Source organism: Dendrobates tinctorius, unplaced genomic scaffold, assembly GCF_039654945.1.
Source record: "Dendrobates tinctorius isolate UK_male_01 unplaced genomic scaffold, ASM3965494v1 ptg000002l, whole genome shotgun sequence".
Taxonomy (NCBI): Eukaryota; Metazoa; Chordata; class Amphibia; order Anura; family Dendrobatidae; genus Dendrobates; species Dendrobates tinctorius.
In genome coordinates, this window is record NW_027361670.1 from 811932 (window position 1) to 953156 (window position 141225).

At 56.6% G+C, this 141225-nt stretch overlaps 2 protein-coding genes across 3 annotated transcripts; both read left to right on the forward strand.

Annotated features, from left to right (window-relative positions):
* The first annotated feature begins 20353 nt into the window (after positions 1-20353).
* LOC141087738 (RNA-binding protein FXR2-like) lies at positions 20354-31188 on the forward strand. Its single transcript, XM_073573548.1, has 15 exons — positions 20354-20626; positions 22376-22428; positions 23748-23841; positions 23915-23986; positions 25053-25192; positions 25261-25354; positions 25472-25588; positions 26515-26685; positions 26758-26836; positions 28176-28285; positions 28453-28539; positions 28619-28760; positions 28835-28918; positions 29032-29105; positions 31056-31188. Exons 1-15 carry the CDS (start codon positions 20369-20371, stop codon positions 31068-31070), a joined length of 1590 nt encoding a protein of 529 aa, XP_073429649.1. The 5' UTR covers positions 20354-20368; the 3' UTR covers positions 31071-31188.
* A 17037-nt stretch (positions 31189-48225) lies between these two features.
* On the forward strand, positions 48226-80512 carry SOX15 (SRY-box transcription factor 15). Of its 2 annotated transcripts, none has more exons than XM_073573658.1 (2): positions 48226-48747; positions 80035-80512. In XM_073573658.1, the coding sequence occupies exons 1-2, from the start codon at positions 48380-48382 to the stop codon at positions 80207-80209; spliced, it is 543 nt and encodes a 180-aa protein (XP_073429759.1). In that variant the 5' UTR covers positions 48226-48379; the 3' UTR covers positions 80210-80512. The 2 variants fall into 2 exon arrangements, with proteins under 2 accessions (XP_073429759.1, XP_073429795.1); XM_073573694.1 differs by lacking the exon at positions 80035-80512 and adding an exon at positions 69676-69798.
* The last annotated feature ends 60713 nt before the right edge of the window (positions 80513-141225 follow it).

Below are 141225 nucleotides of genomic sequence, written 5' to 3' on the forward strand. Positions count from 1 at the left end.
GGTGTCAGGCCTCGGTGGGGTGGGTGTCAGTCCTCGGTGGGGTGAGTGTGCGGTTGTCAGGCTTCGTTGGGGTGAGTGTGCGGCTGTCAGGCCTCGGTGGGGTGAGTGTGCGGTTGTCAGGCCTCGGTGGGGTGGGTGTGCGGTTGTCAGGCCTCGGTGGGGTGAGTGTGCAGTTGTCAGGCCTCGGTGGGGTGGGTGTGCGGTTGTCAGGCCTCGGTGGGGTGGGTGTGCGGTTGTCAGGCCTCGGTGGGGTGGGTGTGCGGTTGTCAGGCCTCGGTGGGGTGAGTGTGCGGTTGTCAGGCCTCGGTGGGGTGGGTGTGCGGTTGTCAGGCCTCGGTGGGGTGAGTGTGCGGTTGTCAGGCCTCGGTGGGGTGGGTGTGCGGTTGTCAGGCCTCGGTGGGGTGGGTGTGCGGTTGTCAGGCCTCGGTGGGGTGGGTGTGCGGTTGTCAGGCCTCGGTGGGGTGAGTGTGCGGTTGTCAGGCCTCGGTGGGGTGGGTGTGCGGTTGACAGGCCTCGGTGGGGTGAGTGTGCAGTTGTCAGGCCTCGGTGGGGTGGGTGTGCGGTTGTCAGGCCTCGGTGGGGTGAGTGTGCGGTTGTCAGGCCTCGGTGGGGTGGGTGTGCGGTTGTCTGGCCTCGGTGGGGTGAGTGTGCAGTTGTCAGGCCTCGGTGGGGTGAGTGTGCGGTTGTCAGGCCTCGGTGGGGTGGTTGTTAGACCTTGGTGGGGTGGTTGTTAGTCCTCGGAGGGGTGGGTGTAAGGCCTCGGTGGGGTGAGTGTGCGGTTGTCAGGCCTCGGTGGGGTGGGTGTGCGGTTGTCAGGCCTCGGTGGGGTGGGTGTGCGGTTGTCAGGCCTCGGTGGGGTGAGTTTGCGGTTGTCAGGCCTCGGTGGGGTGAGTGTGCGGTTGTCAGGCCTCGGTGGGGTGGGTGTGCAGTTGTCAGGCCTCGGTGGGGTGGGTGTGCGGTTGTCAGGCCTCGGTGGGGTAGGTGTGCGGTTGTCAGGCCTCGGTGGGGTGGGTGTAAGGCCTCGGTGGGGTGAGTGTGCGGTTGTAGGCCTCGATGGGGTGGGTGTAAGGCCTCGGTGGGGTGAGTGTGCGGTTGTCAGGTCTCGGTGGGGTGGGTGTGCAGTTGTCAGGCCTCGGTGGGGTGGGTGTGCGGTTGTCAGGCCTCGGTGGGGTAGGTGTGCGGTTGTCAGGCCTCGGTGGGGTGAGTGTGCAGTTGTCAGGCCTCGGTGGGGTGGGTGTGCGGTTGTCAGGCCTCGGTGGGGTGGGTGTGCGGTTGTCAGGCCTCGGTGGGGTGAGTGTGCAGTTGTCAGGCCTCGGTGGGGTGGTTGTCAGTCCTCGGTGGGGTGGGTGTCAGGCCTCGGTGGGGTGGGTGTCAGTCCTCGGTGGGGTGAGTGTGCGGTTGTCAGGCTTCGGTGGGGTGAGTGTGCGGCTGTCAGGCCTCGGTGGGGTGAGTGTGCGGTTGTCAGGCCTCGGTGGGGTGGGTGTGCGGTTGTCAGGCCTCGGTGGGGTGAGTGTGCAGTTGTCAGGCCTCGGTGGGGTGGGTGTGCGGTTGTCAGGCCTCGGTGGGGTGGGTGTGCGGTTGTCAGGCCTCGGTGGGGTGGGTGTGCGGTTGTCAGGCCTCGGTGGGGTGAGTGTGCAGTTGTCAGGCCTCGGTGGGGTGGGTGTGCGGTTGTCAGGCCTCGGTGGGGTGAGTGTGCGGTTGTCAGGCCTCGGTGGGGTGGGTGTGCGGTTGTCAGGCCTCGGTGGGGTGGGTGTGCGGTTGTCAGGCCTCGGTGGGGTGGGTGTGCGGTTGTCAGGCCTCGGTGGGGTGAGTGTGCGGTTGTCAGGCCTCGGTGGGGTGGGTGTGCGGTTGACAGGCCTCGGTGGGGTGAGTGTGCAGTTGTCAGGCCTCGGTGGGGTGGGTGTGCGGTTGTCAGGCCTCGGTGGGGTGAGTGTGCGGTTGTCAGGCCTCGGTGGGGTGGGTGTGCGGTTGTCTGGCCTCGGTGGGGTGAGTGTGCAGTTGTCAGGCCTCGGTGGGGTGAGTGTGCGGTTGTCAGGCCTCGGTGGGGTGGTTGTTAGACCTTGGTGGGGTGGTTGTTAGTCCTCGGAGGGGTGGGTGTAAGGCCTCGGTGGGGTGAGTGTGCGGTTGTCAGGCCTCGGTGGGGTGGGTGTGCGGTTGTCAGGCCTCGGTGGGGTGGGTGTGCGGTTGTCAGGCCTCGGTGGGGTGAGTTTGCGGTTGTCAGGCCTCGGTGGGGTGAGTGTGCGGTTGTCAGGCCTCGGTGGGGTGGTTGTTAGACCTTGGTGGGGTGGTTGTTAGTCCTCGGTGGGGTGGGTGTAAGGCCTCGGTGGGGTGAGTGTGCGGTTGTCAGGCCTGGGTGGGGGGTGTGCGGTTGTCAGGCCTCGGTGGGGTGAGTGTGCGGTTGTCAGGCCTCGGTGGGGTGAGTGTGCGGTTGTCAGGCCTCGGTGGGGTGGTTGTGCGGTTGTTAGTCCTCGGTGGGGTGGGTGTAAGGCCTCGGTGGGGTGAGTGTGCAGCTGTCAGGCCTCGGTGGGGTGGGTGTGCGGTTGTCAGGCCTCGGTGGGGTGGGTGTGCGGTTGTCAGGCCTCGTGGGGAGGGTGTGCGGTTGTCAGGCCTCGGTGGGGTGAGTGTGCAGTTGTCAGGCCTCGGTGGGGTGGGTGTGCGGTTGTCAGGCCTCGGTGGGGTGGATGTGCGGTTGTCAGGCCTCGGTGGGGTGAGTGTGCAGTTGTCAGGCCTCGGTGGGGTGGGTGTGCGGTTGTCAGGCCTCGGTGGGGTGAGTGTGCAGTTGTCAGGCCTCGGTGGGGTGGGTGTGCGGTTGTCAGGCCTCGGTGGGGTGAGTGTGCAGTTGTCAGGCCTCGGTGGGGTGAGTGTGCGGTTGTCAGGCCTCGGTGGGGTGGTTGTTAGACCTTGGTGGGGTGGTTGTTAGTCCTCAGTGGGGTGGGTGTAAGGCCTCGGTGGGGTGAGTGTGCGGTTGTCAGGCCTCGGTGGGGTGGGTGTGCGGTTGTCAGGTCTCGGTGGGTGGTTGTCAGGCCTCGGTGGGGTGAGTATGCGGCTGTCAGTCATTGGTGGGGTGGGTGTCAGGTCTCGGTGGGGTGAGTGTGCGGTTGTCAGGCCTCGGTGGGGTGAGCGTGCGGTTGTCAGGCCTCGGTGGGGTGGGTGTGCGGTTGTCAGGTCTCGGTGGGTGGTTGTCAGGCCTCGGTGGGGTGAGTGTGCGGCTGTCAGTCATTGGTGGGGTGGGTGTCAGGTCTCGGTGGGGTGAGTGTGCGGTTGTCAGGCCTCGGTGGGGTGAGTGTGCGGTTGTCAGTCCTCGGTGGGGTGGTTGTGCGGTTGTCAGGCCTCGGTGGGGTGGATGTGCGGTTGTCAGGCCTCGGTGGGGTGAGTGTGCAGTTGTCAGGCCTCGGTGGGGTGGGTGTGCGGTTGTCAGGCCTCGGTGGGGTGAGTGTGCAGTTGTCAGGCCTCGGTGGGGTGGGTGTGCGGTTGTCAGGCCTCGGTGGGGTGAGTGTGCAGTTGTCAGGCCTCGGTGGGGTGAGTGTGCGGTTGTCAGGCCTCGGTGGGGTGGTTGTTAGACCTTGGTGGGGTGGTTGTTAGTCCTCGGTGGGGTGGGTGTAAGGCCTCGGTGGGGTGAGTGTGCGATTGTCAGGCCTCGGTGGGGTGGGTGTGCGGTTGTCAGGTCTCGGTGGGTGGTTGTCAGGCCTCGGTGGGGTGAGTGTGCGGCTGTCAGTCATTGGTGGGGTGGGTGTCAGGTCTCGGTGGGGTGAGTGTGCGGTTGTCAGGCCTCGGTGGGGTGAGTGTGCGGTTGTCAGTCCTCGGTGGGGTGGTTGTGCGGTTGTCAGTCCTCGGTGGGGTGGGTGTCAGTCCTCGGTGGGGTGAGTGTGCGGTTGTCAGGCCTCGGTGGGGGTGTTGTCAGGCCTCGGTGGGGTGAGTGTGAGGTTGTCAGGCCTCGGTGGGGTGGTTGTTAGTCCTTGGTGGGGTGGGTGTCAGGCCTCGGTGGGGTATGTGTTAGTTTGTCAGGCCTCAGTAGGGTGAGTGTGCCGTTGTCAGGCCTCGGTGGGGTGAGTCTGCGGTTGTCAGGCCTCGGTGGGGTGGGTGTCAGGCCTCGGTGGGGTGAGTGTGCGGTTGTCAGTCCTCGGTGGGGTGGGTGTCAGGCCTCGGTGGGGTGAGTGTGCGGTTGTCAGGCCTCGATGGGGTGAGTGTGCGGTTGTCAAGCCTCGGTGGGGTGGGTGTCAGTCCCCGGTGGGGTGGGTGTCAGTCCTCGATGGGGTGTGTGTCAGTCCTCGGTGGGGTGGGTGTCAGTCCTCGGTGGGGTGAGTGTGCGGTTGTCAGGCCTCGGTGGGGTGAGTGTGCGGTTGTCAGGCCTCGGTGGGGTGAGTGTGTGGTTGTCAGGCCTCGGTGGGGGGGTGTCAGGCCTCGGTGGGGTGAGTGTGCGGTTGTCAGGCCTCGGTGGGGTGGGTGTGCGGTTGTCAGGCCTTGGTGGGGTGGGTGTGCGGTTGTCAGGCCTCGGTGGGGTGGGTGTGCGGTTGTCAGGCCTTGGTGGGGTGAGTGTGCGGTTGTCAGGCCTCGGTGGGGTGGGTGTGCGGTTGTCAGGCCTCGGTGGGGTGGGTGTGCGGTTGTCAGGCCTCGGTGGGGTGAGTGTGCAGTTGTCAGGCCTCGGTGGGGTGGGTGTGCGGTTGTCAGGCCTCGGTGGGGTGGGTGTGCGGTTGTCAGGCCTCGGTGGGGTGAGTGTGCAGTTGTCAGGCCTCGGTGGGGTGGGTGTGCGGTTGTCAGGCCTCGGTGGGGTGAGTGTGCAGTTGTCAGGCCTCGGTGGGGTGAGTGTGCGGTTGTCAGGCCTCGGTGGGGTGGTTGTTAGACCTTGGTGGGGTGGTTGTTAGTCCTCGGAGGGGTGGGTGTAAGGCCTCGGTGGGGTGAGTGTGCGGTTGTCAGGCCTCGGTGGGGTGGGTGTGCGGTTGTCAGGCCTCGGTGGGGTGGGTGTGCGGTTGTCAGTCCTCGGTGGGGTGGTTGTGCGGTTGTCAGGCCTCGGTGGGGTGAGTGTGCGGTTGTCAGGCCTCGGTGGGGTGGTTGTGCGGTTGTTAGTCCTCGGTGGGGTGGGTGTAAGGCCTCGGTGGGGTGAGTGTGCGTTTGTCAGGCCTCGGTGGGGTGGGTGTCAGTCCTCGGTGGAGTGGGTGTCAGTCCTCAGTGGGGTGAGTGTGCGGTTGTCAGGCCTCGGTGGGGTGGGTGTCAGTCCTCGGTGGGGTGGTTGTTAGTCCTCGGAGGGGTGGGTGTAAGGCCTCGGTGGGGTGAGTGTGCGGTTGTCAGGCCTCGGTGGGGTGGGTGTGCGGTTGTCAGGCCTCGGTGGGGTGGGTGTGCGGTTGTCAGGCCTCGGTGGGGTGAGTGTGCGGTTGTCAGGCCTCGGTGGGGTGAGTGTGCGGTTGTCAGGCCTCGGTGGGGTGGTTGTTAGACCTTGGTGGGGTGGTTGTTAGTCCTCGGTGGGGTGGGTGTAAGGCCTCGGTGGGGTGAGTGTGCGGTTGTCAGGCCTCCGTGGGGTGGGTGTGCGGTTGTCAGGCCTCGGTGGGGTGAGTGTGCGGTTGTCAGGCCTCGGTGGGGTGAGTGTGCGGTTGTCAGGCCTCGGTGGGGTGGTTGTGCGGTTGTTAGTCCTCGGTGGGGTGGGTGTAAGGCCTCGGTGGGTTGAGTGTGCGTTTGTCAGGCCTCGGTGGGGTGGGTGTCAGTCCTCGGTGGAGTGGGTGTCAGTCCTCAGTGGGGTGAGTGTGCGGTTGTCAGGCCTCGGTGGGGTGGGTGTCAGTCCTCGGTGGGGTGGGTGTCAGTCCTCGGTGGGGTGGTTGTTAGTCCTCGGAGGGGTGGGTGTAAGGCCTCGGTGGGGTGAGTGTGCGGTTGTCAGGCCTCGGTGGGGTGGGTGTGCGGTTGTCAGGCCTCGGTGGGGTGGGTGTGCGGTTGTCAGGCCTCGGTGGGGTGAGTGTGCGGTTGTCAGGCCTCGGTGGGGTGAGTGTGCGGTTGTCAGGCCTCGGTGGGGTGGTTGTTAGACCTTGGTGGGGTGGTTGTTAGTCCTCGGTGGGGTGGGTGTAAGGCCTCGGTGGGGTGAGTGTGCGGTTGTCAGGCCTCCGTGGGGTGGGTGTGCGGTTGTCAGGCCTCGGTGGGGTGAGTGTGCGGTTGTCAGGCCTCGGTGGGGTGAGTGTGCGGTTGTCAGGCCTCGGTGGGGTGGTTGTGCGGTTGTTAGTCCTCGGTGGGGTGGGTGTAAGGCCTCGGTGGGGTGAGTGTGCGTTTGTCAGGCCTCGGTGGGGTGGGTGTCAGTCCTCGGTGGAGTGGGTGTCAGTCCTCAGTGGGGTGAGTGTGCGGTTGTCAGGCCTCGGTGGGGTGGGTGTCAGTCCTCGGTGGGGTGGGTGTCAGTCCTCAGTGGGGTGAGTGTGCGGTTGTCAGGCCTCGGTGGGGTGGTTGTCAGGCCTCGGTGGGGTGGGTGTCAGTCCTCGGTGGGGTGGGTGTCAGTCCTCGGTGGGGTGGGTGTCAGTCCTCAGTGGGGTGAGTGTGCGGTTGTCAGGCCTCGGTGGGGTGGTTGTCAGGCCTCGGTGGGGTGAGTGTGCGGTTGTCAGGCCTCGGTGGGGTGGGTGTCAGGCCTCGGTGGGGTGAGTGTGCGGTTGTCAGGCCTCGGTGGGGTGGTGTCAGGCCTCGGTGGGGTGAGTGTGCGGTTTTCAGGCCTCGGTGGGGGGGTGTCAGTCCTCAGTGGGGTGAGTGTGCGGTTGTCAGGCCTCGGTGGAGTGGTTGTTAGTCCTCGGTGGGGTGGGTGTAAGGCCTCGGTGGGGTGGGTGTGCGGTTGTCAGGCCTCGGTGGGGTGGGTGTGCGGTTGTCAGGCCTCGGTGGGGTGAGTGTGCGGTTGTCAGGCCTCGGTGGGGTGAGTGTGCGGTTGTCAGGCCTCGGTGGGGGGGTGTCAGTCCTCAGTGGGGTGGGTGTCAGTCCTCGGTGGGGTGGGTGTCAGTCCTCAGTGGGGTGAGTGTGCGGTTGTCAGGCCTCGGTGGGGTGGTTGTTAGTCCTCGGTGGGGTGGGTGTAAGGCCTCGGTGGGGTGGTTGTTAGACCTTGGTGGGGTGGTTGTTAGTCCTCGGTGGGGTGGGTGTCAGTCCTCGGTGGGGTGAGTGTGCGATTGTCAGGCCTCGGTGGGGTGAGTGTGCGGTTGTCAGGCCTCGGTGGGGTGAGTGTGCGGTTGTCAGGCCTCGGTGGGGTGAGTGTGCGTTTGTCAGGCCTCGGTGGGGTGGGTGTCAGTCCTCGGTGGGGTGGGTGTCAGTCCTCGGTGGGGTGGGTGTCAGTCCTCAGTGGGGTGAGTGTGCGGTTGTCAGGCCTCGGTGGGGTGAGTGTGCAGTTGTCAGGCCTCGGTGGGGTGAGTGTGCGGTTGTCAGGCCTCGGTGGGGTGGGTGTCAGTCCTCGGTGGGGTGGGTGTCAGTCCTCGGTGGGGTGGGTGTCAGTCCTCAGTGGGGTGAGTGTGCGGTTGTCAGGCCTCGGTGGGGTGAGTGTGCGGTTGTCAGGCCTCGGTGGGGTGGTTGTTAGACCTTGGTGGGGTGGTTGTTAGTCCTCGGTGGGGTGGGTGTCAGTCCTCAGTGGGGTGAGTGTGCGGTTGTCAGGTCTCGGTGGGTGGTTGTCAGGCCTCGGTGGGGTGGGTGTGCGGTTGTCAGTCCTCGGTGGGGTGGGTGTCAGTCCTCGGTGGGGTGAGTGTGCGGTTGTCAGGCCTCGGTGGGGTGAGTGTGCGGTTGTCAGTCCTCGGTGGGGTGAGTGTGCGGTTGTCAGGTCTCGGTGGGGTGGGTGTGCAGTTGTCAGGCCTCGGTGGGGTGAGTGTGCGGTTGTCAGGCCTTGGTGGGGTGGGTGTCAGGCCTCGGTGGGGTGAGTGTGCGGTTGTCAGGCCTCGGTGGGGTGGGTGTCAGGCCTCGGTGGGGTGAGTGTGCGGTTGTCAGTCCTCGGTGGGGTGAGTGTGCGGTTGTCAGGCCTCGGTGGGGTGAGTGTGCGGTTGTAGGCCTCGGTGGGGTGGGTGTAAGGCCTCGGTGGGGTGAGTGTGCGGTTGTCAGGCCTCGGTGGGGTGGGTGTAAGGCCTCGGTGGGGTGAGTGTGCGGTTGTCAGGTCTCGGTGGGGTGGGTGTGCAGTTGTCAGGCCTCGGTGGGGTGAGTGTGCGGTTGTAGGCCTCGGTGGGGTGGGTGTAAGGCCTCGGTGGGGTGAGTGTGCGGTTGTAGGCCTCGATGGGGTGGGTGTAAGGCCTCGGTGGGGTGAGTGTGCGGTTGTCAGGTCTCGGTGGGGTGGGTGTGCAGTTGTCAGGCCTCGGTGGGGTGGGTGTGCGGTTGTCAGGCCTCGGTGGGGTAGGTGTGCGGTTGTCAGGCCTCGGTGGGGTGAGTGTGCAGTTGTCAGGCCTCGGTGGGGTGGGTGTGCGGTTGTCAGGCCTCGGTGGGGTGGGTGTGCGGTTGTCAGGCCTCGGTGGGGTGAGTGTGCAGTTGTCAGGCCTCGGTGGGGTGGTTGTCAGTCCTCGGTGGGGTGGGTGTCAGGCCTCGGTGGGGTGGGTGTCAGTCCTCGGTGGGGTGAGTGTGCGGTTGTCAGGCTTCGTTGGGGTGAGTGTGCGGCTGTCAGGCCTCGGTGGGGTGAGTGTGCGGTTGTCAGGCCTCGGTGGGGTGGGTGTGCGGTTGTCAGGCCTCGGTGGGGTGAGTGTGCAGTTGTCAGGCCTCGGTGGGGTGGGTGTGCGGTTGTCAGGCCTCGGTGGGGTGGGTGTGCGGTTGTCAGGCCTCGGTGGGGTGGGTGTGCGGTTGTCAGGCCTCGGTGGGGTGAGTGTGCGGTTGTCAGGCCTCGGTGGGGTGGGTGTGCGGTTGTCAGGCCTCGGTGGGGTGAGTGTGCGGTTGTCAGGCCTCGGTGGGGTGGGTGTGCGGTTGTCAGGCCTCGGTGGGGTGGGTGTGCGGTTGTCAGGCCTCGGTGGGGTGGGTGTGCGGTTGTCAGGCCTCGGTGGGGGTGAGTGTGCGGTTGTCAGGCCTCGGTGGGGTGGGTGTGCGGTTGACAGGCCTCGGTGGGGTGAGTGTGCAGTTGTCAGGCCTCGGTGGGGTGGGTGTGCGGTTGTCAGGCCTCGGTGGGGTGAGTGTGCGGTTGTCAGGCCTCGGTGGGGTGGGTGTGCGGTTGTCTGGCCTCGGTGGGGTGAGTGTGCAGTTGTCAGGCCTCGGTGGGGTGAGTGTGCGGTTGTCAGGCCTCGGTGGGGTGGTTGTTAGACCTTGGTGGGGTGGTTGTTAGTCCTCGGAGGGGTGGGTGTAAGGCCTCGGTGGGGTGAGTGTGCGGTTGTCAGGCCTCGGTGGGGTGGGTGTGCGGTTGTCAGGCCTCGGTGGGGTGGGTGTGCGGTTGTCAGGCCTCGGTGGGGTGAGTTTGCGGTTGTCAGGCCTCGGTGGGGTGAGTGTGCGGTTGTCAGGCCTCGGTGGGGTGGGTGTGCAGTTGTCAGGCCTCGGTGGGGTGGGTGTGCGGTTGTCAGGCCTCGGTGGGGTAGGTGTGCGGTTGTCAGGCCTCGGTGGGGTGGGTGTAAGGCCTCGGTGGGGTGAGTGTGCGGTTGTAGGCCTCGATGGGGTGGGTGTAAGGCCTCGGTGGGGTGAGTGTGCGGTTGTCAGGTCTCGGTGGGGTGGGTGTGCAGTTGTCAGGCCTCGGTGGGGTGGGTGTGCGGTTGTCAGGCCTCGGTGGGGTAGGTGTGCGGTTGTCAGGCCTCGGTGGGGTGAGTGTGCAGTTGTCAGGCCTCGGTGGGGTGGGTGTGCGGTTGTCAGGCCTCGGTGGGGTGGGTGTGCGGTTGTCAGGCCTCGGTGGGGTGAGTGTGCAGTTGTCAGGCCTCGGTGGGGTGGTTGTCAGTCCTCGGTGGGGTGGGTGTCAGGCCTCGGTGGGGTGGGTGTCAGTCCTCGGTGGGGTGAGTGTGCGGTTGTCAGGCTTCGGTGGGGTGAGTGTGCGGCTGTCAGGCCTCGGTGGGGTGAGTGTGCGGTTGTCAGGCCTCGGTGGGGTGGGTGTGCGGTTGTCAGGCCTCGGTGGGGTGAGTGTGCAGTTGTCAGGCCTCGGTGGGGTGGGTGTGCGGTTGTCAGGCCTCGGTGGGGTGGGTGTGCGGTTGTCAGGCCTCGGTGGGGTGGGTGTGCGGTTGTCAGGCCTCGGTGGGGTGAGTGTGCAGTTGTCAGGCCTCGGTGGGGTGGGTGTGCGGTTGTCAGGCCTCGGTGGGGTGAGTGTGCGGTTGTCAGGCCTCGGTGGGGTGGGTGTGCGGTTGTCAGGCCTCGGTGGGGTGGGTGTGCGGTTGTCAGGCCTCGGTGGGGTGGGTGTGCGGTTGTCAGGCCTCGGTGGGGTGAGTGTGCGGTTGTCAGGCCTCGGTGGGGTGGGTGTGCGGTTGACAGGCCTCGGTGGGGTGAGTGTGCAGTTGTCAGGCCTCGGTGGGGTGGGTGTGCGGTTGTCAGGCCTCGGTGGGGTGAGTGTGCGGTTGTCAGGCCTCGGTGGGGTGGGTGTGCGGTTGTCTGGCCTCGGTGGGGTGAGTGTGCAGTTGTCAGGCCTCGGTGGGGTGAGTGTGCGGTTGTCAGGCCTCGGTGGGGTGGTTGTTAGACCTTGGTGGGGTGGTTGTTAGTCCTCGGAGGGGTGGGTGTAAGGCCTCGGTGGGGTGAGTGTGCGGTTGTCAGGCCTCGGTGTGGTGGGTGTGCGGTTGTCAGGCCTCGGTGGGGTGGGTGTGCGGTTGTCAGGCCTCGGTGGGGTGAGTTTGCGGTTGTCAGGCCTCGGTGGGGTGAGTGTGCGGTTGTCAGGCCTCGGTGGGGTGGTTGTTAGACCTTGGTGGGGTGGTTGTTAGTCCTCGGTGGGGTGGGTGTAAGGCCTCGGTGGGGTGAGTGTGCGGTTGTCAGGCCTGGGTGGGGGGGTGTGCGGTTGTCAGGCCTCGGTGGGGTGAGTGTGCGGTTGTCAGGCCTCGGTGGGGTGAGTGTGCGGTTGTCAGGCCTCGGTGGGGTGGTTGTGCGGTTGTTAGTCCTCGGTGGGGTGGGTGTAAGGCCTCGGTGGGGTGAGTGTGCGTTTGTCAGGCCTCGGTGGGGTGGGTGTCAGTCCTCGGTGGGGTGGGTGTCAGTCCTCAGTGGGGTGAGTGTGCGGTTGTCAGGCCTCGGTGGGGTGGGTGTCAGTCCTCGGTGGGGTGGGTGTCAGTCCTCAGTGGGGTGAGTGTGCGGTTGTCAGGCCTCGGTGGGGTGGTTGTCAGGCCTCGGTGGGGTGGGTGTCAGTCCTCGGTGGGGTGGGTGTCAGTCCTCGGTGGGGTGGGTGTCAGTCCTCAGTGGGGTGAGTGTGCGGTTGTCAGGCCTCGGTGGGGTGGTTGTCAGGCCTCGGTGGGGTGATTGTGCGGTTGTCAGGCCTCGGTGGGGTGGGTGTCAGGCCTCGGTGGGGTGAGTGTGCGGTTGTCAGGCCTCGGTGGGGTGGGTGTCAGGCCTCGGTGGGGTGAGTGTGCGGTTGTCAGTCCTCGGTGGGGTGAGTGTGCGGTTGTCAGGCCTCGGTGGGGTGAGTGTGCGGTTGTAGTCCTCGGTGGGGTGGGTGTAAGGCCTCGGTGGGGTGAGTGTGCGGTTGTCAGGCCTCGGTGGGGTGGGTGTAAGGCCTCGGTGGGGTGAGTGTGCGGTTGTCAGGTCTCGGTGGGGTGGGTGTGCAGTTGTCAGCCCTCGGTGGGGTGAGTGTGCGGTTGTAGGCCTCGGTGGGGTGGGTGTAAGGCCTCGGTGGGGTGAGTGTGCGGTTGTAGGCCTCGATGGGGTGGGTGTAAGGCCTCGGTGGGGTGAGTGTGCGGTTGTCAGGTCTCGGTGGGGTGGGTGTGCAGTTGTCAGGCCTCGGTGGGGTGGGTGTGCGGTTGTCAGGCCTCGGTGGGGTAGGTGTGCGGTTGTCAGGCCTCGGTGGGGTGAGTGTGCAGTTGTCAGGCCTCGGTGGGGTGGGTGTGCGGTTGTCAGGCCTCGGTGGGGTGGGTGTGCGGTTGTCAGGCCTCGGTGGGGTGAGTGTGCAGTTGTCAGGCCTCGGTGGGGTGGTTGTCAGTCCTCGGTGGGGTGGGTGTCAGGCCTCGGTGGGGTGGGTGTCAGTCCTCGGTGGGGTGAGTGTGCGGTTGTCAGGCTTCGGTGGGGTGAGTGTGCGGCTGTCAGGCCTCGGTGGGGTGAGTGTGCGGTTGTCAGGCCTCGGTGGGGTGGGTGTGCGGTTGTCAGGCCTCGGTGGGGTGAGTGTGCAGTTGTCAGGCCTCGGTGGGGTGGGTGTGCGGTTGTCAGGCCTCGGTGGGGTGGGTGTGCGGTTGTCAGGCCTCGGTGGGGTGGGTGTGCGGTTGTCAGGCCTCGGTGGGGTGAGTGTGCAGTTGTCAGGCCTCGGTGGGGTGGGTGTGCGGTTGTCAGGCCTCGATGGGGTGAGTGTGCAGTTGTCAGGCCTCGGTGGGGTGGGTGTGCGGTTGTCAGGCCTCGGTGGGGTGAGTGTGCGGTTGTCAGGCCTCGGTGGGGTGGGTGTGCGGTTGTCAGGCCTCGGTGGGGTGGGTGTGCGGTTGTCAGGCCTCGGTGGGGTGGGTGTGCGGTTGTCAGGCCTCGGTGGGGTGAGTGTGCGGTTTTCAGGCCTCGGTGGGGTGGGTGTGCGGTTGACAGGCCTCGGTGGGGTGAGTGTGCAGTTGTCAGGCCTCGGTGGGGTGGGTGTGCGGTTGTCAGGCCTCGGTGGGGTGAGTGTGCGGTTGTCAGGCCTCGGTGGGGTGGGTGTGTGGTTGTCTGGCCTCGGTGGGGTGAGTGTGCAGTTGTCAGGCCTCGGTGGGGTGAGTGTGCGGTTGTCAGGCCTCGGTGGGGTGGTTGTTAGACCTTGGTGGGGTGGTTGTTAGTCCTCGGAGGGGTGGGTGTAAGGCCTCGGTGGGGTGAGTGTGCGGTTGTCAGGCCTCGGTGGGGTGGGTGTGCGGTTGTCAGGCCTCGGTGGGGTGGGTGTGCGGTTGTCAGGCCTCGGTGGGGTGAGTGTGCGGTTGTCAGGCCTCGGTGGGGTGAGTGTGCGGTTGTCAGGCCTCGGTGGGGTGGTTGTTAGACCTTGGTGGGGTGGTTGTTAGTCCTCGGTGGGGTGGGTGTAAGGCCTCGGTGGGGTGAGTGTGCGGTTGTCAGGCCTCGGTGGGGTGGGTGTGCGGTTGTCAGGCCTCGGTGGGGTGAGTGTGCGGTTGTCAGGCCTCGGTGGGGTGAGTGTGCGGTTGTCAGGCCTCGGTGGGGTGGTTGTGCGGTTGTTAGTCCTCGGTGGGGTGGGTGTAAGGCCTCGGTGGGGTGAGTGTGCGTTTGTCAGGCCTCGGTGGGGTGGGTGTCAGTCCTCGGTGGGGTGGGTGTCAGTCCTCAGTGGGGTGAGTGTGCGGTTGTCAGGCCTCGGTGGGGTGGGTGTCAGTCCTCGGTGGGGTGGGTGTCAGTCCTCAGTGGGGTGAGTGTGCGGTTGTCAGGCCTCGGTGGGGTGGTTGTCAGGCCTCGGTGGGGTGGGTGTCAGTCCTCGGTGGGGTGGGTGTCAGTCCTCGGTGGGGTGGGTTTCAGTCCTCAGTGGGGTGAGTGTGCGGTTGTCAGGCCTCGGTGGGGTGGTTGTCAGGCCTCGGTGGGGTGAGTGTGCGGTTGTCAGTCCTCGGTGGGGTGGGTGTCAGTCCTCGGTGGGGTGAGTGTGCGGTTGTCAGGCCTCGGTGGGGTGGGTGTGCGGTTGTCAGGCCTCGGTGGGGTGGGTGTCAGTCCTCGGTGGGGTGAGTGTGCGGTTGTCAGGCCTCGGTGGGGTGAGTGTGCGGTTGTCAGGCCTCGGTGGGGTGGTTGTCAGGGTGTCGGCTATTTCTAGCCGGTGGGTTCGGAGCCTCATTATTGGCGCTGATGGAGTCAGAGGATCAGTGTAATCTCTGCTAATCCCCCCATACATCACCGGGGAGACAGCGGAGGAGGATTGGGGTGGTAACACATAGGATGGCGGTGGTGGTAGTACATAGGGGTGAGTGGGGGTCCGCTCCAGGTCATTATTGCGGCCCCGCGTCACCTGTGACGTTCGCTCTGGAATGTGCCGGGAATAAAATGCAGCCGCACAAAGAGCCCCCCATAAATCTGTGCGTCCGGGGGACAATGGCCGCGGGGCCTGGAGACCACCATTGTCCGGGGGCTAAATATAATCAGGTGATGGATGAGCCAACACAAAGCCGAGACCCCCGACCCCGACGTCATCCACACCGCAGCCATTCAGAGACGCAACACGGCACTGTAAGGGTTAATGTCATCTATGGGGGAAACTGAGAGACAGAGAGGCCCCCAACACTGCAGAGGAGGGATAGTCTGCAGGGAACACCGAGGAGGGATAGTCTGCAGGAGACACCGAGGAGAGATAGTCTGCAGGGAACACTGAGGAGGGATAGTCTGCAGGGGACACTGAGGAGGGATAGTCTGCAGGGGTCACCGAGGAGAGATAGTCTGCAGGAGACACCGAGGAGGGATAGTCTGCAGGGGACACTGAGGAGGGATAGTCTGCAGGGGACACCAAGGAGGGATAGTCTGCAGGAGACACTGAGGAGGGATAGTGTGCAGGGAACACTGAGGAGGGATAGTCTGCAGGAGACAACGAGGAGGAATAGTCTGCAGGGGACACTGAGGAGGAATAGTCTGCAGGGGACACTGAGGAGGGATAGTCTGCAGGAGACACCAAGGAGGGATAGTCTGCAGGAGACACTGAGGAGGGATAGTGTGCAGGGAACACTGAGGAAGGATAATCTGCAGGAGACACTGAGGAGGGATAGTCTGCAGAGGACACTGAGGAGGGATAGTCTGCAGGAGACACCGAGGAGGGATAGTCTGCAGGGGACACTGAGGAGGGATAGTCTGCAGGGGACACCGAGGAGAGCTAGTCTGCAGGAAGACACTGAGGAGAGACAGTCTGCAGGGAACACCGAGGAAGGATAGTCTGCAGGAGACACCGAGGAGGGATAGTCTGCAGGAGACACCGAGGAGGGATAGTCTGCAGGGGACACTGAAAGGGATAGTCTGCAGGAGACACCGAGGAGGGATAGTCTGCAGGGGTCACCGAGGAGGGATAGTCTGCAGGGGACACTGAGGAAGGATAGTCTGCAGGAGACACCGAGGAGGAATAGTCTGCAGGGGACACTGAGGAGGAATAGTCTGCAGGGGACACTGAGGAGGGATAGTCTACAGAAGACAATGAGGAGGGATAGTCTGCAGGGGTCACTGAGGAGGGATAGTATACAGAAGACACTGAAGAGGGATAGTCTGCAGGGGACACTGAGGAGGGATAGTCTGCAGGAGACACCGAAGAGGGATAGTCTGCAGGGGTCACCGAGGAGGGATAGTCTGCAGGGAACACTGAGGAAGGATAATCTGCAGGAGACACCGAGGAGGGACAGTCTGCAGGGGACACAGAGGAGGGATAGTCTGCAGGAGACACCGAGGAGGGATAGTCTGCAGGGGACACTGAGGAGGAATAGTCTGCAGAGACACCGAGGAGGGATAGTCTGCAGGGGACACTGAGGAGGGATAGTCTGCAGGAGACACCGAGGAGGGATAGTCTGCAGGAGACACCGAGGAGGGATAGTCTGCAGGGGACACTGAGGAGGGATAGTCTGTAGGGGACACCGAGGAGAGATAGTCTGCAGGAAGACACTGAGGAGAGACAGTCTGCAGGGAACACTGAGGAAGGATAGTCTGCAGGAGACACCGAGGAGGGATAGTCTGCAGGAGACACCGAGGAGGGATAGTCTGCAGGAGACACTGAGGAGGGATAGTCTGCAGGGAACACCGAGGAGGGATAGTCTGCAGGAGACACCGAGGAGGGATAGTCTGCAGGAAACACTGAGGAGGGATAGTCTGCAGGAGACACCGAGGAGGGATAGTCTGCAGGGGACATTGAGGAGGGATAGTCTGCAGGAGTCACCGAGGAGGGATAGTCTGCAGGGGACACTGAGGAGGGATAGTGTGCAGGGAACACTGAGGAAGGATAATCTGCAGGAGACACCGAGGAGGGATAGTCTGCAGGGGACACTGAGGAGGAATAGTCAGCAGGAGACACCGAGGAGGGATAGTCTGCAGGGGACACTGAGGAGGGATAGTCTGCAGGGAACACTGAGGAAGGATAATCTGCAGGAGACACCGAGGAGGGATAGTCTGCAGGGGACACTGAGGAGGGATAGTCTGCAGGAGAAACCGAGGAGGGATAGTCTGCAGGGGACACTGAGGAGTGATAGTCTGCAGGGAACACTGAGGAAGGATAATCTGCAGGAGACACCGAGGAGGGATAGTCTGCAGGAGACACTGAGGAGGGATAGTCTGCAGGAGACACCGAGTAGGGATAGTCTGCAGGAGACACCGAGGAGGGATAGTCTGCAAGGGACATTGAGGAGGGATAGTCTGCAGTGGTCACCGAGGAGGGATAGTCTGCAGGGGACACTGAGGAAGGATAGTCTGCAGGGAACACTGAGGAAGGATAATCTGCAGGAGACACCGAGGAGGGATAGTCTGCAGGGGACACTGAGGAGGGATAGTCTGCAGAAGACACCGAGGAGGGATAGTCTGCAGGGGACACTGAGGAGGGATAGTCTGCAGGGAACACTGAGGAAGGATAATCTGCAGGAGACACCGAGGAGGGATAGTCTGTAGGGGACACTGAGGAGGGATAGTCTGCAGGAGAAACCGAGGAGGGATAGTCTGCAGGGGACACTGAGGAGTGATAGTCTGCAGGAGACACCGAGGAGGGATAGTCTGCAGGGGACACTGAGGAGGGATAGTCTGCAGGAGACACCGAGAAGGGATAGTCTGCAGGGGTCACCGAGGAGGGATAGTCTGCAGGGGACACTGAGGAAGGATAGTCTGCAGGAGACACCGAGGAGGAATAGTCTGCAGGGGACACTGAGGAGGAATAGTCTGCAGGGGACACTGAGGAGGGATAGTCTACAGAAGACAATGAGGAGGAATAGTCTGCAGGGGACACTGAGGAGGGATAGTATACAGAAGACACTGAAGAGGGATAGTCTGCAGGAGACACTGAGGAGGGATAGTCTGCAGGGGTCACCGAGGAGGGATAGTCTGCAGGAGACACCGAGGAGGGATAGTCTGCAGGAGACACCGAGGAGGGATAGTCTGCAGGGGACACCGAGGAGGGATAGTCTGCAGGGGACACCGAGGAGGGATAGTCTGCAGGAGGCACCGAGGAGTCTGCAGCAGACACCGAGGAGGGATAGTCTGCAGGAGGCACCGAGGAGGGATAGTCTGCACGAGGCACCGAGGAGTCTGCAGGAGGCACTGAGGAGGGATAGTCTGCAGGAGACACTGAGGAGCGATGCTCTGCAGGGGGAGGAGCGATGCTCTGCAGGGGGAGAGGCGATGCTCTGCAGTGGGAGGAGCGATGCTGTGCAGGGGGGAGGAGAGATGCTCTGCAGTGGGGGAGGAGCGATGCTCTGCAGTGGGGGAGAAGCGATGCTCTGCAGGGCGAGGGGCGATGCGCTGTAGAGGGAGCGGCGATGCTCTGCAGCATGAGGAGCGATGCTCTGCAGGGGGAGGAGCGATGCTCTGCAATGGTGGAGGAGCGATACTCTGCAGCGGGAGGCGCAATGCTCTACAGGGGGAGGGGCGATGCTCTGCAATGGGGGAGGAGCGATACTCTGCAGCGGGAGTTAGCGATGCTCTGCAGGGGGAGGGGCGATGCTCTGCAATGGGGGAGGAGCGATACTCTGCAGCGGGAGGAGCGATGCTGTGCAGGGGGAGGGGTGATGCTCTGCAGCGGGAGGGGCGATGTTCTGCAGTGGGAGGAGCGATGCTCTGCAGTGTGGGAGGAGCGATACTCTGCAGCGGGAGGAGCAATGCTCTACAGGGGGAGGGGCGATGCTCTGCAGGGGGAGGGGCGATGCTCTGCAGGGGAGGGGTGATGCTCTGCAGTGGGGGAGGAGCGATGCTCTGCAGGGGGAGGAGCGATGCTCTGCAGTGGGGGAGGAGCGATGCTCTGCAGGGGGAGGAGCGATGCTCTGCAGTGGGGGAGCGATACTCTGCAGCGGGAGGAGCGATGCTCTGCAGGGGGAGGGGCGATGCTCTGCAATGGGGGAGGAGCGATGCTTTGCAGGGGGAGGGGTGATGCTCTGCAGTGGTGGAGGAGCGATGCTCTGCAGGGGGAGGAGCGATGCTCTGCAGGGGGAGGGGCGATGCTCTGCCGGGGGAGGGGCGATGCTCTGCAGTGGGGGAGGAGCGATGTTCTGCAGGGGGAGGAGCGATGCTCTGCAGTGTGGGAGGAGCGATACTCTGCAGTGGGGGAGGAGCGATGTTCTGCAGGGGGAGGGGCGCTGCTCTGCAGTGGGGGAGGGGCGATGCTCTGCAGGGGGAGGGGCGATGCTCTGCAGTGGGGGAGGGGCGATGCTCTGCAGTGTGGGAGGAGCGATACTCTGCAGTGGGGGAGGAGCGATGTTCTGCAGGGGGAGGGGTGATGCTCTGCCGGGGGAGGGGCGATGCTCTGCAGTGGGGGAGGGGCGATGCTCTGCAGTGAGAGGAGCGATGCTCTGCAGGAGGAGGAGCGATGCTCTGCAGGAGAGGAGCGATGCTCTGCAGGGGGAGGGGCGATGCTCTGCAGGGGGAGGGGCGCTGCTATGCAGTGAGAGGAGCAATGCTCTGCAGGGGGAGGGGCGCTGCTCTGCAGTGAGAGGAGCGATGCTCTGCAGGGGGAGGGGCGATGCTGTGCAGTGAGAGGAGCGATGCTCTGCAGGGGGAGGGGCGATGTTCTGCAGGGGGAGGAGCGATGCTCTGCCGGGGGAGGGGCGATGCTCTGCAGGGGGAGGAGCGATGTTCTGCAGGGGGAGGAGCGATGCTCTGCAGGGGGAGGTGCGATGCTCTGCAGGGGGAGGGGCGATGCTCTGAAGGGGGAGGGGCGATGCTCTGCAGTGTGGGAGGAGCGATGCTCTGCAGTGTGGGAGGAGCGATGCTCTGTGGGGGGAGGAGGAGCGATGCTCTGCAGTGTGGGAGGAGCGATGCTCTGCAGGGGGAGGAGCGATGCTCTGCAGGGGGAGGGGCGATGCTCTGCAGGGGGAGGAGCGATGCTCTGCAGGGGGAGGGGCGATGCTCTGCAGGGGGAGGAGCGATGCTCTGCAGGGGGAGGTGCGATGCTCTGCCGGGGGAGGTGCGATGCTCTGCCGGGGGAGGGGCGATGCTCTGCAGTGTGGGAGGAGCGATGCGCTGCAGTGTGGGAGGAGCGATGCTCTGTGGGGGGAGGAGGAGCGATGCTCTGCAGTGTGGGAGGAGCGATGCTCTGCAGGGGGAGGAGCGATGCTCTGCAGGGGGAGGGTCGATTCTCTTCAGGGGGAGGAGCGATGCTCTGCAGGGGGAGGGGCGATACTCTGTGGGGGAGGAGGAGCGATGCTCTGCCTGGGGAGGAGCGATGCTCTGCAGGGGGAGGAGCGATGCTCTGCAGTGTGGGAGGAGCGATGCTCTGTGGGGGGAGGAGGAGCGATGCTCTGCAGGGGGAGGAGCGATGCTCTGCAGGGGGAGGAGCGATGCTCTGCCTGGGGAGGAGCGATGCTCTGCAGGGGGAGGAGCGATGCTCTGCAGTGTGGGAGGAGCGATGCTCTGTGGGGGGAGGAGGAGCGATGCTCTGCAGTGTGGGAGGAGCGATGCTCTGTGGGGGAGGAGGAGCGATGCTCTGCAGAGGGAGGAGCGATGCTCTGCAGGGGGAGGGGCGATGCTCTGTGGGTGGGAGGAGGAGCGATGCTCTGCAGGGGGAGGAGCGATGCTCTGCAGGGGGAGGAGGAGCGATGCTCTGCAGAGGGAGGAGCGATGCTCTGCAGGGGGAGGGGCGATGCTCTGTGGGGGAGGAGGAGCGATGCTCTGCAGAGGGAGGAGCGATGCTCTGCAGGGGGAGGGGCGATGCTCTGTGGGGGGGAGGAGGAGCGATGCTCTGCAGGGGGAGGGGCGATGCTCTGTGGGGGAGGAGGAGCGATGCTCTGCAGAGGGAGGAGCGATGCTCTGCAGGGGGAGGGGCGATGCTCTGTGGGGGGGAGGAGGAGCGATGCTCTGCAGGGGGAGGAGCGATGCTCTGCAGGGGGAGGAGCGATGCTCTGCAGGGGGAGGAGCGATGCTCTTTGCTCTCTCCGGAGATATTTGGGGTCGTTCTCTGTAATAGTTTGCGATGTGGGCGGGTTCATTGTTAACCCCGCCTTCAGCAGCAGAGCTTGTCCAGTCACAGAGCTCGGTGGGTGGGGTCTTTGAGGTCTCCGCCTCTTGTACAGATTCAGCCAATCAGCGCGCAGACATGCTTCTATTTTCGTATCTTTTCCTTATATGTTTCGGTTTCCATAACAACAGTTCTTATCCAATCAGCTGATCTGCTTTCTTACTCTCCGCCCATTTACACCGGGACACCGCCTCTTTCATACATATACGCATGCGTTGAATGGACCAATAAGGTAAGCCTAGAAACTTCATGCAGCGAATCAGCAGCCGGTGCGCTTCGTGTCACACCCTTATTAGGATTGCCAATATTGATTGGGCAATAAAACAATCCATTGACCAATCAGCACTAAAGACTCCCAACTTCCAGCCAATCACTGGAGCCTCGGGCCCTCTGTGCGCTCCAATCCTGCGCAGGAAGAATCTGCGTCCTCACATGAAGCCTGGAGCTGTGGGAAGCATGGACGGCATCGAAGTGGAAGTGCGGGGCCCCGGGGGAGCCTACTACAGCGTGAGTGGGGGCCCTGCGCCCAGCAATGGCGGCCGGGAGTCTGTGTCCCCGGAGTGCGCCCCCGGTATCAGTGTCTCCCCCAGTATCAGTGCCTGCTCCCCTCTCCTCAGTGTCTCCCCCGGTATCAGTGCCTGCGCCCCTCTCCTCAGTGTCTCCCCCAGTATCAGTGCCTGCGCCCCTCTCCTCAGTGTCTCCCCCGGTATCAGTGCCTGCTCCCCTCTCCTCAGTGTCTCCCCCAGTATCAGTGCCTGCTCCCCTCTCCTCAGTGTCTCCCCCAGTATCAGTGCCTGCGCCCCCTCTCCTCAGTGTCTCCCCCAGTATCAGTGCCTGCGCCCCTCTCCTCAGTGTCTCCCCCAGTATCAGTGCCTGCGCCCCCTCTCCTCAGTGTCTCCCCCAGTATCAGTGCCTGCGCCCCCTCTCCTCAGTGTCCCCCCCAGTATCAGTGCCTGCGCCCCCTCTCCTCAGTGTCTCCCCCAGTATCAGTGCCTGCGCCCCCTCTCCTCAGTGTCTCCCCCAGTATCAGTGCCTGCGCCCCCTCTCCTCAGTGTCTCCCCCAGTATCAGTGCCTGCGCCCCCTCTCCTCAGTGTCTCCCCCAGTATCAGTGCCTGCGCCCCCTCTCCTCAGTGTCTCCCCCGGTATCAGTGCCTGCTCCCCCTCTCCTCAGTGTCTCCCCCGGTATTAGTGCCTGCTCCCCCTCTCCTCAGTGTCTCCCCCAGTATCAGTGCCTGCGCCCCCTCTCCTCAGTGTCTCTATCCTAGTACACAGGGAATTGTGTCCCCCGGTATAAGTGCCTGCGCCCCTCTCCTCAGTGTCTCCCCCAGTATCAGTGCCTGCGCCCCTCTCCTCAGTGTCTCCCCCAGTATCAGTGCCTGCGCCCCTCTCCTCAGTGTCTCCCCAGTATCAGTGCCTGCTCCCCCTCTCCTCAGTGTCTCCCCCGGTATCAGTGCCTGCTCCCCCTCTCCTCAGTGTCTCCCCCGGTATCAGTGCCTGTCCCCCTCTCCTCAGTGTCTCCCCGGTATCAGTGCCTGCTCCCCCTCTCCTCAGTGTCTCCCCCGGTATCAGTGCCTGCTCCCCCTCTCCTCAGTGTCTCCCCCGGTATTAGTGCCTGCTCCCCCTCTCCTCAGTGTCTCCCCCAGTATCAGTGCCTGCGCCCCCTCTCCTCAGTGTCTCTATCCTAGTACACAGGGAATTGTGTCCCCCAGTATCAGTGCCTGCTCCCCCTCTCCTCAGTGTCTCCTCTATCCTAGTACACAGGGAATTGTGTCCCCCAGTATCAGTGCCTGCTCCCCCTCTCCTCAGTGTCTCCCCCAGTATCCGTGCCTGCTCCCCCTCTCCTCAGTGTCTCCCCCGGTATCCGTGCCTGCTCCCCCTCTCCTCAGTGTCTCCCCCGGTATCAGTGCCTTATCCCCCTCCCAGTGTCTCCCCCGGTATCAGTGCCTGCTCCCCTTCTCTTCAGTGTCTCCCCCGGTATCAGTGCCTTATCCCCCTCTGTGTCTCACCCAGTATCAGTGCCTGCTCCCCTTCTCTTCAGTGTCTCCCCCGGTATCAGTGCCATATCCCCCTTTCAGTGTCTCCCCCGGTATCAGTGCCTGCTCCCCTTCTCCTCAGTGTCTCCCCCGGTATCAGTTCCTCACCCCTTCCCTTCGGGATCTCTGAAGCAGGGGTAGGCTCTGCTCCAGGCACAGTGTCCTGTGTGTGGGGTCCGGGGGGTGACGGGGTCGCTGCTCACTGCTGCCTTCCTCCTGCAGGGATATGTCCAGGACGTCCAGGAGGAGACGGTCACCGCTGTGTTCCCCAACAAGTGAGTAGTGGACAGCCTGCGACACGGAGAAGAGCGCCCCCTGCAGGCGAGCGTGCGTGCTGAGAACTGCCGGGTGCCATGTGCAGAGCCGCCCCACCCTGCGTGCAGGGTCACTGTCATGGGGCCGGACCCTATTGGGGGCAATTACTGCTGCCTAGGGCTGCGTCCCCACAGTCAGTACCCGGCGACTCCTCTGTGATCACTGAACCGTTTGGGATCACCGCGTCCGATACATTGTATGGGGGAGACATCTGATGCGGTACGGGGCCGTCGCCGCGAGATGGGGCGACGTGCTGTGGTACGGGGCCGTCTCCGCGAGATGGAGTGACGTTCTGCGGTGCGGGACCGTCTCCGCGAGGTGGAGCGACGTGCTGCGGTATGGGGCAGTCTCCGCGAGGTGGAGCGGCGTGCTGCGGTATGGGGCAGTCTCCGCGCGACGGAGCGGCGTGCTGCGGTACAGGGCAGTCTCCGCTCGGCGTGCTGCGGTACGGGGCCGTCTCCGCGAGACGGAGCGACGTGCTGCGGTACGGGGCCGTCTCCGCGAGGCGGAGCGACGTGCTGCGGTACGGGGCCGTCTCCGCGAGACGGAGCGGCGTGCTGCGGTACGGGGCCGTCTCCGCGAGATGGAGCGGCGTGGTGCGGTACGGGCCCGTCTCCGCGAGATGGAGCGGCGTGGTGCGGTACGGGGCCGTCTCCGCGAGATGGAGCGGCGTGGTGCGGTACGGGGCCGTCTCCGCGAGATGGAGCGGCGTGGTGCGGTACGGGGCCGTCTCCGCGAGACGGAGCGGCGTGGTGCGGTACGGGGCCGTCTCCGCGAGACGGAGCGGCGTGGTGCGGTACGGGGCCGTCTCCGCGAGATGGAGCGGCGTGGTGCGGTACGGGGCCGTCTCCGCGAGACGGAGCGGCGTGCTCCGTCTCCGCGAGACGGAGCGGCGTGCTGCGGTACGGGGCCGTCTCCGCGAGGCGGAGCGGCGTGCTGCGGTACGGGGCCGTCTCCGCGAGGCGGAGCGGCGTGCTGCGGTACGGGGCCGTCTCCGCGAGGCGGAGCGGCGTGCTGCGGTACGGGGCCGTCTCCGCGAGGCGGAGCGGCGTGCTGCGGTACGGGGCCGTCTCCGCGGGGAAGGCGTGGGATTTCTACAACTATGCTTTAACATCTGGGCGCTGTAGAGGTACGCAGCGTCCAACCACCTGCAGCTTTCACTGACCGTGGCAGTGTCCCCTACGGGGGTGCTCACGGTCAGTAATCCAGCCCCCCCCCCCCTTTCAGCACCACATCTGGTCTACCCTAATCTTAACCTCTTGACCTTCTTTCCTGGCAGTGCCATGCCGGAGAGGCGAGTGCCCTTCTGTGACGTCAGGCTGCCGGCCCCGGACTCCTCCATGGCTGATATTAATGAGGGTGACCAGGTGGAGGTGCGTCACTGCTCGCGGGGTGATGGTGGGCGATGGGTGTACAGTACATTCCACTGATGGCCCCTTATTACAGGTGCAGTCCCGTGCCAGTGACCAGGAGAGCTCCGGCTGGTGGCCGGCCCATGTGCGGATGGTGAAGGGAGATGTGAGTGTGAGAAATCAAGTCTGTGCCCCCCTCGCCACATGCTCTCACCCTGTGTCCCCTTTCTGTGCCTACTCTTTCCTTTTGTTCCCTGCGCCGGCTTGCCCCGCGGTCCCCCTCGCTCCCTGCGCCGGCTTGCCCCGCGGTCCCCCTCGCTCCCTGCGCCGGCTTGCCCCGCGGTCCCCCTCGCTCCCTGCGCCGGCTTGCCCCGCGGTCCCCCTCGCTCCCTGCGCCGGCTTGCCCCGCGGTCCCCCTCGCTCCCTGCGCCGGCTTGCCCCGCGGTCCCCCTCGCTCCCTGCGCCGGCTTGCCCCGCGGTCCCCCTCGCTCCCTGCGCCGGCTTGCCCCGCGGTCCCCCTCGCTCCCTGCGCCGGCTTGCCCCGCGGTCCCCCTCGCTCCCTGCGCCGGCTTGCCCCGCGGTCCCCCTCGCTCCCTGCGCCGGCTTGCCCCGCGGTCCCCCTCGCTCCCTGCGCCGGCTTGCCCCGCGGTCCCCCTCGCTCCCTGCGCCGGCTTGCCCCGCGGTCCCCCTCGCTCCCTGCGCCGGCTTGCCCCGCGGTCCCCCTCGCTCCCTGCGCCGGCTTGCCCCGCGGTCCCCCTCGCTCCCTGCGCCGGCTTGCCCCGCGGTCCCCCTCGCTCCCTGCGCCGGCTTGCCCCGCGGTCCCCCTCGCTCCCTGCGCCGGCTTGCCCCGCGGTCCCCCTCGCTCCCTGCGCCGGCTTGCCCCGCGGTCCCCCTCGCTCCCTGCGCCCGCTTGCCCCGCGGTCCCCCTCGCTCTCTGCGCCCGCTTGCCCCGCGGTCCCCCTCGCTCCCTGCGCCCGCTTGCTCCGCGGTCCCCCTCGCTCTCTGCGCCCGCTTGCCCCGCGGTCCCCCTCGCTCCCTGCGCCCGCTTGCCCCGCGGTCCCCCTCGCTCCCTGCGCCCGCTTGCCCCGCGGTCCCCCTCGCTCCCTGCGCCGGCTTGCCCCGCGGTCCCCCTCGCTCCCTGCGCCGGCTTGCCCCGCGGTCCCCCTCGCTCCCTGCGCCCGCTTGCCCCGCGGTCCCCCTCGCTCCCTGCGCCCGCTCTTACACTCCCTCAGTTTTATGTGGTAGAATATTACGTCTACGACTCTCCGTATAACGAGATTGTCAGCCGTGAACGCCTGCGAGTGCCCAACCAGAACCCGGCCGCCTGCTTTTACCGGTACAGCCTGGCCCTCCCCGAGGACGTGCGCACCATGTGAGTACTCGCCCGCGCACCGCCCCAGCCTCCGCTCTGTGCGCTCTGACCATTGCTCCTCTCTGTAGAGCCGCCAGCCCAGACGCCCACAAGGAGTTTAAGAAGGTGGTCGGCGCCAACCGTGTGTCACTGGACAGCAGCGGCAGCGAGCTCATAGTCCTGGTGAGGCGGGGGCACACCACGGGGTGCAGGTCTGCGGGGGGGAGTGTCGTGGGTGGGTGCGGGTCTGTGAGACGGTGAGTCTGCGGGGGTGCGGTAACCCAATATTATCTGTACCAGTCCACAGACGAGGGCATCATCAAACGCTCCACTCTGCTGAGTGACATGCACGTCCGGGCCCTCCGCAACAAGCTGCGGCTGATCGCCCAGAACGAAGAGGCCACAAAGCAGCTGGAGGTGAGGAGGGCGATGTCCGTGGGAGGGAGCTGTGACCCCGCCCCCTGCAGGGCGATGTCCGTGGGAGGGAGCTGTGACCCCGCCCCCTGCAGGGCGATGTCCGTGGGAGGGAGCTGTGACCCCGCCCCCTGCAGGGCGATGTCCGTGGGAGGGAGCTGTGACCCCGCCCCCTGCAGGGCGATGTCCGTGGGAGGGAGCTGTGACCCCGCCCCCTGCAGGGCGATGCACGTGTGGGGGGAGCTGTGACCCCGCCCCCTGCAGGGCGATGCACGTGTGGGGGGAGCTGTGACCCCGCCCCCTGCAGGGCGATGCACGTGGGGGGGAGAGCTGTGACCCCGCCCCCTGCAGGGCGATGCACGTGGGGGGGAGAGCTGTGACCCCGCCCCCTGCAGGGCGATGCACGTGGGGGGGAGCTGTGACCCCGCCCCCTGCAGGGCGATGCACGTGGGGGGGGGAGCTGTGACCCCCGCCCCCTGCAGGGCGATGCACGTGGGGGGGGAGAGCTGTGACCCCGCCCCCTGCAGGGCGATGCACGTGGGGGGGAGAGCTGTGACCCCGCCCCCTGCAGGGCGATGCACGTGGGGGGGAGAGCTGTGACCCCGCCCCCTGCAGGGCGATGCACGTGGGGGGGAGCTGTGACAGCCATGATGACTGCCTCTCGCTCCTCACCTTGCTGTGCTGCAGAGCATCGCGTCCACTTCTGCACATCGTGGGGCTGTGTGGGTAGATTCTCTCGCAGGTCGGCCATGACGGTGTCTGCGGTGCCTCTCGCTGTCCGGTCCGACATCACATCCGGTCGGATAATCCGAGCAGTCGCAGGTGGCGTTGGGTGAGAGGCGAGGACGTGCCGTCATGGCCGATGGGTGATACCTTGTATACAGGTAGATGTGACATCGCCTCCTTGCTGACGCTTTCCTCTTCTCCAGGTCAGTAAGCAGCTGGCAGTGGCGTACCGGGAGGAGTTCCAGGTGAGGGAGGATCTCATCGGATTGGCTATTGGTGCTCACGGCATCAACATTCAGCAGGCGCGGAAGGTCCCGGGGGTGACGGCGGTGGAGCTGGACGAGGAGACCTTCACTTTCCGGGTGTTTGGAGAGGTAATGGGTGAGCGGCTCCCGCTTCCCGGGCTGCCGCTGTCCCGTCCCTGATTACCGTCCTCTCCTCCACAGACGCAGGAAGCCGTGCGCAGGGCCCGGGGCTACCTGGAGTTCACAGAAGGCTCCATGGAGGTTCCTCGCGCTCTAGTGGGTGAGTTCTCTGGCAATGACTCAGAGGACCGGGTCCATGTCCCCCCCCCCCCCCCCCCTTTTCACACCTTCTCCAGCCGTCCCGCCACCCCAGTTCTCTAGCAGAGGCTCGGGGCACCGGGTCCGTGTCCACCCCCGTTCTCTAGCAGTGGCCCGGGGGACGGGGTCCGTGTCCACCCCCGGTCTCTAGCAGCGGCTCGGGGCACCGTGTCCGTGTCCACCCCCGGTCTCTAGCAGAGGCTCGGGGCACCGGGTCCGTGTCCACCCCCGTTCTCTAGCAGAGGCTCGGGGCACCGGGTCCGTGTCCACCCCAGTTCTCTAGCAGAGGCTCGGGGCACCGTGTCCGTGTCCACCCCCGGTCTCTAGCAGCGGCTCGGGGCACCGTGTCCGTGTCCACCCCCTGTCTCTAGCAGCGGCTCGGGGCACCGTGTCCGTGTCCACCCCCGTTCTCTAGCAGAGGCTCGGGGCACCGGGTCCGTGTCCACCCCCGTTCTCTAGCAGTGGCCCGGGGGACGGGGTCCGTGTCCACCCCCGGTCTCTAGCAGAGGCTCGGGGCACCGGGTCCGTGTCCACCCCCGGTCTCTAGCAGAGGCTCGGGGCACCGGGTCCGTGTCCACCCCCGGTCTCTAGCAGAGGCTCGGGGCACCGGGTCCGTGTCCACCCCCGGTCTCTAGCAGTGGCCCGGGGGACGGGGTCCGTGTCCACCCCCGGTCTCTAGCAGCGGCTCGGGGCACCGGGTCCGTGTCCACCCCCGGTCTCTAGCAGCGGCTCGGAGGACCGGGTCCGTGTCCACCCCCGGTCTCTAGCAGCGGCTCGGAGGACCGGGTCCGTGTCCACCCCCGGTCTCTAGCAGTGGCCCGGGGGACGGGGTCCGTGTCCACCCCCGGTCTCTAGCAGCGGCTCGGGGCACCGGGTCCGTGTCCACCCCCGGTCTCTAGCAGCGGCTCGGGGCACCGGGTCCGTGTCCACCCCCGGTCTCTAGCAGCGGCTCGGGGCACCGGGTCCGTGTCCACCCCCGGTCTCTAGCAGCGGCTCGGAGGACCGGGTCCGTGTCCACCCCCGTTCTCTAGCAGTGGCCCGGGGGACGGGGTCCGTGTCCACCCCCGGTCTCTAGCAGCGGCTCGGGGCACCGGGTCCGTGTCCACCCCCGGTCTCTAGCAGCGGCTCGGGGCACCGGGTCCGTGTCCACCCCCGGTCTCTAGCAGCGGCTCGGAGGACCGGGTCCGTGTCCACCCTTTTCTCCCTTTCTCCAGCCGTGCCCCCCCATGTCCCTCTCTGTTGTGGCAGCGGCTGGGATGGCCGCTTCCCCTCCTTCGGCGCTGACGCTCCTTTCCCCGCAGGTAAAGTGATTGGGAAGAACGGCTGCGTCATCCAGGAGATCGTGGATAAATCCGGGATTGTTCGGGTGCGAGTGGAGGCGGAAGGAGACAAGAACGAGCAGAAGAAGGAGGTAACGGGGGTCTCCTGCGCTCCTCTGCTGGTGTCTGAAGCAGTGGTGCCCACTGGTGGTGAGGCAGAGTCATTGCTCCATGAACACCAGCTGTGGGTCCGGGGCTGATGTGTAGTGGGGTCCGGGACCCCCGAGATGCTGCTTCACCGCCTCTCCTTCTCTTTCAGGGGTCGGTGCCGTTCGTATTTGTGGGGACACAGGACAGTATCAGTAACGCGCTGGCTCTGCTCGAGTATCAGATCTCGTACCTGCAGGTCTGTCTCCTTCCGTCCTAGACTGAGACCCCCATAGTGTGCCCCCCATTCTGTCTCACCTCATGTCCCCTCCTTCCAGGACCTGGAGCAGCTGCGGATGGAGCGGCTTCATATTGAGGACCAGCTGAAGAGTGTAGGGGGGATGAGGACAATGCCCCCCAGAAGTGAGAAGGACAGAGGGGCCGCGCAGACAAACGGCACCTCTCACACTGCCCCCAATGGTGAGACCAGGGTACAACGCCCATCATCTGCCCCACAGCATGTGCTGCACTAACCGCTGCTGCTGTCTCCACAGATAACAAGTACAAGACGCCACACAGAAGCCACCGGCCCCCCGACACCACGGAGCCGTCCACCCAGCCACAGCCCCAAGACACAGGTGAGAGGGCCCACACCCCAGCCGGATGACGGCGCCCCATGTGTGTAGGGGGGGGGGGGGGTCAGCATCAGAGGCCGAGAACGGGATTTATAGAAGGATCTTTTCTGCTGCAGATCAGGTGCCCAAAACAGAAACCCCCCAAACAAAGCGGGAGCCGAGAAGACGCACGAGAGGAAGCAACATGAAGGTGAGCGCGGGGAGCACTGACCCCGTAACTGACAGGACCCCCGTGTGTGACCCCCTATAACTGACAGGACCCCCGTGTGTGACCCCCTATAACTGACAGGACCCCCGTGTGTGACCCCCTATAACTGACAGGACCCCCGTGTGTGACCCCCCTATAACTGACAGGACCCCCGTGTGTGACCCCCTATAACTGACAGGACCCCCGTGTGTGACCCCCTATAACTGACAGGACCCCCGTGTGTGACCCCCTATAACTGACAGGACCCCCGTGTGTGACCCCCCCCCCCATAACTGACAGGACCCCCGTGTGTGACACTGTTATAACCGACCCCATAACTTATACAGTCATGGCCGAAAGTGTTGGCACCCTTGAAATTATTCCAGAAAATAGTATTTCTCCCAGGACATTATCACACCTCCCCAGGTTTTCTTATTCTCAGGTTTATTTCCTTTGTGTCCATTGTAACATCACAGAAAACAGAGGAAAAAAAGGCAAATTGATCATAATTTCACACAAAACCCCCAAAATGGGCCGGACAAAATTGTTGGCACCTTTCCGTAATTGTGGGTTAACATCTTCATTTCTTGCATGTGATGCTCGTTCACACTCACCTGTGGCAAGTGACAGGTGTGGGCAATATGGAAATCACACCTGATACCAGATAGAGGGGAGAAGGTGACTCAATCTTTGCACTGTGTCCACACTAAGCATGGAGAACAGAAAGAGGAGAAGAGAACTGTCTGAGGACTTGAGAACTAACATTATTGAACAATATCAACAACCTCAAGGATAAAACTCCATCTCCTGAGATCTTGATGTTCCTTTGTCCATGATGCCCAACATAATCCAGAAGTTTACAACCCATGGCACTGTAGATAATCTCCCTGGACGGCAGAGAAATATTGATGGAAGGTTGTAACGCAGGATAGTCCAGATATGGTGGCTAAGCCCCAATCAAGGTCCAAAGAAATGCAATCAGTCCTGCAGGCTCCGGGGGCATCCGTGTCAGCTCTGTCCACATGTGACTGAAATGAAACTCTATGGCAGGAGACCCCGGAGGACCCCACTGCTGACACAGACATGAAAAGCTAGACTGCAGTTGCCAAAATGTACGCGAGTCATCCAAAATCCTTCTGGGAATGCGTCTATTAGAGAGATTGAGATCAAGATAGAGCTTTTTGGTAAAGCACATCATTTTACTGTTTACTGACAATGGAATGAGGCCTACAGAGAAAAGAAAACGGTACCTACAGGCAGGTATGGTGGAGGATCACAGATATTTTGGGGTTATTTTGCTGCCTCTGGCACTGGGGGCCCTGACTGTATACAAGGCATCTTGAAATCTGAAGATTACCAAAGCCTTTGGGTGGCAATGTAGTGCCCAGTGTCAGACAGCTGGGTTTGTGTCCTAGGTCATGGGCCTTCCAGCAGAACAATGACCCCAAACATACTTCATGGAGCCCCCAGAAATGGATGGAAACAAAGTGCAGGAGAGTTCTAAGGTGGCAGCAATGAGTCCGGATCTAGATCCCAGTGATCACCTGTGGAGAGATCTTACAATCGCACATGAGAGATCGGGAGCAGATTGTAAGAAGAGTCCCAGACCCCGGCTGAGAGGAGGGAGAAGCTTGTGGATGGTGATAGGAAGCGACTGATCGCGCTTCTGTATTCCAAAGGGCGTGACCAAATATTAAGGAGGGCGCCAACAGTTCTGTCCGGCCCATTCTTGGGGTTTCGTGTGAAATTGTCCTTTTTTCTGTGTTGCTCCAATGCACACAAAGGAGATAAACCTGAGCATAAGAAACCTGGGGCGTTGTGACAATGTTCAGGGAGAAATGCTTCATTTTCTGGGGTGCCAATACGTTTGGCCATGACTGTAGGACCCCCGTGTGTGATGCAATGATCTCTGACCCCATAACTTATAGGCTCGTGTTGCTCTTCTTCCTACAGGAGACGGTCGGGTGACGGGTGGAGCCGTGTGATGGGGTCGCCGCTCGCTCTGGGACCGCCGCTCGCTCTGGGGCCGCTGTGTATTATATTGTGTCCATCTGGCCATGTCTATAAACTTACTGAATTATTCCTGCTGCTGCGTCTCTGCTCAGTCTGTCGTCTGCTTGTCATAAGTATGGATCCTGGGGTCGTCCTTATGGGGCCGCGGGGCTCATGATCTGCTCTCTGATCAGGTGATGAGAGGTGTCCTATAAAGAAGTATATACAGGGCTGTGCAGAAGAGCTGGGCGGAGGAAGAAGCTCCCAGTAACAGTCAACAAGAGCCAAGAAAGAAGTATGGTGTGACCGCCCGGCGCCTCGGTCGTCAGCGTCTGCTGACCGCCCGGCGCCTCGGTCGTCAGCGTCTGCTGACCGCCCCGCGCCTCGGTCGTCAGTATCCAGCGATCGCCCGACACCTCCATCACTTCTTCTCGTCACTTGTGCACTAGTTACAGAGGATCTCGGCAGGAGTTTGGGCCAAACATCTTGGAGAACTTCCCCCCAGATCTCCTGTGTATGAGGATTGTGCAGATCCTTCTGTCTCTTCATGTCCCACACAGACGGGATGATGGGAGATCAACTGTCTCCACTGTCCGGCGCTATTCTGCCCCGCTCCTCAGTGACTTCGCCACTCTGCGGACTCCGGGGGACGCTTGGCTTGCTGTGTGAGCCGGAAGTCTCTTTTACAATGTAACTCTGGAGCGTCAGAACAAGGCCTTATAGGCGTACGTTATGAGAGATTTCGGGCTCACGCAGAGAGTCTGCAGAGCCATGAGAGCGGTGACTGCAGAGCAGGCCTCTGGATGTGGGAGCTCAATATATCATACACGTACACTAGCTGCTCGCTTGTAAACAGTTTAATGAAGAAGCCTCCCAGTAAGATTGCACGGCGGGCATGTTCCCAAGACGGACCAGATTCTGAGGATAATTTAAGAAGAGCTAAAAGGGAACGGTTTAGTGAGACGATCGGCCGGACTAAAGGATGGTGTTTTTGGGTGCGCAGACAGCGGTGGATACTGGGAAGTCACTGCATTGCCTGGAGTAGTGCAATCCAGAGAAATGGTGCAGCACCAGAAAAGTCCTGCAGACGACAGTGAGAGGTTCAGTTTATAGAGTACGCAGGATCTAAATCCATAGAGGAATGGACAGAGCGGGGCAGGTGATGGACATGAGGCAGAGAGACCAGGCATTGACGCTCGTGGGAGATAATTTGCATATTCCTGGAGCATTCTGGAAACAGTGAAGAGTCTCCGCAAGTCTCGGGAGCTTTGGGTGCAGCCGGATCAAGCTGCTTGGAGGAAGTCGTCAAATCTTTACGGCGATTCCACAGAAATTTGTTGTGTCCAACATGGAGAAAGAGATTCCCCACATGGTAGGATACAATGTGCGCTGAATGTACAAACCTGTCGGAGGAAAAGGCAAGCTGGTGACTGTCAGAAGAAAAGACAAGCTGGCGACTGTCGGAGGAAAAGGCAAGCTGGCGACTGTCGGAGGAAAAGGCAAGCTGGCGTCTGTCGGAGGAAAAGGCAAGCTGGCGACTGTCGGAGGAAAAGACAAGCTGGCGACTGTCGGAGGAAAAGGCAAGCTGGCGACTGTCGGAGGAAAAGGCAAGCTGGCGTCTGTCGGAGGAAAAGGCAAGCTGGCGTCTGTCGGAGGAAAAGGCAAGCTGGCGTCTGTCGGAGGAAAAGGCAAGCTGGCGTCTGTCGGAGGAAAAGGCAAGCTGGCGTCTGTCGGAGGAAAAGGCAAGCTGGCGTCTGTCGGAGGAAAAGGCAAGCTGGCGTCTGTCGGAGGAAAAAGCAAGCTGGCGTCTGTCGGAGGAAAAGGCAAGCTGGAGACTGTCGGAGGAAAAGGCAAGCTGGTGACTGTCGGAGGAATAGCTGCGCTGAGGCTCATCACAGAAGATGATTCCTGACCAGGAAGAAGAATAATCTCCACAGAATGCTCCAAGAGAAGAACTTCTCATCGCTCCTGCAGAAGATAATGACAGTAGAAATAACTATTCAGGATGTTCAGAGAAGCAGCTTTCAATGTTACCTCAGAAGAGAAATGGAAGCATGTGACCCAAAGAAGCAAGAGCATGAAGAGGCCGTCAGCACCTATACCGCTGGAGAACCGCTACCAGGCTCTCGCGTAGGACAACGGAGAAGATGTACATTTAAAAAAGTGCTTTACCCACAAGGAACAACTCCAGTAAGAAAAAAGAAGCGCTATGGTGAAGAAAAGGAGGGTGGTGGTCGTGGGGTTTTCTCTACTGAGGGGAACAGAAGCCGCTATCTGCTGAATGGACATTACTTCACGAGAAGTGTGCTGACTTCCAGGTGCCCAAATCAAAGATGTGTCTGATAGGGTATTGAGACTCTTGAGTGCTACAGCCGACTACCCACGGCTACCAATACACATAGGAACAAATGATGCAGTAAGAAAAGACCTGGGGACCATAGGCAGAGACTAAAAAGACCTAGGCCTGAAAGCGAAGGAACTGTGAGCCCAGGTCATCTTAGAGGAGCAAGAAACGCCGACTACAAACTAAAACATGTCTATACAAATGCACAGAGCATGGGAAACAAGGAGAATTGGGGCTGCTAACACAGGAAGAGAGAGATGTCATAGGCATCACTGAAACTTGGTGGGATGATACATATGATTGAAATACAAACCTTGAAGGCTGCAACTTATTAGAAACAGTATTAAAAAGAAGGGAGGCGGTATTGCATTGTATGTTAGGAAAACAAGAGATCCAAGCTTCAGAGAATGGTAGCTCTGCAGAATCTTTGGGTAAGAATACAAGGAGAGAAGAACACAAAGGACACTATTGTAGGTGTTTACTATAGGCTACCTGGACAGATTGAAGATATGGATGAACTCTTACATCAGATGTCTCTGTTCTCAAAAAAAAAAAGATGACATAGTAATCATGGGAGAGTTTTAACCATCCAGAACTTTGTTGGGAATCTCAGGCAAAAGTACTGGGTCTAGAAAATAATTCTCTTGCTGACAACTTTTCTCTTTCAAAAAGTAGGGGAGAAAACGAGGGGATCTGCAATCTTGGACATAATTCTTACCAACATGGAGGAAATGGTTGAGGAAGTAAACCTTGTTTTCTTTCATTATACACCTATGACTAAGGGCACTGACTTACCAGAAATGCGTCAGGTTGTTTTTACCCTTCACCTTTTATGTTTTTGAGAACTAAATAAAAAGCCCTTTATACTATCTGGATGGCTGTGCTTACCAACTCCTCCCTCCTTCCTTGCTTACAGAACTTATCACTTGTTAAAGAGGAAAAAAATAAATGTATATCTAAAGAAGAATATAATGCTGTCTGCAGGGAATGGAGGGCAAGAGTTAGAGAAGCTAAAGCCAGGAATGAAGTGAGGCTTGCAAGGGAGACCAAAAGAAGTAATAAAGGATTTTGGGGGTAAAAAAAACCAAAAGTCAGATACTATAGGATTTTTACAGGATGAAAAGGGTGACGTGGTCAGAAATGATGTTGAGAAGCCGAACATTTAAATTCCTATTTTACATCTGTGTTCTCTAAGAAAGGAAATGTAACATCAACTGATCTTCATGGTGACATTGAAGGAATAAAAGAATCCACTCAATCCATAAACAGAGAGATGGTGAGGGAACACTGAGCTAATTTACATCTCCTGCTCCAGATGAATTACATCCTAGGTACTTAAAGGAAATTGCACAACCACTAGCCAGAATCTTTGAAAAATCCTGGAGAGCAGGAGAAGTCCCAGAAGACTGGAGAAGGACAACATTTGCCCTTCTCCAATCTTCAAAAAAAGAAAACATGGAGCCAGGAAATTACAGCGTAATGAGCCTTACTTCTATACCAGGAAAGATCTGTGAATAAATTATTACACAGCATGTATGTAAGTACTTGGATAAGAGCACAGTAATTAACCAGAGCCAGCATGGGTTTGTACCAAACAAGTCATGCCAGACTAATCTAATTTCCTTCTATGATGGAATCCCTGACTGGGTAGATCAGGGAAATGCGGTATAGTATATTTCGACTTCAGCAAAGCATTTGATAAAGTATCTCATGCTATCCTTATTGAAAAAATGACCAAGTATGGGATTGACGAGGCTATGGTTAGATGGATTCATAACTGGCTCAGTGATCGTATTCAAAGAGTGGGTGATAAATGGTTGCACATCCAATTGGAAAAGTGTTTCAAGTGGGGTACTACAAGGCTCTGTCCTGGCTCCAGCATTGTTCAACATTTTTATAAATGATCTAGATAAGGTAACTGAAGGTAAACTAATCAAATTTGCAGATGATGTAAAGCTAGGAGGGATAGCTAACACTAGAAAAGACCGAGAGAATTCAGAAGGATCTAGATAAGCTTGAACAATGGGCAGTGACTAATAGAATGGCATTAACAGAGAAATGCAAGATTCTGGGCAAGAAAAATGAAAATTACATCTATAGAATGGGAGGAATAGGGCTAAGCAACAGCACATGTGAAAAGACTTGGGTATACTAATAGATCATAGACTACACATGAGTCAACAGTGTGTTGCAGCAGCAAAAAAGGCAAAAACAGTTCTAGGACGTATTAAGAGAAGCATACAGTCTAGATCACGTGAAGTCATTATTTCCCTCTACTCCTCTTTGGTCAGACCTCATCTGGAATATTGTGTCCAGTTTTGGGCACCACATTTTAAAAAAGACATCAACAAACTGGAGCAAGTTCAGAAAAGAGTGACCAGAATGGTGACCGGTCTGCAAACCCTGTCTTATGAGGAAAGGTTGCAGGATTTGGGAATGTTTAGCTTCAGAAGAGAAGACTGAGAGGAGACTTAATAGCTGTCTACAAATATCTAAAGGGCTGTCACATTGTAGAAGGATTATCTTTATTCTCATTTGCACAAGGAAAGACTAGAAGCAATGGGATGAAACTGAATGGGAGGAGACACAGATTCGATATTAGAAAAAACTTTGACAGAGTGATCAATGAGTGGAACAGGCTGCCCCGAGAAGTGGTGAGTTCTTCAAGAATTTATTTCTATAGCGCCAACATATTCCGCAGCACTTTACATTTCAGAGGGGATTTGTACAGACGATAGACATTACAGCATAACAATAATCACATAGATCATAACAGATACCAAGAGGAGTGAGGGCCCTGCTCACAAGCTTACAGTCTGAGGGAAAAAGGGGAGACACGAAAGGTGGGTGGTAACAGTTGCTTTTATTAGGACCGGCCCTAGTGTAATAATCGGGTGTTCCTGTTGCTGCATGAACCAGTTAACAGTCTAAATATGTAACAGTGCAGACACAGAGGGCTATTAAATGCATAAAGCATGTGGGAACATCATGCGGGGAGCCTGGTTATGGCAAAAATTTTTTGAATGAGCCACACAGGGATAGTTAGGCCTACCTCCTCAACGCATTAACCTATCTGAAGAAATGCATTTTTAGGGCACGCTTAAAACTGTGGGGATTAATTGTATTAACCTGGGTAGTGAATTCCAAAGAACTGGCGCAGCACGTGAAAAGTCTTGGAGACAGGAGTGGCACGGGTAGGGTGGTAGACTGAGACGAGGGAGGAGATGTAGGGTGGTGCTGAGCCATGGAGGGCTTTGTGGGTGAGGGTAATAAGTTTATACTGAATTCTGGAGTGGATGGGTAGCCAGTGTAATGACTGGCACAAGGTAGAGGCATTGGTGTAACGACTGGTGAGGAATATGATCCTGGCTGCAGCATTCAAGACAGATTGGAGAGGGGAGAGTTTGGTAAGAGGGAGACCGATTAGAAGAGAGTTACAATAGTCGAGACGAGAATGAATAAGAGAAACAGTAAGAGTTTTTGCAGAGTCAAAAGTAAGAAAAGGTCGAATTCTAGAAATGTTTTTGAGGTGCAGATAAGAGCGAGCCAGTTACATCCAGGGCACTTTGCAGGGCTTCATTGTAATGCTTCAGTGCAGAATCCGGACACGAGAGGGAGGAGATAGAGGCCAATGAAGTCTGCAAGTTCTTCATAAGTGTCTGGGTGTTAATGGCCTGTATGTTTCTATAAGTCTGGACAGTGGGGGTGAGCTGAGCAGCCGGGCAGTTCTTCTAGAGAATGATTGAAGGTTGTGGTCAGAGAGCGGGAGAGGGGAGTTTATGAAATCATCCACTGAGCAAAGCCGACAGAAGACCAAGTCGAGGGAGTTAGGCCTGTTTCACACTTCAGTTTTTCACAATCAGTCAAGATCCGCCGATTTGCCAAAAAAAGGATCCGCTATTTTCATTTGCGGATCCGTTTTTTTCCCCATTGACTTTCATTATCGGCGGATTTTGACTGATGATCGTCCGTTGCGTCCGTATTTGTACGGATCCGCCAAAATTGTGGCGTCCGCTGAGATCACCAAACGGACCATGCAACTTTTTTTTTGCTGTCCGGATCCGCATTTTCCCCTTTTAACCCTGAATGAAGTGTCGCTGCTGGATGAAAATTCTCTCTCTCTCTCCTTACCGCTCCCGCCCACAACATTACAGCTGCTCCCGCGAGATCTCGCCCACGACATGACAGCTGCTCCTGCGACATGACAGCTGCTCCCGCGAGATCCCGCCCACGACATTACAGCTGCTCCCGCGAGATCCCGCCCGCGACAATGACAGCTGCTCCCGCGAGATCCCGCCCGCGACAATGACAGCTGCTCCCTCGAGATCCCGCCCGCGACATGACAGCTGCTCCTGCGAGATCCCGCCTGCGACATCACTCCTCCTGCGAGTTCCCGCTGTGCCCGCAACATCCCGATGACAGCTCCCACATCAGCATGCCCGCTCCCGAAGAACACTACATCGCCGGTATTTTTTTTTCTTTTTTCCCAGGCGCGGTTCCTTTAAATTTTCACCTTCGCCGGATCCGTCCAGCCGCCGATCCGATGACACACATTCCTGTCAGTCCGCCTGCGGATACGTTTTCCGCTATTTTGGCAGATTTAGACTGACCAGGAAAACGGATGTGTGAAACAGGCCTTAGTATGCTATGAGAGGCCGAAAGAGGAGGTTAGAGATTAAGGCTATGTACACACGTGCAGAAATTTCCACAACTCCCGCTGCGGGTAAAACGCATGCAAATGCGCATGCGTTTTTCCCTCGAAAAACAAGATTTTTGCAAGGGTTTTCATCTTGCGAAATGCTGGCGCATTCCAAGCAATTTCAAGCATCACTTGGAAATGTGATAAGATGTTAAAAATAATAATTAAAAAAAATTTAAAAATATTGTTATTCTCACCTTCCGACGGCCCCCGATCTGCTCTGCGGCGCTCCTGGCATCTTCCGGTCCCAGTAATGCTTTGCGCGAAGGATCTGATGTCATTGCGGCCACTCGCACAAAGCATTACTGGGACCGGAAGATGCCGGGAGAGTGGTGAGAGGCGGGAAGGACTCCGGAGGCCGCCGGAGGGTGAGTATATCACTATTTTTTATTTACAGGATTATGGTACCTAGGACCCGGAGGACAGTCTCCTCTCCTCCAGACCGTGGGAACCATCCGCACATGATCCGCTTACTTTGCGCATGGTGGGCATAGCCACATGTGGAAAGTAAGTGGATCAATGCATTCCTATGGGAGCGGAATCGGCGCGATTCTGCAAAAAGAATGAGCATGCTGCGGATTTTACCGCTATGCGAGTCTTCCACGGAAAAATCCGCAGCATTAGCACAGCAGTGCGGAATCCCATAGGATTGCATGGGATGTTTTTTCTTTGCATTTTCGCGGCGATTCCGGAGCGGAAAAAAGCTGCGAAAACACAAAAAAAAAAGCAACGTGTGCACACAGCCAAAAGGTGAGAAGCAGCTGGTGAGAGGGGAAGAGCAATGGCGATGTTGAAGTCGTCCATGATGAGGGTGGGGATGTCACAGGAGAGAAAATGTGGAAGCCAAGTGGTGAAGTGATCCAGGAACTGATGGGAGGGGCCGGGAGGACGATACACCACCGCCACTCGCATGGAGAAGGGGGTGTAGAGTCTGACGGCATGGACCTCAAAAGAAGGGAAGACTAGTGAGGGTAGTTGAGGGATAACCTGAAAGGTACATTTTGGTGATAGGAGCAGACCAACGCCTCCACCAGCTCTATTGTCTGATCTTGGGGTATGAGAGAAGTGTAGCCCCCCCGTATGAAAGAGCAGCAGCAGCGGTCGTGTCTGACTGCTGGGTCCAGGTTTCAGTAAGCCAGAAGATTGAGAATCAGAAAGGAAGAAGTCATGGATGAAGGCGAGTTTATTACACACTGAGCGAGAATTCCAAAGGGCACAATTAAGAGAGACAGATGGCATGCAGGGAATATTGAGATTAGAGGGGTTTCTGAGTGTAGCAGTCGGGGGGTTTGACTTGCTATGACATGGGGTTGGCAGAGATGTCTCCTGTGACTAGAAGGAGGATAGAAAGAGTGAGCAGATGGTTAGGTGATTTGTGAGAGCGTCTCGTGTGTTGTATGGTGCAGAATTGCACAGATCCATCCATTCGCAATGTGAAAAGAGCGTGAGTGCTATACATAAGAGAGGAAAGGACAGCGAGGCTGATATGGATGGAGTGTGAAGAGTTAATGCAAGGGCGGTGGATGTGAGTGAATGCAGCGGCCAGGATATAAATTATACAAATGCATATGGTATATATTTGTGGTAATCCAAATGTACAGGGAATAGATGTATATAAATGTCTAACTGCCATGTTATAACTGACCGTACTTTGATCAAATGCACTTCGATTAAATGTACATAAATGCTTCCCCAGACTAGGTCTGAATACATAAGAGGCCAGTTCTAAGATCTTACTTTTTTTTTTCTCTCGTTAGCAATCACTCAAACTAGGTTGAGACAGCAGGACAGAATACATGTAGTGAGCAGATAAACAAGTGTCCAGGCCTACGTAGATCATAAACCACTTTGAAAAAGTTACTTGACTTCATAGCATAAGGTGACAAGCAGAGTAAGTTGAAATAGTTAAATACCATTAAATATGCTGCTAAGATGAATAACATAGGAAGGACACATTCAATGGAAGTCTTCAATCAGAGGCTAGACAGACAATTGACTGAGATGGTGTAGTGAATCCTGCATTGAGCAGGGGGTTGGACACGAGGACCCTGGAGGTCCCTTCCAACTCTGACATTCTATGAGTTTATGTTGGGCGGTGCAGCACTGTGGAGTGGGGGGATGATGGATATAAGGATATGCAGGGCAGTGCAGCACTGGAGAGCTTTGTGGGTGAGATAAGAGGGAGACCGATTAGTAGAGAGTTGCAGTAGTCCAGACAGGAATGAATTGGAGCGACCGTAAGAAAAGGTTGGATTCTCAATATTTTTTTGATGCTGGTGACATGAGCCAGTGATCGGATGTCGGAGGTGAATGAAAGATATAAACCAAATATGACCCCAAGACAGCGAGCGGTCTCCTGGTGGTTGTGGCAGAACCACACATGGAGATGGCAATATCTGGTGGAGGGAGGTTAGAAGAGGCAGGCAGAGGAAGCAAGATCAGTTTTTACCACATACAGTGTCAGAGGGGGGGGTTATGATGTTAGAGACAGTGGACAGTAACTGGTGCCTAGTAATGCGGGTGTGAAGTCAGGAGAAGAGATGTATAAGTGGTGTCATCAGCATAGAGACGGGACTGGAAACCAAATGTGCAGATGGTTTGTCCAATAGGGGTGGTGTACAGAGACAAAAGAAGGGGGCCTAGAATGGAACCCCAACAATAAGAGGGGGCCTAAGGCTGTGTTCTTAGGAACCCCAACAATAAGAGGAGAGGGCCTAGGACTGAAACCCGACAGGAAGAGAGCCTAGGACTGATCCCTGAGGAGCCCCGCCAGTAAAAGGAGGTGACCTAGACTGAACCCTGAGGAATCCCGACAATAAGAGGTGGATACCTGGGACTGAACACTGACAGAAAGAGGAGGGGGCCTAGGACTGGTATCTGAGGAACTCCGCTAGTAAGAGAAGACCTAGGCCTGAACCCTGAAGAACCACAACAGTAAGAGCAGGACACCTAGAACTGAACCCTGAAGAACCACAACAGTAAGAGGAGGACACCTGGGACTGAACCCTGAAGAACCACAACAGTAAGAGGACACCTAGGACTGAATCCTGAAGAACCACAACAGTAAGAGGGGGACACCTAGGACTGAGCCCTGAAGAACCACAACAGTAAGAGGAGGACATCTGGGACTGAACCCTGAAGTACCACAACAGTAAGAGGAGGACACCTGGGACTGAGCCCTGAAGAACCACAACAGTAAGAGGACACCTAGGACTGAATCCTGAAGAACCACAACAGTAAGAGGAGGACACCTGGGTCTGAGCCCTAAGGAACCACAACAGTAAGAGGAGGACAACTAGAAATGAACCCAGAAGAACCACAACAGTAAGAGGAGGACACCTGGGTCTGAATCCTGAAGAACCACAACAGTAAGAGGAGGACACCTGGGTCTGAACCCTGAAGAACCACAACAGTAAGAGGAGGACACATGGGACTGAACCCTGAAGAACCACAACAGTAAGAGGGGGACACCTGGGACTGAGCCCTGTAGAACCACAACAGTATGAGGAGGACACCTGGGACTGAACCCTGAAGAACCACAACAGTAAGAGGACACCTGGGACTGAACCCTGAAGAACCACAACAGTAAGAGGGGGACACCTGGGACTGAGCCCTGAAGAACCACAACAGTAAGAGGAGGACACCTGGGACTGAACCCTGAAGAACCTTGACAGAGAAGGGGGTCTAGGACTGAGCCCTGAGGAATCCCGACAATAAGAGGCGGACGCCTGGGACTGAACTGACAGAGGAACCCTGATGGCCTCCCTCCTCTATCAGGGTTCTCCCCCTTCTCTTCTCTCTGTACACCGCCCCTATTGGACAAACCATCTGCAGATTCGGTTTCCAGTCCCGTCGCTATGCTGACACCAATTAGGCCTCATGCGCACATTCAGTATTTGTAGCCAAAACCAGAAGTGGGTGAGAAATGCAGCAGGGGGCAAATGTTCCTATGATGCTTTTCCTCTGACCGTTCTCTTCTGGTTTTGGCTACAAATACTGGGGCAAAAAAACCTCACCAAATACTCAGTGTGTGCACACGGCCTTATACACGTCTTCATTACTAGACAAGAGGTCCCCTCCTCTCACTGGATACCGACGATGGAGGCGACGGTCGGTCACCAGATACTGACGATGGAGGAGACGGTCGGTCACCAGATACTGACGATGGAGGAGACGGTCGGTCAGCAGATACCGACGATGGAGGAGACAGGCGGTCACCGGGTACTGAAGATGGAGGTGACGGGCGGTCAGCAGATACAATGGAGGGGACGGGCGGTCAGCAGATACTGACGATGGAGGTGACGGGCGGTCATCAGATACTGACGATGGAGGTGACGGGCGGTCAGCAGATACTGACGATGGAGGTGACGGGCGGTCAGCAGATACTGACGATGGAGGTGACGGGCGGTCAGCAGTTATGGGATTTCTTGCATCTCCTGCACACATTGGTTTTCCTGTGTTTTCCAGGCTGCCGCGACGCCCGGACCCGGCTTTGTGGCGTTTTTGGTGACGCTGACTTGGAATCTTTTCATTATGAGCGCAAGAGACGGATGTACCCTGAGAAACACCGGAAAAACGCAGCAAATGCTCAGTAAAACTTACTGCAAAGTGTGAACAGAGCCTGACCCTGGTGCGGATCCCCCTGTGCAGGGCTCTGTACACACTGCAGCATTGAGGCGGCTTCTCACCTGTAGGAGGAGGGGACAGAGGGCCAGAAACGGCAGATACAGCCCCAGGAGCCCCCAACCCCCACATCAGCAGGACAAAGCGGCCTGGCCGGGGGAGGGGGCAACACAGGGGTCTGCATCCAAGAGCAGATGAGCTGAGAGAACCCAACCTCCAGTGTCCAGCCACAGTATCTAATCCTCCCCCATACTGACTGCTGAGCCGTGTATCTAATCCTATCCTGTGTGATACTGTCTGCTGAGCCGTGTATCTAATCCTCTCCTGTGTGATACTGACTGCTGAGCCGTGTATCTAATCCTCTCCTGTGTGATACTGACTGCAGAGCCGTGTATCTAATCCTCTCCTGTGTGATACTGACTGCTGAGCCGTGTATCTAATCATCCCCGTGTGATAATGTCTGCTGAGCCATGTATCTAATCCTATCCTGTGTGATACTGTCTGCTGAGCCGTGTATCTAATCCTCTCCTGTGTGATACTGACTGCTGAGCCGTGTATCTAATCCTATCCTGTGTGATACTGACTGCTGAGCCGTGTATCTAATCCTCCCTCTTGTGATACTGACTGCTGAGCCGTGTATCTAATCCTCCCCCGTGTGATACTGTCTGCTGAGCCGTGTATCTAATCCTCCCCGTGTGATACTGACTGCTGAGCCGTGTATCTAATCCTATCCTGTGTGATACTGACTGCTGAGCCGTGTATCTAATCCTCCCCCGTGTGATACTGACTGCTGAGCCGTGTATCTAATCCTTTCCCGTGTGATTCTGACTGCTGAGCCGTGTATCTAATCCTCTCCTGTGTGATACTGTCTGCTGAGCCGTGTATCTAATCCTATCCCGTGTGATACTGACTGCTGAGCCGTGTATCTAATCCTCTCCTGTGTGATACTGTCTGCTGAGCCGTGTATCTAAATCCTATCTTGTGTGATACTGACTGCTGAGCCGTGTATCTAATCCTATCCCGTGTGATACTGACTGCTGAGCCGTGTATCTAATCCTCTCCTGTGTGATACTGTCTGCTGAGCCGTGTATCTAAATCCTATCTTGTGTGATAGGATCAGTGGTTCTTCCTGCCCTCGTCTGTTCTCGGTCGCCTCTTCGGATGTGGTTCTTCCCGTCCTCGTCTGTTTGCGGTCGCCTCTTCGGATGCGGTTCTTCCCGTCCTCGTCTGTTCGCGGTAGCCTCTTCGGATGCGGTTCTTCCCGTCCTCGTCTGTTCGCGGTCGCCTCTTCGGATGCGGTTCTTCCCGTCCTCGTCTGTTGGCGGTCGCCTCTTCGGATGCGGTTCTTCCCGTCGTCTGTTGGCGGTCGCCTCTTCGGATGCGGTTCTTCCTGCCCTCGTCTGTTCGCGGTCGCCTCTTCGGATGCGGTTCTTCCCGTCCTCGTCTGTTGGCGGTCGCCTCTTCGGATGCGGTTCTTCCCGTCGTCTGTTGGCGGTCGCCTCTTCGGATGCGGTTCTTCCCGCCCTCGTCTGTTGGCGGTCGCCTCTTCGGACGCGGTTTTTCCCGTCCTCGTCTGTTGGCGGTCGCCTCTTCGGATGCGGTTCTTCCCGTCGTCTGTTGGCGGTCGCCTCTTCGGATGCGGTTCTTCCCGCCCTCGTCTGTTCGCGGTCGCCTCTTCGGATGCGGTTCTTCCCGCCCTCGTCTGTTCGCGGTCGCCTCTTCGGACGCGGTTCTTCCCATCCTCGTCTGTTGGCGGTCGCCTCTTCGGATGCGGTTCTTCCCGTCGTCTGTTGGCGGTCGCCTCTTCGGATGCGGTTCTTCCCGCCCTCGTCTGTTCGCTGTCGCCTCTTCGGATGCGGTTCTTTCCGTACTCGTCTGTTCGCGGTCGCCTCTTCGGATGCGGTTCTTCCCGTACTCGTCTGTTCGCGGTCGCCTCTTCGGATGTGGTTCTTCCCGTACTCGTCTGTTCGCGGTCGCCTCTTCGGATGCGGTTCTTCTTGCCCTCGTCTGTTTGCGGTCGCCTCTTCGGATGCGGTTCTTCCCGCCCTCGTCTGTTCGCGGTCGCCTCTTCGGAAGCGGTTCTTCCCGCCCTCGTCTGTTCGCGGTCGCCTCTTCGGACGCGGTTCTTCCCATCCTCGTCTGTTGGCGGTCGCCTCTTCGGATGCGGTTCTTCCCGTCATCTGTTGGCGGTCGCCTCTTCGGATGCGGTTCTTCCCGCCCTTGTCTGTTCGCTGTCGCCTCTTCGGATGCGGTTCTTTCCGTACTCGTCTGTTCGCGCTCGCCTCTTCGGATGCGGTTCTTCCCGTACTCGTCTGTTGGCGGTCGCCTCTTCGGATGTGGTTCTTCCCGTCCTCGTCTGTTCGCGGTCGCCTCTTCGGATGTGGTTCTTCCTGCCCTCGTCTGTTGGCGGTCGCCTCTTCGGATGCGGTTCTTCCCGTCCTCGTCTGTTGGCGGTCGCCTCTTCGGACGCGGTTCTTCCCGTCCTCGTCTGTTGGCGGTCGCCTCTTCGGATGCGGTTCTTCCCGTCGTCTGTTGGCGGTCGCCTCTTCGGATGCGGTTCTTCCCGCCCTCGTCTGTTCGCGGTCGCCTCTTCGGATGCGGTTCTTCCCGTCCTCGTCTGTTCGCGGTTGCCTCTTCGGATGCGGTTCTTCCCGTCCTCGTCTGTTGGCGGTCGCCTCTTCGGATGCGGTTCCTCCCGTCGTCTGTTGGCGGTCGCCTCTTCGGACGCGGTTCTTCCCATCCTCGTCTGTTGGCGGTCGCCTCTTCGGACGCGGTTCTTCCCATCCTCGTCTGTTGGCGGTTGCCTCTTCGGATGCGGTTCTTCCCGTCGTCTGTTGGCGGTCGCCTCTTCGGATGCGGTTCTTCCCATCCTCGTCTGTTGGCGGTCGCCTCTTCGGATGCGGTTCTTCCCGTCGTCTGTTGGCGGTCGCCTCTTCGGATGCGGTTCTTCCCATCCTCGTCTGTTGGCGGTCGCCTCTTCGGACGCGGTTCTTCCCGTCGTCTGTTGGCGGTCGCCTCTTCGGACGCGGTTCTTCCCATCCTCGTCTGTTGGCGGTTGCCTCTTCGGATGCGGTTCTTCCCGTCGTCTGTTGGCGGTCGCCTCTTCGGATGCGGTTCTTCCCATCCTCGTCTGTTGGCGGTCGCCTCTTCGGATGCGGTTCTTCCCGTCGTCTGTTGGCGGTCGCCTCTTCGGATGCGGTTCTTCCCGTCGTCTGTTGGCGGTCGCCTCTTCGGATGCGGTTCTTCCCGTCGTCTGTTGGCGGTCGCCTCTTCGGATGCGGTTCTTCCCGTCCTTGTCTGTTCGCGGTCGCCTCTTCGGATGCGGTTCTTCCCGTCGTCTGTTGGCGGTCGCCTCTTCGGATGCGGTTCTTCCCATCCTCGTCTGTTGGCGGTCGCCTCTTCGGATGCGGTTCTTCCCGTCGTCTGTTGGCGGTCGCCTCTTCGGATGCGGTTCTTCCCATCCTCGTCTGTTGGCGGTCGCCTCTTCGGACGCGGTTCTTCCCGTCGTCTGTTGGCGGTCGCCTCTTCGGATGCGGTTCTTCCCGTCGTTGTCTGTTCGCGGTCGCCTCTTCGGATGCGGTTCTTCCCGCCCTCGTCTGTTGGCGGTCGCCTCTTCGGATGCGGTTCTTCCCGCCCTCGTCTGTTGGCGGTGGCCTCTTCGGATGCGGTTCTTCCCGCCCTCGTCTGTTGGCGGTCGCCTCTTCGGATGCGGTTCTTCCCGTCCTCGTCTGTTGGCGGTCGCCTCTTCGGATGCGGTTCTTCCCGTCCTCGTCTGTTCGCGGTCACCTCTTCGGATGCGGTTCTTCCCGTCCTCGTCTGTTGGCGGTCGCCTCTTCGGATGCGGTTCTTCCCGCCCTCGTCTGTTGGCGGTCGCCTCTTCGGATGCGGTTCTTCCCGCCCTCGTCTGTTGGCGGTCGCCTCTTCGGATGCGGTTCTTCCCGTCCTTGTCTGTTGGCGGTCGCCTCTTCGGATGCGGTTCTTCCCGCCCTCGTCTGTTGGCGGTCGCCTCTTCGGATGCGGTTCATCCCGTCCTCGTCTGTTGGCGGTCGCCTCTTCGGATGCGGTTCTTCCCGTCCTCGTCTGTTGGCGGTCGCCTCTTCGGATGCGGTTCTTCCCGTCCTCGTCTGTTGGCGGTCGCCTCTTCGGATGCGGTTCTTCCCGTCCTCATCTGTTGGCGGTCGCCTCTTCGGATGCGGTTCATCCCGTCCTCGTCTGTTGGCGGTCGCCTCTTCGGATGCGGTTCTTCCCGTCCTCGTCTGTTGGCGGTCGCCTCTTCGGATGCGGTTCTTCCCGTCCTCGTCTGTTGGCGGTCGCCTCTTCGGATGCGGTTCTTCCCGTCCTCGTCTGTTGGCGGTCGCCTCTTCGGATGCGGTTCTTCCCGTCCTCGTCTGTTGGCGGTCGCCTCTTCGGATGCGGTTCTTCCCGTCCTCATCTGTTGGCGGTCACCTCTTCGGATGCGGTTCTTCCCGTCCTCGTCTGTTGGCGGTCGCCTCTTCGGATGCGGTTCTTCCCGCCCTCGTCTGTTGGCGGTCGCCTCTTCGGATGCGGTTCTTCCCGTCCTCGTCTGTTGGCGGTCGCCTCTTCGGATGCGGTTCTTCGCGCCCTCGTCTGTTGGCGGTCGCCTCTTCGGATGCGGTTCTTCCCGTCCTCGTCTGTTGGCGGTCGCCTCTTCGGATGCGGTTCTTCCCGTCCTCGTCTGTTGGCGGTCGCCTCTTCGGATGCGGTTCTTCCCGCCCTCGTCTGTTGGCGGTCGCCTCTTCGGATGCGGTTCTTCCCGTCCTCGTCTGTTGGCGGTCGCCTCTTCGGATGCGGTTCTTCCCGTCCTCGTCTGTTGGCGGTCGCCTCTTCGGATGCGGTTCTTCCCGCCCTCGTCTGTTGGCGGTCGCCTCTTCGGATGCGGTTCTTCCCGCGCTCGTCTGTTGGCGGTCGCCTCTTCGGATGCGGTTCTTCCCGCCCTCGTCTGTTGGCGGTCGCCTCTTCGGATGCGGTTCTTCCCGCCCTCGTCTGTTGGCGGTCGCCTCTTCGGATGCGGTTCTTCTCGCCCTCGTCTGTTGGCGGTCGCCTCTTCGGATGCGGTTCTTCCCGTCCTCGTCTGTTGGCGGTCGCCTCTTCGGATGCGGTTCTTCCCGTCCTCGTCTGTTGGCGGTCGCCTCTTCGGATGCGGTTCTTCCCGCCCTCGTCTGTTGGCGGTCGACTCTTTCCGTACTCGTCGCCTCTTGTGACACGATTCTTTTAGAGCTCGTCCGTTCGTGGTCGCCGCGCTCATACTCTTCGGAACTGATGAAGGTTTCTATAATGAATCGCTGTCTCCGTTCTTTGTATGAATTGTATAAATAAAGTTTGTTGTGTTGTTGCGGCGTCCGGGGCCTCACGTTCCCTAACAACCAATCCCATCACTCCTGTACTTTGTTTTACAACAGGCTTGATAATGAAAGCTGCGCTGTGATTGGTCGCTATGGGTAACACTGGACAATTGCTGTGACTGGGGAGGGCTGTAGCTGCCGGCGCTGGAGGGGTTAAGAGACCCTGCCGAGGGAGGAGGAGGGGCGGGGGGCTTTAAATCCCCCTCCGGCGCGGCGGCCCGGGCTGTGGACGCCGGAGCTGCACCTGCTGCTGAGCATGGCGGAGGTCCCGGTGAAGCGGCCGATGAACTCCTTCATGGTGTGGTCCAGCGAGGAGCGGAAGCGCGTGTCCGCCCTGCACCCGAAGATGCACAACTCGGAGATCAGCCGCCGCCTGGGCGCGGTGTGGCGGGCGCTGGGCGAGGACGAGCGGAGGCCGTACCGGGAGCAGGCCAAGCGGCTGCGGGAGCGCCACGCCCTGGACCACCCGGGCTACAAGTACGCCCCCCGCAAGAAGAGGCGGCGCAAGGCGGAGAGCCGGCCCGCGACCCCCGGAGCCCGGGACCCCCAACTGCCGGCCGGCGGCGGCCTCCCGGCGGGGGGCGAGGAGGAGAGCGGCGGCGGCGGCGAGGGGCCGCCGGGCAGGTGAGACCCCCGGATAGCGCGGGGCAGGTGAGACCCCCCGGATAGTGAGGGGCAGGTGAGACCCCCCGGATAGTGAGGGGCAGGTGAGACCCCCGGAGAGCGCGGGGCAGGTGAGACCCCCCAGAGAGCGCGGGGCAGGTGAGACCCCCGGAGAGCGCGGGGCAGGTGAGACCCCCGGATAGTGAGGGGCAGGTGAGACCCCCGGATAGTGAGGGGCAGGTGAGACCCCCGGAGAGCGAGGGGCAGGTGAGACCCCCGGAGAGCGAGGGGCAGGTGAGACCCCCGGCTAGCGCGGGGCAGGTGAGACCCCCGGCTAGCGCGGGGCAGGTGAGACCCCCGGCTAGCGAGGGGCAGGTGAGACCCCCGGCTAGCGAGGGGCAGGTGAGACCCCCCAGAGAGCGCGGGGCAGGTGAGACCCCCAGAGAGCGCGGGGCAGGTGAGACCCCCGGATAGCGCGGGGCAGGTGAGACCCCCGGATAGCGCGGGGCAGGTGAGACCCCCGGATAGCGCGGGGCAGGTGAGACCCCCGGATAGCGAGGGAGACCCCCGGATAGTGAGGGGCAGGTGAGACCCCCGGATAGTGAGGGGCAGGTGAGACCCCCGGATAGCGAGGTGCAGGTGAGACCCCCGGATAGCGAGGGGTAGGTGAGACCCCCGGATAGTGAGGGAGACCCCCGGATAGAGAGGGGCAGGTGAGACCCCTGGATAGCGAGGGTGACCCCCGGATAGCGCGGGGCAGGTGAGACCCCCGGATAGCGCGCGGCAGGTGAGACCCCCGGATAGCGCGGGGCAGGTGAGACCCCCGGATAGCGCGGGGCAGGTGAGACCCTCGGATAGCGTGGGGCAGGTGAGACCCCCGGATAGTGAGGGGCCGCGGGGCAGGCGAGACCCCCCCCCGATAGCGAGGGGCAGGCGAGACCCCCCCCCCCCGATAGCGAGGGGCAGGCGAGACCCCCCCCGATAGCGAGGGACCGCGGGGCAGGCGAGACCCCCGGATAGCGAGGGGCAGGCGAGACCCCTGGATAGCGAGGGAGACGCCCGGATAACGAGGGGCAGGTGAGACCCCCCGATAGTGAGGGGCAGGTGAGACCCCCGGAGAGCGAAGGGCCGCGGGGCAGGTGAGACCCCCGGATAGGGAGGGGCAGGTGAGACCCCCGGATAGCGAGGGGCGGCAGGAGGAGGCGTGCAGGTGAGACCCCCGGATAGTGAGGGGCAGCAGGAGGAGGCGTGCAGGTGAGACCCCCGTATAGTGAGAGGCAGCTGGGGGAGGTGTGCAGGGGAGAACCCCGGATAGTGAGAGGCAGCAGGAGGAGGCGTGCAGTTGAGACCCCCGGATCATGAGAGGCAGCTGGGGAAGGTGTGCAGGTGAGAACCCCGGATAGTGAGAGGCAGCAGGAGGAGGCGTACAGGTGAGACCCTCGGATCGTGAGAGGCAGCTGGGGAAGGTGTGCAGGTGAGAACCCCGGATAGTGAGAGGCAGCAGGAGGAGGCGTGCAGTTGAGACCCCCGGATCTTGAGAGGCAGCAGGAGGAGGCGTGCATGTGAGACCCCCGGATAGTGAGAGGCAGCAGGAGGCGGCGTGCATGTGAGACCCCCGGATAGTGAGAGGCAGCAGGAGGAGGCGTGCTGGTGAGACCCCCGTATAGTGAGAGGCAGCAGAAGGAGGTGTGCAGGTGAGACCCCCCGTATAGTGAGAGGCAGCAGGAAGAGGCATGCAGGAGAGACCCCCGTATAGTGAGAGGCAGCAGGAGGAGGCGTGCATGTGAGACCCCCGGATAGTGAGAGGCAGCAGGAGGCGGCGTGCATGTGAGACCCCCGTATAGTGAGAGGCAGCAGAAGGAGGCGTGCAGGTGAGACACCCGTATAGTGAGAGGCAGCAGAAGGAGGCGTGCAGGTGAGACCCCCGTATAGTGAGAGGCAGCAGGAAGAGGCATGCAGGAGAGACCCCCGTATAGTGAGAGGCAGCAGGAGGAGGCGTGCAGGAGAGACCCCCGTATAATGGGAGGCAGCAGGAAGAGGCGTGCAGGTGAGACCCCCCCGCATAGTGAGAGTCAGCAGGAGGAAGCGTGCAGGTGAGATCCCCGGATCGTAAGAGGTAGCAGGAGGAGGCGTGCAGGTGAGACCCTCGGATCGTGAGAGGCAGCAGGAGGAGGCGTGCAGGTGAGACCCCCAGACCATGAGAGGCAGCAGGAGGAGGCGTGCAGGTGAGACCCCTGGATAGTGAGAGGCAGCAGGAGGAGGCGTGCAGGTGAGACCCCCGGATAGTGAGAGGCAGCAGGAGGAGGCGTGCAGGTGAGACCCCTGTATAGTGAGAGGCAGGAGGAGGCGTGCAGGTGAGACCTCCGGATCGTGAGAGGCAGCAGGAGGAGGTGTGTAGGTGAGACCCCCGGATAGTGAGAGGCAGCAGGAGGAGGCGTGCAGGTGAGACCCCTGGATAGTGAGAGGCAGGAGGAGGCGTGCAGGTGAGACCCCTGGATCGTGAGAGGCAGCAGGAGGAGGCGTGCAGGTGAGACCCTCGGATAGTGAGGGGCAGCAGGAGGAGGTGTGCAGGTGAGACCCCCGGATCGTGAGAGGCAGCAGGAGGAGGCGTGCAGGTGAGACCCCTGGATAGTGAGAGGCAGGAGGAGGCGTGCAGGTGAGACCCCTGGATCGTGAGAGGCAGCAGGAGGAGGCGTGCAGGTGAGACCCTCGGATAGTGAGGGGCAGCAGGAGGAGGTGTGCAGGTGAGACCCCCGGATCGTGAGAGGCAGCAGGAGGCGGCGTGCAGGTGAGACCCCCGGATAGTGAGAGGCAGCAGGAGGAGGCGTACAGGTGAGACCCCCGGATAGTGAGGGGCAGCAGGAGGCGGCGTGCTGGTGAGACCCCCAGATAGTGAGAGGCAGCAGGAGGAGGCGTGCAGGTGAGACCCCCTGGATCGTGAGAGGCAGCAGGAGGAGGCGTGCAGGTGAGACCCTCGGATAGTGAGGGGCAGCAGGAGGAGGTGTGCAGGTGAGACCCCCGGATCGTGAGAGGCAGCAGGAGGCGGCGTGCTGGTGAGACCCCCGGATAGTGAGAGGCAGCAGGAGGAGGCGTACAGGTGAGACCCCCGGATAGTGAGGGGCAGCAGGAGGAGCGTGCAGGTGAGACCCCCGGATCGTGAGAGGCAGCAGGAGGCGGCGTGCAGGTGAGACCCCCGGATAGTGAGAGGCAGCAGGAGGAGGCGTACAGGTGAGACCCCCGGATAGTGAGAGGCAGCAGGAGGAGTCGTGCAGTTGAGACCCCCGGATCATGAGAGGCAGCAGGAGGAGGCGTGCATGTGAGACCCCCGGATAGTGAGAGGCAGCAGGAGGCGGCGTGCATGTGAGACCCCCGGATAGTGAGAGGCAGCAGGAGGAGGCGTGCAGGTGAGACCCCCGTATAGTGAGAGGCAGCAGAAGGAGGCATGCAGGTGAGACCCCCGTATAGTGAGAGGCAGCAGAAGGAGGCGTGCAGGTGAGACCCCCGTATAGTGAGAGGCAGCAGGAAGAGGCATGCAGGAGAGACCCCCGGATAGTGTGGGGCAGCTGGGGGAGGTGTGCAGGTGAGACCCCTGGATAGTGAGGGGCAGCAGGAGGAGGCATGTAGGTGAGACCCCGGATAGTGAGGGGCAGCAGGAGTTGTGCAGGTGAGACCCCCGGATAGTGAGGGGCAGCTGAGGGAGGCGTGCAGGTGAGACCCCCGGATAGTGTGGGGCAGCTGGTGGAGGTGTGCAGGTGAGACCCCTGGATAGTGAGGGGCAGCAGGAGGAGGCATGCAGGTGAGACCCCCGGATAGTGAGGGGCAGCAGGAGTTGTGCAGGTGAGACCCCCGGATAGTGAGGGGCAGCTGAGGGAGGCGTGCAGGTGAGACCCCCGGATAGTGTGGGGCAGCTGGGTGAGGTGTGCAGGTGAGACCCCTGGATAGTGAGGGGCAGCAGGAGTTGTGCAGGTGAGACCCCCGCATAGTGAGGGGCAGCAGGAGTTGTGCAGGTGAGACCCCCGCATAGTGAGGGGCTGCTGGGGGAGGTGTGCAGGTGAGACCCCTGGATAGTGAGGGGCAGCAGGAGGAGGCATGCAGGTGAGACCCCCGGATAGTGAGGGGCAGCAGGAGTTGTGCAGGTGAGTCCCCCGGATACTGAGGGGCAGCAGGAGTTGTGCAGGTGAGACCCCCAGATAGTGAGGGGCAGCTGGGGGAGGCGTGCAGGTGAGACCCCCGGATAGTGAGGGGCAGCTGGGGGAGGCGTGCAGGTGAGACCCCCGGATAGTGTGGGGCAGCTGGGTGAGGCGTGCAGGTGAGACCCCCGGATAGTGAGGGGCAGCTGGGGGAGTTGTGCAGGTGAGACCCCCGGATAGTGAGGGGCTGCTGGGTAAGGCGTGCAGGTGAGACCTCCGGATCGTGAGAGGCAGGAGGAGGCGTTCAGGTGAGACCCCTGGATAGTGAGAGGCAGGAGGAGGCGTGCAGGTGAGACCCCTGGATCGTGAGAGGCAGGAGGAGGCGTGCAGGTGAGACCCCTGGATCGTGAGAGGCAGCAGGAGGAGGCGTGCAGGTGAGACCCTCGGATAGCGAGGGGCAGCAGGAGGCGGCGTGCTGGTGAGACCCCCAGATAGTGAGAGGCAGCAGGAGGAGGCGTGCAGGTGAGACCCCCTGGATCGTGAGAGGCAGCAGGAGGAGGCGTGCAGGTGAGACCCTCGGATAGTGAGGGGCAGCAGGAGGAGGTGTGCAGGTGAGACCCCCGGATCGGGAGAGGCAGCAGGAGGCCGCGTGCTGGTGAGACCCCCGGATAGTGAGAGGCAGCAGGAGGAGGCGTACAGGTGAGACCCCCGGATAGTGAGTGGCAAGCAGGAGGAGCGTGCAGGTGAGACCCCCGGATCGTGAGAGGCAGCAGGACGCGGCGTGCAGGTGAGACCCCCGGATAGTGAGAGGCAGCAGGAGGAGGCGTACAGGTGAGACCCCCGGATAGTGAGAGGCAGCAGGAGGAGGCGTGCAGTTGAGACCCCCGGATCATGAGAGGCAGCAGGAGGAGGCGTGCATGTGAGACCCCCGGATAGTGAGAGGCAGCAGGAGGCGGCGTGCATGTGAGACCCCCGGATAGTGAGAGGCAGCAGGAGGAGGCGTGCAGGTGAGACCCCCGTATAGTGAGAGGCAGCAGAAGGAGGCATGCAGGTGAGACCCCCGTATAGTGAGAGGCAGCAGAAGGAGGCGTGCAGGTGAGACCCCCGTATAGTGAGAGGCAGCAGGAAGAGGCATGCAGGAGAGACTCCCGTATAGTGAGAGGCAGCAGGAGGAGGCGTGCAGGAGAGACCCCCGTATAGTGAGAGGCAGCAGGAAGAGGCGTGCAGGTGAGACCCCCCGCATAGTGAGAGGCAGCAGGAGGAGGCGTGCAGGTGAGATCCCCGGATCGTAAGAGGTAGCAGGAGGAGGCGTGCAGGTGAGACCCTCGGATCGTGAGAGGCAGCAGGAGGAGGCGTGCAGGTGAGACCCCCAGACCATGAGAGGCAGCAGGAGGAGGCGTGCAGGTGAGACCCCTGGATAGTGAGAGGCAGCAGGAGGAGGCGTGCAGGTGAGACCCCCGGATAGTGAGAGGCAGCAGGAGGAGGCGTGCAGGTGAGACCCCTGTATAGTGAGAGGCAGGAGGAGGCGTGCAGGTGAGACCTCCGGATCGTGAGAGGCAGCAGGAGGAGGTGTGCAGGTGAGACCCCCGGATAGTGAGAGGCAGCAGGAGGAGGCGTGCAGGTGAGACCCCTGGATAGTGAGAGGCAGGAGGAGGCGTGCAGGTGAGACCCCTGGATCGTGAGAGGCAGCAGGAGGAGGCGTGCAGGTGAGACCCTCGGATAGTGAGGGGCAGCAGGAGGAGGTGTGCAGGTGAGACCCCCGGATCGTGAGAGGCAGCAGGAGGAGGCGTGCAGGTGAGACCCCTGGATAGTGAGAGGCAGGAGGAGGCGTGCAGGTGAGACCCCTGGATCGTGAGAGGCAGCAGGAGGAGGCGTGCAGGTGAGACCCTCGGATAGTGAGGGGCAGCAGGAGGAGGTGTGCAGGTGAGACCCCCGGATCGTGAGAGGCAGCAGGAGGCGGCGTGCAGGTGAGACCCCCGGATAGTGAGAGGCAGCAGGAGGAGGCGTACAGGTGAGACCCCCGGATAGTGAGGGGCAGCAGGAGGCGGCGTGCTGGTGAGACCCCCGGATAGTGAGGGGCAGCAGGAGGAGCGTGCAGGTGAGACCCCCGGATCGTGAGAGGCAGCAGGAGGCGGCGTGCAGGTGAGACCCCAGGATAGTGAGAGGCAGCAGGAGGAGGCGTACAGGTGAGACCCCCGGATAGTGAGGGGCAGCAGGAGGAGGCGTGCAGGTGAGACCCCCAGATAGTGAGAGACAGCAGGAGGAGGCGTGCAGGTGAGACCCCCGGATAGTGAGGGGCTGCTGGGTGAGGCGTGCAGGTGAGACCTCCGGATAGTGAGGGGCTGCTGGGTGAGGCGTGCAGGTGAGACCCCCGTATAATGAAGGCCCCGTTACACATAACGATGTCCCAGCGATCAGCGACGCTGGTTTTTAATGTAAACATTGGGTATCTAAAAGCCGCGTGGCTCTTAGATATCCGCTGTTTACCTTAGATACTTGCGTGCAGCGTTGCTGATCGTTTGTCTCCCGCGATGTGCGCTGGCCAGCGGGAGACCAATGATCAAAAAAATGGCCCAAGATGATTCTGGACGATCAGCGATGCGGAGGGCGGTCGCTGATGCGTCACAAAATCAGCGATCTCGCTAGTGATCTCGCTGTGTGTGACGGGGCCTTGAGGGGCAGCGGAGGAGGCATGCAGGTGAGACCCCCGGATAGTGAGGGGCTGCTGGGTAAGGCGTGCAGGTGAGACCCCCGTATAGTGAGGGGCATCAGGTAAGACCCCCGGATAGTGAGGGGCAGCATGAGTTGTGCAGGTGAGACCCCCGTATAGTGAGGGGCAGCATGAGTTGTGCAGGTGAGACCCCCGGATAGTGAGGGACAGCTGGGGGAGGTGTGCAGGTGAGACCCCCGCATAGTGAGGGGCAGCAGGAGTTGTGCAGGTGAGACCCCCGGATAGTGAGGGGCAGCAGGAGTTGTGCAGTTGAGACCCCCGGATAATGAGGGGCAGCTGGGGGAGGTGTGCAGGTGAGACCCCTGGATAGTGAGGGGCAGCAGGAGGAGGCATGCAGGTGAGACCCCCGGATAGTGAGGGGCAGCAGGAGTTGTGCAGGTGAGACCCCCGGATAGTGAGGGGCAGCAGGAGTTGTGCAGGTGAGACCCCCGGATAGTGAGGGGCAGTTGAGGGAGGCGTGCAGGTGAGACCCCCGGATAGTGAGGGGCAGCTGGGGGAGGCGTGCAGGTGAGACCCCCGGATAGTGTGAGGCAGCTGGGTGAGGCGTGCAGGTGAGACCCCCGGATAGTGAGGGGCAGCTGGGGGAGTTGTGCAGGTGAGACCCCCGGATAGTGAGGGACAGCTGGGGGAGGTGTGCAGGTGAGACCCCCGGATAGTGAGGGGCAGCAGGAGTTGTGCAGGTGAGACCCCCGCATAGTGAGGGGCAGCAGGAGTTGTGCAGGTGAGACCCCCGGATAGTGTGGGGCAGCTGGGGGAGGTGTGCAGGTGAGACCCCTGGATAGTGAGGGGCAGCAGGAGGAGGCATGCAGGTGAGACCCCGGATAGTGAGGGGCAGCAGGAGTTGTGCAGGTGAGACCCCCGGATAGTGAGGGGCAGCTGAGGGAGGCGTGCAGGTGAGACCCCCGGATAGTGTGGGGCAGCTGGTGGAGGTGTGCAGGTGAGACCCCTGGATAGTGAGGAGCAGCAGGAGGAGGCATGCAGGTGAGACCCCCGGATAGTGAGGGGCAGCAGGAGTTGTGCAGGTGAGACCCCCGGATAGTGAGGGGCAGCTGAGGGAGGCGTGCAGGTGAGACCCCCGGATAGTGTGGGGCAGCTGGGTGAGGTGTGCAGGTGAGACCCCTGGATAGTGAGGGGCAGCAGGAGTTGAGCAGGTGAGACCCCCGCATAGTGAGGGGCAGCAGGAGTTGTGCAGGTGAGACCCCCGCATAGTGAGGGGCTGCTGGGGGAGGTGTGCAGGTGAGACCCCTGGATAGTGAGGGGCAGCAGGAGGAGGCATGCAGGTGAGACCCCCGGATACTGAGGGGCAGCAGGAGTTGTGCAGGTGAGACCCCCGGATACTGAGGGGCAGCAGGAAGAGGCGTGCAGGTGAGACCCCCCGCATAGTGAGAGGCAGCAGGAGGAGGCGTGCAGGTGAGATCCCCGGATCGTAAGAGGTAGCAGGAGGAGGCGTGCAGGTGAGACCCTCGGATCGTGAGAGGCAGCAGGAGGAGGCGTGCAGGTGAGACCCCCAGACCATGAGAGGCAGCAGGAGGAGGCGTGCAGGTGAGACCCCTGGATAGTGAGAGGCAGCAGGAGGAGGCGTGCAGGTGAGACCCCCGGATAGTGAGAGGCAGCAGGAGGAGGCGTGCAGGTGAGACCCCTGTATAGTGAGAGGCAGGAGGAGGCGTGCAGGTGAGACCTCCGGATCGTGAGAGGCAGCAGGAGGAGGTGTGCAGGTGAGACCCCCGGATCGTGAGAGGCAGCAGGAGGAGGTGTGCAGGTGAGACCCCCGGATAGTGAGAGGCAGCAGGAGGAGGCGTGCAGGTGAGACCCCTGGATAGTGAGAGGCAGGAGGAGGCGTGCAGGTGAGACCCCTGGATCGTGAGAGGCAGCAGGAGGAGGCGTGCAGGTGAGACCCTCGGATAGTGAGGGGCAGCAGGAGGAGGTGTGCAGGTGAGACCCCCGGATCGTGAGAGGCAGCAGGAGGCGGCGTGCAGGTGAGACCCCCGGATAGTGAGAGGCAGCAGGAGGAGGCGTACAGGTGAGACCCCCGGATAGTGAGGGGCAGCAGGAGGAGGCGTGCAGGTGAGACCCCCAGATAGTGAGAGACAGCAGGAGGAGGCGTGCAGGTGAGACCCCCGGATAGTGAGGGGCTGCTGGGTAAGGCGTGCAGGTGAGACCTCTGGATCGTGAGAGGCAGGAGGAGGCGTGCAGGTGAGACCTCCGGATCGTGAGAGGCGGCAGGAGGAGGTGTGCAGGTGAGACCCCCGGATAGTGAGAGGCAGCAGGAGGAGGCGTGCAGGTGAGACCCCTGGATAGTGAGAGGCAGGAGGAGGCGTGCAGGTGAGACCCCTGGATAGTGAGAGGCAGGAGGAGGCGTGCAGGTGAGACCCCTGGATAGTGAGAGGCAGGAGGAGGCGTGCAGGTGAGACCCCTGGATCGTGAGAGGCAGCAGGAGGAGGCGTGCAGGTGAGACCCTCGGATAGTGAGGGGCAGCAGGAGGAGGTGTGCAGGTGAGACCCCCGGATCGTGAGAGGCAGCAGGAGGCGGCGTGCTGGTGAGACCCCCGGATAGTGAGAGGCAGCAGGAGGAGGCGTACAGGTGAGATCCCCGGATAGTGAGGGGCAGCAGGTGGAGCGTGCAGGTGAGACCCCCGGATCGTGAGAGGCAGCAGGAGGCGGCGTGCAGGTGAGACCCCCGGATAGTGAGAGGCAGCAGGAGGAGGCGTACAGGTGAGACCCCCGGATAGTGAGGGGCAGCAGGAGGCGGCGTGCAGGTGAGACCCCCGGATAGTGAGAGGCAGCAGGAGGAGGCGTACAGGTGAGACCCCCGGATATTGAGAGGCAGCAGGAGGAGGCGTGCAGGTGAGACCCCTGGATCGTGAGAGGCAGCAGGAGGAGGTGTGCAGGTGAGACCCCCGGATAGTGAGGGGCTGCTGGGTGAGGCGTGCAGATGAGAACCCCGAATAGTGAGAGGCAGCAGGAGGAGGCGTGCAGGTGAGACCTCCGGATAGTGAGGGGCTGCTGGGTGAGGCGTGCAGGTGAGACCTCCGGATAGTGAGGGGCTGCTGGGTGAGGCGTGCAGGTGAGACCCCCGTATAATGAAGGCCCCGTTACACATAACGATGTCCCCGCGATCAGCGACGCTGGTTTCTAATGTAAACATTGGGTATCTAAAAGCCGCGTGGCTCTTAGATATCCGCTGTTTACCTTAGATACTTGCGTGCAGCGTTGCTGATCGTTTGTCTCCCGCGATGTGCGCTGGCCAGCGGGAGACCAATGATCAAAAAAATGGCCCAAGATGATTCTGGACGATCAGCGATGCGGAGGGCGGTCGCTGATGCGTCACAAAATCAGCGATCTCACTAGTGATCTCGCTGTGTGTGACGGGGCCTTGAGGGGCAGCGGAGGAGGCATGCAGGTGAGACCCCCGGATAGTGAGGGGCTGCTGGGTAAGGCGTGCAGGTGAGACCCCCGTATAGTGAGGGGCATCAGGTAAGACCCCCGGATAGTGAGGGGCAGCATGAGTTGTGCAGGTGAGACCCCCGTATAGTGAGGGGCAGCATGAGTTGTGCAGGTGAGACCCCCGGATAGTGAGGGACAGCTGGGGGAGGTGTGCAGGTGAGACCCCCGGATAGTGAGGGGCAGCAGGAGTTGTGCAGGTGAGACCCCCGCATAGTGAGGGGCAGCAGGAGTTGTGCAGGTGAGACCCCCGGATAGTGAGGGGCTGCTGGGTAAGGCGTGCAGGTGAGACCTCTGGATCGTGAGAGGCAGGAGGAGGCGTGCAGGTGAGACCTCCGGATCGTGAGAGGCGGCAGGAGGAGGTGTGCAGGTGAGACCCCTGGATAGTGAGAGGCAGGAGGAGGCGTGCAGGTGAGACCCCTGGATAGTGAGAGGCAGGAGGAGGCGTGCAGGTGAGACCCCTGGATAGTGAGAGGCAGGAGGAGGCGTGCAGGTGAGACCCCTGGATCGTGAGAGGCAGCAGGAGGAGGCGTGCAGGTGAGACCCTCGGATAGTGAGGGGCAGCAGGAGGAGGTGTGCAGGTGAGACCCCCGGATCGTGAGAGGCAGCAGGAGGCGGCGTGCTGGTGAGACCCCCGGATAGTGAGAGGCAGCAGGAGGAGGCGTACAGGTGAGATCCCCGGATAGTGAGGGGCAGCAGGTGGAGCGTGCAGGTGAGACCCCCGGATCGTGAGAGGCAGCAGGAGGCGGCGTGCAGGTGAGACCCCCGGATAGTGAGAGGCAGCAGGAGGAGGCGTACAGGTGAGACCCCCGGATAGTGAGGGGCAGCAGGAGGCGGCGTGCCGGTGAGACCCCCGGATAGTGAGAGGCAGCAGGAGGAGGCGTACAGGTGAGACCCCCGGATATTGAGAGGCAGCAGGAGGAGGCGTGCAGGTGAGACCCCTGGATCGTGAGAGGCAGCAGGAGGAGGTGTGCAGGTGAGACCCCCGGATAGTGAGGGGCTGCTGGGTGAGGCGTGCAGATGAGAACCCCGAATAGTGAGAGGCAGCAGGAGGAGGCGTGCAGGTGAGACCCCCGGATAGTGAGGGGCTGCTGGGTGAGGCGTGCAGGTGAGACCTCCGGATAGTGAGGGGCTGCTGGGTGAGGCGTGCAGGTGGGACCCCCGTATAGTGAAGGCCCCGTTACACATAACGATGTCCCCGCGATCAGCGACGCTGGTTTCTAATGTAAACATTGGGTATCTAAAAGCCGCGTGGCTCTTAGATATCCGCTGTTTACCTTAGATACTTGCGTGCAGCGTTGCTGATCGTTTGTCTCCCGCGATGTGCGCTGGCCAGCGGGAGACCAATGATCAAAAAAATGGCCCAAGATGATTCTGGACGATCAGCGATGCGGAGGGCGGTCGCTGATGCGTCACAAAATCAGCGATCTCACTAGTGATCTCGCTGTGTGTGACGGGGCCTTGAGGGGCAGCGGAGGAGGCATGCAGGTGAGACCCCCGGATAGTGAGGGGCTGCTGGGTAAGGCGTGCAGGTGAGACCCCCGTATAGTGAGGGGCATCAGGTAAGACCCCCGGATAGTGAGGGGCAGCATGAGTTGTGCAGGTGAGACCCCCGTATAGTGAGGGGCAGCATGAGTTGTGCAGGTGAGACCCCCGGATAGTGAGGGACAGCTGGGGGAGGTGTGCAGGTGAGACCCCCGGATAGTGAGGGGCAGCAGGAGTTGTGCAGGTGAGACCCCCGCATAGTGAGGGGCAGCAGGAGTTGTGCAGGTGAGACCCCCGGATAGTGAGGGACAGCAGGAGTTGTGCAGGTGAGACCCCCGGATAGTGAGGGGCAGTTGAGGGAGGCGTGCAGGTGAGACCCCCGGATAGTGAGGGGCATCAGGTAAGACCCCCGGATAGTGAGGGGCAGCTGGGGGAGGCGTGCAGGTGAGACCCCCGGATAGTGTGGGGCAGCTGGGTGAGGCGTGCAGGTGAGACCCCCGCATAGTGAGGGGCATCAGGTAAGACCCCCGGATAGTGAGGGGCAGCATGAGTTGTGCAGGTGAGACCCCCGTATAGTGAGGGGCAGCATGAGTTGTGCAGGTGAGACCCCCGGATAGTGAGGGACAGCTGGGGGAGGTGTGCAGGTGAGACCCCCGCATAGTGAGGGGCAGCAGGAGTTGTGCAGGTGAGACCCCCGGATAGTGAGGGGCAGCAGGAGTTGTGCAGTTGAGACCCCCGGATAATGAGGGGCAGCTGGGGGAGGTGTGCAGGTGAGACCCCTGGATAGTGAGGGGCAGCAGGAGGAGGCATGCAGGTGAGACCCCCGGATAGTGAAGGGCAGCAGGAGTTGTGCAGGTGAGACCCCCGGATAGTGAGGGGCAGCAGGAGTTGTGCAGGTGAGACCCCCGGATAGTGAGGGGCAGCTGGGGGAGGTGTGCAGGTGAGACCCCTGGATAGTGAGGGGCAGTTGAGGGAGGCGTGCAGGTGAGACCCCCGGATAGTGAGGGGCAGCTGGGGGAGGCGTGCAGGTGAGACCCCCAGATAGTGTGAAGCAGCTGGGTGAGGCGTGCAGGTGAGACCCCCGGATAGTGAGGGGCAGCTGGGGGAGTTGTGCAGGTGAGACCCCCGGATAGTGAGGGACAGCTGGGGGAGGTGTGCAGGTGAGACCCCCGGATAGTGAGGGGCAGCAGGAGTTGTGCAGTTGAGACCCCCGGATAATGAGGGGCAGCTGGGGGAGGTGTGCAGGTGAGACCCCTGGATAGTGAGGGGCAGCAGGAGGAGGCATGCAGGTGAGACCCCTGGATAGTGAGGGGCAGCAGGAGTTGTGCAGGTGAGACCCCCGGATAGTGAGGGGCAGCAGGAGTTGTGCAGGTGAGACCCCCGGATAGTGAGGGGCAGTTGAGGGAGGCGTGCAGGTGAGACCCCCGGATAGTGAGGGGCAGCTGGGGGAGGCGTGCAGGTGAGACCCCCGGATAGTGTGAGGCAGCTGGGTGAGGCGTGCAGGTGAGACCCCCGGATAGTGAGGGGCAGCTGGGGGAGTTGTGCAGGTGAGACCCCCGGATAGTGAGGGACAGCTGGGGGAGGTGTGCAGGTGAGACCCCCGGATAGTGAGGGGCAGCAGGAGTTGTGCAGGTGAGACCCCCGCATAGTGAGGGGCAGCAGGAGTTGTGCAGGTGAGACCCCCGGATAGTGTGGGGCAGCTGGGGGAGGTGTGCAGGTGAGACCCCTGGATAGTGAGGGGCAGCAGGAGGAGGCATGCAGGTGAGACCCCGGATAGTGAGGGGCAGCAGGAGTTGTGCAGGTGAGACCCCCGGATAGTGAGGGGCAGCTGAGGGAGGCGTGCAGGTGAGACCCCCGGATAGTGTGGGGCAGCTGGTGGGTGTGCAGGTGAGACCCCTGGATAGTGAGGGGCAGCAGGAGGAGGCATGCAGGTGAGACCCCCGGATAGTGAGGGGCAGCAGGAGTTGTGCAGGTGAGACCCCCGGATAGTGAGGGGCAGCTGAGGGAGGCGTGCAGGTGAGACCCCCGGATAGTGTGGGGCAGCTGGGTGAGGTGTGCAGGTGAGACCCCTGGATAGTGAGGGGCAGCAGGAGTTGTGCAGGTGAGACCCCCGCATAGTGAGGGGCAGCAGGAGTTGTGCAGGTGAGACCCCCGCATAGTGAGGGGCTGCTGGGGGAGGTGTGCAGGTGAGACCCCTGGATAGTGAGGGGCAGCAGGAGGAGGCATGCAGGTGAGACCCCCGGATAGTGAGGGGCAGCAGGAGTTGTGCAGGTGAGACCCCCGGATACTGAGGGGCAGCAGGAGTTGTGCAGGTGAGACCCCCAGATAGTGAGGGGCAGCTGGGGGAGGCGTGCAGGTGAGACCCCCGGATAGTGAGGGGCAGCTGGGGGAGGCGTGCAGGTGAGACCCCCGGATAGTGTGGGGCAGCTGGGTGAGGCGTGCAGGTGAGACCCCCGGATAGTGAGGGGCAGCTGGGGGAGTTGTGCAGGTGAGACCCCCGGATAGTGAGGGGCTGCTGGGTAAGGCGTGCAGGTGAGACCTCCGGATCGTGAGAGGCAGGAGGAGGCGTTCAGGTGAGACCCCCGGATAGTGAGAGGCAGCAGGAGGAGGCGTGCAGGTGAGACCCCTGGATAGTGAGAGGCAGGAGGAGGCGTGCAGGTGAGACCCCTGGATAGTGAGAGGCAGGAGGAGGCGTGCAGGTGAGACCCCTGGATCGTGAGAGGCAGCAGGAGGAGGCGTGCAGGTGAGACCCTCGGATAGCGAGGGGCAGCAGGAGGCGGCGTGCTGGTGAGACCCCCAGATAGTGAGAGGCAGCAGGAGGAGGCGTGCAGGTGAGACCCCCTGGATCGTGAGAGGCAGCAGGAGGAGGCGTGCAGGTGAGACCCTCGGATAGTGAGGGGCAGCAGGAGGAGGTGTGCAGGTGAGACCCCCGGATAGTGAGAGGCAGCAGGAGGCCGCGTGCTGGTGAGACCCCCGGATAGTGAGAGGCAGCAGGAGGAGGCGTACAGGTGAGACCCCCGGATAGTGAGGGGCAAGCAGGAGGAGCGTGCAGGTGAGACCCCCGGATCGTGAGAGGCAGCAGGACGCGGCGTGCAGGTGAGACCCCCGGATAGTGAGAGGCAGCAGGAGGAGGCGTACAGGTGAGACCCCCGGATAGTGAGAGGCAGCAGGAGGAGGCGTGCAGTTGAGACCCCCGGATCATGAGAGGCAGCAGGAGGAGGCGTGCATGTGAGACCCCCGGATAGTGAGAGGCAGCAGGAGGCGGCGTGCATGTGAGACCCCCGGATAGTGAGAGGCAGCAGGAGGAGGCGTGCAGGTGAGACCCCCGTATAGTGAGAGGCAGCAGAAGGAGGCATGCAGGTGAGACCCCCGTATAGTGAGAGGCAGCAGAAGGAGGCGTGCAGGTGAGACCCCCGTATACTGAGAGGCAGCAGGAAGAGGCATGCAGGAGAGACCCCCGTATAGTGAGAGGCAGCAGGAGGAGGCGTGCAGGAGAGACCCCCGTATAGTGAGAGGCAGCAGGAAGAGGCGTGCAGGTGAGACCCCCCGCATAGTGAGAGGCAGCAGGAGGAGGCGTGCAGGTGAGATCCCCGGATCGTAAGAGGTAGCAGGAGGAGGCGTGCAGGTGAGACCCTCGGATCGTGAGAGGCAGCAGGAGGAGGCGTGCAGGTGAGACCCCCAGACCATGAGAGGCAGCAGGAGGAGGCGTGCAGGTGAGACCCCTGGATAGTGAGAGGCAGCAGGAGGAGGCGTGCAGGTGAGACCCCCGGATAGTGAGAGGCAGCAGGAGGAGGCGTGCAGGTGAGACCCCTGTATAGTGAGAGGCAGGAGGAGGCGTGCAGGTGAGACCTCCGGATCGTGAGAGGCAGCAGGAGGAGGTGTGCAGGTGAGACCCCCGGATAGTGAGAGGCAGCAGGAGGAGGCGTGCAGGTGAGACCCCTGGATAGTGAGAGGCAGGAGGAGGCGTGCAGGTGAGACCCCTGGATCGTGAGAGGCAGCAGGAGGAGGCGTGCAGGTGAGACCCTCGGATAGTGAGGGGCAGCAGGAGGAGGTGTGCAGGTGAGACCCCCGGATCGTGAGAGGCAGCAGGAGGAGGCGTGCAGGTGAGACCCCTGGATAGTGAGAGGCAGGAGGAGGCGTGCAGGTGAGACCCCTGGATCGTGAGAGGCAGCAGGAGGAGGCGTGCAGGTGAGACCCTCGGATAGTGAGGGGCAGCAGGAGGAGGTGTGCAGGTGAGACCCCCGGATCGTGAGAGGCAGCAGGAGGCGGCGTGCAGGTGAGACCCCCGGATAGTGAGAGGCAGCAGGAGGAGGCGTACAGGTGAGACCCCCGGATAGTGAGGGGCAGCAGGAGGCGGCGTGCTGGTGAGACCCCCGGATAGTGAGGGGCAGCAGGAGGAGCGTGCAGGTGAGACCCCCGGATCGTGAGAGGCAGCAGGAGGCGGCGTGCAGGTGAGACCCCAGGATAGTGAGAGGCAGCAGGAGGAGGCGTACAGGTGAGACCCCCGGATAGTGAGGGGCAGCAGGAGGAGGCGTGCAGGTGAGACCCCCAGATAGTGAGAGACAGCAGGAGGAGGCGTGCAGGTGAGACCCCCGGATAGTGAGGGGCTGCTGGGTGAGGCGTGCAGGTGAGACCTCCGGATAGTGAGGGGCTGCTGGGTGAGGCGTGCAGGTGAGACCCCCGTATAATGAAGGCCCCGTTACACATAACGATGTCCCAGCGATCAGCGACGCTGGTTTTTAATGTAAACATTGGGTATCTAAAAGCCGCGTGGCTCTTAGATATCCGCTGTTTACCTTAGATACTTGCGTGCAGCGTTGCTGATCGTTTGTCTCCCGCGATGTGCGCTGGCCAGCGGGAGACCAATGATCAAAAAAATGGCCCAAGATGATTCTGGACGATCAGCGATGCGGAGGGCGGTCGCTGATGCGTCACAAAATCAGCGATCTCGCTAGTGATCTCGCTGTGTGTGACGGGGCCTTGAGGGGCAGCGGAGGAGGCATGCAGGTGAGACCCCCGGATAGTGAGGGGCTGCTGGGTAAGGCGTGCAGGTGAGACCCCCGTATAGTGAGGGGCATCAGGTAAGACCCCCGGATAGTGAGGGGCAGCATGAGTTGTGCAGGTGAGACCCCCGTATAGTGAGGGGCAGCATGAGTTGTGCAGGTGAGACCCCCGGATAGTGAGGGACAGCTGGGGGAGGTGTGCAGGTGAGACCCCCGCATAGTGAGGGGCAGCAGGAGTTGTGCAGGTGAGACCCCCGGATAGTGAGGGGCAGCAGGAGTTGTGCAGTTGAGACCCCCGGATAATGAGGGGCAGCTGGGGGAGGTGTGCAGGTGAGACCCCTGGATAGTGAGGGGCAGCAGGAGGAGGCATGCAGGTGAGACCCCCGGATAGTGAGGGGCAGCAGGAGTTGTGCAGGTGAGACCCCCGGATAGTGAGGGGCAGCAGGAGTTGTGCAGGTGAGACCCCCGGATAGTGAGGGGCAGTTGAGGGAGGCGTGCAGGTGAGACCCCCGGATAGTGAGGGGCAGCTGGGGGAGGCGTGCAGGTGAGACCCCCGGATAGTGTGAGGCAGCTGGGTGAGGCGTGCAGGTGAGACCCCCGGATAGTGAGGGGCAGCTGGGGGAGTTGTGCAGGTGAGACCCCCGGATAGTGAGGGACAGCTGGGGGAGGTGTGACCCCCGGATAGTGAGGGGCAGCAGGAGTTGTGCAGGTGAGACCCCCGCATAGTGAGGGGCAGCAGGAGTTGTGCAGGTGAGACCCCCGGATAGTGTGGGGCAGCTGGGGGAGGTGTGCAGGTGAGACCCCTGGATAGTGAGGGGCAGCAGGAGGAGGCATGCAGGTGAGACCCCGGATAGTGAGGGGCAGCAGGAGTTGTGCAGGTGAGACCCCCGGATAGTGAGGGGCAGCTGAGGGAGGCGTGCAGGTGAGACCCCCGGATAGTGTGGGGCAGCTGGTGGAGGTGTGCAGGTGAGACCCCTGGATAGTGAGGAGCAGCAGGAGGAGGCATGCAGGTGAGACCCCCGGATAGTGAGGGGCAGCAGGAGTTGTGCAGGTGAGACCCCCGGATAGTGAGGGGCAGCTGAGGGAGGCGTGCAGGTGAGACCCCCGGATAGTGTGGGGCAGCTGGGTGAGGTGTGCAGGTGAGACCCCTGGATAGTGAGGGGCAGCAGGAGTTGAGCAGGTGAGACCCCCGCATAGTGAGGGGCAGCAGGAGTTGTGCAGGTGAGACCCCCGCATAGTGAGGGGCTGCTGGGGGAGGTGTGCAGGTGAGACCCCTGGATAGTGAGGGGCAGCAGGAGGAGGCATGCAGGTGAGACCCCCGGATACTGAGGGGCAGCAGGAGTTGTGCAGGTGAGACCCCCGGATACTGAGGGGCAGCAGGAAGAGGCGTGCAGGTGAGACCCCCCGCATAGTGAGAGGCAGCAGGAGGAGGCGTGCAGGTGAGATCCCCAGATCGTAAGAGGTAGCAGGAGGAGGCGTGCAGGTGAGACCCCCGGATAGTGAGGGGCTGCTGGGTGAGGCGTGCAGGTGAGACCTCCGGATAGTGAGGGGCTGCTGGGTGAGGCGTGCAGGTGAGACCCCCGTATAATGAAGGCCCCGTTACACATAACGATGTCCCAGCGATCAGCGACGCTGGTTTTTAATGTAAACATTGGGTATCTAAAAGCCGCGTGGCTCTTAGATATCCGCTGTTTACCTTAGATACTTGCGTGCAGCGTTGCTGATCGTTTGTCTCCCGCGATGTGCGCTGGCCAGCGGGAGACCAATGATCAAAAAAATGGCCCAAGATGATTCTGGACGATCAGCGATGCGGAGGGCGGTCGCTGATGCGTCACAAAATCAGCGATCTCGCTAGTGATCTCGCTGTGTGTGACGGGGCCTTGAGGGGCAGCGGAGGAGGCATGCAGGTGAGACCCCCGGATAGTGAGGGGCTGCTGGGTAAGGCGTGCAGGTGAGACCCCCGTATAGTGAGGGGCATCAGGTAAGACCCCCGGATAGTGAGGGGCAGCATGAGTTGTGCAGGTGAGACCCCCGTATAGTGAGGGGCAGCATGAGTTGTGCAGGTGAGACCCCCGGATAGTGAGGGACAGCTGGGGGAGGTGTGCAGGTGAGACCCCCGCATAGTGAGGGGCAGCAGGAGTTGTGCAGGTGAGACCCCCGGATAGTGAGGGGCAGCAGGAGTTGTGCAGTTGAGACCCCCGGATAATGAGGGGCAGCTGGGGGAGGTGTGCAGGTGAGACCCCTGGATAGTGAGGGGCAGCAGGAGGAGGCATGCAGGTGAGACCCCCGGATAGTGAGGGGCAGCAGGAGTTGTGCAGGTGAGACCCCCGGATAGTGAGGGGCAGCAGGAGTTGTGCAGGTGAGACCCCCGGATAGTGAGGGGCAGTTGAGGGAGGCGTGCAGGTGAGACCCCCGGATAGTGAGGGGCAGCTGGGGGAGGCGTGCAGGTGAGACCCCCGGATAGTGTGAGGCAGCTGGGTGAGGCGTGCAGGTGAGACCCCCGGATAGTGAGGGGCAGCTGGGGGAGGTGTGACCCCCGGATAGTGAGGGGCAGCAGGAGTTGTGCAGGTGAGACCCCCGCATAGTGAGGGGCAGCAGGAGTTGTGCAGGTGAGACCCCCGGATAGTGTGGGGCAGCTGGGGGAGGTGTGCAGGTGAGACCCCTGGATAGTGAGGGGCAGCAGGAGGAGGCATGCAGGTGAGACCCCGGATAGTGAGGGGCAGCAGGAGTTGTGCAGGTGAGACCCCCGGATAGTGAGGGGCAGCTGAGGGAGGCGTGCAGGTGAGACCCCCGGATAGTGTGGGGCAGCTGGTGGAGGTGTGCAGGTGAGACCCCTGGATAGTGAGGAGCAGCAGGAGGAGGCATGCAGGTGAGACCCCCGGATAGTGAGGGGCAGCAGGAGTTGTGCAGGTGAGACCCCCGGATAGTGAGGGGCAGCTGAGGGAGGCGTGCAGGTGAGACCCCCGGATAGTGTGGGGCAGCTGGGTGAGGTGTGCAGGTGAGACCCCTGGATAGTGAGGGGCAGCAGGAGTTGAGCAGGTGAGACCCCCGCATAGTGAGGGGCAGCAGGAGTTGTGCAGGTGAGACCCCCGCATAGTGAGGGGCTGCTGGGGGAGGTGTGCAGGTGAGACCCCTGGATAGTGAGGGGCAGCAGGAGGAGGCATGCAGGTGAGACCCCCGGATACTGAGGGGCAGCAGGAGTTGTGCAGGTGAGACCCCCGGATACTGAGGGGCAGCAGGAAGAGGCGTGCAGGTGAGACCCCCCGCATAGTGAGAGGCAGCAGGAGGAGGCGTGCAGGTGAGATCCCCAGATCGTAAGAGGTAGCAGGAGGAGGCGTGCAGGTGAGACCCTCGGATCGTGAGAGGCAGCAGGAGGAGGCGTGCAGGTGAGACCCCCAGACCATGAGAGGCAGCAGGAGGAGGCGTGCAGGTGAGACCCCTGGATAGTGAGAGGCAGCAGGAGGAGGCGTGCAGGTGAGACCCCCGGATAGTGAGAGGCAGCAGGAGGAGGCGTGCAGGTGAGACCCCTGTATAGTGAGAGGCAGGAGGAGGCGTGCAGGTGAGACCTCCGGATCGTGAGAGGCAGCAGGAGGAGGTGTGCAGGTGAGACCCCCGGATCGTGAGAGGCAGCAGGAGGAGGTGTGCAGGTGAGACCCCCGGATAGTGAGAGGCAGCAGGAGGAGGCGTGCAGGTGAGACCCCTGGATAGTGAGAGGCAGGAGGAGGCGTGCAGGTGAGACCCCTGGATCGTGAGAGGCAGCAGGAGGAGGCGTGCAGGTGAGACACTCGGATAGTGAGGGGCAGCAGGAGGAGGTGTGCAGGTGAGACCCCCGGATCGTGAGAGGCAGCAGGAGGAGGCGTGCAGGTGAGACCCCTGGATAGTGAGAGGCAGGAGGAGGCGTGCAGGTGAGACCCCTGGATCGTGAGAGGCAGCAGGAGGAGGCGTGCAGGTGAGACCCTCGGATAGTGAGGGGCAGCAGGAGGAGGCATGCAGGTGAGACCCCCGGATAGTGAGGGGCAGCTGGGGGAGGTGCGCAGGTGAGACCCCCGGATAGTGAGGGGCAGCTGGGGGAGGTGTGCAGGTGAGACCCCCGGATAGTGAGGGGCAGCTGGGGGAGGTGTGCAGGTGAGACTCACTAGTGGCATGTACTGTACCCCCAGATGGTGACACGACGCAGTGGGAACCCTACAGATGAGACCTCGCGAGTTGTCCGGTCTGTTCACTCCCCCCATTATGAGAGGAGGGAAAGGGGGCACCACCGAGAGAGAGAAGAGCGAGGAAGTTGTAAAACCAAATGCTTCCGAGAAGACGAGACACCATGCTGACAATAGAGCAGATGTTCGGCCCGTGGTGTGCGGTGGCCCGTGGTCTGAGGCCTGTAATAAGACCCCCAGTGTTGATTAGACCCCACTACTATCCTCCACTGCCCCCCGGACCTGACAGTGATGGTGAGGATAATCTAGAGCAGGCAATAACGTTAAACCTCAGGAAGCTCGGCGTATAAGATGCGTTTACACTGTGGTAACCGTATACAGCATATATAACTAGGGACCCCCACACCAGAGGGACAGGGACCCCCACACCAGTGTGAGATTGTAGAGTGCCGGGCGTGCAGGTTGAGAGGAACATGTAGAGGGAAGGCCCCCGCGGACCGCCGCTAGCATTAGTTTACATAGTAAAGCCGAAAAAAGCCCTGTGTCCGTCCAGTTCAGCCTATAAAATTCTGTCAGAATAAATCCCCAGATCTACGTCCTTCTAAAGAACCTAATCCCTGTAAGATACAATATTGTTACGCTCCAGGAAGACATCCCGGCCTCTCCTGAACCCCTCGGCTGAGTTCGCCATCACCACCTCCTCAGGCAGGGAATTCCAGATACTCACTGCCCTAACAGTAAAGAATCCTCTTCTGTGTTGGTGGAGAAACCTTCCCTCCTCCAGACGCAGAGAATGCCCCCTTGTGACCATCACCTTCCTTGGTATAAACAGATCCTCAGAGAGATATTTATATTGTCCCCTTATATACTTATACACGGTTATTAGATCGCCCCTCAGTCGTCTTTTTTCTAGACTAAATAATCCTCGTTTTGCTAATCTCTCTGGGTATTGTAGTTCCCCATCAACTTTATTAATTTTGTTGCCCTTCTTTGTACTCGCTCTAGTTCCATTATATCCTTCCTGAGCACCGGTGCCCAAAACTGTACTCAGTACTCCATGTGCGGTCTGTCCAGGGATTTGTACAGAGGCAGTATAATGCTCTCATCATGTGTATCCAGACCTCTTTTAATGCACCCCATGATCCTGTTTGCCTTGGCAGCCGCTGCCTGGCACTGGCTGCTCCAGGTAAGTTTATCAGTAACTAGGATCCCCAAGTCCTTCTCCAGGTCAGATTTACCCAGTGGTTTCCCGTTCAGTGTGTAATGGTGATATTGATTCCTTCTTCCCATGTGTATAACCTTACATTTATCATTGATAAACCGCATCTGCCACCTTTCAGCCCAAGTTTCCAGCTTATCCAGATCCATCTATAGCAGAATACTATCTTCTCTTGTATTGACTGCTTTACATAGTTTTGTATCTGCAAATATCGATATTTTACTGTGCAAACCTTCTACCAGATCGTTAATAAATATGTTGAAGAGAAGAGGTCCCAACACCGACCCCTGCGGTCCCCACTGGTCACAGCGACCCAGTTAGAGAATATACCATTTATAACCCCCCTCTGCTTTCTATCACTCAGCCAGTTACTTACCCATTTACAAACATTTTCCCCCAGACCCGGCATTCTCATTCTGTGTACCAACCTCTTGTGTGGCTCGGTATCAAACGCTTTGGAAAAATCAAGATCTACCACATCCAATGACTCGCCTTGGTCGAGTCTATAGCTTACCTCTTCATAAAAACTGACTAGATTGGTGTGACAGGAGCGATTCCTCATAAACCCATGCTGATATGGAGTTACACAGTTATTCTCAGTGAGATCATCCAGAATAACATCCCTCAGAAACCCTTCACATATCTCACCAACAATAGAGGTTACACTTACTGGCCTATAATTTCCAGGTCACTTTTAGAGCCTTTTTGAATATTGGTACCACATTTGCTATGCGCCAGTCCTGTGGAACAGACCCCGTCACTATATAGTCCTTAAATATAAGAAATAATGGTTTGTCTATTACATGACTTAGTTCTCTTAGTACTCGTGGGTGTATGCCATCCGGACCTGGAGATTTATCTATTGTAATCTTATGTAGCCTGTTTCGCCCCTCTTCTTGGATTAGATTGGTGACCCCTAATATCGGGTTTTCTTGGTCTCTCAGCATTTCATTTTCCACCGTGAATACCGTGGAGAAGAAGGTGTGTAATATATTCGCTTTTTCCTCGTCATCTGCAACCATTCTTCCCTCACAGTTTTATAAGGCTCCTACACGGTCACTTATGATTCTGTTACTACTGATATTGGTGGAGAACAGTTTGGGATTAGTGTTACTCTCCTTTGTGCTTCTCTGTCTCCTTTTTGGCAGCTGTAATTAGTTTTTTATATGAAGTATTCTTCCTGTAGTTGTTAGATCCTCAGCGGGGCCGTCCTGCTTTAGTAGTGTCAATGCTTTCTTGTTACTGGTATCCTATTTTTCGGACCATAAGACACACTTTTTTCCTCCAAAATTTTTGGGGAAAGTGGGGGGTGCGTCTTATGGTCGCAATATACTAACCTCCGCGATCATGGCTGGTGCAGGTGCCGCAGGGCTCTGTAGTGTGGTGGTGGCAGCAGGCTGTGCTCCAGTGCAGGGGTAGCGGCTCTCTATCCTCCGGTGCAGGGGCGGTGGCTCCGCCGGCATTTCCTCCAAGCTCGGAGGCCCCCGCACATCCCTTGCTGGCCGCCGCCATATTGCGGTGGCCTCTGGGAAGATGGCCGCCGGGAAGATGGCCGCCAGTCCGGGGACTGCGCATGCGCAGGTTCAGATCTCGTCCCGAGATCTTGGGGGACGAGATCTCATTGCCGAGATTTGAATCTCGTCCCCCGAGATCTCGGGACGAGATCTGAACCTGCACATGCGCCGGACCGGTGGCCATCTTCCCGGCGTCCATGTTCCCGGAGGCCACCGCAACATGGCAGCGGCCAGCAAGGGATGTGCGGGGGCCTCCGGGCTTGGAGGAAATGCCGGCAGAGCCACCACCCTCACCCCACAGAGCCCAGCTGCCCCAGCACAGCTTCCACAGCCCAGCTAGCCCAGCCCAGCTGCCCCAGCACAGCTTCCACAGCCCAGCTGCCCCAGCACAGCCCAGCTGCCCCAGCACAGCTGCCCCAGCACAGCCCAGCTGCCCCAGCACAGCCCAGCTGCCCCAGCACAGAGCCGCCACCGCACGAGCCTGGACCACTGAATGACCCCTGTGACCACTCCTCCACCTGTGCCGGATCCCTTCCCAGGTAAGCTGAATTTGGACTGTAAGACGGACCCCCATTTGACACATTATTTCTTCTGAAAATTGGGGATTGTCTTATGGTCCGAAAAATACGGTGATCGCCCCTCTTACTTTTTTGTTTGGCCACATTGGGTTTTTCCTATTTCTGGTCCTTTTATTCCCACAAGGTATAAACCGCTTACGGCGCCTATTTAGGATGTTCTTACACATTCCCATTTATTTTCTGTATTCTTATTTCTGAGGACATTGTCCCAGTCACCAGATTAAGGACATCTCTAAGCTGGTCAGACTTTACCTTCCTAAAGTTCGGTGTTTCTGTGACTCCCTGACAAGTCCCCCGAGCGAAACACAAGTGACACTGTACAATATTGTGGTCGCTATTTCCTGCAGATCTGTTATTCTGTCCGGTCTGTTAGATAGTATTAGGTGTAAAGTGCGGCTCCTCTGGTCGGATTCTGCACCAATAGTGAGAGATAATTCTTCTTGGCTATTAGTGGAAACCTGTCGCCTTTATGGGTTTCGCAGGTCTCTGTTTCCCAGTTAATATCCGGGTAAAGTCCCCCATAACAAGGCCCTCCTTATGGGTTGCAGCTTCATCTATCTGCCTTAGTAGTAGACTTTCCATGACTTCTGTTATATTTGGGGGGTGTAACAGACCCCAAAGAGAATTTTGTTACTATTTTTCCCTCCATGTATTTCCACCCATATGGACTCGACATCCTCATTCCCTTCGCTAATATTCTCCCTTAAAGTGGACTTTAGACAAGACTTTACATAAAGACAAACCCCTCCTCCTCCTCTCCGATTGTTACGATCCTTTCTAAACAGACTGTCACCCTGTAAGGTAACTGCCCGGTCACAGCTTCCATCTCACCATGTCTCGGTTATTCCCACTAGGTCATAGTTACCTGTAGATGTTTCTGCTTCTAGTTCTTCCATCTTGGTTGTCAGGCTTCTGGCGGTTGCGATCATGCATTTTAGAGGATTTTGTTTTGTTCCAGTCTCCTCCCTGTGGATTGTTTTAGACATTTTCTTCCCTCCCTTCGGAGTACGTTGTCTTGGATCTTCTTCTCCGCTCCTCATAGCCTTCATCAGTATAATATCTGGCTTCATGTTCGTGTCTAACGTTTTTCCTCCCGTCCCCTCTTCTTCTAGTATAGCGCCCTCCTGATGAGTGCAGCGAGTCTTCTGGCGAACGTCTGTTTCCCAGGTTTGTTTAGGTGTAGTCCGTCTCTGGCGAGGAGTCCATTGTGGTCCCTCTTTATGGATCATGATGTTTGCTGTCCCCCCCAGATAGTGATGTCCCCTGGGGGCGCCCCCATACTAGTGGCTGAAATAGTGTCACCTTTTACCCTGTACCCCAAAATAGTGTCACTCTGAAAGTCACCCACTGTTCACGGTGTCCTAGTGTAGTGTCACCTGGTGTGCCCTCCAATTACTGACACCCCCTTTAAAATTGTCACCCTCAACACCACACCCCAAAATAGTGACCAAAAGCGCCCCATAATTAGAACCCAAGGAAGATGCACCCCAGAACAAGTGTTCCCCCTCTGTACAGCAGTGCAGTCAACAACTAGTCCCCTTTGGGATGGCTGCCTATACTTCACTGCCCACCACAGCGGATGCCCCCAGTACCAACCTCCCCCCGGACCCTTCTGTGCATCTCCACTGTGCCCCTTCTGACACTCTCCTTCCAAATGGGACCCCATAAAAATGCCCCCTCCTCTATATACCCTAATCTACATGTTTTTCCTGACTGCGCCCCTGCAGGGCTCCATCGCGCCTTGGTATGAATGTCCTTCTGTATCAGTAGCCCCCCACAATCCCAGCTCCTGCCCCCTGGGGTTACAGTTGTCATCAATTCCCGGTCTTACCCCAGTGTTCCTCCTGTCATGTGTAAATATAAGGGGGCCCTGAACTTGGCCTCATTCTTTGTAAAATGATAGAGCCCCCAGGAAACTCACAAAATACCATCCTGCCACGTCCAACAGGACCCCCAAATGTGAGTAACAATCATCCAGAATAGAAGTGTGTGGGGGGGCACGGGATGACGTCCCTTATTCTGGATGGGGGGGCACGGGATGACGTCCCTTATTCTGGATGGGGGGGCACGGGATGACGTCCCTTATTCTGGATGGGGGGGGGGCACGGGATGACGTCCCTTATTCTGGATGGGGGGGGCACGGGATGACGTCCCTTATTCTGGATGGGGGGGGCACGGGATGACGTCCCTTATTCTGGATGGGGGGGCACGGGATGACGTCCCTTATTCTGGATGGGGGGGCGGCACGGGATGACGTCCCTTATTCTGGATGGGGGGGCGGCACGGGATGACGTCCCTTATTCTGGATGGGGGGCGGCACGGGATGACGTCCCTTATTCTGGATGGGGGGGCGGCACGGGATGACGTCCCTTATTCTGGATGGGGGGGCGGCACGGGATGACGTCCCTTATTCTGGATTGAAGGAGCGGGATAAACCTCTTAATCTGGATGCATTGTGGCGCACAGGATGACCTCTTATTATTTATGGGTGGGGGCCATGGTATTACCTCTCACTCTGGATGGCTGGGGCAGGGGATGACCTCTCTTACTCTCTTATTCTGGTTGGGGGGTACGGGTTGACTTCTCTTATTTTGGATGGGGGCCCAGGATTAGGTCTCTTATTCTGAATGGGTTGGGGCATGGGATGACTTCTCTTCTGGATGAGGGGCAGCTTGGTAGTGCCTCCTCTGGTCCTGGGCTGTCTTGTATCTATCTTTTTGGTCTCTTCTTTCCTGATAGCGCTCTTTTGTCCCTCTGACCCCCAATACTCAGTAGCGCCACCTTTGGTCCATCATGCATTTTAGCTCTCTGCCCTGCCCCTCTGACGCCCACTGCTAACTTACATAGTAACATAGTTAGGCAAGGCCATCCAGTTCAGCCTATATTCTGTCAGAATAAATCCCCAGATCTTCGTCCTTCTAAAGAACCTAATCGCTGTAAGATACAATATTGTTATGCTCCAGGAAGACATCCAGGCCTCTCTTTAACCCCTCGACTGAGTTCGCCATCACCACCTCCTCAGGCAGGGAATTCCAGATTCTCACTGCCCTAACAGTAAAGAATCCTCTTCTATGTTGGTGGAAAAACCTTCTCTCCTCCAGACGCAGAGAATGCCCCCTTGTGACCGTCGCCTTCCTTGGTATAAACACATCCTCGGAGAGATATTTGTATTGTCCCCTTATATACTTGTACATGGTTATTAGATCGCCCCTCAGTTGACTTTTTTTCTAGACTAAATAATCCTAATTTTGCTAATCTCTCTGGGTATTGTAGTTCCCCCCCCATCCCCTTTATTAATTTTGTCTCCCTCCTTTGTACTCGCTCTAGTTCCGTTATATCCTTCCTGAGCACCAGTGCCCAAAACTGTACACAGTACTCCATGTGTAGTGTAACCAGGGATTTGTACAGAGGCAGTATAATGCTCTCATCATGTGTATCCAGACCTCTTTAATGCACCCCATGATCCTGTTTGCCTTGGCAGCTGCAGCCTGGCACTGGCTGCTCCAGGTAAGTTTATCTTTAGTTAGGATCCCCAAGTCCATTTCATGTCCGATTTACCCAGTGGTTTCCCGTTCAGTGTGTACTGGTGATATTGATTCCTTCTTCCCATGTGTATAACCTCACATTTATCATTGTTATACCGCATCTGCCACCTTTCAGCCCAAGTTTCCAACCTATCCAGATCCATCTGTAGCAGAATACTATCTTCTCTTGTATTGACTGCTTTACATAGTTTTGTATCATCTGCAAATATCGATATTTTACTGTGTAAACCTTCTACCAGATCGTTAATAAATATGTTGAAGAGAAGAGGTCCCAACACCGACCCCTGCGGTCCCCACTGGTCACAGCGACCCAGTTAGAGAATATACCATTTATAACCCCCCTCTGCTTTCTATCACTCAGCCAGTTACTTACCCATTACACACATTTTCCCTCAGACCTGGCATTCTCATTCTGTGTACCAACCTCTTGTGTGGCACGGTATCAAACGCTTTGGAAAAATCAAGATCTACCATGTCCAATGACTCACCTTGGCCCAGTCTATAGCTTACCTCTTCATAAAAGCTGATTAGATTGGTGTGACAGGAGCAATTCCTCATAAACCCATGCTGATATGGAGTTACACAGTTATTCTCAGTGAGATAATCCAGAATAACATCCCTCAGAAACCCTTCACATATCTCACCAACAATAGAGGTTAGACTTACTGGCCAATAATTTCCAGGTCACTTCTAGAGCCTTTGTGAATATTGGTACCACATTTGCTATGCTCCAGTCCTGTGGAACAGACCCCGTCGCTATAGAGTCTCTGAATAAAAGAAATAATGGCTTGTTGATTACATGACTTAGTACTCTTAGTACTCGTGGGTGTATGCCATCCGGACCCGGAGAATTATCTATTGTACTCTTATGTAGCCGGTTTCGCCCCTCCTCTTGGGTTAGATTGGTGACCCTTAATATCGGGTTTTCTTTGTCTCTTGGCATTTCACCTAGTATTTCATTTTCCACCGTGAATACCGTGGAGAAGAAGGTGTGTAATATATTCGCTTTTTCCTCGTCATCTACAACCATTCTTTCCTCACAGTTTTATAAGGCTCCTGCACTGTCACTTATGATTCTGTTACTACTGATATAGGTGAAGAACAGTTTGGGATTAGTGTTACTCTCCTTTGTGCTTCTCTGTCTCTTATTTGGCAGCTGTAATTAGTTTTTTATATGAAGTATTCTTCTCCCTGTAGTTCTTAGATCTTCAGCGGGGCCGTCCTGCTTTAGTAGTGTCAATGCTTTCTTGCTACTGGTAATCGCCCCTCTTACTTCTGTGTTTAGCCACATTGGGTTTTTCCTATTTCTGGTCCTTTTATTCCCACAAGGTATAAACCGCTTACGGCGCCTCTTTAGGATGTTCTTATACAGTTCCCATTTATTATCTGTATTCTTATTTCTAAGGACATTGTCCCAGTCACCAGATTAAGGAGATCTCTAAGCTGGTCAGACTTTGCCTTCCTAAAGTTCGGTCTTTCTGTGACTCCCTGACAAGTCCCCCGAGCGAAACACAAGTGACGCTGTACAATATTGTGGTCGCTATTTCCTGCAGATCTGTTATTCTGTCCGGTCTGTTAGATAGTATTAGGTGTAAAGTGCGGCTCCTCTGGTCGGATTCTGCGCCAATAGTGAGAGATAATTCTTCTTGGCTATTAGTGGAAACCTGTCGCCTTTATGGGTTTCGCAGGTCTCTGTTTCCCAGTTAATATCCGGGTAAAGTCCCCCATAACAAGGCCCTCATTATGGGCTGCAGCTTCATCTATCTGCCTTAGTAGTAGACTTTCCATGACTTCTGTTATATTTGGGGGGTGTAACAGACCCCAATGAGAATTTTGTTATTTTTCCCTCCATGTATTTCCACCCATATGGACTCGACATCCTCATTCCCTTCGCTAATATCTTCCCTTAAAGTGGACTTTAGACAAGACTTTACATAAAGACAAACCCCCCCTCCTCCTCTCCGATTGTTACGATCCTTTCTAAATAGACTGTCACCCTGTAAGGTAACTGCCCGGTCACAGCTTCCATCTCACCTGTTAGGTCATAGTTACCTGTAGATGTTTCTGCTTCTAGTTCTTCCATCTTGCTTGTGAGGCTTCTGGCGGTTGCGAGCATGCAGTGTAGAGGATTTTGCTTTGTTCCAGTCTCCTCACTGTGGATTGTTTTAGAAATGTTCTTATCTCCCTTCGGAGTACGTTGTCTTGGGTCTTCTTTGCCGCCCCTCATATCCTTAATCAGTATATCCTTTGGTCTGCCATGTCCCTCTGACTCCCACTGCTCAGTAGCGCCTCCTTTGGTCTGTCGTGCCCGGTTGCTCTCTTGCCTGTCCTTCTGACCCCCACTGCTCAGTTGCACCTTTTTTGGTCCGTCATGCCCGGTAACTCTCTGCCCTGTCCCTCTGACTCCCACTGCTCAGTAGCGCCTCCTTTGGTCCATCATGCCTGGTAGCTCTCTGCCCTGTCCCTCTAACTCCCACTGCTCAGTAGCGCCTCCTTTGGTCCGTCATGCCCGGTTGCTCTCTTTGCTGTCCCTCTGACCCCCACTGCTCAGTAGCGCCTCCTTTGGTCTGGGCCTGCCCAGTCACTCTCTGCCATGTCCCTCTGACCCCCAGTGCTCAGTAGTGCCTCCTTTGGTCCGTCATGCCCGGTTGCTCTCTTTGCTGTCCTTCTGACCCCCACTGCTCAGTAGCGCCTCCTTTTGGAACATAATGCCCGGTAGCTCTGTCATGTCCCTCTGACCCCCAGTGCTCAGTAGTGCCTCCTTTGGTCCGTCATGCCCGGTTGCTCTCTTTGCTGTCCTTCTGACCCCCACTGCTCAGTAGCGCCTCCTTTGGAACATAATGCCCAGTCGCTCTCTGCCATGTCCCTCTGACCCCCAGTGCTCAGTAGCGCCTCCTTTGGTCCGTCATGCCCGGTTGCTCTCTTTGCTGTCCCTCTGACCCCCACTGCTCAGTAGCGCCTCCTTTGGTCTGGGCCTGCCCAGTCACTCTCTGCCATGTCCCTCTGACCCCCAGTGCTCAGTAGTGCCTCCTTTGGTCCGTCATGCCCGGTTGCTCTCTTTGCTGTCCTTCTGACCCCCACTGCTCAGTAGCGCCTCCTTTTGGAACATAATGCCCGGTAGCTCTGTCATGTCCCTCTGACCCCCAGTGCTCAGTAGTGCCTCCTTTGGTCCGTCATGCCCGGTTGCTCTCTTTGCTGTCCTTCTGACCCCCACTGCTCAGTAGCGCCTCCTTTGGAACATAATGCCCAGTCGCTCTCTGCCATGTCCCTCTGACCCCCAGTGCTCAGTAGCGCCTCCTTTGGTCCGTCATGCCCGGTTGCTCTCTTTGCTGTCCCTCTGACCCTCACTGCTCAGTAGCGCCTCCTTTGGTCTGGGCCTGCCCAGTCCCTTTCTGCCATGTCCCTCTGACCCCCAGTGCTCAGTAGCGCCTCCTTTGGTCCGTCATGCCCGGTTGCTCTCTCATTTGCCCAGTGTTGGTTCTCTAATTCTGTGTTTCCTTTCTCCTCAGTTACCTTTCCTATTTGGGAGCCCCCCGCACAGACCTGTCGCTCCCTGCTGTCAGTGACGTTTCGGCGCTGTATGGATTAGGACTTTATGACTTTGGAGAGAAACGTGGGATCCAGCCGCAGGTCCATTACCAGACGGTGGAGGTGGATGGTGGGGGATCACTGATCAGCCTCTGACACTGAACCAGGGGGCGTTAGGAGTGCGGAGCCCTCAACTTTATATGATCGTGACTGCTGTGGACATCTGGGGGCAGTGCCTTTCATCCTGTAAACATGGTATAAAAAAGTACACCCCACCTACTAGACCCTCCCTCCTTGCAGGGGGCACTGTGTGACTGTGGGGAACGGACTGGCTGTGACTGGACTCGGTGTCCGCGCTGGGAGGTGACGGGGTCTCATCACTGGAACGTTTTACACTGTAGATTATTTTTATGGAGTTTTGTATTTTTTTGTAGCAAATTAAATAAGGTTTGTTATTAAGTGTCCTGTGAGGCGATTGGCTCATTCCTATGGGGGCGGAGCTCTACAAACCTGTACCAATCCTGTAGTGGTGGTGTGTCCTAGAATGGGTGGGCAATGAACTGTCTCAAAGGGGCATATCAGAAACGGGGTCTTCTGCGGAGGCTGAACCAATATGAGCGATGACCTAGAATTCCAAGCGTTGTGTGTGTGAACCTGACCTGAACCTAGGGGACGGGTCTGCCCAGGTCAGGTACACACTGCACCCGGCAGACTGCCCGCACCACCAGGGAGCTACAGTCCTCTGGTTGTACCTATCTGGTCTGAACTCTAGGCTGTCACTGTCCGGGGGAGGTTTGTGGCCCCAGGGTCACTACGCAACAGGGGGTTGGTCAGCGGACGGCACAACGCTCACTCAACTGGAAGGTAAAGGGGAGAGGAAGGCCCTAACAAAAGGGAATGAGGGATGGGACACCTGAGCTCCAACCTGAGCCTGTCCTTGCACTCCCCTAACGCCCTAAGAGGGTCCTTCCCCTCCCCCCGCCGTCACAAACCTTGTTCCTCAGTGTCATCCCACACTGGTCGACAAGGGCGCTAGCCTCACCCCTGCAGCTGGTGCAACACGGGGTGGTGACAAGCATGAGACAGACAAGGTAAAAACACAAAACTTAGCTCCAGGCACCGCTGCCAAGCGCCACACCGTAGAGGACACGGAGAAGGACTCCGAACTCCAGAAGTAGCTGATACAGAGCTGCAAGTGCAAGGCTGGTCTCCATAGAACAACCATCACCATCCTCTGTCTCCAAACACAAACAGCCCCCTCATGCCCTCTCCTGCTCCCACCTGCTAACACTTTCTCTGCTCCTTCTCACTGCTGGTGATATCTCTCCAAATCCTGGTCCTCCTCACCACATTCCCACAGTCATTTCTACCTCCCATCCACGCTCTATCACAACCTTCCGTAACCACTCCAACCTTATACCCATTCACCCAGCCCCCGCTTCCCCAGTCCCACTAACAGGAGCTCTGTGGAACGCTCGCTCTGTCTGCAACAAGCTTTCCTACATCCATGATCTTTTTGTTACTACCAAACTCTCCTTCCTCGCCATCACCGAAACCTGGCTCACCCCTTCTGACACAGCCTCTCCTGCTGCACTTTCGTATGGCGGCTTCCACCTTTCTCACACCCCCCGCCCCAGCAGCAAACATGGTGGAGGAGTTGGTTTTCTCCTGTCAGATACCTGCTCCTTCACCCCAATCCCACTGCCACCCTCTGTTACCCTCCCTTCCTTTGAGGTGCACTCTGTGCGCATCTACTCCCCCTCCAACCTCCAACTGGCTGTCATCTACCGCCCCCCAGGGCCAGCCACCACCTTCTTTGACCACTTCACCACCTGGTTACTTCATTTCCTTTCCGCGGACATCCCTACTATCATCATGGGCGACTTCAACATCCCCATTGACACTTCCCTCTCAGCTGCCACTAAACTTCTATCTCTCACTTCCTCCTTCGGCCTCACTCAATGGTCTTCTACAGCCACCCACAAAGATGGCCACACACTGGACCTCATCTTCACCCGCCTCTGCTCCCTATCTAACCTCTCTAACTCACCTCTTCCTCTCTCTGACCACAACCTGCTCACATTCTCTTCCCTCTTCACTCCATGTCTACAATCCCCACCCCACAAACTTTCACACCCTCGCAGGAATCTTAAACACCTTGACCTACACTCATTCTCCGAATCCCTCCTCCCTCTTACAGATATAAGTTCCTTACACAATGCGGATGACGCTGCCGCTCTATATAACACCACAATAGCTGTAGCTTTGGAATCCGCTGCCCCACTTACACATACCAAAACTCGCAAAATCAACAGACAGCCCTGGCACACCAGCCTGACCAAAGAGCTGAGGCGAGCTTCCAGGGCTGCTGAGCGCAGATGGAAAAGATCCCACTCCAACGAGCATTTCATCGCATTCAAACAGTCCCTCACTACTTTCAAGACCACACTCGCCACAGCTAAACAAACCTACTTCTCATCTCTCATATCCTCCCTGTCTCACAACCCTAAACAGTTATTCAACACCTTCAATTCTCTCCTCCGCCCCCCAGCACCTCCTCCCTCCCCACTCATCTCAGCTGAAGACTTTGCCTCATTTTTCAAGCAGAAAATTGATAACATCAGGGACAGTTTTGGTCAACAACCCCCAGAGCCCTTCCTCCCGACTTCCCAGCCCTCCACCTTCAAAACCAACTTCTCCACCATTACAGAAGATCGACTCTCCACTCTACTCTCAAGATCACATCTCACCACCTGTGCACTCGACCCGATCCCATCCCACTTCATCCCAAACCTCACCACAGTCTTCATCCCAACCCTAACCCATCTCTTCAACCTATCACTAACAACTGGTGTTTTCCCCTCAAGCTTTAAACATGCCTCCATCACACCTATCCTCAAAAAGCCCTCTCTTGACCCATCCTCTGCATCTAGCTATCGCCCTATATCACTTCTCCCATACGCCTCCAAGCTACTGGAACAACACGTCTACCTTGAACTGTCCTCCCATCTCTCTTCTTGCTCCCTCTTCGACCGCTTACAATCTGGCTTCCGGTCACACCACTCCACTGAAACTGCCCTTACTAAGGTCACCAATGACCTCTTAACTGCCAAGAGCAAGCGACACTACTCTGTCCTCCTCCTCCTGGACCTGTCGGCTGCCTTTGACACAGTGGACCATTCCCTATTATTACAGACCCTCTCATCCCTCGGCATCACAGACTTGGCCCTCTCCTGGATCTCATCATACCTAACAGACCGGACATTCAGCGTCTCCCACTCACACACCACCTCCTCACCTCGCCCCCTATCTGTCGGAGTCCCACAAGGTTCAGTCCTAGGGCCCCTGCTGTTCTCTATTTACACCTTTGGCCTGGGACAGCTCATAGAATCTCATGGCTTTCAGTATCATCTTTATGCTGATGACACACAGATCTACATCTCTGGACCAGATATCACCTCCCTACTAACCAGAATCCCTCAATGTCTGTCCACTATTTCATCCTTCTTCTCCACTAGATATCTGAAACTCAACATGGACAAAACAGAATTCATCATCTTTCCCCCATCTCACGTGACCCCCCCTACGAACCTATCAATTACAGTAAATGACTGCCCACTCTCCCCAGTCCCACAAGCTCGCTGCCTCGGAGTAATCCTTGATGCTGATCTCTCCTTCAAACCACATATCCAAACCCTTTCCACTTCCTGCCGACTTCAACTCAAAAATATTTCACGCATCCGTTCATTCCTCACCCAAGAATCTGCAAAAACCCTAGTCCATGCCCTCCTCATCTCTCGCCTTGACTACTGCAACCTCATGCTCTGCGGCCTCCCCTCAAACACTCTCGCACCCCTCCAATCTATTCTAAACTCTGCTGCCCGACTAATCCACCTGTCCCCCCGCTATTCCCCAGCTTCTCCCCTCTGTCAATCCCTTCACTGGCTCCCAATTGCCCAGAGACTCCATTACAAAACCCTAACCATGACATACAAAGCCATCCACAACTTGTCTCCTCCATACATCTGTGACCTCGTCTCCCGGTACTTTCCTGCACGCAACCTCCGATCCTCACAAGATCTCCTTCTCTACTCCCCTCTTATCTCCTCTTCCCACAATCGCATACAAGATTTCTCTCGCGCATCACCCCTACTCTGGAACTCTCTACCACAACATATCAGACTCTCACCTACCATCGAAACCTTCAAAAAGAGCCTGAAGACCCACCTCTTCCGACAAGCCTATAACCTGCAGTAACCACCGATCGACCAAACCGCTGCACGACCAGCTCTACCCTCGCCTACTGTATTATCACCCATCCCTTGAAGATTGTGAGCCCTCGCGGGCAGGGTCCTCTCTCCTCCTGTACCAGTTATGACTTGTATTGTTTAAGATTATTGTACTTGTTTTTATGTATACCCCCCTCACATGTAAAGCGCCATGGAATAAATGGCGCTATAACAATAAATAATAATAATAATAATCACCAGCAGCCAGCTGATGCATCAGGAGACTATGTAAAGGATGGTGGAAGTGGTCACCACCCCCATCAGCTGACCAGCAACTCAGCAGCTGCCACCAAGGAAACTTACATTAAACCCTGCTCGCCTGAAAGGAAAAAAAGCTACGTTTAAATTATAGTGGACAGTTCCCCCCTTTCAACGAGGGGTCTCTGGACCCTTAACACTGGACCTCACCGGAAATGACATACGGTGAGGACGCCTTGACCCACTAGGATTCACTTCCGCAGTCACCTGATCCTTAGGTTTACGCAAACAGTCCAATGGAGCTGGCAATAACGTAGACTCCGGAGGCGCAACTAATCTCCAGAGCGCCGACCTGGGGAATGAGTTGTGTACCTGCATTACTGGGGGTAACTCCAACTGGAAAGTCCCCGGGCTGAGAATGGCCGACACCCGATACGGTCCTATCACCCTAGAACTTCAGGCCCCAGCAGCACACTTCCACGTACTCATTCACACACAGGTCCAGACCGAAACGTTTATTTCCACACATACGGTTGCCAACCGACCGTAATCTCCCTGAGGAACAGACAACAGAGGCGTCCCCCTGTGTCACCAAACTCATACCCTCACAACATTCAGGTGGAACCACCACCCTCCCCTGACCCCTCCTCCTGAGAGGACTCCGACACTCGGTGAGGGTTGAATCCTGCCCCTACTCCATGGCAGCACATCTGCTGCCCCCACTGCAGAAGAAGGGGTAGGTTTAAGAAGGACTGCAGAGGCAGTAGCTCCCAGGCAACAGTCCTTGCAAGACTGGTCCCAACTGACTACTTCACTGGACCGCCAATCAATGACTGGGTTGTGTCTCTTCAGCCAGGGAAGGCCTAGGATAATGGGAGTTGGCATACCCTTCAAGACGCAGCATGACAGGACTCATGAAGAGTCCCTATACGCAGGTTAATATCTACGACTTGGGTCACTCTCTGGCTGAGAGGAACAGAGTCAATAGCCTGAACACTAATGGGTCTCACCAGTGTCCTACCCATCAGACCATGGATCTGAACAAAGCAAGAATCCATCAGATTGACTCCCGCTCCACTAGCCACAAGCACCGGTACAGTCTCGGTAACACTGCCAACGACCACTTCAGCAGGTAAGGTACACTGAGAGAAAAGATGGAGGAAATATACACACCCTGGTCGCCTCCCTCTACACGACCAGGGGAACGTGGCTTTTGAGATGGGGAACATACTTTGGCGCAAGCTGGGCAGACATTGATGTAATGACCCATAAGACCAAAGTAGAAACATGCCCCCATCCCACGGCGAACCACAGCCAACCCCGTTTGAGAGGCAACTCTTTCCACCTGCATGGGTTTGTCCGTCTGCAACCAGTGTGTCCTCCCAAGAAAGAACAATGGGGCAGATTCGGTGTATGTCTCTCCCTGAGGTGTCTAGCCACCTGTATAGCAAGGACCATGGCAGCCTCCAACGACCCAGGAGTAGCATACTGCACCAGAATATCCTGAAGCCTAGCTGACACCCTGACAAAAATGGCTCCTATAAGAAGGGTCATGCCACTGCGTATCAGTGGCCCATCTCCGAAACAGCAGTACTCCTCAGCCGGCCGCCCATCCTGCTTGATGATCTCACGAAGTTGAGACTCAGCCAGGGAGACGCCATCAGGATCCCCATACACCAGCGCCAATGCCGTGAAAAACTCATGCACCGACCGCAAAGATGGTGAATCGGTCGGCAGGGAGAAGGCCCATGATTGGGGATCCCCCTTGAAAAGAGAGACTATAATCCCCACATGCTGTTCCTCACACCCTGAAGAACCAAGGCGAAGCCTGAAATATAACTTACAAGCTTTCTTGAACACAATAAACTTATCTCTCCCTCCATAGAACCTGTCAGGGAGAGATATTTTGGGTTCCCGTTAACCTGGACATGAACCGAGACCAAGAACCCAGACACCTGCTGAAGCTGCTTCACCACCTGAGACCCGCAGCCCCGTTACCTCTTCTGTGAGGGTCTGGATCAGGCGAGCAAAAGCCTCTGCTTGAGCCATAGGTTCACCGGAAAAAATATGGGTTGGTGAGAGTCACGACCCAACAGGGGGTTGGTCAGCAGACGGCACAATACACACTCAACTGGATGGTAAAGAGGAGAGGAAGGCCCTGTCGATAGGGAATGAGGGATGGCACACCTGAGCTCCAACCTGAGCCTGTTCCTGCACTCCCCTAACTCCCTAAGCGGGTCCTTTCCCTCCCCCTGCAGCCATCACAAACCTGCCCTGGCTAGTGCACTGGCCAGCAAGTGCGCTAGTCTCACCACTGCAGATGGTACAAATGCAGGGGATAGTGACAAGCACGAGACAGACAAGGTAAAAACACAAAACTTAGCTCCAGGCACCGCTGCCAAGCTCCACACCGTAGAGGACACAGAAACAGGTCCCCGAACTCCAGAAGTAGCTGATACAGCGCTGACACCAGAGAGCTGCCCACTCATCAGCTGGTCTCCATAGAATAACTATGACCAGCAGTCAGCTGATGCATCATGTGACAAGTAAAGGATGGTGGAAGTGGTCACCACCCGCGTCAGCTGACCAGCAACTCAGCAGCTGCCACCAAGGAAAACTGACATTGACCCCTGTTGGCCTGAAAGGAAAAAAAGCTACATTTAAATTATAGTGGAACCAGAGCTGCCACAAATCCAAAAATGGATCGTGACACCCAGGCCGTCACTGTCCGGGGGCGTCTGTGGCCAGCTCTGTCTGGGTAGTCTGTGACCCTGGGCCGCCTCTGTCCGGGGTAGTCTGTGACCCTGGTCCGTCTCTGTCCGGGGTAGTCTGTGACCCTGGGCCGTCTCTGTCCGGGGTAGTCTGTGACCCTGGGCCGTCTCTCCAGGGTAGTCTGTGACCCTGGGCCGTCTCTGTCCGGGGTAGTCTGTGACTGTAACGGGGTCTACCAAGCTGGGGTACCTCTTTCAGTACCACCCCGTGTTTTCAGAGGTCCGCTCTGCGTTGGCTGGAGTCTGAATGAATGACGCTGGCTGGAATTCCTTGGTTACATGGGCGCATATAAAAGATCACTGCTTCTCCATGTATTTCCAGTCTGACAACACTTTACTCACAGGACACAGAATATATCACACAGATACAGAGGGCAGGCCAATAGAAAAGCGGCAGGCCAGACATGCATTACAAAAGCCATAGGTGGCTGGAGCCTGCCGATGTTTATTGTGGGAATTACAATGGTGGGGGGAGGGCGGACAAAAGGAGAATATCGTGTCCCATCTGCCCAGGGGCGCAGCCTGTGGGCTGATGCATTAGGGACATGCATCTCACATAGAACCTATTATACATACATATAACTGCACAACATATTCTGGGTGCTGAGTGGTTCTGTAACACGGCTCACCTTTTCAGCGACGCGATCGGCATACACAGTCTGATCCTCAACGGATCGGTTTGGGGATGACTGAAGTTTATGGGGTTGGTACAAGTTCCGTTTGTCGACTTAGTCCATCGGCGTTACCGTTTTGTTTGCTGGGTCTGAGGTGGATGGTGAAGTCCAGAGGTTGTAGGGCTAAACTCCACCGCAGCAATCTGGTGTTGTCTCCGGAGACCCGATTAAGCCAGACTAGGGGATTATGGTCCGCTAGGAGAGAAAACTGTCGTCCATACAAATATGGTTGCAACTTCTTGAGTGCCCATACTACCGCCAGGCACTCCTTCTCGATGGCCGCATAGCTTACTTCACGGGGCAGTAGTTTCCGACTCAGATAAGCTACCGGGTGTTCTTGGCTCAGTACTGCCCCCAATCCAAACATAGAAGCGTCTGTGTGAACCAGGAAACGTTTAGTTGGATCGGGTGCGGCCAATACAGGGGTATTGGTGAGGGCGTCCCTTAGTTGGCGGAAGGCTTCCTCACAATCTGAGCTACAGGTTACCTGGCGGAGTTGGTTCTTACGGGTCAGATCAGTGAGGGGCTTGGCTACGCTGCTGTAATTGGGAACGAATTTCCTATAATACCCCGCTGTCCCTAGAAACGCCATGACCTGGGTTTTAGTGCGTGGGATGGGCCATTTGGCTATGGCCTCAATCTTGGCTGGTTCTGGTCACTGTTTCCCACTTCCCACCCAATGCCCTAAATACTGAACCTCTGCTTTGCCCACGTGACACTTGTTTGGGTTCAGGGTGATTCTGGCCTGGTGGATAATGTCCAATACTGTTTCTAGGTGATTTAGATGCTCTTCCCATGTCGCACTGTAGATGGAGATGTCGTCCAGGTAGGCACAAGCATAGTCCTGGAGACCATCCAGAAGCCGGTCAGCCAGCCTTTGGAAGGTCGCCGGGGCATTCTTCATCCCGAATGGCATAACTCGAAACTGGAATAAGCCGAACGGGGTGACAAATGCCGACTTGGGAATAGCGTCAGGACAAAGGGGAATCTGCCAGTAGCCTTTGCATAGATCGATGGTGGTCAAATACTTTGCCCTCGCCAGCCGGTCTAACAACTCATCCACACGCGGCATGGGGTATGCATCCGTCACTGTTTTCTCATTGAGCCTACGATAGTTCACACAAAACCGTGTAGTCCCATCCTTCTTGGGCACTAACACTACGGGGGATGCCCAGGGACTATCTTGACTCTTCAATGACCCCTAAAAGCAGCATCTCTTGTATCTCTTGTCGCATCCCCTCTCGTACAGACTCAGGGACGCGGAAGAGGTTTTGTCGCAGGGGGGTCTGATCCTGGGTCTCAACCTTGTGTTGTGCCAGGCGAGTGTACCCTGGTCTCCCCGAAAACATCCTCTGTCGCTGCCTCAACAACTCCTCCTCCTGCTGTCTCTCCCGGGGACCTAGGTCTTCACCCAAGTGTACCTGGTCCCATGTTTTAGACTGAGTCCTTTCCCCTAAGACATCCGGCAAGGGAAGTCCGGCTAAATCCTCTGCTTCAGGTGCACAGATGGCCACTACCTCTTCAGGGCACTCCCGGTAGGGCTTCAGCATATTCACGTGGAACATGCGGATAACCCTGGGGTCGTCACAATCGGCGACATTATAGGTTGTGTCGGCTATTTTCCCCACTACCTGGTAGGGCCCCTGCCATGCAGCTTGAAACTTGTTCTGCTTAGTGGGCTCTAACACCAGGACCTTCTGTCCTATTTCCAAAGTGCGCTCTCTGGCCCTCCGATCGTACCATATGCGCTGGCGCCGCTGGGTCGCCTGCATGTTCTCACGTACAGCCTGAGTCAGCTCCTGTAGGCGGTCCTGGAATTCCAGCACATAGGGTACAATAGGTACCCCTTCTATGTGGCCCTCCCCTTCCCAGTGTTCCAGCACTAAGTCTAGGGGTCCCCTTACCCGTCTCCCGTATACCAGCTCGAACGGGGAGAACCCCGTGGATTCTTGGTGCATCTCCCGATAGGCAAACAGGAGGTGTGGCAAGAATTTCTCCCAGTCCCTGTAGGTCCTGGTAAAAGTCCCAATGAGCTGTTTTAATGTCCCGTTAAAGCGTTCACACAACCCATTGGTTCGCGGGTGGTACGGGGCGCTTCTAATGGACTTTACGCCGCACAGCTTCCACAGTTGGTTGGTCACCTCTGCTGTAAACTGGGTACCCTGGTCCGAGATAATCTCCCGGGGAAATCTAACCCATGAGAAAACCTGGAGCAGGGCGGCCGCCACCGTCTCTGCCAGTATGTTAGGTAACGCAACCGCCTCTGGATACCGTGTGGCATAATCTACCACTGTCAATATATACTTTTTCCCTGACGGGCTGGGTTTGGCTAACGGCCCTATCAGATCGACCGCTACTCGGCTAAATGGTTCCTCCACAATGGGGAGGGGGCGTAATTTGGCCTTGCATCGATCCCCCCTCTTGCCAATGCGCTGGCAACTGTCACAGGTCTGGCAGTACTGACGAACATCATAGGTTACCCCCGGCCAAAAGAAGTTTTGTGTGAGACGATGCCTGGTGCGACTGACGCCGAAGTGCCCGGCCAAGGGTATATCATGAGAGATTCGCAGTAGCTCCTGCCTATACTTCTTGGGAACTGCCAGCTGTTGTTTTATAGTGGGGCTCATCCCTGTGTGGTGCTGCTCTGTGATCCCGTAGAGGAGTCCCTGCTTCCATACAAACTGTTCCCCTTCCAGTACTCCTCTCCCCTCCTGTGCCTTCCCACGATATCCCTCTAATGAAGGATCCTCAAGTAACTCCCTCTTAAATTCATCTGGGGTGGCCCAAGAAATGTGTCTGGCTATGGGAATACGTGTAGGGCTGGGATGTCTTACCTGGGCCTCCTCTGAGTGTGATTCCACCTCCGCAGCTCGAGCTTGTCTCCGGGTGGTCACAGGATATGTCTCAGCCAGAGGGGCCACCGAGAATGCAGACAACATGGGCCCCAAGTCATTTCCCAGCAAGACGTCTGCAGGCAAATCATCAAGCCGACCTCAACAAGGCCATCCCTGACTCCCCAGTTCAGGTGAATCCTGGCAGTGGGCAGTCGATGTATGGCTCCCCCTGCTACACGGACTGCCACAGTCCGGTCCGTCTTCTCTTGGTCCCGGACAAGATGAGGCTTCACAAGGGTCAAAGTTGCCCCGGAATCTCTTAGTTCCTGCATACGTTTCCCATTAACCCACACGACCTGTCGATGCTGTTGTCGATTATCTGCCCGGGCTGCCTGCACGGGGTCTACTTCATGCAGCACTTCCTCCATCTCTTCCACCCCTTGGTTAGTCGTAGCCCCCAATGCCAGGTCAGCTTTGCCTTGGTAGCAGTGTACAGCAGCCCGGCTGAAGGTAGCTGTTCCCGCCTTTGGCCACTGGGTATGCTGAGTCCGGTTGGGACATTGTCTTTGCAGGTGGCCCAGCTGACGGCAGGTGTGGCATCGCGCCCCAGGGGGACTGTGGTAGGCTGGGTTTCTAGCTGGTCCCCCTACAGTCTTCGGTGGTTTGGGGCCCTCCAGGTCCATGGGCGGGCCCCTAGTGACCATCTTTGATCCGGACAACTGCGGCCTCCTGGCATCATAATGTTCATCGGCCAGACGAGCGGCTTTCTCAAGAGTCGTTGGCCGCCTGTCCCGAAGCCATTCCTGTGTCTCGGTGTTTAGTCCATTAAAGAATCGTTCTAACAAGAAGAGCTGGAGGACGTCCTCCTTAGTGGTTGCTTGGCTCCCTTGTACCCACTGTAGCAGTGACCGCCGAAATTTACAGGCCCATTCAGCGTGGGTATCGGTTACGCGTTTTATAAGTCCGCGGAACTTTTGGCGCTATGCCTCTGGTGTCAGCGCATACCGGGCCAAGATCACTTCTTTGATCTGCTCATAGTCCATACAATCCTCATCAGGTACCGTGCGATAGGCGTCCGCTGCCCGGCCTGTCAGCTTGCTGGCCAGAATCTGAACCCGTTCCTCCGGCTTTACTTGATGAAGGGCACACTGCCGCTCAAAGTCCTGCAGAAAGCCATCAATGTCTTCCTCTGCCTCCCCCAACTGTCGGAAGGCATTGTACTGGATCTTTTTGTGGCTTACTGTTGAAGGTACCTGGTCGAAGGCCAGAGCTCCCCCTGCTCGCTGACTCTCCTCTCTCCGCTCTGCCATCTCCATCTTGGCCAGCTCCACTTTGGTCCGCTCTGCCATCTCCATCTTGGCTAGCTCTATCCTGGTCCGCTCGGCCATCTTTTCCTTCAGATCAGTACGCACATCAGCCATCACCTCTCGTATGATCTCTACCGCATGGTTTGGGCCATAGAACGCCAGTCTGTTCTTTACCTCCCTCTGGAATTCGGTCTCCTCTACATTCACATTGGGGGGCGCTGCACTGTCGTGTTCCATGATGGCTGCTATCAAATCCGCTTTTGTTTTGTTGCTGGCGATCAACCCTCGGGCTTCCACCAGATCTTTTAATGTAGTCCTCTTTAACTTCTGGTAGTTGTTTTCCATTCATTCCTTTCCTCCTGTAGAAAGGGTATCAAATCCCGCTGTCTGCCACCAGTGTAACGGGGGCTACCAAGCAGGGGTACCTCTTTCAGTACCACCCCCGTGTTTCTGCGTTGGCTGGAGTCTGAATGAATGACGCTGGCTGGAATTCCTTGGTTACATGGGCGCATATAAAAGATCACTGCTTCTCCACGTATTTCCAGTCTGACAACACTTTACTCACAGGACACAGAATATATCACACAGATACCGAGGGCAGGCCAATAGAAAAGCGGCAGGCCAGACATACATTACAAAAGCCGCAGGTGGCCGGAGCCTGCCGATGTGTACTGTGGTAATTACAAAGGTGGGGGAAGGGCGTACAAAAGGAGAATATCGTGTCCCCTCTGCCTAGGGGCGCAGCCTGTGAACTGATGCATTAGGGACATGCATCTCACATGGAACCTCTTATACATACATATAACTGCACAACATATTCTGGGTGCTGAGTGGTTCTGTAACACATAACAGTGACCCTGGGCCGTCTCTGTCAGGGGTATTCTGTGACCCTGGGCCGCCTCTGTCCGGGGTAGTCTGTGACCCTGGGCCGTCTCTGTCCGGGGTAGTCTGTGACCCTGGGCCGTCTCTGTCCGGGGGGGTCTGTGACCGCGTGCAGTCTCTGTGTGGGGGGGGGGGTCTGTGACCCCGGGCCGTCTCTGTGGCATATTCCTGTATCCCCTTCCTGCCGTGTAATGTAGCTGTGAATCACTCCGCGGAGGCACAGCGTGAGTTCACGAGCTTTGATTGCTGATGTCTAACCCTATCCTGGCATCGTACTGATCAGCTGACCCTCACCGTTGACCCGCTGGCAGAGTGTCTGGGAGGCTGCTGCTGATGCCACCACACTGTGCAGCCGTCATCTCCACTCTACAGTACAGTGATCTAATGATCGCACCTTCCAGACCCAGAAACCGAGTTAAAAAAAAAAGTTTTAAAACCTATAGAAAGTTTACAAGTCTGAACCGTCCACCTTTTCCTAAAAGTCTAGAAATAACAGTAGATGTGTTTGGTAGCGTAGAAGGACCTTCACGGTCTGGTGTCCTCTTCACTTGACCGTGACCGCAGTATCGGGGGGGCGGCCAACGTCTCGTTCTCGACATGTTTTTCAGTCCACTATGTGGCAAAGTGAATGGTGACAAAACTACGACACTTCCCGTGAAAAACCTCATTCGCCTGTCAGTGGAGAAATAAACAGTTATGGCTCCTGTAAATTGTCAATGCCTGAAGACTGAACATGCGTCACCCGACCGGAGATTTCCCGGTGTCACACAGTCATGGCGCTGACCAAAGGCCAAAGCACGTATGGCAGCTAAAGTCTGCCCTTGTAGACCCAGCCGTAGACACCTCACTGCTGGAAGCCACCACCGGATCACAGCTGTGTGCTGCCCCCTGTGTACGGGCGCTGACATGGCGGGGAGGTCTTCGGCAGAGCTGCTGTCTGCTTTCCACACCTGGCTCTGATCTCCAGTTGTAGATGGCCGCACGCCGTGCTTTATTCCTGGGCGCACAGTGTGACTGCTCTTACTGTAAAGATCCCAGTAGGGGAGTCCCATCCGTCCACGCGGTTGGATTGTTGGTGTTTTCTAGCGGTGGTCGTGTGACCGAGTGTTCTGGATATATACAGTGTATACAGCAAAATGCCGGACAAGACTCGCACAGCGTCTGCCGGGATGGCAACAGCATCTAATAGTGCCCTGTACCCCGTCCCCCATACCGTCACACGGGACGTCACGCTGACATTTATACGGCCCTGTACCCCGTCCTCCATACCGTCACACGGGACGTCACGCTGACATTTATACGGCCCTGTACCCCGTCCCCCATACTGTCACACGGGACGTTACACTGACATTTATACGACCCTGTACCCCGTCCTCCATACCGTCACACGGGACGTCACGCTGACATTTATACAGTGCTGTACCCCGTCCTCCATACCGTCACACGGGACGTCACGCTGACATTTATACGGCCTGTACCCCGTCCTCCATACAGTCACAAGGGACGTCACGCTGACATTTATACGGCCCTGTACCCCGTCCTCCATACCGTCACACGGGACGTTACACTGACATTTATACGGCCCTGTACCCCGTCCTCCATACCGTCACACGGGACGTCACGCTGACATTTATACGGCCCTGTACCCCGTCCTCCATACCGTCACACGGGACGTTACGCTGACATTTATACGACCCTGTACCCCGTCCTCCATACCGTCACACGGGACGTCACGCTGACATTTATACAGTGCTGTACCCCGTCCTCCATACCGTCACACGGGACGTCACGCTGACATTTATACGGCCTGTACCCCGTCCTCCATACAGTCACAAGGGACGTCACGCTGACATTTATACGGCCCTGTACCCCGTCCTCCATACCGTCACACGGGACGTCACGCTGACATTTATACGGCCCTGTACCCCGTCCTCCATACCGTCACACGGGACGTTACCCTGACATTTATACGGCCCTATACCCCGTCCCCCATACCGTCACACGGGACGTAACGCTGACATTTATACGGCCCTGTACCCCGTCCCCCATACCGTCACACGGGACGTCACGCTGACATTTATACGGCCCTATACCCCGTCCCCCATACCGTCACACGGGACGTCACGCTGACATTTATACGGCCCTATACCCCGTCCTCCATACCGTCACACGGGACGTTACACTGACATTTATACGGCCCTGTACCCCGTCCTCCATACCGTCACACGGGACGTCACGCTGACATTTATACGGCCTGTACCCCGTCCTCCATACCGTCACACGGGACGTTACGCTGACATTTATACGGCCCTATACCCCGTCCTCCATACCGTCACACGGGACGTTACACTGACATTTATACGGCCCTGTACCCCGTCCCCCATACCGTCACACGGGACGTCACGCTGACATTTATACGGCCTGTACCCCGTCCTCCATACCGTCACACGGGACGTTACGCTGACATTTATACGGCCCTGTACCCCGTCCCCCATACCGTCACACGGGACGTCACGCTGACATTTATACGGCCCTATACCCCGTCCTCCATACCGTCACACGGGACGTCACGCGGACATTTATACGGCCCTATACCCCGTACTCCATACCGTCACACGGGACGTCACGCTGACATTTATACGGCCCTGTACCCCGTCCTCCATACCGTCACACGGGACGTCACGCTGACATTTATACGGCCCTGTACCCCGTCCCCCATACCGTCACACGGGACGTCACGCTGACATTTATACGGCCCTGTAAGCTTATTCTGTCCTGCTCCTGCTCGCACAGCTGAGGGTTCGGTGCATTATATCACGATTGCCCCAGGTCTGTACTCAGCACATTCGTCCTTGTAGGATGGCGCCTCTCTCTGGCGGAGCCTGTGGAGAAGATGATGCTGTAGCAGAGCCGAGCACCAGGGGGCGCACTGCTCCTGTGTCATCGCTGTGCAGACTATTGTCAGTCTTTCCTCAGAATTCTGCTGCCGCTCAGCCTGGGATGGAGGCAGCGCTGCGTGGTCTGTGGCAGGGATGGAGGCAGCGCTGCGTGGTCTGTGGCAGGGATGGAGGCAGCGCTGCATGGTCTGTGGCAGGGATGGAGGCAGCGCTGCGTGGTCTGTGGCAGGGATGGAGGCAGCGCTGCATGGTCTGTGGCAGGGATGGAGGCAGCGCTGCGTGGTCTGGGGCAGGGATGGAGGCAGCGCTGCGTGGTCTGGGGCAGGGATGGGGGCAGCGCTGCGTGGTCTGGAGCAGGGATGGAGGCAGCGCTGCATGGTCTGGAGCAGGGATGGAGGCAGCGCTGCATGGTCTGGGGCAGGGATGGAGGCAGCGCTGCATGGTCTGGAGCAGGGATGGAGGCAGCGCTGCATGGTCTGGGGCAGGGATGGAGGCAGCGCTGCATGGTCTGGAGCAGGGATGGAGGCAGCGCTGCATGGTCTGGAGCAGGGATGGAGGCAGCGCTGCATGGTCTGTGGCAGAGATGGAGGCAGCGCTACATGGTCTGGGGCAGGGATGGAGGCAGCGCTGCATGGTCTGTGGCAGGGATGGAGGCAGCGCTACATGGTCTGGGGCAGGGATGGAGGCAGCGCTACATGGTCTGGGGCAGAGATGGAGGCAGCGCTGCATGGTCTGGGGCAGGGATGGAGGCAGCGCTACATGGTCTGGGGCAGGGATGGAGGCAGCGCTACATGGTCTGTGGCAGGGATGGAGGCAGCGCTGCATGGTCTGGGGCAGGGATGGAGGCAGCGCTACATGGTCTGGGGCAGGGATGGAGGCAGCGCTGCGTGGTCTGTGGCAGGGATGGAGGCAGCGCTACATGGTCTGGGGCAGGGATGGAGGCAGCGCTGCATGGTCTGGGGCAGGGATGGAGGCAGCGCTACATGGTCTGGGGCAGGGATGGAGGCAGCGCTGCGTGGTCTGTGGCAGGGATGGAGGCAGCGCTACATGGTCTGTGGCAGGGATGGAGGCAGCGCTACATGGTCTGTGGCAGGGATGGAGGCAGCGCTGCATGGTCTGGGGCAGGGATGGAGGCAGCGCTACATGGTCTGGGGCAGGGATGGAGGCAGCGCTGCATGGTCTGGGGCAGGGATGGAGGCAGCGCTACATGGTCTGTGGCAGGGATGGAGGCAGCGCTACATGGTCTGTGGCAGGGATGGAGGCAGCGCTGCATGGTCTGGGGCAGGGATGGAGGCAGCGCTACATGGTCTGGGGCAGGGATGGAGGCAGCGCTGCGTGGTCTGGAGCAGGGATGGAGGCAGCACTGCATGGTCTGGGGCAGGGATGGAGGCAGCGCTGCATGGTCTGGAGCAGGGATGGAGGCAGCGCTGCATGGTCTGGGGCAGGGATGGAGGCAGCGCTGCATGGTCTGGGGCAGGGATGGAGGCAGCGCTGCATGGTCTGGAGCAGGGATGGAGGCAGCGCTGCATGGTCTGGGGCAGGGATGGAGGCAGCGCTACATGGTCTGGGGCAGGGATGGAGGCAGCGCTACATGGTCTGGGGCAGGGATGGAGGCAGCGCTGCATGGTCTGGGGCAGGGATGGAGGCAGCGCTACATGGTCTGGGGCAGGGATGTAGGCAGCGCTACATGGTCTGGGGCAGGGATGGAGGCAGCGCTGCATGGTCTGGGGCAGGGATGGAGGCAGCGCTGCATGGTCTGTGGCAGGGATGGAGGCAGCGCTGCATGGTCTGTGGCAGGGATGGAGGCAGCGCTACATGGTCTGTGGCAGGGATGGAGGCAGCGCTACATGGTCTGTGGCAGGGATGGAGGCAGCGCTACATGGTCTGGGGCAGGGATGGAGGCAGCGCTACATCGTCTGGGGCAGGGATGGAGGCAGCTCTTCATGGTCTGGGGCAGGGATGGAGGCAGCGCTGCATGGTCTGTGGCAGGGATGGAGGCAGCGCTGCATGGTCTGTGGCAGGGATGGAGGCAGCGCTGCATGGTCTGTGGCAGGGATGGAGGCAGCGCTGCATGGTCTGGGGCAGGGATGGAGGCAGCGCTGCATGGTCTGCGGCAGGGATGGAGGCAGGGCTACATGGTCTGGGGCAGGGATGGAGGCAGCGCTACATGGTCTGGGGCAGGGATGGAGGCAGCGCTACATGGTCTGGGGCAGGGATGGAGGCAGCGCTACATGGTCTGGGGCAGAGATGGAGGCAAGGCTACATGGTCTGGAGCAGGGATGGAGGCAGCGCTACATGGTCTGTGGCAGGGATGGAGGCAGCGCTGCATGGTCTGGGGCAAGGATGGAGGCAGCGCTACATGGTCTGGGGCAGGGATGGAGGCAGCACTACATGGTCTGTGGCAGGGATGGAGGCAGCGCTGCATGGTCTGTGGCAGGGATGGAGGCAGCGCTGCATGGACTGTGGCAGGGATGGAGGCAGCGCTGCATGGTCTGTGGCAGGGATGGAGGCAGCGCTGCATGGTCTGTGGCAGGGATGGAGGCAGCACTACATGGTCTAGAGCACGGATGGGGGCAGCGCTACATGGTCTGGGGCAGGGATGGAGGCAGCGCTACATGGTCTGGGGCAGGGATGGAGGCAGCGCTACATGGTCTGTGGCAGGGATGGAGGCAGCGCTACATGGTCTGGGGCAGGGATGGAGGCAGCGCTGCATGGTCTGTGGCAGGGATGGAGGCAGCGCTACATGGTCTGGGGCAGGGATGGAGGCAGCGCTACATGGTCTGGGGCAGGGATGGAGGCAGCGCTACATGGTCTGGGGCAGGGATGGAGGCAGCGCTGCATGGTCTGTGGCAGGGATGGAGGCAGCGCTACATGGTCTGGGGCAGAGATGGAGGCAAGGCTACATGGTCTGGAGCAGGGATGGAGGCAGCGCTACATGGTCTGTGGCAGGGATGGAGGCAGCGCTGCATGGTTTGGTGCAGGGATGGAGGCAGCGCTACATGGTCTGTGGCAGAGATGGAGGCAGAGCTACATGGTCTGTGGCAGGGATGGAGGCAGCACTACATGGTCTGTGGCAGAGATGGAGGCAGAGCTACATGGTCTGGGGCAGGGATGGAGGCAGCGCTACATGGTCTGTGGCAGGGATGGAGGCAGAGCTACATGGTCTGGGGCAGAGATGGAGGCAGAGCTACATGGTCTGGGGCAGGGATGGAGGCAGCGCTGCATGGTCTGGGGCAGGGATGGAGGCAGCGCTGCATGGTCTGTGGCAGGGATGGAGGCAGCGCTGCATGGTCTGGGGCAGGGATGGAGGCAGGGCTACATGGTCTGTGGCAGGGATGGAGGCAGCGCTACATGGTCTGGGGCAGGGATGGAGGCAGCGCTACATGGTCTGTGGCAGGGATGGAGGCAGCGCTACATGGTCTGTGGCAGGGATGGAGGCAGCGCTACATGGTCTGTGGCAGGGATGGAGGCAGCGCTGCATGGTCTGTGGCAGGGATGGAGGCAGCGCTGCATGGTCTGTGGCAGGGATGGAGGCAGCGCTGCATGGTCTGGAGCAGGGATGGAGGCAGCGCTGCATGGTCTGTGGCAGGGATGGAGGCAGCGCTACATGGTCTGTGGCAGGGATGGAGGCAGCGCTACATGTTCTGGGGCAGGGATGGAGGCAGCGCTACATGGTCTGTGGCAGGGATGGAGGCAGGGCTACATGGTCTGGGGCAGGGATGGAGGCATCGCTACATGGTCTGTGGCAGGGATGGAGGCAGCGCTGCATGGTCTGGGGCAGGGATGGAGGCAGCGCTGCATGGTCTGTGGCAGGGATGGAGGCAGCGCTACATGGTCTGTGGCAGAGATGGAGGCAGAGCTGCATGGTCTGTGGCAGGGATGGAGGCAGCGCTGCATGGACTGTGGCAGGGATGGAGGCAGCGCTGCATGGTCTGTGGCAGGGATGGAGGCAGCGCTGCATGGTCTGTGGCAGGGATGGGGCAGCGCTGCATGGTCTGGAGCAGGGATGGTGGCAGCGCTACATGGTCTGGGGCAGAGATGGAGGCAGCGCTGCATGGTCTTTGGCAGAGATGGAGGCAGCGCTGCATGGTCTGTGGCAGGGATGGAGGCAGCCTTGCATGGTCTGTGGCAGGGATGGAGGCAGCGCTGCATGGTCTGTGGCAGGGATGGAGGCAGCGCTGCATGGTCTGTGGCAGGGATGGAGGCAGCGCTGCATGGTCTGGGGCAGGGATGGAGGCAGCGCTGCATGGTCTGTGGCAGGGATGGAGGCAGCGCTGCATGGTCTGTGGCAGGGATGGAGGCAGGGCTACATGGTCTGGGGCAGGGATGGAGGCAGCGCTACATGGTCTGGGGCAGGGATGGAGGCAGCGCTACATGGTCTGGGGCAGGGATGGAGGCAGCGCTGCATGGTCTGTGGCAGGGATGGAGGCAGCGCTACATGGTCTGGGGCAGGGATGGAGGCAGCGCTGCATGGTCTGGGGCAGGGATGGAGGCAGCGCTACATGGTCTGTGGCAGGGATGGAGGCAGCGCTGCATGGTCTGTGGCAGGGATGGAGGCAGCGCTGCATGGTCTGGGGCAGGGATGGAGGCAGCGCTACATGGTCTGGAGCAGGGATGGAGGCAGCGCTACATGGTCTGTGGCAGGGATGGAGGCAGCGCTGCATGGTCTGGGGCAGGGATGGAGGCAGCGCTACATGGTCTGTGGCAGAGATGGAGGCAGAGCTACATGGTCTGTGGCAGAGATGGAGGCAGCGCTACATGGTCTGTGGCAGGGATGGAGGCAGAGCTACATGGTCTGGGGCAGGGATGGAGGCAGCGCTGCATGGTCTGTGGCAGGGATGGGGCAGCGCTGCATGGTCTGGAGCAGGGATGGAGGCAGCGCTACATGGTCTGGGGCAGAGATGGAGGCAGCGCTGCATGGTCTTTGGCAGAGATGGAGGCAGCGCTGCATGGTCTGTGGCAGGGATGGAGGCAGCCTTGCATGGTCTGTGGCAGGGATGGAGGCAGCGCTGCATGGTCTGTGGCAGGGATGGAGGCAGCGCTGCATGGTCTGTGGCAGGGATGGAGGCAGCGCTGCATGGTCTGGGGCAGGGATGGAGGCAGCGCTGCATGGTCTGTGGCAGGGATGGAGGCAGCGCTGCATGGTCTGTGGCAGGGATGGAGGCAGCGCTACATGGTCTGGGGCAGGGATGGAGGCAGCGCTACATGGTCTGGGGCAGGGATGGAGGCAGCGCTACATGGTCTGGGGCAGGGATGGAGGCAGCGCTACATGGTCTGTGGCAGGGATGGAGGCAGCGCTGCATGGTCTGTGGCAGGGATGGAGGCAGCGCTACATGGTCTGGGGCAGAGATGGAGGCAGCGCTGCATGGTCTGGGGCAGGGATGGAGGCAGCGCTGCATGGTCTGTGGCAGGGATGGAGGCAGCGCTGCATGGTCTGTGGCAGGGATGGAGGCAGCGCTGCATGGTCTGGGGCAGGGATGGAGGCAGCGCTACATGGTCTGGAGCAGGGATGGAGGCAGCGCTACATGGTCTGTGGCAGGGATGGAGGCAGCGCTGCATGGTCTGGGGCAGGGATGGAGGCAGCGCTACATGGTCTGTGGCAGAGATGGAGGCAGAGCTACATGGTCTGGGGCAGGGATGGAGGCAGCGCTACATGGTCTGTGGCAGGGATGGAGGCAGAGCTACATGGTCTGGGGCAGGGATGGAGGCAGCGCTGCATGGTCTGGGGCAGGGATGGAGGCAGCGCTGCATGGTCTGTGGCAGGGATGGAGGCAGCGCTGCATGGTCTGGGGCAGGGATGGAGGCAGAGCTACATGGTCTGTGGCAGGGATGGAGGCAGGGCTACATGGTCTGTGGCAGGGATGGAGGCAGCTCTACATGGTCTGGGGCAGGGATGGAGGCAGCGCTACATGGTCTGTGGCAGGGATGGAGGCAGCGCTACATGGTCTGTGGCAGGGATGGAGGCAGCGCTGCATGGTCTGTGGCAGGGATGGAGGCAGCGCTGCATGGTCTGTGGCAGGGATGGAGGCAGCGCTGCATGGTCTGGAGCAGGGATGGAGGCAGCGCTGCATGGTCTGGGGCAGGGATGGAGGCAGCGCTACATGGTCTGTGGCAGGGATGGAGGCAGAGCTACATGGTCTGTGGCAGGGATGGAGGCAGCGCTACATGGTCTGTGGCAGAGATGGAGGCAGAGCTACATGGTCTGTGGCAGGGATGGAGGCAGCGCTACATGGTCTGTGGCAGAGATGGAGGCAGAGCTACATGGTCTGTGGCAGGGATGGAGGCAGCGCTGCATGGTCTGTGGCAGGGATGGAGGCAGCGCTGCATGGTCTGTGGCAGGGATGGAGGCAGCGCTGCATGGTCTGGGGCAGGGATGGAGGCAGCGCTACATGGTCTGGAGCAGGGATGGAGGCAGCGCTACATGGTCTGTGGCAGGGATGGAGGCAGCGCTGCATGGTCTGGGGCAGGGATGGAGGCAGCGCTACATGGTCTGTGGCAGAGATGGAGGCAGAGCTACATGGTCTGGGGCAGGGATGGAGGCAGCGCTACATGGTCTGTGGCAGGGATGGAGGCAGAGCTACATGGTCTGGGGCAGGGATGGAGGCAGCGCTGCATGGTCTGGGGCAGGGATGGAGGCAGCGCTGCATGGTCTGTGGCAGGGATGGAGGCAGCGCTGCATGGTCTGGGGCAGGGATGGAGGCAGAGCTACATGGTCTGTGGCAGGGATGGAGGCAGGGCTACATGGTCTGTGGCAGGGATGGAGGCAGCTCTACATGGTCTGGGGCAGGGATGGAGGCAGCGCTACATGGTCTGTGGCAGGGATGGAGGCAGCGCTACATGGTCTGTGGCAGGGATGGAGGCAGCGCTGCATGGTCTGTGGCAGGGATGGAGGCAGAGCTACATGGTCTGTGGCAGGGATGGAGGCAGCGCTACATGGTCTGTGGCAGAGATGGAGGCAGAGCTACATGGTCTGTGGCAGGGATGGAGGCAGAGCTACATGGTCTGTGGCAGGGATGGAGGCAGGGCTACATGGTCTGTGGCAGGGATGGAGGCAGCGCTACATGGTCTGGGGCAGGGATGGAGGCAGCGCTACATGGTCTGTGGCAGGGATGGAGGCAGCGCTACATGGTCTGTGGCAGGGATGGAGGCAGCGCTGCATGGTCTGTGGCAGGGATGGAGGCAGCGCTGCATGGTCTGTGGCAGGGATGGAGGCAGCGCTGCATGGTCTGGAGCAGGGATGGAGGCAGCGCTGCATGGTCTGGGGCAGGGATGGAGGCAGCGCTACATGGTCTGTGGCAGGGATGGAGGCAGCGCTACATGTTCTGGGGCAGGGATGGAGGCAGCGCTACATGGTCTGTGGCAGGGATGGAGGCAGGGCTACATGGTCTGGGGCAGGGATGGAGGCATCGCTACATGGTCTGTGGCAGGGATGGAGGCATCGCTACATGGTCTGTGGCAGGGATGGAGGCAGCGCTGCATGGTCTGGGGCAGGGATGGAGGCAGCGCTGCATGGTCTGTGGCAGGGATGGAGGCAGCGCTACATGGTCTGTGGCTGAGATGGAGGCAGAGCTGCATGGTCTGGAGCACGGATGGATACAGGGCTACATGGTCTGGGGCAGGGATGGAGGCAGCGCTGCATGGTCTGGAGCACGGATGGATACAGGGCTACATGGTCTGGGGCAGGGATGGAGGCAGCGCTACATGGTCTGGGGCAGGGATGGAGGCAGCGCTACATGGTCTGGGGAAGAGATGGAGGCAGGGCTACATGGTCTGGAGCAGGGATGGAGGCAGCGCTGCATGGTCTGGGGCAGGGATGGAGGCAGCGCTACATGGTCTGGGGCAGAGATGGAGGCAGCGCTGCATGGTCTGTGGCAGGGATGGAGGCAGCCTTGCATGGTCTGTGGCAGGGATGGAGGCAGCGCTGCATGGTCTGTGGCAGGGATGGAGGCAGCGCTGCATGGTCTGGGGCAGGGATGGAGGCAGCGCTGCATGGTCTGTGGCAGGGATGGAGGCAGCGCTGCATGGTCTGTGGCAGGGATGGAGGCAGCGCTACATGGTCTGGGGCAGGGATGGAGGCAGCGCTACATGGTCTGGGGCAGGGATGGAGGCAGCGCTACATGGTCTGGGGCAGAGATGGAGGCAGGGCTACATGGTCTGGAGCAGGGATGGAGGCAGCGCTGCATGGTCTGTGGCAGGGATGGAGGCAGCCTTGCATGGTCTGTGGCAGGGATGGAGGCAGCGCTGCATGGTCTGTGGCAGGGATGGAGGCAGCGCTGCATGGTCTGTGGCAGGGATGGAGGCAGCGCTGCATGGTCTGTGGCAGGGATGGAGGCAGCGCTGCATGGTCTGTGGCAGGAATGGAGGCAGGGCTGCATGGTCTGGGGCAGGGATGGAGGCAGCGCTGCATGGTCTGGGGCAGGGATGGAGGCAGCGCTACATGGTCTGGGGCAGGGATGGAGGCAGCGCTACATGGTCTGGGGCAGAGATGGAGGCAGGGCTACATGGTCTGGAGCAGGGATGGAGGCAGCGCTACATGGTCTGTGGCAGGGATGGAGGCAGCGCTGCATGGTCTGGGGCAGGGATGGAGGCAGCGCTGCATGGTCTGTGGCAGAGATGGAGGCAGAGCTACATGGTCTGTGGCAGGGATGGAGGCAGCGCTACATGGTCTGTGGCAGGGATGGAGGCAGCGCTACATGGTCTGGGGCAGGGATGGAGGCAGGGCTACATGGTCTGGGGCAGGGATGGAGGCAGCGCTACATGGTCTGTGGCAGAGATGGAGGGAGCGCTACATGGTCTGGGGCAGGGATGGAGGCAGCGCTGCCTGGTCTGGGGCAGGGATGGAGGCAGCGCTGCATGGTCTGTGGCAGGGATGGAGGCAGCGCTGCATGGTCTGGGGCAGGGATGGAGGCAGAGCTACATGGTCTGTGGCAGGGATGGAGGCAGGGCTACATGGTCTGTGGCAGGGATGGAGGCAGCGCTACATGGTCTGGGGCAGGGATGGAGGCAGCGCTACATGGTCTGTGGCAGGGATGGAGGCAGCGCTACATGGTCTGTGGCAGGGATGGAGGCAGCGCTGCATGGTCTGTGGCAGGGATGGAGGCAGCGCTGCATGGTCTGGCAGGGATGGAGGCAGCGCTACATGGTCTGGGGCAGGGATGGAGGCAGCGCTACATGGTCTGTGGCAGGGATGGAGGCAGCGCTACATGTTCTGGGGCAGGGATGGAGGCAGCGCTACATGGTCTGTGGCAGGGATGGAGGCAGGGCTACATGGTCTGGGGCAGGGATGGAGGCATCGCTACATGGTCTGTGGCAGGGATGGAGGCAGCGCTGCATGGTCTGGGGCAGGGATGGAGGCAGCGCTGCATGGTCTGTGGCAGAGATGGAGACAGAGCTGCATGGTCTGTGGCAGGGATGGAGGCAGCGCTGCATGGACTGTGGCAGGGATGGGGCAGCGCTGCATGGTCTGGAGCACGGATGGAGGCAGCGCTGCATGGTCTGGGGCAGGGATGGAGGCAGCGCTGCATGGTCTGTGGCAGGGATGGAGGCAGCGCTGCATGGTCTGGGGCAGGGATGGAGGCAGCGCTACATGGTCTGGGGCAGAGATGGAGGCAGGGCTACATGGTCTGGAGCAGGGATGGAGGCAGCGCTGCATGGTCTGGGGCAGGGATGGAGGCAGCGCTACATGGTCTGGGGCAGAGATGGAGGCAGCGCTGCATGGTCTTTGGCAGAGATGGAGGCAGCGCTGCATGGTCTGTGGCAGGGATGGAGGCAGCGCTGCATGGTCTGGAGCAGGGATGGAGGCAGCGCTGCATGGTCTGTGGCAGGGATGGAGGCAGCGCTGCATGGTCTGTGGCAGGGATGGAGGCAGCGCTGCATGGTCTGTGGCAGGGATGGAGGCAGCGCTGCATGGTCTGGGGCAGAGATGAGGCAGCGCTGCATGGTCTGTGGCAGGGATGGAGGCAGCGCTACATTGTCTGTGGCAGGGATGGAGGCAGCGCTGCATGGTCTGTGGCAGGGATGGAGGCAGCGCTGCATGGTCTGTGGCAGGGATGGAGGCAGCGCTGCATGGTCTGTGGCAGAGATGGAGGCAGCGCTGCATGGTCTGTGGCAGGGATGGAGGCAGCGCTGCATGGTCTGGGGCAGGGATGGAGGCAGCGCTACATGGTCTGTGGCAGAGATGGAGGCAGCGCTGCATGGTCTGTGGCAGGGATGGAGGCAGCGCTGCATGGTCTGGGGCAGGGATGGAGGCAGCGCTGCATGGTCTGGGGCAGGGATGGAGGCAGCGCTGCATGGTCTGTGGCAGGGATGGAGGCAGGGCTACATGGTCTGTGGCAGGGATGGAGGCAGCGCTGCATGGTCTGTGGCAGGGATGAGGCAGCGCTGCATTGTCTGTGGCAGGGATGGAGGCAGCGCTGCATGGTCTGTGGCAGGGATGGAGGCAGCGCTGCATGGTCTGTGGCAGGGATGGAGGCAGCGCTGCATGGTCTGGGGCAGGGATGGAGGCAGCGCTGCATGGTCTGTGGCAGAGATGGAGGCAGCGCTACATGGTCTGTGGCAGGGATGGAGGCAGCGCTACATGGTCTGTGGCAGGGATGGAGGCAGCGCTACATGGTCTGTGGCAGAGATGGAGGCAGCGCTGCATGGTCTGTGGCAGGGATGGAGGCAGCGCTGCATGGTCTGTGGCAGGGATGGAGGCAGCGCTACATGGTCTGTGGCAGGGATGGAGGCAGCGCTGCATGGTCTGTGGCAGGGATGGAGGCAGCGCTGCATGGTCTGTGGCAGGGATGGAGGCAGCGCTATATGGTCTGGGGCAGGGATGGAGGCAGCGCTACACGTTCTGGATCAGGGATGGAGACAGCGCTACACGGTCTGGGGCAGGGATGGAGGCAACGCTACACGGTCTGTGGCAGGGATGGGGCAGCGCTGCACGGTCTGGGGCAGGGATGGAGGCAGAGCTGCACGGTCTGGGGCAGGGATGGAGGCAGCGCTGCACGGTCTGTGGCAGGGATGGGGGCAGCGCTACACGGTCTGGGGCAGGGATGGAGGCAGCGCTGCATGGTCTGTGGCAGGGATGGGGGCAGCGCTACACGGTCTGGGGCAGGGATGGAGGCAGCGCTGCACGGTCTGTGGCAGGGATGGAGGCATCGGCAGGGATGGAGGCAGCGCTGCATGGTCTGTGGCAGGGATGGAGGCAGCGCTGCATGGTCTGTGGCAGGGATGGAGGCAGCGCTACATGGTCTGTGGCAGAGATGGAGGCAGCTCTGCATGGTCTGTGGCAGGGATGGAGGCAGCGCTGCATGGTCTGTGGCAGGGATGGGGCAGCGCTGCATGGTCTGGAGCCGGGATGGGGGCAGCGCTGCATGGTCTGTGGCAGGGATGGGGGCAGCGCTGCATGGTCTGTGGCAGGGATGGGGGCAGCGCTGCATGGTCTGTGGCAGGGATGGAGGCAGCGCTGCATGGTCTGTGGCAGGGATGGAGGCAGCGCTGCATGGTCTGTGGCAGGGATGGAGGCAGCGCTACATGGTCTGTGGCAGGGATGGAGGCAGCGCTACATGGTCTGTGGCAGAGCTGCATGGTCTGTGGCAGGGATGGAGGCAGCGCTGCATGGTCTGTGGCAGGGATGGAGGCAGCGCTGCATGGTCTGTGGCAGGGATGGAGGCAGCGCTGCATGGTCTGTGGCAGGGATGGGGCAGCGCTGCATGGTCTGGAGCACGGATGGGGGCAGCGCTGCATGGTCTGTGGCAGGGATGGAGGCAGCGCTGCATGGTCTGTGGCAGGGATGGGGCAGCGCTGCATGGTCTGTGGCAGGGATGGAGGCAGGGCTACATGGTCTGGGGCAGGGATGGAGGCAGCGCTACATGGTCTGGGGCAGAGATGGAGGCAGGGCTACATGGTCTGGAGCAGGGATGGAGGCAGCACTGCATGGTCTGTGGCAGGGATGGAGGCAGCGCTACATGGTCTGGGGCAGAGATGGAGGCAGCGCTGCATGGTCTGGGGCAGGGATGGAGGCAGCGCTACATGGTCTGGGGCAGAGATGGAGGCAGCACTGCATGGTCTGTGGCAGGGATGGAGGCAGCATTGCATGGTCTGTGGCAGGGATGGAGGCAGCGCTGCATGGTCTGTGGCAGGGATGGAGGCAGCGCTACATGGTCTGTGGCAGGGATGGAGGCAGCGCTACATGGTCTGGGGCAGGGATGGAGGCAGTGCTACATGGTCTGGGGCAGAGATGGAGGCAGCGCTACATGGTCTGGGGCAGGGATGGAGGCAGCGCTGCATGGTCTGGGGCAGGGATGGAGGCAGCGCTACATGGTCTGGGGCAGAGATGGAGGCAGCGCTGCATGGTCTTTGGCAGAGATGGAGGCAGCGCTGCATGGTCTGTGGCAGGGATGGAGGCAGCATTGCATGGTCTGTGGCAGGGATGGAGGCAGCGCTGCATGGTCTGTGGCAGGGATGGAGGCAGCGCTGCATGGTCTGGGGCAGGGATGGAGGCAGCGCTGCATGGTCTGTGGCAGGGATGGAGGCAGCGCTGCATGGTCTGTGGCAGGGATGGAGGCAGGGCTACATGGTCTGGGGCAGGGATGGAGGCAGCGCTACATGGTCTGGGGCAGGGATGGAGGCAGCGCTACATGGTCTGGGGCAGAGATGGAGGCAGGGCTACATGGTCTGGAGCAGGGATGGAGGCAGCGCTGCATGGTCTGGGGCAGGGATGGAGGCAGCGCTACATGGTCTGGGGCAGAGATGGCGGCAGCGCTGCATGGTCTGTGGCAGGGATGGAGGCAGCGCTACATGGTCTGTGGCAGGGATGGAGGCAGCGCTGCATGGTCTGTGGCAGGGATGGAGGCAGCGCTGCATGGTCTGTGGCAGGGATGGAGGCAGCGCTGCATGGTCTGGGGCAGGGATGGAGGCAGCGCTGCATGGTCTGGGGCAGGGATGGAGGCAGCGCTGCATGGTCTGGGGCAGGGATGGAGGCAGCGCTACATGGTCTGTGGCAGAGATGGAGGCAGCGCTACATGGTCTGTGGCAGGGATGGAGGCAGCGCTACATGGTCTGTGGCAGAGATGGAGGCAGCGCTGCATGGTCTGTGGCAGGGATGGAGGAAGCGCTGCATGGTCTGTGGCAGGGATGGAGGCAGCGCTACATGGTCTGTGGCAGGGATGGAGGCAGCGCTGCATGGTCTGTGGCAGGGATGGAGGCAGCGCTGCATGGTCTGTGGCAGGGATGGAGGCAGCGCTGCATGGTCTGTGGCAGGGATGGAGGCAGCGCTGCATGGTCTGTGGCAGGGATGGAGGCAGCGCTACATGGTCTGTGGCAGGGATGGAGGCAGCGCTGCATGGTCTGTGGCAGGGATGGAGGCAGCGCTGCATGGTCTGTGGCAGGGATGGAGGCAGCGCTACATGGTCTGTGGCAGGGATGGAGGCAGCGCTGCATGGTCTGGGGCAGGGATGGAGGCAGCGCTGCATGGTCTGGGGCAGGGATGGAGGCAGCGCTACATGGTCTGTGGCAGAGATGGAGGCAGCGCTACATGGTCTGTGGCAGGGATGGAGGCAGCGCTACATGGTCTGTGGCAGGGATGGAGGCAGCGCTACATGGTCTGTGGCAGAGATGGAGGCAGCGCTGCATGGTCAGTGGCAGGGATGGAGGCAGCGCTGCATGGTCTGGGCCAGAGATGGAGGCAGCGCTACATGGTCTGTGGCAGGGATGGAGGCAGCGCTACATGGTCTGTGGCAGGGATGGAGGCATCGCTGCATGGTCTGTGGCAGGGATGGAGGCAGCGCTGCATGGTCTGTGGCTGGGATGGGGGCAGCGCTGCATGGTCTGTGGCAGGGATGGAGGCAGCGCTACATGGTCTGTGGCAGGGATGGAGGAAGCACTGCATGGTCTGTGGCAGGGATGGTGGCAGCGCTGCATGGTCTGTGGCAGGGATGGTGGCAGCGCTGCATGGTCTGGGGCAGGGATGGAGGCAGCGCTGCATGGTCTGTGGCAGGGATGGAGGCAGGGCTACATGGTCTGGGGCAGGGATGGAGGCAGCGCTACATGGTCTGTGGCAGGGATGGAGGCATCGCTGCATGGTCTGTGGCAGGGATGGAGGCAGCGCTGCATGGTCTGTGGCTGGGATGGGGGCAGCGCTGCATGGTCTGTGGCAGGGATGGAGGAAGCACTGCATGGTCTGTGGCAGGGTTGGAGGCAGCGCTACATGGTCTGGGGCAGGGATGGAGGCAGCGCTACATGGTCTGTGGCAGAGATGGAGGCAGCGCTACATGGTCTGGGGCAGGGATGGAGGCAGCGCTGCCTGGTCTGGGGCAGGGATGGAGGCAGCGCTACATGGTCTGGGGCAGGGATGGAGGCAGCGCTACATGGTCTGGGGCAGGGATGGAGGCAGCGCTGCATGGTCTGTGGCAGGGATGGAGGCAGCGCTACATGGTCTGGGGCAGGGATGGAGGCATCGCTGCATGGTCTGTGGCAGGGATGGAGGCTGCTGTTGGGGGCAGTGTTGGTGGGAGCAAACAGCTGTAGTTTGGGGGGTGCATGCGGCTACTGTTGGGGGCAGGGGGCTGCTGGTGGTGGGAGTGAACAGTTGTAGTTTGGGGGGTGTATGCGGCTGCTGTTTGGGGCAGGAGGCTGCGGTTGGGAGCGAACAGCTGTAGTTTGGGGGGTTTATGTGGCCACTGTTGGTGGGAGCAAACAGCTGTAGTTTAGGGGGGGTGCATGCGGCTACTGTTGGGGGCAGGCGGCTGTTGGTGGGAGTGAACAGCTGTAGTTTGGGGGGTGCATGCGGCTGCTGTTGGGGGCAGGTGGTTGCTGTTGGTGGGAGTGAACAGCTGTAGTTTGGGGGGGTGCATGCGGCTGCTGTTGGGGGCAGGAGGCTGCTGTTGGGAGCCAACAGCTGTAGTTTGGGGGGGTACATGCGGCTGCTGTTTGGGGCAGGAGGCTGCGGTTGGGAGCGAACAGCTGTAGTTTGGGATTGTATACGGCTACAGGCATCTGCTGTTGGTGGGAGCAAACAGCTGTAGTTTGGGGGGTGCATGCGGCTGCTATTGGGGGCAGTAGTTGGGGGGTGCATGCGGCTACTGTTGGGGGCAGGCAGCTGTTGGTGGGAGCGAACGGCTATAGTTTGGGGGGTGCACGCGGCTGCTGTTGGTGGGAGCGAACAGCTGTTGTTTAGGGGGGTGCATGCGGCTGCTGTTGGGGGCAGGAGGCTGCTGTTGGTGGGAGTGAACAGCTGTAGTTTGGGGGGTGCATGCGGCTGCTGTTGGGGGCAGGAGGCTGCTGTTGGTGGGAGTGAACAGCTGTAGTTTGGGGGTGCATGCGGCTGCTGTTGGGGGAGAGCCGTGTTATGGTTTAGGCAGGGGTTTGGTGCAGTCCTCAGATGACCACAATGTTCGGTCCCTGACTTTTCTATGTTTGTTGAATTTTGCATCATTTTATTTCCCTAATGCCTCAGAGGAAACTGCGCCTCCTTGGAGATAAAATGTCCTAATTTACATCTTGAGCAACAAGAAGGACGTCCCCCCCATTACTGTGCCAGCAACATGTTTGGTATCCATCCTACATCTCCCCCAATATACAACCCCTCTATACTGGATGTTATGTAGCCAGATACTAACCTGCCGCCATATAATGTTCAGGCTAAAGAAGTCCCTATGAAATGTAACTTTCATTCCTTTATTTTAAAAAGCCATAATTCTATCAGGAGTGAGATATGGACCCGTAGATAACGTAAATCTTACCTTGGACTTCGCCCTACTTTGCAGCAGCTCTTGGCACCCTAATCCTGATGGTTGCCCCTGTGCCATGACAGACACCATCAACAGACAGTTGCCCTGATGGCCCTAGGCATCCATCCACCTACCCACATATCGATCCGCCCATCCATACTCCCACACACCCATTCTCCTATCCATCCACTCATCCATCCACCCACACCCATCTATCCACCCACACGCCCATCCATTCACCCACACACCCATCCACCTACACACTCATGCACACACCCATCCACCCACCCATTCATCCATCCACACACCTATCCATCCATCCACCAACCCACCCATCCATCCAAAATCCACCTATCCATCCATCCAAAATTCACCCACCCATCCATCCATCGACACACCCATCCTTCCATCGAAACACCCACCCATCCACCAACCCACACACTCATCCACCCACACACCCATCCATCCACCCACCATCAATCCACCTATCCATCCACCCATAATGAAGGTGTCTGGATGCAACGAGCAGATATCACGAGGCAGAACCAGTCAAGGGTTGATAAAATTCTATTTATATACACCAGTAACTTTACACAATTAGTGTTAGTAACTTTGCAATTTAACAGTAAGGGAATAACAACAGGTTTAGAACAAGCAAGAAAATGTTTTACTATTTAACATTGGTGTCCTTTTCACAAAAGGCGGTGCACCCAGTCATTGGAGTCACCATATGAGTTCTCTCTGAAGCTCTGGCCCTAGCGGAGGTCACCGGGATTTCCCGCTAGTCACAAGTCTCTTTCTGATGTCGTCTATCAATGCCCATTGAGCCTCCCACTCACACGCCGGCTCCCTCCCAACCTGTAATCCTAAGCCCAACCGACCCCGGTACTGTGGATAGCTGGAAGTGATGGCCCTGTTTTCTCTGTCTGTTTCTCCGCAATCTCCTCACAGATCTTTTCGGGTTGACCGTTGGCGGAAGTCTCTTGTGCTCGGAGTGGAGTGGACTAGTCCTCGGCTTTTGACAGGCGACATTGGGCCTTGGAGACTTGACCAGCGCAGGATGCAGATCCTGGCTCCGACTAGCGTAGGGTGGCACTTGGAGGTCTCCCTCAGGGAATCTGGACCTTGCCAGGCAGCGACCGGCACCTTGGGGGCACAGACTTCCCACTGAGGCTTGTCAAGTTGTTCTAAGCGGTGTATCTGGAGCACGTCTGCTCCGCTCTCTTCCCTGGTGCCAGATTTCCTCATGGTCTATCCATTCACCCTTCGACTCAACCATCCATCCATCAGGCTACCTTCTGTTTGTTATATATATATAGTGCATTCAGCATCCGGTGTGACCCTCCTTTGGAGACGGGCCAATGGGGGTCTGATTTTCTCCTTTCCTCAATTTTCTTCTGCTGAACCTCCTGACTGAGTGAGGGGAAATACGTTGGGACTGAAACCACCAAGAATTCGCCTAAGAATTGAGCTTGATCATTCAGGGGTCTTGAGTGACCATGTTCTTATTACGATGGCCTTTTTTATAAGTCCTCCATGTACTTTATTTATGACTAACCGTTTGTACAGAATTAGAAAAACATTCTTCCAGATTCGACATCTCTCATCTACGTGTTTGAATCTGGTATTGCAACTCCTGCCCAGTCACTTAAAAATCCAGCAAAGCCAATGCACAGGTGTGGTGCTGGTCTTTTACATCTAACTCTTACCCTATTGAAGGTTCCTGTGATGCACTTCTTGTAGCGTTGGCCATTATGTGGTCAGGAGGACTCTATATCATCACTCACTTGTGCTCTGCCACAGGTCTGGGAGATCAGAGTTCGCGGCTCAGGCTTCTTAGCCATGTATCTGGTCTCATGGAATTCATTACATTGGTAGGAGAAAATTCAGTGATGTCTAGAAATGTCCCAGATGACGCATGAGGTATGCACTGTCACGTCACCCCACAGACTTACATTACATGTACTTTCACAGGGACGTGTTGCCCTGGTCAGAAAGGGTCTTGGAGGAAACATTTGCCGTTTGCTCAGGGTTGGTGACAAGTGTTGTATTACTAGTCCTAAACTCAAAGTTCTCTGACTTTTGATGTAGAAGATTTGTTCATGACGATGAGTCTGGAGAAGAATTTATGTACACCCCAAACAACAAGTAGAGAAGACCCTGAACCAAACCATCTCCAAAGAACTGCCTGACAGCCCAAGATACTGGAAGAATCGAGAACTTCATCTTGAGACCTACCACCTGACCATCACTGAGTTCACAGTACAGGAGGCCATTATTAGAGAAAGTGTGACTGGAGACCACCGTTGTGGGATGCAAGATACTGGAAGATGGCTCTAAGGAGCCAGAAGTTCATCGTATTGGATGCTTTCACTGCCTCTGAGGTTACAGTACAGGAGGCCATTATTAGAGAAGATATTGTAAGAGGGTCAGGGACTAGCCCTGTAAATGTTGATACTACTGTTTGCTTGTACATGATTGCCATATTTGAATGTCTTGTATTTATGTATCTGTGCATTATGTGTAAGCTGTACATACGTGTTTATTGCCATATTGTAATTTATGAGTTAGGGACAGTGCAGTTAGTAAAAAGGACACTAGATGGGGGCACTAAGTACAACTCATAATAGAGCACAGTTGTAGGTCACTTCAGAGTTAATTAGAGGAGTGGTAGCTGGGAACTAGGGAGAGAGATTTCCTAGTTTAGAGTCAGTCAGGGGTGGACCCTGGGTGCTGTCAGAGTTCCTGTTCCAGAGCTGTGTAGCTGCCACACAAAGTGTGAAGTGAATCCCTAGCCATCCTTCGTAGATGTGGGAGAATTGTGCAGTGCAGAGACAAGTGCAGTGTATGGTATCTGCAGCAGTGAAGAAGTCACTGAGGAAAGGTCAGTCTAAGTCTGGGTGCTGACGAAGTAGTCGAGTGGGCCACCAGCGAGTTCTCGGGCAGTATAACCAGAAGGGGGTGGACAACCTAGTAGATAATTCTGTGCCTGGACTGAAGTCGGTTCCAGAGAGAAAGATCGAAGTGCCATTTTCACCGGGCTCCTCGTCCTGCTGTAACTTTGTGGTCCACTCTGGTGTAGCTGAAGAAGCTAGGGAAAGCTGAAGAAGATGTGTTGCTGGAACCGTGTCAAGTGTCCTAAAGGTGTATTGGATGTGCTGTGTCCTGAGGAAAATAAATCTTTCATGTTTGAAGTTATCCTGGACTCTGGCTCTAGTCCTTTGAACCCCAGGAAGAATGTGGGACGCACCAGGGATGAAGAACCTGCCAGCACATTGAGTACAGGATGTGCTGATGTGTCCACCCCCTGACCGTATTATTACAGTATGACAGAAGACCACCACTGCTGGATGCAAGATACTGGAAGCCGCCTCTTTGGAGCCAGAAGTTCATCCTACCAGATGCTTTCACCGCTACTAAGGTCACAAAGCTGATGGCAACCATTAGAGAGACGGTCACATGATATCTACATGGCGTGACAGCAGAAGACCAACCCTATGGGAAAAGAAAAGTTCCAGAATAAAAGATGATAGAAGACAACTGTGTTAAATTAGAACTTTATCCTTCAGGACACTACAATCACCACTAAGGTGAAGGTGTAGGAGGCCATAATTTGACATGGAGATGCATGACATATTCATGGAGTGTACCAGGATGACACCACTTGTGTCCAAGAAGGTCAGTGAAAAAGGACAAGATGCTGGAAGACAGCGCTAAAGAGCCAGAACTTCATTCACAACTATGACACTCCTAGTGGGGGAGGCGACCATTACAGAGTGGGTCACACCTGGCATCAAAGAGATGGATTGAGAAGACCACCACAGTCCAGGAGGAAGAGCCACAAAACACAAGCTGCTAGAAATTGTATAAGAAGTTTAGAATTTCATCCTGGAATCTACAGTACGCTCTCACCCCTGGTGATGTCAAGTGCAAGAGACGCCGTCAGAGAAATGCAGACATGAAATCTACAGGAGCTTCTCACAAAATTAGAATATCATCAAAAAGTGATTTTGTTTCAGTTCTCCAATACAAAAAGTGACTCTCTATTCTATAGAGTCATTACACACAGAGGGATCTATGTCACGGGTTTATTTCTGGTAATAAAATATACATTGCTTTATTAAAGTACATATAAGACACACATACATGATAAAAGGAGATGTGTATACCAGGGTATCACAAGTACATGGCATCCAAAAATGGAAATAGGGGCTCAAAACACAGTGCTATACCGCCAGAAAGAGAAAATTCAATATGATCATGATGTGGGCGTTGTATTATAATTTACTAAAGTCATGTGCCCCCATATATCATATGCTGCTGTAATAATGAACAAAGAAAATCCTGAATGTGGACATCATCCTGACGGTAAATCAGGGGACATAATACAAACAAGTTTTTCCCCAAAAAGAGATGGTTATAATAACAGTCCCTCATGAAGGAATATACATGACCTGTGACACCGCGATCCCCGACGCGCGTTTAAATACATATTTACCTTCTAACCAATGTGATTTTATGGGCTACAATATGTATGATATATTTATCTTAGAGATTGGTCTGTACACTGTTATGTGCTACTTAGTGGATAACTCTTGCACTATGATCCCTTACACACTGTTATGGAATAATTAGGCTATTTTATATATCTAAAAACCCTCTTTATACTGTGTATTGGCAATTCATATTCTATTATAATATCGAGATGGCTTTGAACTCTTGATGCGTTACGTTACATATCTCTGTAACTGCATTTATTGGTATGGCACATATTTGTGCACATTTATATATACATATTGGTGTGAGTATGCACTTGTATATATACATCTGAGTCCTCATTTCTTTGAGGTGTGTTGTACTAGTCACTATATGTGCAGTTTGAACAGGATACTGCTCTCTGTGCATATTACCTTTAATATATTCCATATATGTATATCCTTGGTGGGAAGTGTTATAGCCCCCTTCTTTAAAGACTACAATACTATATTAAATTTGGATATATTGCTGTGCATTATGTAACATGCAGCACAGGTTCACATCTTCATCTCTTAGTATTCTCTAATATTTTCCAAAATATCATTTCAATCCTTCCGTATATTTGTAATACAATATTGAATCCTTGGTATCGAGTCTTTATACTATTTTATTCAGCGCCACTTGGAGCTCTGCGCACACACTGTATAGAGGCGTCTGTTTGATGTGCGGGCCGTCTCTCCCTCCTTACACGTCGGGCGGGGGAGTGGCTTACATGTCCTCAGCGCCATCTTGCAACGTGGTGGGTTGCCATGGTTGCGCGTCATCTCAGGCCCTCCTCATCTGTCTCCACATCGTGACGTGTGCGGTGGGAGTGGCTGAGGGGCCGGGAGGCGCGCGCCATGATGACGCCACACGCCGGGCTCCATTCCTTTCAGGTGTAAGAAATTTTTCGGTAATTATACTGCTATATATGACCCCATATACCTTGGATCCACTATAACTCACCTCCCAGGACGAAGCTAAGGCGAAACGCGCGTCGGGGATCGCGGTGTCACAGGTCATGTATATTCCTTCATGAGGGACTGTTATTATACCCACCTCTTTTTGGGGAAAAACTTGTTTGTATTATGTCCCCTGATTTACCGTCAGGATGATGTCCACATTCAGGATTTTCTTTGTTCATTATTACGGCAGCATATGATATATGGGGGCACATGACTTTAGTAAATTATAATACAGCGCCCACATCATGATCATATTGAATTTTCTCTTTCTGGCGGTATAGCACTGTGTTTTGAGCCCCTATTTCCATTTTTGGATGCCATGTACTTGTGATACCCTGGTATACACATCTCCTTTTATCATGTATGTGTGTCTTATATGTACTTTAATAAAGCAATGTATATTTTATGGCAACACGCTTCCTTAGTCTGTTTGGTTCACATATTTGGTGGGAAGCGCCATGTGTTCTAAGGCCCTTGTTGTGGGAATAATTATTTCTGGTAATGTTGAGGATTATGTCTTACAGCCAATGAGAACCCAAAAGTCATTATCTCAGGAAATTAGAATAATTAAAAAACACCTGTACATGCTCCTAAGGATTTATAAAGGTCCCTTGGTAGCTCCACAACGATGGGGAAGACTGCTGACCTGACAGATGTCCAGAAGGCAGTCACTGACACACTCCACAAGGAAAGTAAATTTTACATTTCATTTGAAAATCAAGGTCCCAGAGTCAGTTGTGTGAAAAAGTGTTCACCCCCTTCCTGATTTCCTATACTTTTGCATGTTTTTCACTTAAATGTTTCCGATCACCAAACAAATGTAAATATTAGACAATGATAACACAAGTAATCACAAGATGCAGCTTATAAATGAAGGTCTTTATTATTAAGGTAAAAAGAAAGCCAAACCTACAGGATCCTGTGTGAGAAAGTGATTGCCCCTAAACCTAATAACTGATTGGGCCGCCCTTAGCAGCGACAACCACAATCAAGCGTTTGAGATAACTGCAGTGAGGCTTTTCCAACGCTCTGGAGGAATTTTGGCCACTCATCTCCGAAGAATTGTTGTAAGTCATCCACATTGGAGGTTTCTGAGCATGAACTGCCTTTTTAAGGTCACAGCATCTCAATCAGATTACGGTCAGGACTTTAGGCCACTCCTGTCATGATCCCAGTGCAGGTTTTTGTGCTGCACGTCAGGGGTTAATGTCTGGAGCTCAGTGCAGGTTTTGACTTGCACACCTCCGGTTAATGATTGTGGCCTCTTTTTGGTTCTGGGAGAGCTTCTTAAACCCCTGGGAAGCTCCAATCCCTGCCAGTTATACTTTTACCTTTGGCCGAGTGTGCTGACCCCTGTGTGCCTGTTTGTTGCTATAGCTTGTTTATATGGTTCTGATCCGGTTCTGTTCCCCGTTGTGAGTTTGCCTGTTGATTCTGTACTGCGCTACCCTCCCTGTGTATGACTCATTGCCTGTGATCTGACTACTCTCTGCTCGCCCCTCTTGTACCTTGCAGCTATCTCTGTGTGTGACTCATTGGCTACGTCCTGACTATCCTCCCTGTCTATGCCCCTTGGTAACTTTGTCTCGCAGTTACCCTGCTAGGAGTTCTCTTGCAGCTCCTAGCTCTGTGGAGTTTAGGCCACGCCCCCAGCAGTCACATGCTTCAGGTCCTGCTGTTCTGAAGTACGCACCTACTCGGCAGCTGCCCGCTCCACAGGTATCTTTGAGCACAGTTCGATTAACTCAGGACACGCGCACTGGCTCAGTGAACAAGCTCAGTGCGGTGTTCCTGACATAACTGGCCTGCTATTTTTTTTTTCTTTCCTCACTTCTGCAGCATGGACCCAATGTGTGCTTTATCTGAGCAGGTGAAATGCTTGACTCAGTCGCTGCAGAAGCTTAGTTTGGAACACCAAGCTCTGGCCCAGTCCCAACGGCGGGTGGAGGACTCAGTTCAGGGGGTGCTTTCAGCAGGTGGGGAATAGCAATGTCATTTTAGTCCCACCCGAATCCCCGGTTAAATTGCCAGATACGTTTGCTGGTAACAAAGATGATTTCAGGGCATTTAAGGAGGGCTGTAAGATCTTTTTCTCTTTGAGACCCCGCTCCTCTGGGGATGAGAAACAGAGGGTGGGGATGGTGATGTCCCTGCTTAGGGGTCCCCACAAGCCTGGGCATTTTCACTTTCCTCTTCTGCCCCTGAGAGAATGACTGTGGATGCGTTTTTTGAAGCCTTAGGGCTTATTTATGATGAGCCTGATAGAGTGCGTTTGGCTGAGGACAAGATGATGAGTGTCTGTCAGGGGGAGCACTCGGCCGAGTGGTTCTGTACTGAATTGAGACGTTGGGCAGCGGAGATTTCCTGGAGTGATGCCGCTGTTCCACAGCGGTTTCTGGACTTAGCTGGTATTTTGTTTTTTCCTCCTTCGGTGACTCATCATAACACTTACTCCTAGACAAGCCTGTTGGTCACTTTTTTTTTCACGATTTCCGTTCTCCATCACTTTTCGACCGGGGTCGAAAAATGTTAAAGCGCATGCCCTGTCCAGAAGTTTTGACCCGGTGTCTCCCCCCGAGCAGCCATCCTCCATTCTTCCCCCAGGGGTGGTAGTGGCGGGGGTCTCAACTGAGTTGGAACAAGAAATTCTAAGGGCTCAGGCCTTAGCTCCGGCAACCAGGCCAGGGGATAAATTGTTTGTTCCAGATTTATTGCGGCCTAGACTTCTGCAGGAGTTTCATGAGTCTAGGCTGAGTGCTCATCCAGGTATCACGGCCACTAGAGAGGCAGTAGCCAGAGGTTTTTGGTGGCCTTCACTAAGGTCCGATGTCAAGAAATTTGTTTCTGCTTGTGTGTGTGCCCGTTCCAAAAGCTCGCAGAACCAGCCGGCTGGGGAACTCATACCTTTACCGTTTCCTGATAGGCCATGGACTCATCTTTCCAAGGATTTTATTACCGGCCTTCCACCTTCCAGGGGCAATACCGTGATCTGGGTGGTGGTGGATAGGTTTTCTAAACAAGCCCATTTCATTCCCTTGGCAGCATTACCCTCAGCAGAAACATTGTCAAGGTTGTTTGTGCAGCATGTGGTCCGATTGCATGGGGTACCCATGAATGTGGTGTCTGACAGAGGTGTGCAGTTTGCGGCCAAATTTTGGAGGGCGTTCTGTATGAAATTGGGCATCTCACTCTCCTCGTCGGCATATCAGCCGGAGAGTAATGGTCAGACAGAACGCACCAATCAATCCCTGGAACAAATTCTCAGGTGTCTGACCTCCACCAGACAGGAGGATTGGTGTGATGCGTTACCGTTGGTGGAATTCGCTTTTAACAACCGGGTGAGTCAGTCCACCAACATGTCCCCATTCCTGATTAACTATGGGTTTAATCCGCATTTTGGGGAGTTTTCTCGGGTGGTTTCCGGTTGTCCAGGGGTAGAGGGGTCCGTTCAATGGTTAAAAAACCTCTGAGCTGAAGTCCAGTGTAATATCTCTCGGGCCCAGGGGAGGTACAAATATTTTGCTGACAAAAAGAGAGCCTCGGGAGACATGTTTCAGGTGGGAGAGAAAGTTTGGCTTTCCACACGTAACATCAACTTAAAGGTACCATCAGCTAAGTTGGGACCAAAGTTCATTGGTCCGTACGAGATTATGGAGATAGTCAACCCTGTGGCATATAGGTTGCGTCTCCCCGCCTCCTTAAAAATATCCAATGTGTTCCATAAATCTCTGTTGAAATCCGTAGGTTCTGTCAAAGAGGACTCTGAGCCTGTTGTTCCTCCAGTGCTGGTGGAGGGTCAATTGGAGTATGAGGTCGGACATATTGTGGACTCTCGGCGGGTGCGCCGCTCTTTGCAGTATCTGGTCCACTGGAAGGGATATGGACCAGAGGAGCGCTCATGGGTCCCTGCTCGCTCTGTACATGCAGATCGCCTGGTTCGGGCTTTCCATGCCAAGTACCCGGGGAAGCCTGGGGGTCCAGAGGCCCCTCGTTGAGAGGGGGGTACTGTCATGATCCCAGTGCAGGTTTTTGAGTTGCACGTCAGGGGTTAATGTCTGGAGCTCAGTGCAGGTTTTGACCTGCACACCTCGGGTTAATGATTGTGGCCTCTTTCTGGTTCTGGGAGAGCTTCTTAAACCCCTGGGAAGCTCCAATCCCTTTCAGTTATACTTTTGCCTTTGGCCGAGTGTGGTGACCTCCGTGTGCCTGTGCCTGTTCGTTGATATAGCTTGTTTATATGGTTCTGACCCGGTTCTGTTCCCCGTTGTGAGTTTGCCTGTTGATTCTGTACTGCGCTACCCTCTCTGTGTATGACTTATTGCCTGTGATCTGACTACTCTCTGCTCGCCCCTCTTGTACCTTTGCAGCTATCTCTGTGTATGACTCATTGGCTATGTCCTGACTATCCTCCCTGTCTATGCCCCTTGGTAACTTTGTCTCGCAGTTACCCTGCTAGGAGTTCTCTTGCAGCTCCTAGCTCTCTAGAGTTTAGGCCACACCCCCAGCTGTCACGTGCTTCAGGTCCTGCTGTTCTGAGGTACGCACCTATTCGGCTGCTGCCCGCTCCACAGGTATCTTTGAACACAGTTCGCTTTACTCAGGACACACACACTGGCTCAGTGAGAAAGCTCAGTGTGGTGTTCCTAACAACTCCAAAGCCTTAACTTTGTTTTCCTTAAGCCATTCATAGGTGGACTTGGCATGTTTTTGATCATTATCCAGCTACATAACCCAAGTGTGCTTCAGCTTGAGGTCACGCACAGATGGTCGGACATTCTCCTTCAATATTTTCTGGTCGACAGCAGAATTTATGGTTCCATTTATCGCAGCAAGTCTTCCAGGTCCTGAAGCAGCAAAACAGCCCCACACCATCACACTTCCACCACCATATTTTACTGTTGGTATGTTGTTCCTTTTCTGAAATGCTGTGTTACTTCTACGCCAGATGTAATGGGACATACACCATCCAAAAAGTTCAAATTTTTTCTCGTCAATCCACAGAGTATTCTCCCAAAAGTCTTGAGGATCATCAAGATGTTTTCTGGCAAAAATGACATGCGCCTTTATGTTCTTATTGCTCAGTGGTGGTTTTTGTCTAGAACTGTCTTGAAACTGGCTTTGCAGGCCATGTTTGCCCAGTCTCTTTCTTATGTTGAAGTCCTGAACGCTGACCTTAACTGAGACAAGTGGGACCTGCAGCTCTTTAGATGTTAATCCAGAGTGTTAATACAGAGTGTAAAAGTTGGACCATTCACTTCGGACACCTTGGTCACAAACATCGGGGCACCTCAGGGGTGTGTTTTGTCCCCGTTACTGTTTTCTCTCTATACGAATGATTGCATCTCTTCAGCAGACTCAGTAAAAATCTTGAAATTTGCCGATGATATGACACTGATTGGTCTCATCAGGGGAAATGCTGAAGACTTGTATCGGAGTGAGGTGGAAAGAATATGTGACTGGTGTAAAGCCAATAATCTTGTACTCAACACTAAAAAAACTGCTGAGATGGTTGTGGATTTTAGGAAAGATCAACATGAGATACTTCCAATCTACATCCATGACAAAGTGGTTCTTAGGGTCACAGAGACCAAATTCCTTGGTGTTATCATCTCTCATGATCTTAAATGGGGGAAAAACGTGGATGCTGTTATAAGAAAAGCACAACAGAGGATGTTCTTCCTGCGTCAGCTGAAAAGATATGGTTTGTCTAAGAATCTGCTGATCTTATTCTTTAATGCTGTCATCAGATCTGTAATTTGTTCCTCTCTGATAGTCTGGTATGGGGGAGCCACTGCGCATGACAAACTCCGCTTACAAAGGACTTTCAGAACAGCAGAGAGAATTATAGGCTCCCCCCTGCCTAAAATCCAGGATCTTTATGATAAGAGTATTCGATCCCACGCATTGAAAATTTCATCCGATCCCTCTCACCCGGGACACTCCTCATTCCAACTACTCCCTTCAGGACGTCGCTTCAGAGTCCCCAAATGCAGCACCAACCGCCATATGAACAGCTTCTATCCACTCTCTGTTCAACAATTAAATCGTCATGTGTAGACTATATACTGTATCTGTCTTGTTAGATGTTACTTGTTGTATCTGTTGTTATATATTATGTTGCCTCTTTGCCACAAAGAATTCCTTGTATATATGTAATATGTACTTGGCGATAATAAATTTGATTGATTGATTGATTGAATCCAATGAAAAGACAATGTGTGCATATGCCCTAATGAAAAGAAATAAGTACAAACTCAAGTGCATTAAATAATTAACATAGGGTATTTAGTAAACACTGTTTTTGATCAAAAAAAGCATAAAGCTGTCCCACCATGACAAGGTATTGGGACAGTAACTACACTCTAATGTTAAAACCTACCTAGTGTGAACAGTGGCAGAGAGTCACCAGGTCCCAACCGGACACCCAGCTTTTGAAGGACTATATATGAACTGCCCAGCTCAGTGAAAAGGGGGCTGCACCCTATTGTACGGAACACAAAATTACTGAAGAAAAAAACTGAAAACTGTGCCGGAGTATGACTTGGAAACATGCATGATGTAAAGGCATGTTCACACTGGCCATAGAAACAAGCAAAACTAACAAAAAGACAATGTGTGCTTTTTGGATGTTGTGGGGAATTTTGTGACCTCTTTGGAGAGTTGTTGCTATGTTCTTGGAGTAATTTCGGTCAGCTGGCCACTCCTGTGAAGGTTCACAATCACCACTATTCCATGTTTTCGCCATTTGTGGATTATGGTTCTCACTGTGGTTCGCTGGAGTTGCACAGCTTTCGATATGGCTTTATAACCTTTACCAGACTGATAGATGCCAATTACTTTGTTTCACATTTTTTTCAGAATTTCTTCGGATTGCGACTTTTGAGGACTTTTGGTCTACTTCATTTTGTCAGTCAAGTCCTATTTAAGTGATTTCTTGATTGAGAACAGGTGTGGTAGCAATCAGGCCTGTGTGTGACTGGGGAGTGTGACCTCAGCTTTCCAAAGATGTGATAAACCACAGGTAATTTATGTTTTAATGGGGGGGCAATCACTTTTCACACAGGGCCCTGGAGGTTTGGATTTTATTTTTCCCTTGATAATAAAGACCTTGATTTATAAACTGCATTTTGTTGTAACGTAGTCTTTCTCTTAATGAAACATTTAAGTGTGCAAACCTGCAAAAGAAAGGAAATCGGCAAGGGGTGAACACTTTTTCACTCAACTGTGTAGTGGTAGAGAGGGCCTGAAATATTGTGATCTGCACAGATAAGATAGATACACAATTGTATGGCCACAGGACAAGCAGCTGAAACCAGCAGAGTGAAGCTTTGCGGTGGATAATACTGCTTTGTGAGGCACTAGGCCCCTTTCACACATCAGTTTTTTGCTCTCAGTCGTAATTTGTCGAATTTAAAAAAAAAAAACGGATTTTGTGACTGATGCCGTTGGATCCATTTTTTCTCATCGACTTGTATTAGCGACGGATGGCCTCACATTTCATCCGTCGTTCGCCGGATCCGTCGAATGTTGTTTGGCCGGAGACAACGTCAAAAAAATTGGACAGCGACGGATCTGTCGCCGTCTGTCGTTTGCTAGAATGGAGGCCTATGGGCGCTGAATCCGTTGTAATCCGTCAAATCAAAGAATCCAGCAACAGATTCTGTTTTTTTTAAACTGAGCATGCTCCAATTTATTATTTACTATCAAATTCTAGATAGCTAACCCCCAATTAGGAAAGGTATATAAACCTGCCAGGTAGGGCTTCACTCATCAATGTCCAAGCCAGCCAGCGGGAATCCAGCCAGCCCGCCACCAGCCCGAGTCCACCCAGCGGGAATCCAGCCAGCCCGAGTCCAGCCAGCGGGAATCCAGCCAGCCCGAATCCAGCCAGCGGGAGTCCAGCCAGCCCGAGTCCAGCCAGCGGGAATCCAGCCAGCCCGAGTCCAGCCAGCGGGAGTCCAGCCAGCCCGAGTCCAGCCAGCGGGAATCCAGCCAGCCCGAGTCCAGCCAGCGGAAATCCAGCCAGCCCGAGTCCAGCCAGCGGGAATCCAGCCAGCCCGAGTCCAGCCAGCGGGAATCCAGCCAGCGGGAATCCAGCCAGCCCGAGTCCAGCCAGCGGAAATCCAGCCAGCCCGAGTCCAGCCAGCGGGAATCCAGCCAGCCCGAGTCCAGCCAGCGGGAATCCAGCCAGCCCGAGTCCAGCCAGCGGGAATCCAGCCAGCCCGAGTCCAGCCAGCGGAAATCCAGCCAGCCCGAGTCCAGCCAGCGGAAATCCAGCCAGCCCGAGTCCAGCCAGCGGGAATCCAGCCAGCCCGAGTCCAGCCAGCGGGAATCCAGCCAGCCCGAGTCCAGCCAGCGGAAATCCAGCCAGCCCGAGTCCAGCCAGCGGGAATCCAGCCAGCCCGAGTCCAGCCAGCGGGAGTCCAGCCAGCCGGCAGCCAGCCCGAGTCACAGTGTCCAGGCAAGCAATTTTTTTTTTCATTACTGTCCTTGTATTTCAATAAAGAGCTGTGTAGCTCCTACTTTGTTAAAAAAAATTAAAAAAGGGAGTTAAAAAATATTAAAATTGTTCCAAACAATGCCATCTATAGTATCATGTCACCAAGGTACCTTCCGTTCCCAGGGATGCATTGCGCTAATCACCTGAGATGACGTCGCTGTCTCGCGAGCGTGATGTCACAAAGATCCTTCACGCAAAGCATCCCTGGGAACGTAACGTAACGGGAGCGCCGCTGAGGAGATCGGGGACCGTCAGAAAGTGAGACTAACCATATATATATATATATTTTTTACATTCAGTAGTAAAAAGTTGGTCACACTTGTCAAGCACTATGCTTGTGTGACCAACCTGCCAATCACTTTTCCAAGCAATGCTTCAAATCACTTGGAAAGCGCAAGCGTTCTGCAAGCTAAAAACGCTTGTGTTTTGCAGGAAAACGCATGCGAATTCCGCATGCGTTTTACCCGCGGCAGAGAGTTGCGGAAATGCTGAGGACAATGCTGCAGCGTGGGCACTTAGCCTTATAGTCTTCCGATTCTAGGGCTGAACGTAGAGGTCCTCAAAGCGCCTCCCAGGGCCGTTGGCGTGAGCATCAGGGCAGTCAGCAGAGAGTAAGCTTTTTTATGGTTTGGTTTTTGCATTTTTCAACTTCATGTGGATGATTTGAGTGTAATGTTTGTGTTTTTTGTCTTTTTTATCAGGCTTCACAGCGTGCTCCCGACTCTGACGGTGAGGAGGCAGGAATAGACATCGACCTCCTTATCAATGAGAGCGGGAGCCGCTGTGGAACATGGGGGACCACCGCCACCACTCCGATCTTCTTGTGACCCGTCGGCTCTGGGAGGAAGTTTGCCACCAAGCGGTTGAAGGTTGGGAGGACCTCGGGCCCAGAATCTAGCGTGTAAGTGTTCACAGTTCAGTAAGTGATGTCGCAGGATGTAATGTGCTGTAACCAATTTGTGCTGTCACTTTCCAGGTGACAGGGTTGTCACGCAGTGGCGGTCACTCAGGGATCGCTTCAAGATGGAGTTCAACGGTGCAGATTTTTCCGTGCGGATTTGCTGCGGTTTTGAATCCGCAGAAAGAAATGACATGTCAGTTCTTTCTGCGGATTCCGCTGCGGTTTACCATCTGCTCCATTGTAGAGGTGATAAACCACAGAGCAGAACTGCAGGCTAATCCGCAGCGTGTGCACATAGCTTTATTGTCTTTCATTTATTTAATGATAAGCTACAATACTTTGGTTAAAATAAAAAAAATGAATGGTGAAAAAAACGGATCTGTCGAAACAGAGAAGAATCGGATAAAAAAACTGATGTGTAAGGGGCCTAATACTCAGGTTCTAAAGTATCATCATAAGGAAAAAAAATAGATCATTGTGGGGCAGCACGGTGGCTCAGTGGTTAGCACTGTATGGTGGCTCAGTGGTTAGCACTGTATGGTGGCTCAGTGGTTAGCACTGCACGGTGGCTCAGTGGTTAGCACTGTATGGTGGCTCAGTGGTTAGCACTGTATGGTGGCTCAGTGGTTAGCACTGTATGGTGGCTCAGTGGTTAGCACTGCACGGTGGCTCAGTGGTTAGCACTGTATGGTGGCTCAGTGGTTAGCACTGCACGGTGGCTCAGTGGTTAGCACTGTATGGTGGCTCAGTGGTTAGCACTGTATGGTGGCTCAGTGGTTAGCACTGCATTGTGGCTCAGTGGTTAGCACTGCATGGTGGCTCAGTGGTTAGCACTGCATGGTGGCTCAGTGGTTAGCACTGTACGGTGGCCCAGTGGTTAGCACTGTATGGTGGCTCAGTGGTTAGCACTGTACGGTGGCTCAGTGGTTAGCACTGCACGGTGGCTCAGTGGTTAGCACTGTATGGTGGCTCAGTGGTTAGCACTGTATGGTGGCTCAGTGGTTAGCACTGCATGGTGGCTCAGTGGTTAGCACTGCATTGTGGCTCAGTGGTTAGCACTGTATTGTGGCTCAGTGGTTAGCACTGTATGGTGGCTCAGTGGTTAGCACTGCATTGTGGCTCAGTGGTTAGCACTGCATGGTGGCTCAGTGGTTAGCACTGTACTGTGGCTCAGTGGTTAGCACTGTACGGTGGCTCAGTGGTTAGCACTGCATGGTGGCTCAGTGGTTAGCACTGTATGGTGGCTCAGTGGTTAGCACTGTACGGTGGCTCAGTGGTTAGCACTGTACGGTGGCTCAGTGGTTAGCACTGTATGGTGGCTCAGTGGTTAGCACAGCACGGTGGCTCAGTGGTTAGCACTGTATGGTGGCTCAGTGGTTAGCACAGCACGGTGGCTCAGTGGTTAGCACTGTATGATGCCTCAGTGGTTAGCACTGTATGGTGGCTCAGTGGTTAGCACAGCACGGTGGCTCAGTGGTTAGCACTGTATGATGCCTCAGTGGTTAGCACTGTATGGTGGCTCAGTGGTTAGCACTCAGCCTTGCAGCGCTGGAGTCCTGGATTCAAATCCCACCAAGGGCAACATCTGCCAGGAGTTTGTATGTTCTCCCCGTGTTTGCGTGGGTTTCCTCTGGGTATGCCGGGTTCCTCCCACATTCCAAAGACATACTGATAGGGAATCTAGATTGTGAGCCCCATTAGGGACAGTGATGATAATGTCTGTAAACCGCTGCGGAATTAATGGCGCTATAAAAATGACCACATACTGATCTATCCCAGAAAGGCACACAGTGTCCCATAGAAGGAGACACACTACGGGAAGAGAAATGCACATAGCTTTACACTACCCCTCTATCCCAGTGTAACAGGCCAGATTAACCCCAGAATATACCCGGGGTTACAGTGGCCTAGGCCAGTTTATACCCCTCCGGGTCACAATATACCCCAGCTGCTGAAGATCAGATTTTTCATGCTTTTGAGAACTATCAAAAACGGGGCCCCAGGCAGCACAAGGGGGCCGAAGACATTGCACAAGATTGAGTGATATACTCAAGAACGGGGCCCCAGACATCGCACAGGGGAGCAGAGACAGCATACAGAGGCCCTGCGCGTTGTCTCTTCCCCCCCCTTGCGTGATGTCTCTTCCCCCCTGTGCACTGTCTGGGGCCCCGTGTACTGCCTGGGACCCCGTTCGCTGTCTCTGCCCCCCCGTGTGTTGCCTGGGGCACCTGATGCTGTCTGGGACCCCGTTCGCTGTATCTGCCCCCTGTGTGCTGCATGGGGCCTCGTTACTGATGGTTCTCAAAAGTGTGAAAAATCTGATCTACAGCAGCTGGGGTATATTCTGGCCCAGAGGGGTATAAACTGGCCTAGGCCACTTTAATCCCAGGTATATTCTTGGCGGGGGGTTAATCAGACCTGTTACACCATGCTACACCTCCATCCTGTCCTGTATCTACTATTCCTGTACTGTACACAGCTCTACACTACACCTCCATCCTGTCCTGTATCTACTATTCCTGTACTGTACACAGCTCTACACTACACCTCCATCCTGTCCCGTATCTACTATTCCTGTACTGTACACACAGCTCTACACTACACCTCCATCCTGTCCTGTATCTACTATTCCTGTACTGTACACACAGCTCTACACTACACCTCCATCCTGTCCTGTATCTACTATTCCTGTACTGTACACAGCTCTACACTACACCTCCATCCTGTCCTGTATCTACTATTCCTGTACTGTACACACAGCTCTACACTACACCTCCACCCTGTCCTGTATCTACTATTCCTGTACTGTACACACAGCTCTACACTACACCTCCATCCTGTCCTGTATCTACTATTCCTGTACTGTACACACAGCTCTACACTACACCTCCATCCTGTCCTGTATCTACTATTCCTGTACTGTACACACAGCTCTACACTACACCTCCATCCTGTCCTGTATCTACTATTCTTGTACTGTACACACAGCTCTACACTACACCTCCATCCTGTCCTGTATCTACTATTCCTGTACTGTACACACAGCTCTACACTACACCTCCATCCTGTCCCGTATCTACTATTCCTGTACTGTACACACAGCTCTACACTACACCTCCATCCTGTCCTGTATCTACTATTCCTGTACTGTACACACAGCTCTACACTACACCTCCATCCTGTCCTGTATCTACTATTCCTGTACTGTACACACAGCTCTACACTACACCTCCATCCTGTCCTGTATCTACTATTCCTGTACTGTACACAGCTCTACACTACACCTCCATCCTGTCCTGTATCTACTATTCCTGTACTGTACACACAGCTCTACACTACACCTCCATCCTGTCCCGTATCTACTATTCCTGTACTGTACACACAGCTCTACACTACACCTCCATCCTGTCCTGTATCTACTATTCCTGTACTGTACACACAGCTCTACACTACACCTCCATCCTGTCCTGTATCTACTATTCCTGTACTGTACACACAGCTCTACACTACACCTCCATCCTGTCCTGTATCTACTATTCCTGTACTGTACACAGCTCTACACTACACCTCCATGCTGTCCTGTATCTACTATTCCTGTACTGTACACACAGCTCTACACTACACCTCCACCCTGTCCTGTATCTACTATTCCTGTACTGTACACACAGCTCTACACTACACCTCCATCCTGTCCTGTATCTACTATTCCTGTACTGTACACACAGCTCTACACTACACCTCCATCCTGTCCTGTATCTACTATTCTTGTACTGTACACACAGCTCTACACTACACCTCCATCCTGTCCTGTATCTACTATTCCTGTACTGTACACACAGCTCTACACTACACCTCCATCCTGTCCCGTATCTACTATTCCTGTACTGTACACACAGCTCTACACTACACCTCCATCCTGTCCTGTATCTACTATTCCTGTACTGTACACACAGCTCTACACTACACCTCCGTCCCGTATCTACTATTCCTGTACTGTACACAGCTCTACACTACACCTCCATCCTGTCCTGTATCTACTATTCCTGTACTGTACACAGCTCTACACTACACCTCCATCCTGTCCTGTATCTACTATTCCTGTACTGTACACAGCTCTACACTACACCTCCATCCTGTCCTGTATCTACTATTCCTGTACTGTACACAGCTCTACACTACACCTCCATCCTGTCCTGTATCTACTATTCCTGTACTGTACACAGCTCTACACTACACCTCCATCTTGTCCCGTATCCACTATTCCTGTACTGTACACACAGCTCTACACTACACCTCCATCCTGTCCTGTATCTACTATTCCTGTACTGTACACAGCTCTACACTATACCTCCATCCTGTCCTGTATCTACTATTCCTGTACTGTACACAGCTCTACACTACACCTCCATCTTGTCCCGTATCCACTATTCCTGTACTGTACACACAGCTCTACACTACACCTCCATCCTGTCCTGTATCTACTATTCCTGTACTGTACACAGCTCTACACTACACCTCCATCCTGTCCTGTATCTACTATTCCTGTACTGTACACACAGCTCTACACTACACCTCCATCCTGTCCTGTATCTACTATTCCTGTACTGTACACACAGCTCTACACTACACCTCCATCCTGTCCTGTATCTACTATTCCTGTACTGTACACAGCTCTACACTACACCTCCATCCTGTCCAGTATCTACTATTCCTGTACTGTACACACAGCTCTACACTACACCTCCATCCTGTCCTGTATCTACTATTCCTGTACTGTACACACAGCTCTACACTACACCTCCATCCTGTCCTGTATCTACTATTCCTGTACTGTACACACAGCTCTACACTACACCTCCATCCTGTCCTGTATCTACTATTCCTGTACCGTACACACAGCTCTACACTACACCTCCATCCTGTCCTGTATCTACTATTCCTGTACTGTACACACAGCTCTACACTACACCTCCATCCTGTCCTGTATCTACTATTCCTGTACTGTACACACAGCTCTACACTACACCTCCATCCTGTCCTGTATCTACTATTCCTGTACTGTACACACAGCTCTACACTACACCTCCATCCTGTCCTGTATCTACTATTCCTGTACTGTACACACAGCTCTACACTACACCTCCATCCTGTCCTGTATGTACTATTCCTGTACTGTACACACAGCTCTACACTACACCTCCATCCTGTCCCGTATCTACTATTCCTGTACTGTACACACAGCTCTACACTACACCTCCATCCTGTCCCGTATCTACTATTCCTGTACTGTACACAGCTCTACACTACACCTCCATCCTGTCCTGTATCTACTATTCCTGTACTGTACACACAGCTCTACACTACACCTCCATCCTGTCCTGTATCTACTATTCCTGTACTGTACACACAGCTCTACACTACACCTCCATCCTGTCCTGTATCTACTATTCCTGTACTGTACACACAGCTCTACACTACACCTCCATCCTGTCCCGTATCTACTATTCCTGTACTGTACACACAGCTCTACACTACACCTCCATCCTGTCCTGTATCTACTATTCCTGTACTGTACACACAGCTCTACACTACACCTCCATCCTGTCCTGTATCTACTATTCCTGTACTGTACACACAGCTCTACACTACACCTCCATCCTGTCCTGTATCTACTATTCCTGTACCGTACACACAGCTCTACACTACACCTCCATCCTGTCCTGTATCTACTATTCCTGTACCGTACACACAGCTCTACACTACACCTCCATCCTGTCCCGTATCTACTATTCCTGTACTGTACATACAGCTCTACACTACACCTCCATCCTGTCCTGTATCTACTATTCCTGCACTGTACACACAGCTCTACACTACACCTCCATCCTGTCCTGTATCTACTATTCCTGTACTGTACACACAGCTCTACACTACACCTCCATCCTGTCCTGTATCTACTATTCCTGTACTGTACACACAGCTCTACACTACACCTCCATCCTGTCCTGTATCTACTATTCCTGTACTGTACACACAGCTCTACACTACACCTCCATCCTGTCCCGTATCTACTATTCCTGTACTGTACACAGCTCTACACTACACCTCCATCCTGTCCTGTATCTACTATTCCTGCACTGTACACACAGCTCTACACTACACCTCCATCCTGTCCCGTATCTACTATTCCTGTACTGTACACACAGCTCTACACTACACCTCCATCCTGTCCCGTATCTACTATTCCTGTACTGTACACAGCTCTACACTACACCTCCATCCTGTCCTGTATCTACTATTCCTGTACTGTACACACAGCTCTACACTACACCTCCATCCTGTCCTGTATCTACTATTCCTGTACTGTACACACAGCTCTACACTACACCTCCATCCTGTCCCGTATCTACTATTCCTGTACTGTACACAGCTCTACACTACACCTCCATCCTGTCCTGTATCTACTATTCCTGCACTGTACACACAGCTCTACACTACACCTCCATCCTGTCCCGTATCTACTATTCCTCTACTGTACACACAGCTCTACACTACACCTCCATCCTGTCCTGTATCTACTATTCCTGCACTGTACACACAGCTCTACACTACACCTCCATCCTGTCCTGTATCTACTATTCCTGTACTGTACACACAGCTCTACACTACACCTCCATCCTGTCCTGTATCTACTATTCCTGTACTGTACACACAGCTCTACACTACACCTCCATCCTGTCCCGTATCTACTATTCCTGTACTGTACACAGCTCTACACTACACCTCCATCCTGTCCCGTATCTACTATTCCTGTACTGTACACAGCTCTACACTACACCTCCATCCTGTCCTGTATCTACTATTCCTGTACTGTACACACAGCTCTACACTACACCTCCATCCTGTCCTGTATCTACTATTCCTGTACTGTACACACAGCTCTACACTACACCTCCATCCTGTCCTGTATCTACTATTCCTGTACTGTACACACAGCTCTACACTACACCTCCATCCTGTCCTGTATCTACTATTCCTGTACTGTACACACAGCTCTACACTACACCTCCATCCTGTCCCGTATCTACTATTCCTGTACTGTACACAGCTCTACACTACACCTCCATCCTGTCCCGTATCTACTATTCCTGTACTGTACACAGCTCTACACTACACCTCCATCCTGTCCTGTATCTACTATTCCTGCACTGTACACACAGCTCTACACTACACCTCCATCCTGTCCTGTATCTACTATTCCTGTACTGTACACAGCTCTACACTACACCTCCATCCTGTCCTGTATCTACTATTCCTGCACTGTACACACAGCTCTACACTACACCTCCATCCTCTCCTGTATCTACTATTCCTGTACTGTACACACAGCTCTACACTACACCTCCATCCTGTCCCGTATCTACTATTCCTGTACTGTACACAGCTCTACACTACACCTCCGTCCTGTCCCGTATCTACTATTCCTGTACTGTACACACAGCTCTACACTACACCTCCATCCTGTCCTGTATCTACTATTCCTGTACTGTACACACAGCTCTACACTACACCTCCATCCTGTCCTGTATCTACTATTCCTGTACTGTACACAGCTCTACACTACACCTCATAGAATCATAGAATCATAGAATCGTAGAGTTGGAAGGGACCTCCTGGGCCATCTTGTCCAACCCCCTGCTCAAAGCAGGATTCGCTAAATCATTCCAGTCAGATGTCTGTCCAGCCTCTGTTTGAAGACTTCCATTGAAGGAGAACTCACCACTTCTCGTGGCAGCCTGTTCCACTCATTGATCACTCTAACTGTCAAAAAGTTTTTTCTAATATCTAATCTGTATCTCTTCCCATTCAGTTTCATCCCATTGCTTCTAGTCTTTCCTTGTGCAAATGAGAATAAAGTTGATCCTTCTACAATGTGACAGCCCTTTAGATATTTGTAGACAGCTATTAAGTCTCCTCTCAGTCTTCTCTTTTGCAAACTAAACATTCCCAAATCCTGCAACCTTTCCTCATAAGACAGGGTTTGCAGACCGGTCACCATTCTGGTCGCTCTTTTCTGAACTTGCTCCAGTTTGTTGATGTCTTTTTTAAAATGTGGTGCCCAAAACTGGACACAATATTCCAGATGAGGTCTGACCAAAGAGGAGTAGAGGGAAATAATGACTTCACGTGATCTAGACTGTATGCTTCTGTTAATACATCCTAGAATTGCATTTGCCTTTTTTGCTGCTGCATCACACTGTTGACTCATATTCAGTCTGTGATCTATTAGTATACCCAAGTCTTTTTCACATGTGCTGTCACTTAGCCCTATTCCTCCCATTCTATATATGCTTTTTTCATTTTTATTGCCCAGATGTAGTACTTTGCATTTCTCCCTGTTAAAAACCATTCTGTTAGTTGCTGCCCACTTCTCCAGTTTATTTAAATCTTTTTGAATCCTCTCTCTCTCTTCTCTAGTATTAGCTATCCCTCCTAGCTTTGTGTCATCAGCAAATTTAATCAGTTTACCCTCAATTCCTTCATCTAAATCGTTGATAAAGATGTTGAACAATACAGGGCCCAGGACAGAGCCCTGTGGTACCCCACTTGAGACATTCTTCCAACTGGATGTGCAGCCATTTACGACCACTCTTTGGGTCCGATCACTAAGCCAGTTATGAATCCACCTAACAGTTGCCTTGTCCATTCCATACTTAGTCATTTTTTCAATAAGGATTGTATGAGAGACTTTGTCAAATGCTTTGCTGAAGTCAAGATATACTATATCTACAGCATTTCCTTGATCCACCCAATCAGTGATTCCGTCATAGAAGGAAATTAAGTTAGTCTGACATGACTTATTAGTTACAAACCCATCCTGACTCTGTTTAATCACTTCATTCTTATCCAGGTATTGACATACATGTTGTTTAATAATTTGTTCAAAGATCTTTCCTGGTATAGAAGTCAGACTCACCGGACTATAGTTGCCTGGGTCCACCTTCCTCCCCTTTTTGAAGATAGGAACAACATTTGCTCTTCTCCAGTCTTCTGGCACTTCTCCTGTTCTCCAAGAATTTTCAAAGATTATGGAGAGGGGTTCAAAAATTTCTTCTGCTATCTCCTTCAGTACTCTGGGGTGTAATTCATCTGGACCTGGAGACTTGAATTCATTTAGGTTAGCTAAGTGTTTCCTCACTATCTTTCTGTTTATAGAGATCCTGGATTCTTCTATTCCCTTAATAGGACAGTGAATAACAGTTGATGTTGCATTTCCTTTCTGAGAGAAAACAGATGCAAAATAGGAATTTAAAAGTTCAGCCTTCTCAACATCCTGTCTTACCATTTCATCATTTTCATCCTGTAAAAATCCTATAGCATCTTTGACTTTTCTTTTACTTTTGACATATCCCCAAAATCCTTTATTATTGCTTTTGACCTCCATCCTGTCCTGTATCTAGTATTCCTGTACTGTACACACAGCTCTACACTACACCTCCATCCTGTCCTGTATCTACTATTCCTGCACTGTACACACAGCTCTACACTACACCTCCATCCTGTCCTGTATCTACTATTCCTGTACTGTACACAGCTCTACACTACACCTCCATCCTGTCCTGTATCTACTATTCCTGTACTGTACACAGCTCTACACTACACCTCCATCCTGTCCTGTATCTACTATTCCTGCACTGTACACAGCTCTACACTACACCTCCATCCTGTCCTGTATCTACTATTCCTGCACTGTACACACAGCTCTACACTACACCTCCATCCTGTCCTGTATCTACTATTCCTGTACTGTACACACAGCTCTACACTACACCTCCATCCTGTCCCGTATCTACTATTCCTGTACTGTACACAGCTCTACACTACACCTCCATCCTGTCCTGTATCTACTATTCCTGTACTGTACACACAGCTCTACACTACACCTCCATCCTGTCCTGTATCTACTATTCCTGTACTGTACACAGCTCTACACTACACCTCCATCCTGTCCTGTATCTACTATTCCTGTACTGTACACACAGCTCTACACTACACCTCCATCCTGTCCTGTATCTACTATTCCTGCACTGTACACACAGCTCTACACTACACCTCCATCCTGTCCTGTATCTACTATTCCTGTACTGTACACACAGCTCTACACTACACCTCCATCCTGTCCTGTATCTACTATTCCTGTACTGTACACAGCTCTACACTACACCTCCATCCTGTCCCGTATCTACTATTCCTGTACTGTACACAGCTCTACACTACACCTCCATCCTGTCCTGTATCTACTATTTCTGTACTGTACACAGCTCTACACTACACCTCCATCCTGTCCCGTATCTACTATTCCTGTACTGTACACACAGCTCTACACTACACCTCCATCCTGTCCTGTATCTACTATTCCTGTACTGTACACAGCTCTACACTACACCTCCATCCTGTCCTGTATCTACTATTCCTGCACTGTACACACAGCTCTACACTACACTTCCATCCTGTCCTGTATCTACTATTCCTGTACTGTACACAGCTCTACACTACACCTCCATCCTGTCCTGTATCTACTATTCCTGTACTGTACACAGCTCTACACTACACCTCCATCCTGTCCTGTATCTACTATTCCTGCACTGTACACACAGCTCTACACTACACCTCCATCCTGTCCTGTATCTACTATTCCTGTACTGTACACACAGCTCTACACTACACCTCCATCCTGTCCCGTATCTACTATTCCTGTACTGTACACAGCTCTACACTACACCTCCATCCTGTCCCGTATCTACTATTCCTGTACTGTACACAGCTCTACACTACACCTCCATCCTGTCCTGTATCTACTATTTCTGTACTGTACACAGCTCTACACTACACCTCCATCCTGTCCCGTATCTACTATTCCTGTACTGTACACACAGCTCTACACTACACCTCCATCCTGTCCTGTATCTACTATTCCTGTACTGTACACAGCTCTACACTACACCTCATAGAATCATAGAATCATAGAATCGTAGAGTTGGAAGGGACCTCCTGGGCCATCTTGTCCAACCCCCTGCTCAAAGCAGGATTCGCTAAATCATTCCAGTCAGATGTCTGTCCAGCCTCTGTTTGAAGACTTCCATTGAAGGAGAACTCACCACTTCTCGTGGCAGCCTGTTCCACTCATTGATCACTCTAACTGTCAAAAAGTTTTTTCTAATATCTAATCTGTATCTCTTCCCATTCAGTTTCATCCCATTGCTTCTAGTCTTTCCTTGTGCAAATGAGAATAAAGTTGATCCTTCTACAATGTGACAGCCCTTTAGATATTTGTAGACAGCTATTAAGTCTCCTCTCAGTCTTCTCTTTTGCAAACTAAACATTCCCAAATCCTGCAACCTTTCCTCATAAGACAGGGTTTGCAGACCGGTCACCATTCTGGTCGCTCTTTTCTGAACTTGCTCCAGTTTGTTGATGTCTTTTTTAAAATGTGGTGCCCAAAACTGGACACAATATTCCAGATGAGGTCTGACCAAAGAGGAGTAGAGGGAAATAATGACTTCACGTGATCTAGACTGTATGCTTCTGTTAATACATCCTAGAATTGCATTTGCCTTTTTTGCTGCTGCATCACACTGTTGACTCATATTCAGTCTGTGATCTATTAGTATACCCAAGTCTTTTTCACATGTGCTGTCACTTAGCCCTATTCCTCCCATTCTATATATGCTTTTTTCATTTTTATTGCCCAGATGTAGTACTTTGCATTTCTCCCTGTTAAAAACCATTCTGTTAGTTGCTGCCCACTTCTCCAGTTTATTTAAATCTTTTTGAATCCTCTCTCTCTCTTCTCTAGTATTAGCTATCCCTCCTAGCTTTGTGTCATCAGCAAATTTAATCAGTTTACCCTCAATTCCTTCATCTAAATCGTTGATAAAGATGTTGAACAATACAGGGCCCAGGACAGAGCCCTGTGGTACCCCACTTGAGACATTCTTCCAACTGGATGTGCAGCCATTTACGACCACTCTTTGGGTCCGATCACTAAGCCAGTTATGAATCCACCTAACAGTTGCCTTGTCCATTCCATACTTAGTCATTTTTTCAATAAGGATTGTATGAGAGACTTTGTCAAATGCTTTGCTGAAGTCAAGATATACTATATCTACAGCATTTCCTTGATCCACCCAATCAGTGATTCCGTCATAGAAGGAAATTAAGTTAGTCTGACATGACTTATTAGTTACAAACCCATCCTGACTCTGTTTAATCACTTCATTCTTATCCAGGTATTGACATACATGTTGTTTAATAATTTGTTCAAAGATCTTTCCTGGTATAGAAGTCAGACTCACCGGACTATAGTTGCCTGGGTCCACCTTCCTCCCCTTTTTGAAGATAGGAACAACATTTGCTCTTCTCCAGTCTTCTGGCACTTCTCCTGTTCTCCAAGAATTTTCAAAGATTATGGAGAGGGGTTCAAAAATTTCTTCTGCTATCTCCTTCAGTACTCTGGGGTGTAATTCATCTGGACCTGGAGACTTGAATTCATTTAGGTTAGCTAAGTGTTTCCTCACTATCTTTCTGTTTATAGAGATCCTGGATTCTTCTATTCCCTTAATAGGACAGTGAATAACAGTTGATGTTGCATTTCCTTTCTGAGAGAAAACAGATGCAAAATAGGAATTTAAAAGTTCAGCCTTCTCAACATCCTGTCTTACCATTTCATCATTTTCATCCTGTAAAAATCCTATAGCATCTTTGACTTTTCTTTTACTTTTGACATATCCCCAAAATCCTTTATTATTGCTTTTGACCTCCATCCTGTCCTGTATCTAGTATTCCTGTACTGTACACACAGCTCTACACTACACCTCCATCCTGTCCTGTATCTACTATTCCTGCACTGTACACACAGCTCTACACTACACCTCCATCCTGTCCTGTATCTACTATTCCTGTACTGTACACAGCTCTACACTACACCTCCATCCTGTCCTGTATCTACTATTCCTGTACTGTACACAGCTCTACACTACACCTCCATCCTGTCCTGTATCTACTATTCCTGTACTGTACACAGCTCTACACTACACCTCCATCCTGTCCTGTATCTACTATTCCTGCACTGTACACAGCTCTACACTACACCTCCATCCTGTCCTGTATCTACTATTCCTGCACTGTACACACAGCTCTACACTACACCTCCATCCTGTCCTGTATCTACTATTCCTGTACTGTACACACAGCTCTACACTACACCTCCATCCTGTCCCGTATCTACTATTCCTGTACTGTACACAGCTCTACACTACACCTCCATCCTGTCCTGTATCTACTATTCCTGTACTGTACACACAGCTCTACACTACACCTCCATCCTGTCCTGTATCTACTATTCCTGTACTGTACACAGCTCTACACTACACCTCCATCCTGTCCTGTATCTACTATTCCTGCACTGTACACACAGCTCTACACTACACCTCCATCCTGTCCTGTATCTACTATTCCTGTACTGTACACACAGCTCTACACTACACCTCCATCCTGTCCTGTATCTACTATTCCTGTACTGTACACAGCTCTACACTACACCTCCATCCTGTCCCGTATCTACTATTCCTGTACTGTACACAGCTCTACACTACACCTCCATCCTGTCCTGTATCTACTATTTCTGTACTGTACACAGCTCTACACTACACCTCCATCCTGTCCCGTATCTACTATTCCTGTACTGTACACACAGCTCTACACTACACCTCCATCCTGTCCTGTATCTACTATTCCTGTACTGTACACAGCTCTACACTACACCTCCATCCTGTCCTGTATCTACTATTCCTGCACTGTACACACAGCTCTACACTACACCTCCATCCTGTCCTGTATCTACTATTCCTGTACTGTACACAGCTCTACACTACACCTCCATCCTGTCCTGTATCTACTATTCCTGTACTGTACACAGCTCTACACTACACCTCCATCCTGTCCTGTATCTACTATTCCTGCACTGTACACACAGCTCTACACTACACCTCCATCCTGTCCTGTATCTACTATTCCTGTACTGTACACACAGCTCTACACTACACCTCCATCCTGTCCCGTATCTACTATTCCTGTACTGTACACAGCTCTACACTACACCTCCATCCTGTCCCGTATCTACTATTCCTGTACTGTACACAGCTCTACACTACACCTCCATCCTGTCCTGTATCTACTATTTCTGTACTGTACACAGCTCTACACTACACCTCCATCCTGTCCCGTATCTACTATTCCTGTACTGTACACACAGCTCTACACTACACCTCCATCCTGTCCTGTATCTACTATTCCTGTACTGTACACAGCTCTACACTACACCTCCATCCTGTCCTGTATCTACTATTCCTGCACTGTACACACAGCTCTACACTACACCTCCATCCTGTCCTGTATCTACTATTCCTGTACTGTACACACAGCTCTACACTACACCTCCATCCTGTCCTGTATCTACTATTCCTGTACTGTACACAGCTCTACACTACACCTCCATCCTGTCCTGTATCTACTATTCCTGCACTGTACACACAGCTCTACACTACACCTCCATCCTGTCCTGTATCTACTATTCCTGTACTGTACACACAGCTCTACACTACACCTCCATCCTGTCCTGTATCTACTATTCCTGTACTGTACACACAGCTCTACACTACACC

Bases quoted from the DNA above. Each gene is read 5' to 3' on its own strand.
- LOC141087738 (XM_073573548.1), top strand. From the start codon at position 20,369: ATGCAGCGAATCAGCAGCCGGTGCGCTTCGTGTCACACCCTTATTAGG. The intron at 26,686-26,757 runs GTAATGGGTGAG...TCTCCTCCACAG, and splicing joins CTTTCCGGGTGTTTGGAGAG to ACGCAGGAAGCCGTGCGCAG. The intron at 28,761-28,834 runs GTGAGACCAGGG...CTGTCTCCACAG, and splicing joins CTCTCACACTGCCCCCAATG to ATAACAAGTACAAGACGCCA.
- SOX15 (XM_073573658.1), top strand. From the start codon at position 48,380: ATGGCGGAGGTCCCGGTGAAGCGGCCGATGAACTCCTTCATGGTGTGG. The intron at 48,748-80,034 runs GTGAGACCCCCG...CTTTCTCCTCAG, and splicing joins GGCGAGGGGCCGCCGGGCAG to TTACCTTTCCTATTTGGGAG.